We start from the raw sequence: 128,764 nt of genomic DNA, 5'->3' as shown, positions 1-128,764 counted from the left end.
GCAGCCTTGGAGGCACAGAGCACACAAAAGCGTGGTGTGTGAACAGTACCACAAGTTGATCAGATTTGCCAAAGTTTAACTCATAAGAAAGATAATAAAGATGCCCGAGGTGGGCAAAATGCCAACATCTAGATATCAAAGATATTTATATAATAAGCAAAGGCAATTAGGGGTTATTTTAAACATAAAAGATTATTGAATCTAGTTGTAACTTGATATGTCAGGTAGCATTAGCCCTAACATAAAGTACCCGAGAAAAACATCTTAAAAGAGGAAGGGTCTATTTTGCTTAAGCAAGTGGAAGACCAGAGCTGCTCACTCTGTAGTGTCCAGAAAGCAGAGAGAGAGAGAGAGAGAGAGAGAGAGAGAGAGAGAGAGAGAGAGAGAGAGAGAGAAACAGAGAGAGAGAGAAACAGAGACAGACAGAGACAGACAGAGAAACAGTGGGACAGAGAGGGAGACAGAGACAGATGAGAGACAAGGAGACAGAATCAAATGAGAGAGACAAGACAGAGAAAACAGATCTAGACATAAGATCCATCCTTCAATGGCTCATTCTCAGTAACCTCCTTCTTCCAGATGGGATGAACTTCCTAACATAAATCTACCCATTAAGAGCTTTCAAGATTCAAACAACTGGTAAAGTCATGTCAGTTGGCAACCAACACACAAGATGAGCAGGTGCTTCATATCCAAACCTCATATTGACGTACAGCCATTCTTTGTGTCTTGATGCCACACCACTTACCTAGAAAAACAGATAAAAATAAATGAAGTTAGCTAGCTGAATTGAATTTAATTTAAAAATGATTATTCCTCTTTTTGCTTGGCTACTTGTTAAATATTTATCTCCTGAACACTACTGACTCCACATTAAAGTAGAAATAGACAGTGAAACTCCTGGCCTTTGTCTCTTAGTGTTTTGAGGAACTGGATGCAACAAGGAAACGTAGCCATGGGATGGTTTCAGGACTAATGTTACATGGGAATTTTTTTAAATGTAAGAAATAAACCCAAAGGAAGTCAGTAGGGGATAAACCAAACAAAAACATGTGGCGTTCATTTTTTAAAACTTCACCATTTTTTTTTCAGTTAATGAGAGCAGATAATTGGCAAATCAGTTTGGGCTTATGACAAGAATGGTAAGGTAAGTGCCCTCTGTGGAGATGGCTATCATCTAATGGGAGAAAATGGGTATCTGTGCCTTGCAGACTTGTCCAATGGTCACCTGGAGCAGCAGCAGCTGCTTGGGCACCAGCTACAGATAATCCCTTGGAAGAAGAGCTGGCAGGGGTGCATGCTTTGTTTTCTGGAGCCAATCTGCATTTTGGTCTTTGTCTGTCTGTGCCAAAACAGCATACACTATGCCAAACCTGGTTTTCTGATTATTTTCAGGCTGATTGAAAATGGCACATGACATGGTTTTATCTAATTAACCCACATGTGGTACAAAACAAAACAAATTTGAAATGGAAAGCTCTTTTTGTCTTCATTGAAAGGCAGAGGTGAATATATAATTATTTTGTCCTTGTCTCTCAGCCAAATGTATGGTTGTAGGAGGAGATATTTTCCTAATAGATAGCAAAACAAGTTCTATGTATTCTGTGTCTATAATTAAAAGTGATTATGTTTTACGCTTTCCTAAATCAAGGATTTTCCTTTACAACATCTGGTCAAAAAAGAAATATGTAGGAGCTATGTGCTTAAATAAGCATAGGGGTTGCTCTCTCTACACAGACACTGCTGATATCACATCTGTAAGAGTCTGTCTCATACTAATTTTCCAATTCTCTGGGCAACCAGGGTGATCTACAATCCAATTCTGACATTAATTATCCCAGAATTAGCAGAATTAGTGCAAGCCCACAGGTTAAGAATTTGGTCCCACAAGACTGTCTCCACTTCAGATGTCAATCAGATTCCAGAGAACCATCTGTATGTCTGACTGACTGGCTACAAACAGGGAGGGGACAGGTTCCTGGGTCCTATGACCTCCTCCTTCTCTCCCTCTTCTTCCTCCTCTTCTTCCTCCTCCTCATCTTCCTTCTCATCCTCCCCCTCAAGTTTGAAACTTTACTGTAAAGACTCACCTAACTTAGTGAGGCTTTTTGCTTACTGTCCCTAGTTTATTATAAAGGACATAACTTAAGTCCATCCAAATGGAAGAGATTCAAAGAGCAAGGGGTATGGGTAGGGGAAGCAGAGTTTCCAAGATGACTCAGCTCCTTGATGTGTTCATGAGTCTAGATATTCCTCAGCCCCACTGTCCAGGGTGTATATAGAGAGTTCATTACATAAGCATGGTAGAGCAAATCACTAGTTCTTGGTGACTGAACTCAGGCCTTAGGACCTCTCCCCTTCTGGGTGGTTTAGTGGGTGGGGCTATAAATTCCAATTCCCACATCCTGTGGTTGGTTCCTCTGCAACTCACCCCAACCCTTTTCCCTATGCCACCTCACTATTACAAATTCAAACATGGTTGAAAGGGGCTTGTATTATTGTATTAGTTACTTATTTCTGTGATGAACTGACAACTTAAGAAAGGGTGTATTTGAGGGCACACACCATTCTGGTGGGGAGGTCATGGAGGAAAAAGCCTGGGCAGCTGGTCACATTGTATTCCCCCCATCAGGGGCAGAAAGAGGCAAATGCTACTTTCGGTTTGATTTATTCCTTTTGATTCAATCTAAGACTGAAGCTCAGGAAGTAGAACTACCCACAGTGGGCGGGTCTTCCCCACCTCAGTTAAGATCATCTCTTACCTAGATGCAGACCTAACTAGATAATCCCTCACAAACATACCTACAAACTTTGTTTCTTAGGTGATTGAAGATTCTGTCGAGTTGACAATAATAGTCACTATCACAGGGCTCATAATGAATAACGTATGTCTATCAGGGAAGTTTTAAGTTATTGTATTTGTGCTAGTGTCTGTCTGTATTTGTTTTCTGCTGCTGCTGTAACAAGCTGTGTAACACTCATTTATATTAGCTTCTACGTCCCCAGCGTCCAAAGGGGTTCAGCAGCTGGGCTCTGTGTACAGTCCACCCTAAGGCTGAAGTCAAGGTGTCCGGAACACTGCCTTCCTGTCTGGCAGCCCTGGTAAACAATCGTCCAAGCTCATTTTGGTTGTTGGCAGCATTCATGTAGTTGTTGGGGTAAGACTGAGACTTGTGTTTTCCTTCTGGTTGTGAGTTGAGGCCATTACAAGCCCTTTAAGCCCCCTTTCTGGCCAGCAACAGCCTGTTGTTCTGCCTATGTTTCTCCACTTCCTTGCTGCTCACTGATGATGAAGACTGTTTTTAAAGAACTTGAGTAGCCTGAGCCTATCTGAATAATTTCACTCAGGGTCAAATGAAGCCAGGCATGGGAGCACTAGAAATGCTTGTTCTAAAGCTGATGGGGCCACAAAGCAAGACTTTGTCTCAAAGGTACACACATAAATACATATGTTCATACAGACAGAGATTTAATTATAGGAGTTTAATTATGCTTTCAAAAATCCCCTTGTAGTAGTACTTACATTATGTTTGCTTAAATAACTTGAGACAAAAATCTTTAGAATTTTGCCTACTGTGTTATCTTTTTTCCTATTTATAGAACAACAGATATCTATTGAGTAGCAAAATATAGAAAAGGCTATATATGTATGTATAGCATATACATATATCCATATATATGCTTACTTGTATCTGTATATGCATATACATATTTCCTATGTATGTCTTCTGGGAAAGGCCCAGAGACAACGACACTCCAGGAAAGAAATGTGTTTGCTTAGCACCGAAATCATAATTCCCAAATGCTGCTCTTCAGTTTGGTAAAACAAGGCACGGTGGAGAAATGGTTATTGTAAATTCTATTGTCTTGGGCAGAGAAAACGTAAGTCTGGGACATTTTATTGTATCAGAAAGTAAGGGAGTGCTCAAAGAAGAAAGATAAAAAGGGCAGATAAAAGGGGTCTCACCGGCCAAATAGGACAGGGAAAACAAAAGCAGTGCTTGGTACCTAGTCAGATATTAGCAAGCTTAAATGTTGAGTATGGACTCCACTCTCATCAGCAGGCCTCCAATGGAACGAGCTATATTTTTGGTTTTTGGTGGAGACATGGTGTTCTACCACCCAAGAGTTCATAAGCTACTATCTAATAAAGAACAAACCCTACTACTCTCCTCTCTCTCAAGAGCTAACCCCAATGAGGGGTTGAGAATGATGCCTCAATGGTTACGGGCGCTGCAGAGGTTCGCTACATCGGTTCCCTACATCCCCAATGGGTGGCTCAAGATCACTTGTAACTCAAGTTCAAGGACATTTGATGTCTTAGCCTGGTAGTCTCAGGCATCTACATTCACATATACACACATACATGCATGCATGCACACAAAATAAATAAATAAAAATAAGCCTTAAATATAGTTACTAAAAATAGAACTGTCAATCACTTGGGCAACAAAACACACACTACAGAAACTTTAAGAAACAGTATAAAAACTACCTAAAATTCTTAGCTTGATACAACAGTCCCTTTAGCCTCTAACCATGCTCATCCTTAAGAATCCTCGCTTTAGCAAACGCTGAGTTATAAATACTGCCTGCCTTCTACTACGTTCTTCTGGTGTCTTGTATGAGTTCATTCAACAGAGATGAACAGTGATTAGAGAACTGAGGGCAGTCCAGAACGAAATCTCAGAAACAACAGTAATATTATAACCCAATGAATAAAATAAAGATTCAGGAGTCCCTATTTGTATAAACAATTGAAAAGAGTTATTCTCCCGTACAAGGAGAACACTAGCTAATTTAGAAGGAATGACAAAGTCTGAAAGTACTATTTTATATTCATAAATGATTCAGGCAAAAAAATACCCACGGATGCTAAAACCAGTGGGTAAAAGTTTGATGAGGAGCCGGATGTTTACATAGCCTCAAAGTATCTCCCCACAAATTGCTTATCAGCTGCTTATTAATTATTTAAAAGCCCCACAGTGGAGAAACCCAGCATGTGTCATCTTAAACCAAGTGATTATAGGCTATGGTGCCAATGACAGGACAAGCCATCACCATGCATTTCCCAACATGATACACTGAGAGAAACACAGCATCCTTCTGTGGGATTCCTGCCAAAAAGTGCACAGCTTTGTTTGAATCTTGATGAAACATCAGACAACGGCAAATTAAAAATCACTCTGCAAAGTTACTGGCCTGTGCTCTTCAAAAGAAAAAAAAAATCAAAATTGTTAGAAAGGGGAAATCTGTTTTTTTTTTTTTTTCCTTCCTAGCTTGAACGAGATCAGAGAAGTACAGCAATTAAATGGTCCACCATTGAACCCTAGGTCATGAAGGTGGTGGAAGGGGGAATTTTACTTTTTGTTTATGAATCTTTTATTGGAAAAACTTGAAAGAGTTGAGTAGAGCTTTGTGTATTAGATAGGAATGTGTGTCAGTGTTAAACTCTTGATTTTCATGGGTATGCTCTGGTTGCTTAAGGGGGTGCCCTGATTATTAAGAAATGTACACCAAAATATTTATGAGTCATAGGACAACTGCACTGGAATGATTCAAGCAAAGAATACTTTGGCCACACCCCCCCCCCACACACACACACACACTTGGGCTCAGGCTGGACTCCCTGGAGTGTAGGGTTCATGACTTTGGTGTCTCTAAAGGTGTTGTGTTTGGGGAAGAGGCCTTTGCATGTGCAGCGATTAAATTAGTCACACTGACCAGATTTGAGCTTTTGTAAGAAGTGAGAGGTGAAACACACAGAGAAGGTTGTGACAGCCGGGGAGAGGCTGTTGTGATTTAGCTGCAAGCAGGGATACTGAGGAATTCTGGCCAGTATCAGAAGCTGTCCCTGGAAGACACAAACCTGCCAACACCTTGATCTTTGAACTTGTAGCTTCCAGAACCGAGAGAGTGAATGTCTGATATCTTAAAGTACCCAGCTTGTGAAATTTGGGCTATGGCAGCCCTAGAAGTAAATAGATGTTTTTTGATTGCTTTCTAGGTGTATGTTCTTCTGAGTTGAAAACTCTAAACAGTCTAGTGAAACAGATTTATTTCATATTTTAAAAGGTTCACTTTTATGATTTTAAGTTGTGTGTGTGTGAGTGTGGGCACCCATGTATGACAGAGGTGTTAGGTCTCCCTGGGGCTGGGCTGGAGGTACAGGCAGTTGTAAGTTGCCTGATATGGGTGCTGAGCACTGAACTTGAGCCTCTGCAAGAACAGCAAGTGATCTGAAAACTCCTGAGCCAATGCTCCAGGCCCTTAGTGAAACATGTAAGAGATGCTATCTCCCTTCTTTATCCACACACTTTTATGAGATGTAGTTTAACACTTCACCTCCTCCCTGGATGTTGTCTTTAAAGAATCTAACCAGATACAACACAAATGTTGACTGGAGTATATTTAAAGCTATTTTTGTAATTAGCATAACACAGTAAAAATGCCTCAAAATATCTGACCCAGAGATATATCCCAGTCACTATGACTATAAATGCATGTATAAAAGTCAAGTAACAGCTCTGAGTTGTATGCACCATTGTGAAAATTGAAAAACAAACATTATTTTTAAAAGTGTGTGTGTGTGTGTGTGTGTGTGTGTGTGTGTGAATGTCTGTCTGTCTGTGTGCATGCATATAGCAGCCTGAGGTTGACACTGGCTGTCTTCCTTACTTTTAAAAGACTTATGTGTGTGTATCTGCCTGTGTGAGTATGTACAGAGGCTGGACGAGACATCCAAAGGTCTCCTCTAACACGTTGTACCGTTGTACCTATTCCTTTGAGGCAGGGTCTCTCCCTGAAGCCGGGGCTCATGTTTCATTGGCTGGGGACACTGCAGTGACTCTTCTTTCTCCGAGTTGTCATTTTAGGCATACGCAGGGTGTCCAGCTTGTTCTATGAGTGCTGAGAGTCCTCACGACTGCTCAACAAGTGCTGAATCATCTTTTCAGTCCCTTTATCTCAGTTTTTAAGACACGGTTTCTCATGAGAGCTCACCAGCTGGCTAGACTGGCAGGCTAGCAAGCCCCAGGAGTTCTTCTGTCTTTGTTTCCTAGCACTTAGGTGCTAGATATCTAGAGCTCAGGTCTCCATGCTTACACAGCATGCACTTTACCTCCTGAGCCATCTCTCCTTCCCCCAATAAGGGGGACTTACTGGAAATTTCTAAAATCCTGGTTCCAGTCATCTCTTTAGAACATAGCTCAGTACTTCAGATGGAATTAAACATCTGGTTTGAAGAAAGAATTATTGATGGAGCTCACACCCAAACCTACCCATTACTGTTTATAACAGGATACATTGAATTGATATTTGCCTTCTGCCAAGTTTAAAAGTCCACATTGACATCCCATGCCCAGAAGCACATTTGGTTAAAATGTGCCCAACAAGGGACAGTAGCATGATAATCCAAGGTTTTATGAACAAAACAACACAAAACAAACAAGCAAGCAAGCCTACTTTGGCTAAATACAACTAGGAAAGAGAAAATGCTGACTCTGTGTTTTTGTTTTGTTTTCAACTTGGTTTCGGTGGCCAGACTATGTGAGTGTTGAAGACAAGTCTGCTAGATTGTCTAAGTCTAAAATAAATACCCAGACCTCTAATGCCACCGTCTGCTAACTATCCTGCTTTCCTGGATTGGATTTCTTTCTTGTTTCTCCTACATGATCACCATGTTTAATTACTGTAACCATGGGGGATCCAGGGTGACATGGGCCCCCTTCCACTTTTCAGAATAGTGTGTGCCACAAAAAACCACCTCTCCAGCCACAAGCACAGGGTGACCTTTGCAGGACCAGCTGCAGAAGATAAGTAACCAGAGCCACCTTTGGAAGGAGATGTGAAACTGCTAAGCAGTGGTCATTTCTGACCTCGGTAACCTTTATACTTTTACTTTTGATATATTCTACTGAAAAGATGCCAGGTATTGAGTCCACTGACAGAGCCTATGTTTTAGGACAAGGTGTCAACATATTTCATTAGCACTGCCTTGTATGGTATTGATGTCACTTCAGCTATACCGTATACAACCTGGAAGCAGCTCCAACTGATGTGCGAGCAAACATCCCCCAGGTCCTTAGCCAGATGTTGTTCTGAGAAACAGGCAACAGGCTACCTTGTTGTTGTTGCTTTCTTTCTGTATCGCGATAGAAAAATTACAGAGCATCATAGCCCAACCCACTGCAGGGCTTTCCCAAGCCAGGGCCTGAACATTCTATCTGCCAGACCCCTCAGACCTCATACACATTCCATATCCTGCCAACCTTGCTGTGGGCATGCGAGTGAAACATGCCTTTTCTCTCTGTGTCTGTCTGAGGGGTGCACTGAACCCCTCTGTGGTCCCTCTGGTACATGGTTTAGACTGGTCGCCCCACATTTCATGCTGTTTCCTGGATCCCCAGCTGTCTGTCTATCTGGGTAGATTGGGGCCATCCTTTGTGGGGATTCCCACTGCTACTGAGTTTGCTATAACTCCAGCCTGGGGTTTTTGGTGAGATGAAACAAAGTGAGCTCCTAGAAGCAACATAAACTAGTTATTCAGTACTTCTTCCTATTTTTTTTTTAACCTCCTGGGCTGTCTGGCTTATTTAGAATGATAAGCAAAGAACCATTAAAGTGTTGGTATGGTGGGTAATGCTCTTCTGCCGCAGAGGTGCTATGTGCAGCAGGGGCCACCCGGGGCGCTTACCCAGGAGTGAGGTTTCCTATGGACATTATACCTAAAACTCCATGCTTACATTCGCTTCCCATTCTCTTTCTCCTCTCATGTTTTTCTTCCTTACTTGTCTTAGGTATCTGTTGCTCTTTAGCAAATTAATTACCTTCATGGTTTAGTTTAGAATATCATTGAATATTTATTTTCCCAAATAACCACTGTGTGTGTGTGTGTGTGTGTGTGTGTGTATGTGTAAAGAAAGGCTTGTTCTACAGCTAAGGCTGAACTCATGATCGTCTCACAACTTCTCCAAACCGAGCTGACAGGCACTTGAATGCCTGGATCCAGTGTCTCTGAGTTAGAAGTTTAGAGACAGCTAACCCGTATGTTTCTCAGCTACAGTCATGCTGTCATTGAGCTCCCAAACTGCAAAGCAGAGCAAAACAAGATGTGAGCTAAAGCTGTGGTCATATTTCTAGAGGTGAAGCCATGCAGTCATGTTGAATGCTGGGGCAGGGGGAAGCTTAAAGAAATGAATGTAAGAAGACAAGAAGCCCCGACGCCTAGCTACTGCAGTGTGGGCATCTAATTCAGGCTAGGTCCTATGGCTTCTTGAAACCTAGTTTGGCCATCTAAAATGTAGGCAAAAGTGAAGTGTTTAAGTTACACCCTTAGAGGGAATGGTTTAGCCCACCTCTACTTCCCTTTCCACCTTCTCATTGGCTGAATTATGTGTGTATGAGATGTGGATAAGGGGAAGACTCAGAAAAGCTGGACAGAAGAAACCCAGGCCCTTGATACTATGGAGACACTATGCACACTATACACCCTATACACACTATACACACCATATACACCATACATACTATACAGACCATACACACTATACACATCATACATACCATACATACCAAATACACCAAACACACTATATACACCATATATACTATACATACTATACACACTATACACACCATACACACCATACATACCATATACACCATACACACTATACACACCATGCATTCTGTATACACCATATACACTATACACACTATATACCCTATATGCTATACACTGTATACTATGGAGTTCCAGCTTGCATATCTGTAGACTGGTAACTAAAAGCAAGCTTCCAGGTCATGCCACTTACATTTGTTTTATGTCTTTATTACTGTAGTTGAGCCTATTGTTTAGCCACTATAAGGTATATAGGTGAAAGGAGTTAGGGCTAAAAGATAATGGCCAATTATTAGTCCTGAAAGACAAATAACACCGGTGCATGTCTGTAGTCCTAGCTCTTGGAAGGGTGAGGCAGGAGGATTGTGAATTTCAGGTGAGTCTGCACTACTGAGTAGGTTACATGGGGCTAGTCTGTTGCAAAAGTAAGTAAAAATGACAATACAAGACTTTCTTACATACAGTGTTAAGTTTAGAATCCACCACACCTGTTTACCCATCTGTTATTGATCATTTTTAAATTGTTTTATTTGTCTTCTTTTTAAATTGGATATTACATTTATTTACATTTCAGATGTTATCCCCTTTCCCCATTTCCCCTCCCTAGATCCATCTATCCCATTCCCCCTTCTCCTTTTTGCTTTTATATCATTTGAATTACATGCAAGTATTAAGGTCAGTTCTAGGCTGAGGAACTAGCAATACAATAGATGCAAATAGTCAAAGAACAAGCAAGGCAATAAACAAAATTCCATGAACACTCCCAAGATCACTGTTTCTAAGGGCTTATCAGGATGACCAAAATATCTGAGCCTACTTTCCTGTCCTAGCCCAAAGTCATTTTCATGTCTGAGGCCTACTTCCTTGTTCTAGCCTAAAATTTAGATTCCTGTCTGAAATTACTTCTTTGTTCTAGCCTAAGATTTAGATTCCTGCCTTAAATTACTTCTTTGTTCTAGCCTAATGTCAGATTCCTGCCTGAAGCCTACTTCCTTGTCCTTAGTCAATGTCATATTCCTGCCAAGCAGCCCATTTCCTTGTCCTTGGCCCAAAAATATGGAATGCTTCACACATTTGCGTGTCATCCTTGCACAGGTGCCATGATAATCTTCTCTGCATCGTTCCAATTTTAGTCTATGTGCTGCCTAAGCAAGCACAAGCCATTTTATTTTTTGAAAATTTAATGCGTGTATATAGTGTGTCTTGGTCATATTCACTCCTCCCTCCCTGGTATGCCTTAAATACACCTTCCTCTAAAGCTTATGTTCTGTTAAAAAATTAAAAAAAAAATCCACTAAGTCAAATTAGTGTTGCCTATATATTCATGGATGTAAGGTCACCCACTGGAGCATGGGTGATCTTTCAATGGTTAACCTCTTCTTCCCTCAATGACCAACAGTGACGAATAACTCCTCAGTGAAGGCAGGACAAGGATGATCTTGTGCAGGTCTTATGCAAATATCTACAGTTCTGTGAGTTCACTCATAAGTTTAGTGAGCACCTCATATCCAGTGGTCAGTGTTTCAAAGCCTTCCTCCTCATCCTTCAGTTCTTATACTCTCTTGCCCCCTTGATTGTTAAGAGGCACTATGGTCAAGGGAACTTAAACAAAAAAGCATTTAATTGGGGGTTTACTTAGGGTTCAGAGTCCACGGCCATCATGGCAGGGAGCACAGCTACAGGTAGGACAGTGCTACTACTAGGGCAGTAGCCAAAAGCTTATATTTGATCCACAAAGCAGCAGGCAGAGGGAAAGGAAGAGGGAGAGGGAGGAGGAAGGGAAGGGAGAGGGGAGAAAGAGAAAGGGGATGGGGAAGGGAAGGAGGACAAAGAGAGAGAGAAAAGGAAAGGGGAAGGGGGACAGAGACAGAGGGAAAGGGAGAGGGGGAAGGAAGGAGGAGGGAAGAAGGAGAGGGAGAGGGAGGGGATGAAAGAGGGAGCAAGAGAGGGGAGGGGGATAGAGACCGAGGGACAGAAAGACTGGTCTGGGTTTTCAAAATTCAAAGCCCACCCCCAGTGACACACCTCCTCCAACAAGGCCACACCTCCTAATCCTCCCTAAACAAGTCTACCAACTGGGGATTAAGCATTTAAATAATGTAAGCCTATGGGGGACATTCTCATTTAAACCACCACACCTCTCTTCTTCAATGTTCCCTGAGAGTTGCGAGGGAGGGGGCTTTTAAATTGATGCCCCATCTATAGCTGGGCAATCCCAGTCACTTATATAGATAGATCTTATATAGACATCCCATCTGTAACTGAGCGTCCCTGTCACTTGTTTTCAGCATTTCAGACAGTTACGAGTCTCTGCATTCACCACTGCCTTCTGCAGTTATCAACAGATAGGCCTTTAAGTAGTTTCAGGCTTATGTTCTAGTAAATAATGCCAATCTGAAGGTTTCATGCCTGATTTTAATGAATATAGGCACACAATTGTACTGTACATCTAACAGTGGAATGACTAGATATGAAAATGTTCAGTCATAAATATTCTTTCAAGTTTTCCTAAGGGGATATGATAATTTTCAAGCCCACCAGCAAAGTGCAAAATTGTAGCTGTTTTATAGGCTTTTCTATAATCTTTCCAGCCGTACTGCAGGTATTTGTTCATTTTAGCCACATTGTTGACTATGTAGGAGTACCTCATTCTAATTTTAGTTTGTATTTTCTTCATGTCAAATGGAGTCAAATATGTTTATTATTCATTTGGGTGCCTTTCTGTGTAAAGGACTTTTTAAATTATTCATTCTATTTATTATTTAACCCAGACAAGTGTTCTTCCTGTGAGCTACTTCCAAGTCTTTAACTCATGTCAAAATTTTGTGGCCGTCTCCCTTCTCTCTAAGTTGCTGAGGTTGGCCTTAAACTGGAGACCTAGCCCAGGCTGGACTTCGACTTGAGATCCTTTTACCTCAGCTTCTAGTATAGCTGGGATCACCGGCCTGTGCCACTATACCTGACTCATTTTAGTTTTTGAGGCCTTAGATTATAATAACCACAGCATTCATCGACTATAACCTTGGGTAAGTGTTAGGAAGACGTTATAAGTACACAGCACAGTTCAATGAAGCTGCAACTATGGCAGGTGCTACTCAACTCAAGACGAGGTCACATAGACCCAAATAAACTTATCATCCATTTAAAATATCCTAAATTTAAGATGCATTTACTTAATACTTCTAACATACTAAGCATCACAGCACACGGTCAAGTCTCAGTTGTCACTCCTCGTGATCATGTGGCTGACTGCAAACTGCTGCTCAGTATTGGAAAACAATATACGTTCACACCCTGTGACAGGAGCAAAGGTCATCACCATGCCAACCTCCACAACAGAAGTCCATACACTAGTGTCCACTGTTGCAAGGTCCAATACTAGGGACATCATATATTGGTTACTTATTTTTCCTGAATTGAGCCAGCACGTCCCTATACCATAGGTTATGTGAAACAGATTTATTACTTACATGTAGACAGCAAAGACAGAAGTCTCAGCTCCATCATGAGCTTTTCTCCAAAGCTCAGGGAAGCTGCCAGAGCGGAAGGAGTCTAGACTATGCCCTATATAGTATCACAGTTAAGTGACCCCAGAATGCAGCCTGCTTTGAAGAACACCCTGCTTTTAGAAGAGAGAGGAGGAAATTCTGGGTTGTCTCAGGTTGCTCTTCTGTAAATTGAATAGGAGGACAAGAAGAAAGGTTAGGTTATTTAGGAGAGTGCCTAAATACTATATCCCTGCACACTCTAAAAGCACTTTTGAAAACTACAAAGAAGAAAGATGAGAGACCTGGTTCTGGCCACCCAGAGAATTGTCTTGTACCGCTAGATAAAATTGGACTCCCACACTTTCTGAAGACTTCATGTAACCTCAACCTAACCTTGGTCTTCTCACTTACAATGGCAGGAATAGTCTCACTGGTAACTTGAGGCAAGGGGACATGTGGTGGGTTGGTTGCTATGGAGCATCAAGAAGAATCATGTGTGTGTAAGTCATGTGATGACCCTGTAACCATGTAACCATGTTGGCATTTTTAGGAAAAAAATATGTTTTACAAAGTTGTATGCAGGTGTATGTGCTCATTCATGCATGTATATTTATAAACATGGAGGTTAGAGGCTGATGTCAGGTGTCTTCCTCAATTATTTCTCTGCCTTGTTTTTTGAGGCAGGACCTCTTCATGGCCTGGAGCTCATCCACTGGGCTTCTTTCAGGCCCCAGGGATTCTACCTTCGTGGTGCTGGGATTACAGACTGCACCTGGCTTTCTATAGGGGTGCTAGGGATTGCAACTCAGGTCTATTACAAGTTATTTGCTAGACATCTTTCAAACCCCCAAAGTAGCAAAGATATCATAAGATACTTGTGTCCCTCTCTATGGCTTGCAGTATACAGATATGGGGCCCAGAGAATTGGAATTCCCCAGAAATCTCATGCTGAGTAAGCAAAAACCTAGAGTCCTTGTGTCAGCTGGAAGGCAATGACTTCCAGAAAGAGATTTCACACAGTGCTGACATCTAAGAGTGTAGACAGTGATGTGCCAGTGACGGAAAGCACACTCTACCAGCTTGATCATGCATACTTACTGCCCTTTATCTACTTAAACCTCACATCAGGCCCAAGGAGAAGGCACTGGGGAAGGGGATCTCTGGACCTTTGTATTTGTTACAATGTAGTCTCTTAAAGTGGCTACACTGAATGAATCTCCTGTCTCTGTTTTTCACTGTTGCTTGTTAATGTAATTGGGCCATTGAGGAAGAGTGGCCGAGCCTAGCTTGTTAATACTGTCAGAGCCTAGGCCTGAACCCTAAAAACTCTAGTAAAAATCTTATAGGGGAATCCCATCCCCAAACCACAAGCCTGGAAGCCTTCAAATGTGGGGATTCCTAAGATGATGACTTCTCTATGTAAATCTCTCAGAAACCTAGGGATAATCCACAGCAATGGAATTTCCATCATCTTCCAGAAGTTGCCAGGCTAGCGCCATGTCACAAAATGTCTGTGCAGTCCTTAGTGCCATCCAACAATGAACAACAACACAGTCTCAGCTTCATTGCAAAGTGTGCTCCTGTGCCAGGTGGTGATTTCTTCGTCCTAATCTTCCCCCTCCCCCTCCCCCTCCCCTCCCCTCCCCCTCCCCCCCACCCCCCTCCCCCTCCCCTCCCCCTCCCCCCCTCCCCCTCCCCCTCCCCCCCTCCCCCTCCCCCTTCCCTTCCTTCTCCTTCTCCTTCTTCTTCTTCTTCTTCATAGCCTAGGCTGACCTCAAATTCACCATTCTCTTTCACCAGCCCTATCAGGCAGTTCTATACCACTCTGTAAAAGTACACAGTCTATATAGTTTTTCCTCTGGAGGGGGTTTAAATTTAAAACACACTGTGAATATAGTTCTGTGATAGCTTAGAAACTGAAAACCAAAAGCCTTGGGAATTAAAATTAAAAATCCTTGAGAACAAATTTGGGTTTTAATAGAAAGAAAAAAAGTTTTTTTTTTTTTCATTGATAGCTTAAAGTACGTGTCCATTTATGCTGCAGCAGGATGTAACATATGAACCACTTTCCCACCATTGTCTCGTCCAACCCCCACAAGCCTTGACAAGGTTGATGGGACAGGTGAGGTGGGTCTGAGTTATATTGATGTCCTTCAGATGCAGCAACTGAACTTCAGGTCAGTGGTTGTCTGAGGTCAGGCATGTCTTAACTGATTTCACCAAGTCCCAAATCAGGTTTTCTGCATTTCTGTCTCCCACGCTTTCCCATATGGTTGCTTGTTTTCCGACATACTTGGAGTTATTCACAAAGGACTTTGAACTTTGCCATACTATTAGTTTAGAGTTAGAATATCAGACCTATGGGTAGTTCCCTTAAAAGTAGATTGGGTTTTTTTTTCTTTTTTTAAAAAAAGGCACAGGTATTTGGTGAAATATGAATAGTCTCCAGATAGTTTCTGTTTGAATCACTTATAAAAAAAAAAAAAAAAAAAAAAAAAAAAAAAAAAAAAAAAAAAAAACCACCAGGGAATCTCCCCACTGAGGTAGCTGACAAGAGTCTGCAGAAGTTTCTTAAGGGAAATTCTTTCAAGCCCCATAGCCTACAGAGATCTTGTGACAGCTAGCACACAACGTGAAAGTCCAAGATGGCAGCTCCTATCTTTCCCTCGAGTCTGAATTTCCAAACAAGGAAATCAGCCTGCTGCCAGATGAAAATCGCTAAAAGTGAATTTCTAGTCCCTCATTTGCCAAGAGACAGTATTCAATGTCACTGGAAGTTCAGAAAACAAATGCACAGTCCTCCACTGCTGATGTGAGCCTTAGTCCTCCAAAGCAGAACTCACTGTTTTAAGCCCGATTCCCTGCGTTCACTGTGAGTGAAAGTTTGACAAGTTGTTCATACGTCTATCACCATAGCAATCACTCAATCAAAATCATAGATGTGCAGGTAGGGTGAATGGTTTTAATTGTTAGTGATAGATCTAGAGGCTTTGTCCTATGTGTTTTGGCTTTGGAAAATAGTGCAAAGCTAATTATTGGGGGATTTTATACTTAGTGAATATTATTTGAAATCATGATTTTTTTTTTTTTTAGTCAAGAAATGTATTTTGTAGTACTTGTCTTACAAAGTGTAAAAAGCCAGACTTTGATGTGAAAGGCCTAAATTCAAGTTCCACTTCTGCTACAAACTTGTACACTACCTGGAAAGTCACATGACTTTGTGGCTCTCTGTTTCCTCGTTCTTAAAATGAAACAGCTGGGTGATGAACATGGAGACAGAATAATAATGTCTGTCTATTTACCACTGTGGCTCTCGTGCCCAAGAAAGCAAGAGGAGTGCACTTAACTCTCAGTAAATACTTCTTGCAGGAGCTGAAGGTGATTTGCACTTGTGGCGTTGATTGGAAAATGTCTTAAAACATGACATGGTCACAGTTCAAATGTGTACATGCATTTACATACTATAGATGATGAGATGCTCAGGGACACGTGACATTTACAGAACTCCATTGTTCAAAGTAGGGAAACAAGTCTAACATTATTGCTGTTCTGTCCTGGATTTGCTGATTTAGTTTTAAAAAAATTATTTAGTTCATATGCATGAGTGCTTTTAAAGAGTTTTTAAACCTCCAGTTTTATTGAATGTATATGGTTGTTTTGCCTGCATGGAAATCTGTGTACCATGTCTGTGCAGTGTCTACAGAGACAGAAGAGAGCATCTCCTGAGACTAAAGTAAAAAAGACCCTTATGAGAGGCCATGTGGGTGCTGGGATTCCCACCGCATCCTCTGGGAAAGCAACTACCGCTCTTAACTGATGGAGCCAAATCTCCAGCCATGTGTATGAGTATTGCGCCTACATGTACGCACACTGCCTGCATGCCTGGTGCAAAGAGGGCTGCCAGATCCCCAGAACTGGAGCTGTAGCCACCACGTGGGTGCTGGGAACTGAGCTCAGCTCCTCTACAGCATCATCAAGTGCTCTTAATAGCTGGTCCATCTCTCTGGCTTCAATTGTGTTAACCTAATTTACTAGTGAAGCAAAAAAAATTTAAGGAAGCAAGACTAGAGAGATGGCTTTTTTTAAAAATTAAATTTATTTATTTATTCACTTTACAACCCAATATCAGTCCTTCATCTCCTCCCAGTACGCCCTCATGAAAGTCCTCCCCCATTTTTCTTAGAAGGGGAAGCCCCCCTGTGGGTGCCACCCACCATGTCCCATTTCACCCCCATCTCACCCCCTACCCAGCATATCATGTTGCTGTAGGACTAGGCACAGCCTGTCCCGCTGAGGTCAGACAAGGCTGTCCATTTAGGGGTGCGGGAACCACAGGCAGGAATATAGGCAAACAGGCTCAGGGCCAGCCCCTGATCCTGTCATTTGAGGGACCTGCATGAAGACCAAGCTTCACATCTGCTACATATGTGCAGAGGGCCGAGGTCCAGCCCATGCTTGCTCTTTGCTTGGTAATTAAGTCTCTGGAAGCCTCCAAGGGTCCGGGTTAGTTAACTCTGTTGGTCTTCCTGTGGAGTCCCTGTCCTCTTCAGGTCCCTCAAACTTTCTCCCAACTCTTTTGTATGACTCCCCAAGCTCCATCTACTGTTTGGGAGTGAATCTCTGCATCTTCTTCCATTGGCTGTTAGGTGGAGCCTCTCAGAGGACAGTTAGGCTAGGTTCCTGTCTGTCAGCATAATGGAGTGTCATTAATAGTGTTGGAGATTGGTTCTTGCCCATTGGATGGGTCTCAATTTTGGGCAGTCATTGGTTGGCCATTCCCTCAGACTCTGATCTATCTTTGTCTCTACACATCTTGTACGTAGGGTCAAAGGCTTTGTGGGTGGGTTTCTGTCCTTATCCTTCCATCGGGCACCCTGCCTGGCTACAGGAAGTGGCTGCTTCAGGATCTATATCTCCCACTGCTAGGAATCTCAGCTAGAGTTGTCCCCTTAGACCGTCTGGGGTCTCTCCTCATCCCAGGTTTCTGGAATATCAAAGGTGCTTTCTGCCAAGCTGGATCATCTGAGTTCAATTCCTTCAGAACCCAGATGATGGGAAGAAAGAAGAGATTCCCACAAGTTGTCCTCAGTCCTCCACATAAGCTCTGTAGCATGGTGCACATGTACCCACACATAAAGAAACAAAATAAATGAATACATGTAAAAAATGTTAAGAAAGCTTTCTTATTTCCTTTTCTTCCCTCCCTCCTTCCCTCCCTCCTTGCCTCCCTCCCTCCCTCCCTCCCTCCTTCCCTTCCTTACTTTTTTAGAATTTTCATTAAGACATTACACATCAGGAGAAGGTTCAGAGCTTAAGCATCTTACAATCTCATACATACACACCAATGAAAGAATTGTCTAAGGTAACTTTAAAAATCAAATCCCTTGGTTTTCTTGGGAGAGAAAGGCAAGCGAGACTGAGGAAGGTTCTTTTTGGTTTGATCTTGTCTTTTAAAGCTCGGTGGGCCAGCTAAAATTGCTCACTTTACTCCTGAATTTTCCATCATTTTAGAGCATTTTTCTTTGCATAATTTTTTTGAATTCTTCTTTTTCACGTTGCTTTCCTCTTCCCAACCCCAAAAGCCCTTTGCTCCTATTAAACTCATTTACCCAAAGGAATAAGTGAATGAGTGTTTCCCAAGGAGAGCAGTATCTCAAAAGAGAGCCATTTCCTAAATGAATATCTAATAGGTAAAATTTCAAGCAATAGAACAGTTTCACTAGATTTTGGGTTGGTCTCCGGTCCCTTAAAATATATTCCTTCACAATTATGTGGTATGGTGGTTTTTTAAAACAGTAAAAGCCATAGAGTTCTTGCATGAAAAAATATTAGGCATCATCTCAGTATGTAGGAGAGGCGTTAAAGTACTTGGGATGTGGATCCCAAGTTTTCTGAAAATCCTCAAGCCCTGCTTCTTTCCATCAGCCCTTTCTGCAGAGGTATCCACCCCAACATCTTGGTAAAAAGCCAGGCTGACACACACAAACACATATGTGGACAATGAGAGAATAAGACACATACAAGTGGATAACCCATCCTGGAATATCCTAAAGAAGCATGTATGCTCCTCCTGCCATAATGACTCACATATATGAGTTTAAACAGGGAACATGGTAGAACAGTGAGCAGGAACATGGTAGAACAGTGAGCAGGCTAAGAATTTCTATCTTGCCTGTGGGCCTCTGATTGTGTCTCATGTTTAGAACTTGAGTATAGAGTATGTTTGGGTTGTATAGTTAACAGGATCAGACAGATATATCTTTGAAATCAGTACCACCATTACTAGCTGTTTGGGGTTTGGGGCTGGGTTTCCCCTAACTTGCCTTTTCCCTTCCTCAAATGTTAAATCCAGTGCAACTGCCAAAATACGGATTTTCTCTTTGAGGCAAGAATTCCTGAGCCATTCCCCAAGCAGGCATGACTAGAACCAGTACAGCCTCCAGGCAGATCATGCTGGCCCCCTTCTAAGGTCCTCATGGCTGCTGCGACATTACAAGAGCTTTCAGATAGGGCCTATTGTGAGGACGTTGCAGCTTCTGGGCCATGGGCATCTGGGGCTGGGTGACTCTTTCCAGTGGGGCTGTTTTCTGAACAGTATTTGATGTTTAGCAGTATTCTTGGTTCTTCCCATTAGATGCCGGGCATCCCTCCTTCCTCCATGTTTGACCAATGGCAACTGTCTCTAGACTTTGCCTAATGTCTGCTGGAGGCAAAATCAACTCTAACAACCATCGATATGAAGTATCTCCTCACACCACCTTACAAGGTGGAGATTGTGACTTCATGTCACCCTGTGCAGATGAGGAAAATGGGACCATGAAGAATGCAGACTTAGCTCTGTCACGGAGCCAGTATGTGTCTTTATTGATCTCAAAGTGGTGTAGGGACCTCTCTTCCCTCTGCTGCTCCTGGTGATCAGTTCTCCCTGGTTTTTGTTTGTTTGTTTTGTTTTTGTTTGTTTGTTTTTTCTTTAACCTATGCTATCTCTAGTTTGGTTTGGGTTTTAATATCTGCTTTGTATTTCCCACACAATGGCCTTACTACTAATATGCATCTCATGCCTAGATTTACTAACCAGGTCCTCAGTTTTTCTCCCTGATGTTAATCTGTTCATATTTCCATCTCACCTTCACCTTGACTTTCTCAGGCACGTTGTTAGATACCTGCTCTATGGAGATACCTCCCCCACCCAGCCCCGCCCCCATTGCCATCTACACTGCCTTCCGTGCTGGTTCACAGAATGGTCTTGGATCAGCCACACTGGGAACTGCTGGAAAGAAAATTCCTTAGGCCCACTCCAGAGCTGAACTCCAGGGTGGGCACCTACATACTCGTTCTAACACACCCATCACGTGGTTCTAATACCCTCTGATCTTTGAGACTCTCTGGCTCACTTAACCAAGCTCTGACACCTCCTTGGGCGAGCATCAGACTCCTCACTCCTATGACCACTGACTGCCTTCACCCTTCCTGTTTTACCACTTGCACTTACCGACCTTTCAATTTTATTTATTTATTTATTTATTTATTTATTTTGGTTTTTCGAGACAAGGTTTCTCTGTGTGGCTCTGGCTGTCCTGGAACTCACTTTGTAGACCAGGCTGGCCTGACCAGGCTGGCTTCGAACTCAGAAATCTGCCTGCCTCTGCCTCCCAAGTGCTGGGATTAAAGGCGTGCGCCACCACCGCCCGACTCAATTTTATTCTTTCATTATCTATCAAACACCCATTTGTCTTTCTGCCCTAAGTATCAATAATAAAGCAAGACAGTCAAGCTTCTGGGTAGCCAGTTGCCAAGCAGAAGGGCTCTACCACAGGACATAATTTTACAGAAGAAGCCCTGTCATAATGCCCTGACCCCCACCACCACCCCAGCCACACAATCACATCAGGATTTTCTGGAACCTTAAAAACAAAATTAAGCAAACAAAGGATGGCAGAACAGATTCCAAGACCTACAGAAATAGTCTTGTAAATCTGGTTTGTGTTTGTTTGTTTTTAACATTTCAACATAGGTGGATCACTGGAAGCCATGCTTAGAGCAGACATTTAATCCATCAGTGTTTGAATGTTTAGTCAGTCACTTCGGGAGGCTATCAGGCCCGCCCCCAGCTCTGCCTAACCCTCAGCTGCCTCTCCAGCTCTGCTGGGCTTTTGCTTTCTTCTGATTTCACTTTCCACTTCTTCTAACAGCCAAACCGCAGTCACAACCAACAAACAGAACTATCCTTTTTCTGATCCATCGATTTTAGTTACTGCTCTAATCTATGGGGACTCAAGGTACTATGTCCCTGGTCTCCAGCTTCTGACAGTGACCTCAAATCAGGGACACCCGTTAAGCGGCTCCTAAAGTATTTCCGGGATTCTGGTTATTTTGCACCAGCTCAGAAGCTGCCCAAGGCTCATCTTAATGATTTTTAGTGCTCTCTGCAGTGGCTACAAAGCCCTGACCCCACCCACTCACTTGCAGCTGGGTGAATCTGGCTCAGTTCTTCAGCCTTGCTAAAAGGCAGGCTCAGCCCAGGATGCCAACCTGTGAGAAAGTCAGAGGGTGCCTGGGTAGAGAAGGAATGAGGAAGTTCTCTGCTGGGCCCTGAACCCAGCAGGTGGTTAAAGAGAAATCGAAACTCAGCTGTTAAAACCGCTTTCCATATTCTTCAGAACCCTTTCCTCGAGCCTCCTAGAAGCCCTTACCAGCATCCGTCCCTCAAAGGCTGTGGCCAGGACCCCACGGGCTGTGGACCATGTACACCCGCAGTAGGGTGGTGGGCCCAGGCTTGGGCACCTCCTCCATCTCTCGGGACCACGCTGGAGCTGGGCAGCGCAGGGAGCTTGGCTTGCAGCAAAACCGGAGACAGAGTTTGGAGGTGACTGCTCCCGAGGGCCCTAAGATGGGAAGGCAGGAGCATGCTGACCAGAGGAGGTAAGTATTTGCAAGCTGCCTTGGAAGCAGGAAGTCCTGGTCCCAAACATAATTAATTAGGCACCAAGTACCTTCCTGGGCTTTGGAGTTCGAAATCACTGTGGCTTAATAACAGGGATTTTGAAAAAGTTATATATCATTTACCTCTTTAAAATCGCCTAGGAATTGATTTATTATGCCTTGCACCTGCCAGTTTGCAGACCTTTGTAGAATAGTCTCACCCCAGTCCACTGATTCTCATGACTGGCTCTATGATTAAAAAAAAAAAAACCGGATGTATGCAACCTGGGCCTTTTATTACTTATGAAAGTAAAGTTTTTACTTTTTGGAGAAAGAGGGGAACTCTAAATAGGACCACCATGCCAGAGTAAAGGCAAGAAGAAATGTGATGCAGAGGGTCCAGATAGCCTTAAAGCAATATGGAAGTTCTCTAATGGCCTAACTTAAAGTTTCCCTCAGTACAGCTGGGAGTCAGGACTTCAGCCACTCAAGATTGGGATGCATTGCTAAGCAGGGACACATAGGAGGCATTTATTCTTGATCCGTGGTTTAAGGACTGATGATGGCATCCTGAAGGCATGTTTTGTAGAGTGTCAGCGACCCTCTCCTTGCACCGGGTGGAATGGATTCTTTTTCACTCGGCACCGTGATTTGAAGTGCTGCCTCTGAGAATTAGAACTGTACAAATGGTTTTATTTTTAGTTTCCCACTTTGCAGTGACTTCTTCGTTGCAAGAAAGACAAATGCTGGTTGCTAAGGAACAGTTACATAACCTTATGACCAATACACACTAGCACTAGTGTTTCTTTTATCCCCATGCTGTTTCTGAAGGTACCAAGGTTATAATACTGTTGAGTGTAGTTGCCCTTAGATGGGGCAGATGGTCTGGGCATCAGGGACTGTAGAATTTCTCTCAGAATAATTGGCATCTTGCCACAATAGAAGTTCATTAACTCCAAGGCACATGTCTATAAGCTGGTCTCACACTTATAAGTAGTTAATGATAAAAATCCTTTTATTAGGAAGCATCTATTCAGATGTAAGCACTTCTTTGTATGCTCCTATCATCTTGTGAGCACTAAGCAGTTGTCTCTGTTTTTTTATTTGATGCTAATCTCTCCACCATCTTGCTAGACCAAATCCCTCAGAAAGGAACAGTTTGCTGTTAGACCATTAGAGAACTTCCTGAAATAATCCAGTTGCTGCATGTGAGTTGGTGGTAGTCAGCAGTGCTAGGGAATGAGTGTTTGGACCACTCTGGATTCAGCTTGTATCTTTATTTACTATGTCAACTTTCTGAGTTGCTGCCTTAATTAAACTGGGAGGTAAAGGGGCTTGTATTCGAGATAAGTGGCATCTCAGTAAAAACAACAACAAAAAATTAGGTTTAACTAATCTGCGGGAAAGAACTCGGTGTGTGTGTGTGTGTGTGTGTGTGTGTGTGTGTGTGATAGAAAGTAAGAAAAGAGGATGCTAATTGTTTTAATAGTTCATTTCTGTGGGAAAGGTAACTTTAACCTCATTTGTGGGCAACCTTCTTCTGTTAGATCATTTGGGCAACAGATCCAGTGTGGGGATGACAGTTATGGACTTTGTTGCCTAATCGATGAAGTCAAGTTCTGATTCTGTGGTTACTTGCTCTCTGACTATAACATGCTTAGCTACTGCATGCCTCCATTTTCTCATTACTTAAAGGTGACACAATCACATCCTTTAAGCCAGTATTCTGTAAATGTTGGCGTTGACAGCCGTGCCTTCATTTAACAACCATTATTGATGATGATGCTATCATCCTTAGATTGAGAAAACATATTGACTTAAAATACTTTTTACCAAATAAAATATGCAAGCGTTCTGGTAGTTTTATGCCAGTTTGACATTAGCTAGAGTCCTTTCAGAAGAAACCTCAAGTGAGAAAATGCTCCCACCTGATTGGTTCATGGCAAGCCTGTGGTGCATTTTCTTGATTGACAATTAACATGGGAGGGTAGAGCCGCCTGAGAGGTGTACCACTCCTGGTCCTCAGTGCTATGGGAAAGCAGGTCTAGTAAGCCAGGAGAGGAAGCCAGTATGCACCACTCCTTCACGGCTCCTGCATCAGCTTCTGCTTCCGGGTTCTAGCCTTGAGTCCCTGCCCTGACTTCCTTTGGTGATAGAGTAGGAGCTGAGAGTTGTAAGATGAAATATGCCCTTTCCTCTCTGAGCTGATTTTGGTCATGATGTTTTATCACAGCAGCAGAAAACTAAGACAGAAACTGATACCAGGCCGTGGGGTATTGCTGTGGGAGACCTGACCCTGTGTTTTGGGGAGGATTGTGGAAGGACTTTGGAATTCAGAGCTTAACGAGCTGTTGTGGGCACTTAGAAGGCAAGGCTGAGAGCAGTGCTGATGCGGGACACTGAGGTATCAGAGGGAAATTTAAGAGTCCTTTAAAGACTCTAGCAAGGCCATTTGAAATTTTGAATTATAAACTACCAAAAGGAAACCTTTGCTTTGCTGGAACAAGCAATACTGGGACTGAAGGATTATCCATGATTAAAGAGACCAGCATCACAGAAGTGAAATCCTCTGGGAATCATCTTGGCAGAGTCGGCATAGAAGCTGTGGTCCAGAGGTGGCCAGGGCTGTTTACTTTGTGCTCACAGCTAGACCTGGCAATGTGGTACTTTGGAGGCATGAAGGGGCCATGGAGAGAAGCTGAGGCACAATACTAGGTGGCAGGGGAAGAGTCCCTGAAGAGAGTCCAGGAGAGGTTGTTGGTGAAGGTGTAGCCCAGTTCCAATGGATCCCCAAGCACTTTGGAGAAGCCAGTACCATAGGAAGACTGCCAAGGACAGCAGCAGCTGCAGTTAAGTCAACCATAGCCTAGGAGATAATCTCTGTGTGCTGCAGAGGATGCGCCCAAGAATGGAGCTAGCTGGCCAGACCCTTTGGAGTCTGGAGGGTTGTGAGTGGGATCTCAGAAGCCAAACGCTGAACTTTTAATACTATTGGACTTCAGGTTTGTTTTGATTTGATTGTGACTAAGCCCTGATTCTTCCTTCTTAGATCTAAGAAATTGTATATATATTTTTTATTTTCTTTCTTTCTTTTTTCTTTATTTCACAGGAATCCACGTCTAACAGACTTTGGATTTTTATAGAGCATTTGAAAATTTAAAGAGACATTTGAATTTTAGAAAGACTGGAATTTTAGAGAAACTGGTGTTTCAGAGAGACTTTAGATATTTTAGAGAGACTGGGCATTTTTAGAATCTAAAGTGCTTGAGTTTGTAATGCTTGTGGGACTTTTAAAGTTTGGAATATGCTTTGTATTGTAATATTGATATTAGTGACATCTTAGGAACAAGAAGAAAGGTTTTGGCTTAACATTGATGTGTTTGCATATTAAGTTGACAGGAAGTCAATTGTGCTGGGAATTTTGTGTCTACTTGACAAAAATAAGTCATTTGGGAAGAGGGGATCTCAAATGAGAAAATGCCCCTAACAAGTCGGCCTGTGGGCAAGGCACAATTTCTTGATTGATGATTGATGTGTAAAGGACCAGGCTATGGTGGGTCCCATCACCCCTGGGCTAGTGGGTTTGGGTGCTATAAGAAAAGAGACTGAGCAAGCCATGGACAAACTTCCTCCATGGCCTCTTACTTCAGTTCCTGACTCCCAAGTTCCTTCCTGGAGTTCCACCATGTCCTTTGATGATAGACTGTGACATGGAGATATTATCAAAATAACTGCTGCTCACTCCCCACCTCCAATTCCTTTTGGTCATGGTCTTTATTAGAGCAATAGAAAAGTAACTAAGACAACAAGTTTAAAAAAAATCAATGAAATTCTTTAAAAACTGGATTCTTACTCTGTGACAGACCGCCAGGTAGGGTAACTTTTTTTTTTTTTTTTAACTGTATTTGGATTTCAGTTATTGCAAGTGCTTATTATTTCATATTGGCTTTTATAGTTATTTTTACCTGGTGCTAAACTATTCACACAGATTTAAAAAGAAACAAAAAGCATATATAAACTTGTAATCCAAAGCAATCTTTTGTTCTCTCTTTTATTATTTTGCTTGCTTCTAAGCAAATTTTACCTACAGCCATATGGATATCAGGGGTACAGGTTTCTAGCCTGATTATACCCAATCGTGGGCCATAGGCTCTTGTCCGTGTTAGTGATAAAAGCCTGATGCAGTTTAGGAAAAAAGTAAAAAGACATTCTGAAAATGGATCTATCATGTAGAACTTTACTATACAGTAGTTAACTTTAATAAAATTTATACACAAATTCGGCTTACCATAACACATTTGTGCTCTGCTGTAGATGGAGTACTACAGAGACTTAAAGATTGAACAGCAATCACAGCAAATACTTATGAAGCTCTTACTGTGTTAACAGTGCTTTACACATACTAACAACATGACAGTAACACAGGATCTCTAGCTCCGGATATTTTTAAAATATTGGAACAATTTTCTACCTAGCAAACTTCATAAGGATTTTAAAAAAATCTATTTAATGGGGTTGCAGAGATGGTTCAGTGGTTAAGAGCACTGACTGCTCTTCCAGAGGTCCTGAGTTCAGTTCCCAGCAACCACATGATGGCTCACAACCATCTGTAATGAAATCCAGTGCCCTCTTCTGGTGTGTCTGAAGACAGCAACAGTGTACTCATATACACAAAATAAGTAAATCTTTTTTAAAAATCTATTTAATGGGACAGATACTTTTGCAATAATTACACAAATAAATCTTTATGTGTGCTATAAAGGAACGCCAGTATCTGAGCTGGTTTTCGAGGCAGGAAAGCATTTCCTAAGATAGGATATTTAAACTGAGACCTCTAGGAGAATGAGCTGTATGTGTATATATGCTTGTTTTGTAGGTAGTGATGATGATTGTCAACTTGATAGGGCTTGAAATTATTTAGGAGGCAAACCTGCAGTTAGACCTGGGAAGGATTATTCAATTAGATTAGCCTCTGGGCACACCTGCGAAGAATTATTTTGATTAGGTTAATTGAGGAGGGAAGACTCACCCTAAAGGAGGGTAGCATTGTGCTCTGGCCTTGGGTAGAGAGATGCATAAAAAGGAGGAGGCTAGCTAAGTCCAACCAGTATTCACTACTTTAGTCTTCCTGACTGAATGCAGTGATATCAGCTGTCCCCACTGCTTCCATTTCCCTGCTGTGAAAGACTTTAGCCTTGAACTGGGAGTCAAAATAAACCTGTGGTGGTTTGAACGAAAATGGCCCCTATAGACTCATATTTTTGAATGCTTATTTCCAATCTGTGGAACTTTTGGGGAAGGATGAGGAGGTGTGACCTTATTGGAGGAGGGGTGTCACTATGGGTGGGCTTTGTGGTGTAAAAGTTCCATAGCATTCCAGGTTGCCTCTGTCTTTGCCTCATGGTTGTTGCCTCTCAGGTAGTCACTCTCAGCTACTGCTTCAGTGCTGTTCTTATCTGCCTGCTGCTATGCTTCCTGCCGTGATGGTCTGGGACTCTACTAACCTTGGTCTGTGAATCTCAAATTAAATGTTTGCTTTTATACATTGCCTTGATCATGATGTTTTGGCATGACAATAGAAAAGTAATTAAGACTAATGGTTTCTTTCTTGAGTTATTTTTGTCATGTTATCCTGTCACAGTGACAGGGAAAAAAACAAAATATGAGGTTTGCTTCTTCCTTCTTTCCTTCCTTCCTTTCTTTTTTTCTTTCTTCCTTCTTTGCTTGCTTGTTTTGGCTTTTAAAGACAGAATATTTCCAGGTAGCCCACAATACCCTGAACTCATTATGTAGCCCACACTGGCTTTGAACATGTGATCATTTTGCCTCAGCTAGATTACAGACATGCTCCACCAACCCCAGCTTTCAAGTAACACATTGGTAGTTATTAGAGCCTATAAAAACCAATTTACTATTTCCTCTCCACTACAGTGCTCCAGATTTCAATTTCCTGTCTCCCTATGATTAAAAGAGAGTAAGTTTTTGCCAGTAGATGTTAAATGGAATGAAAGCAGTGGGCTTATTCTTCCTGGAAATGGAGAACTGGATAGTGCAGAAGTTTCTCTTAATGTTATGAAAGGATACTACACTGGGAGAGCTCAAAGATTGTCTTAATGAGCAATCTTCCCAATGGATCAATATAGATGGCTATTCATTAGGGGATTGTTTAACTCAAACTCCTAGACACGGCCCATAAGCAGTTAGAAAGTTTGTAACGTAATAGATAGTGTTTAACTCTTAATGATAATGATGCAGTTCAATGAGCTGGGTAGGTACCTCAACTACTACCAGATTCTAATAGCAAACTAATTAGCTGAGCTCCTCTTGCACAGCTTATCCTTGGAATGATGAATGTGTTAGAACATTGTAATACTGGAGTAGCACAGTGCCGATTAGCTATATCCTCAAATAAGCTGAGTAACCCTCAAAATAATTGCAAAAAGAAAAAAGACAAGCACCAAAATAACAATCAGTTGGGTTGTTCCTGTACACTAGGAAAGTTCTCTACCACTACAAGTCAGTGGTAGAGTACTCTTCTAGTATACACGAAGCCCTAAGGCCAAGCCAATATCACCAGAAAAAAACCAAAACAAATAGTTAAAAAGAAAAAGAAGTATTTCAAATATCCCATATGCCGAACTATGCATTTAGATCTTGTACTTAGAGTGACATGAACATTATTGAATTTTATCTTCAAAATAAACACTTTACCACCTGATGGATGAGAAAAGTAAGTCTTGGAAGATTAAATGAGTTTCCCAAGTTTCCATTGCTTTTCTTAATCAGTAGCTAGAACTCAAACCTAGGTCTTTCCACCAAAGTAGAATCTGCTCAGGAGCTGAGGAAGGAAGTGACATCTACCTGTTTATTTATTGTTTTATGACCATATTAAGAAAAATTCAGTAGGTCAAAGAGAGTAGTAATATAGAAGCAGTAATGTGGTACTTACAGCTTTGCAAAGAGAGACAATTTCTTTCTATACCTATTCCTTGGTTAGTGGCAGAGGCATCTATAAGAAAGTAAGATTAACAAGAGAAAAGAAGTATTTAGTAAGTTACATGTGACACAGGAGCCTTTAGAAATGAGAACACAAAGATACCGGGAAATATTATACATTGATAACTTTTCTCCTTACCATGAAAATTGCTTGACCAAAGCAGCTTAAGGATTAACCTTGGCTCATGGTTTCAAAGGGTATAGTACTTCATGGTGGGACAATTTCATGACAGGTAGAGTTTATGATGGAAGCAAACAACAAACAACAATCAAGAAACAACAAACAAACAAACAGGAATCAGAACAGAAGTGTCCATAACTTTCACAGGTTTGCTACAAGAACCATACTGCTACCAGTCAGGTCCCATCTCTTAAAGATTTTATGCTCTAGCTGGGCGGTGGTGGTGCACACCTTTAATTCCAGCACTTGGGAGGCAGAGGCAGGCAGATTTCTGAGTTCGAGGCCAGCCTGGTCTACAGAGTGAGTTCCAGGATAGCCAGGACTACACAGAGAAGCCCTGTCTCGAAAAACCAGAAAAAAAAAAAAAAAGATTTTATGCTCTATAAAACAGTGCCACAAGTGGGTAAAGAGATGGCACAGCACTCTAGGACACTTGACTTGGAGAGGACCTGGCTTCAGTTCTCAGTATCTACATCATGGTTTAGAACCATCTGTTACCACAGCTTCAGAGGATCTCATATCCTCTTCTGACCTCCAAGGGCATCAGGCATGCATGGGGTGCACATACTTCTATAAAGGCAACAAGCACATAAAATAAAAAGTAAGCATCTAAAATTAAAAATTAAAAATAAAATACTGCCACAAGCTAGGCACCAAGTGACTAAAGCATGTCCCTGTAAGAGACATTTTGTAGATAATCATATACCTTATTTTCATCCATAGGTTTGATGAAAGGTGAAGAGTTTGCAGCTATGTGATGGATTGGAAAGGGTTAGGAACTAATAATCTATGAAACAAAGGAGGCCTGTTCATTTAGCTTCTTCATGTTAGAGAAGTCCATCATGGTCTACTTTTAGGGGCAGGGAAAGACAGATCTTTCTGCTTCTATCTTCTTAAATGCCAAGGTGCCATATTTTGGAAAAATGTGCCCTGAATCCTATCAGTATTTCTAAGTTATTTTCTAAATGACTTAGATGTGTGTGTGTTTGTGTGTGTGTGTGTGTGTGTGTGTGTGTGTGTGTGTGTATCTCCTTTTTGGTGATGCTGTCTACAGATGCTACACAGATTGGTGACCTCCTGTTCAAGTAACTTGTCATTGTTTCTAAGCAACCTCAAGTACATGGTGACTTTTGATCAAAGCCTACATTGAATGATTTGTTTGATGCGATGATCTAGAACATGTATCAGTATGTAGGCTTAGATTTTTCTCAACCTTCTTTATTTAGTGTTCTTAAATGCTTCAACCTCCCTTCTAGCCCACTGACCAGAGGTAGAGGAAAAAGAAGGTTTATAAGAAAAGAGGGTTGTAGACCTGCTTAGAAGTAGTTCTTTAGGGCAATTCCACTCTTCATTGCCAGGATACCAGCAGTTCAGTCCAATAGCAAACACCAAATATCAATCAGTAGCAGTGGCACAATCTAGCAGAAACTGCAAGGCTCCACCAAATCCATACGAGTCAGTGGAAGTGGCCAGAATCTGCTGGAATACCACAGGTTCTTTGGCCTGTTTCTCTCTATGAAGTCAAGACAAGAGAAGATCAGCAAAGACCAGTGAAGACCAGCAAAGTGTCGCATAGTGTTGCAATGCAAGAGCAAACTTTCAGTGTCTGTGGGGTTCTATTTATATTCTTTCTAAACATCACATGCCCTCTCAAGTGTCTGTTTCAGTAAAACATCTCCTGCCCTCTCACAAGACAACTTCCGGAGAAACATCACTTGACACAACTGAGTTTTTAAAGAAACCAGATACTTCTACTTCATCAGTATGTATGAAGTTATATGTATGTATAACAGAAAATTTTTCATCAGTATGTATGAAGTTTTGTATATATATATGTATATATATGTATATATATACATATATATATACACACACACATATATATATATGAAATTTTTCACAAAACATTTCTCACTGTTCTTCTTTTTTGTTTTTTTGTTTTTGTTTTTTGAGACAGGGTTTCTCTGTGTAGTCCTGGCTGTCCTGGATCTCACTCTGTAGACCAGGCTGGCCTTGAACTCAGAAATCTACCTGCCTCTGCCTCCCAAGTGCTGGGATTAAAGGCATGTGCCATCACTGCCTGGCTCACATTTTCTGTTCTTTTTTGTGTGTGGCACACACATGTGAGTTTGCACATGCATGCATATACTTGGGGTTAGCCAGAGCAGAGGACATTGGGTGCGTTTCTCTATCATTTTCCATCTTACCACTCTGAGATAGGGTCTCTCACTGAATTACAAGTTCACATTTTTGCCTAGGCAAGGTAGCCAATGAACTCTGTGGGCCTTCCCACCTCTGTCTCCTCAAAATTGGGATCACAGACATACAGAGAAGCATGCCTAGCTTTTTACATATGTGTTGGGGGGATTTGAACTAAGGTCCTCATGATAGCAGAGTAATTGCTCCTACCCACTAAGTAATCACTCCAGTCCCCATTTTCTATTCTTGTTCACTAAAAGTAAATTCATTGCATGATTGCATAAAGCATTAGTGGGTTACCATCTACAGTGTGAAAAGCACAGCTCAATGCAGAGGAATTTGTTAGAGCAGATGGAAAGAAAGGCATTTTAGTTTTTAGTTTGAGTAGATCAAACTTCCTGTGTATGGAAGAGGGTATAAGTTACAGTCCTGTTATAATGAATTTCCAACTTTTTGTGTGTGTGTGCTAGCCCCTGCTCCTTGATGGTGTATGCATTTGTGATCTGCCAAGTCTTGGGGAACAATCTTTTTTGTTCAAATACAGTATCATCAAAAAAGAATGGACATTTTTCAAAAAGCCTTTGACAGCTGCAACAGTGAAACAATAAATCAACAGGATGACTAGAGCCCCGAAATGCATAATACCTATAATAATGAGTAGAAGTGTTGCAGAAATGAGAAAAAATGAAGCTTAGCTCAATTACACAGTGAGGTGACTCACTTCAAAGTCAGTAGAGTGCCGTGAGGTTATGGATATTGTTAAGGTTAATTGCATCTATTCAGAATGTATTTGAATCTGAGACAAAAGCTTGGGAGAAGAAAATAATCAAAAGGAACAGACTGCTTAGGAGGGTTTGTTCTTTATCAGAAAATCAGTCATGACAGCCCCTTTGTTCTGCAATGTTTGCAGTTTTCCCTCCAAATGTGAAGATTAAAAAACAATCTATTAAAGTAATGTAGAAAAATTCAAGATATTTTCCATCACCTTAAAATCCAAGGGCTAGAGCAGGGTGTGGTGGCTCATATCTTAACATTTAGAACACGAAGGCAAGGGGATCATTAGTTAAAGTCCAGTCTGGACTACATCAGTAGGAAGACATCTTGGAAAGAAAAGAAAAGAACAGAACAGAAAAGAAGACAGACAGACCAATGGTGCTCTTTAGTTCCACTGTTAAGAGATGGTGATGAATCTTTTCTTTCTTCTTACATTTTTTTTTTTTTTTTGCGCTTTTTGAGATAGGGCTCTGTACAATCCAGGCTGTCCTTGAGGTCCTTGAACGCAGGAGCCTCCTGCTTCTGCCTCTCGAGCGCTGGTTGGTATTAATCCTTTCCAAAATAACCACCCCTGCCTCCAGATCATGAGACATTTTCTGAGACAATGTATGCAGACTTCTTAAGGATGCCAATCATGAAAGGGAGAAAGTCAAGGAAATTGTCCTAGATTAACAGTCTGCAGAGAACTGTGAAATTTGTGACTGATTCCAGGATAAGGTGACAATAAGAAAGAATTACGTGAAAATTTTGAAATGTGAATATAATTAGGTAAATTCCTTGGTATGATGATGTTTTTATGTATGAATAGGATAATTCTTTTTCCCCCTTTGAGGTACATGCTAGAGTGTTTAGGGATTATATACCATCATGACCCAGTGGTTTGGAGAGAGAAATAACTCTGTAAGGCATTCAGAACTAATGACTACAAGCAGAGAGTGATGGTCATTGTCTTATTAACATGGCCTTATCTATGTATGTGTGCTGTGAAGATGGAACCCATGCCCAGTATATACTGGACAGACACTCTACCCCTGAGTGGAGTACCCACCCCAGCCCAAGGCTTCTAAAGAATTTTAAAGTAAACAATTGGGGAAGAATACTTCTTGGTAACATCCTAAAGCTTGTTTTGTTTCTCTGCTTCTGTTTTCATTTCCTTATTGGAACCCAGAGGACTTAAAGGAAGATTTTTCACAGAGCTATGTGCTTAAGGTTTTGCAGTTTATTGTAGGTCTATTTTATTTCAATAAATTAAGGAGCAAAGCCTGGGCTCGGAACTATGCTGCGGCTTGCGCGGTAATAACACTTACTAATCTTTAAAGTTATCTTTCTCATACACCATTTTGTTTCATGCAATGGGTCTTAGTCCTCCTGGGCCACATGGAAAAGGATCAAGAAACTATGCCATAGCTATTAGAGTGAAGAACCAGAACCAGAGGTATGAAAAGAATTTAGAAAAACTATGTGTGTGAAAAAAGATACAGAAAGGAATTATTTCATAGCATGAGAAGGAGATGGACTAGTGATGGGTCAGGGTCTAGTACTGAAAACAGCCATCATATATATCATATATATCAACAGTATATGCAAAACAGATCTTTCACACTGGCACTCTAAAACAAAGCTTTGTTTAGGTTCTTCCTACAAGCGATGCCTGAAGGTAGCAAACTAGGGCTGGTACAAAAACTTGGCAAGGATAGTAGAACAGTGTTGCTCTGTTTTAACTTTTAAATTTTTATCTATGTGTATGTGTGCGTGTATATAAGTATGTATATTACATATGAAAGACAGAAGAGGATACCCAATCTCCTGGAGCTGGAGTTACAGGCAGTTGGGAGCCACTGTGTGTGGGTGCTGAGACCTGAACTCAGATCCTCAGCAACAGGAGAGGACAGTCTTGACAGCTAAGCCACTTCTCCAGCTCCTGTTACTTTCTGATATTATTTCCCCTTAAGTTAAATTTGCTATTATTTCATGGGTGTAGTGTGTTCAAAGGTCAGGGATACTTTTGGCTGTTTTCTTCTTCCACTACGGATTACAGGAACCAAACGCCCATCGTCAAGTTTACGTGGCAAACATGTTTAACCTGCTTAGCCATCTTTTTGGACCCTGAAGTTATCTGAAGCATTTCCTACCTCTGAAGTGGATAATTGTCCCCGTTTTTAAAATGAGGGATGGAGGGGAAGATAGAGCAACTAAGTAGTTTGCTCAAAGTTGTGAGTTAGGGAGTAGCGGGATGAGGCTTGACCAGGCAGTTTGGTTCTAGGTCAGCAGTAATGCGGTGGCTTTGTAGTTAGAGGGCAGGTAGACTGTTTAGCCATTTGAGCACCAACTCTCACCTCAACCCTTTCAGGAAGGGAAATGCAACCCAAAACCCAACCATCCCATCTCCAGTTAAAAGTCTCTTTCTCATTACTTCTACTGATATGTCCATGCCCCAAATCAATCCCTCGGTAGCACTTAGCTATAAAGGTTGGGCACTATAGTCTTTAGCCAGGAATGTTGAGGAAGAGAAGATACATCGGGAGGGGCCATCAGCTCTTGTAGGTGGAAGAATGAAGACCAATCATAAGATCTAGATCGACGTATCTGTGGCTCTTTGGAAATGAAAGTAGGGAGCCGATCTATGGAAGAGAATCTAAATGGGGTCAAATTCTTGAGCCCAGATGATTATTCTAGAGGTCTGTTAGGGTCTTCTAGACAGTGCTCTGTGCAAAGCTTAGTTTGGTGCAAACTATAGGACTTTTTATAACTGTGACTGTTTGAAGCAAATGAAATAGCTTGATTCTGTTAGGACATGTTATACAGCCATTTAGTATTAAGCATGGAATGTTTATAATTTAACAGAGAAACCATTTAAAACAGAAAATAAGATCAAAACTGTACTTTAAATATGATTACAAGCTATGTAGAGAACATACCTGGGTGTGCTGATACACACCTATAATCCTTGGGAATTTGAGGCAGGAAGATGGTGGTGGGTTTGAGACTAGCCTGAGCTGCTTGGTAAGCATGAAGCCAGGCTTGGGACATACGAGATCTTTTTGTCTCAAATGAAAGCAAAGAAAAAAAAATGTAGAGAATATAGATTGAATGGAAATTCAGCCAAATAAAACATAATTGTAATCTTTGAGAAGTGGGGTTAACTTTTAAATGCTATTTTCTCCATTGTCTTGTATTAAAAATTAAATCCCTTAAAAATTAAAAATAAGAATTTCACTCAAGTACTCTTTGAATGGACTGAAATATACATCACTAGATGTGGGGATTCTGGTTTTATGTGCTAAAGGGAACCCGTAAAAAGTCTTAGTTTAAGTTGGATGAAAATCAAAAGGAGAAAGGGCATGGCCTGTTTATCCTGGAAAAGCTGTGGGACAGCTACCAGTCTGCTCCACTGACTTATTCCTTAGAAGGCAGCCTTTGCCCAGTGCTTCCTCTCTTTAAACTTTAACCTTACATTCTTACTTTCTTTATTTTCATCATTGTTTTTGAGGGGGGAAAACTTACTATACTTCCTAGCTGGTGTTGAAGTCCTAGGCTGAAGTGTTCATCCAGCATCCTGAGGACCTCAAAATTAACTCATACCCTCTTTTGACCAGCTAACCTGGCTGCTTCTAGGGATGCCTGTCTTACTGAAACCTTGGGAGACAGGCACACTCTTTTTAAGACAATGACCAGATTGTTTGACCACCCACTGTAATAATGATAGATTAGTTGGGCATGGCGCCGTATACCTGAAATTCAAGCTCCATAAAAGCTGAAGCAGTAGAATGGGGAGAACAGGGCCAGGCTGAGCTGATCCTGAGACCCTGATTCACAAAACAAAGAAAAATCTAAGTATTCTTTTTCTCAGCTGCGAGGCAAACATGCCAGGTACTCAGCACTCAGCCCAATGCCCCCATCAGACCCAGTGTCAGAGCTGCGTGAAGTGGCTGCTGGCCGTGCTGTGGGCTGTGTTCAGAGGAGTGAAGTCTTTTGTCTCTGACCAGGAGCCTGGTGGTCTTCTGTCAGTGTCCAGGAAGTAGTCACAGGCTGGTTATTAGCTTGTAGTTCTTACATCAAAATCTCACACCTGACACATGGTCTGAAAACACACATTTCTTCCGAGGAAGCAATTTACATTTTATAAATCTACCTATCAATTGGTCCCAATCTCAAAGATGGCAGTTCTCTATAGCGTTAATTTCTTTCACAAATATTCTTTGTATCTTCAGTGTTAACTGTTCTGGATAGCTTTCTTTTTGTGTGTGTATGGTGTTTATTGAGTATGATTTTAAGTGAAGCTGCGTAACATCTCTCGTCCACACTCTGTAGCTGTGCATTTCAGCTGCCCGTCTTGTCTCAGTTAAATTAGTAATATAAGCATAAAATATGTATCAAGCCATGAATCTCTAGTAGGGTGTGTTTTTCTAATCGGTGTAAACTGGTCGTATCTTATCAAGACATGGGGTGCCTAGGCCATGAATTTATGTGCATGCGTACATGTCATTTTCCATTGTGCACAAAGGCTTTCAAGATACAAAAATCCCTTGGCTCTTACTTCTTTTTACCTAGTGTGTTCTCTTTCTCCTTTTCAACAGAAGTCAGTGGGTAAATACTACTGAAATAACCTCCATGAGTCCATCCACACCAGAGTGTGGAATGCGGATCAGGGCTAGCAGAAAGACACCACGGGGTCAAGGGTGATCTAGCCAGCACTATCTTGTTTGGACTTTTGGCTTGAGAATTTAGACTGTTTGAAAAAGAACCCTGACAACTTAAATGCCTCAAAAAGTTCGAGTTATATTGGTTAAAAATAATAAGCTTCATGGTCTGGAGAGATGTCTCAGTAGTTAAGAACACTGGCTGCCCTTCCAGAGATCCTGGGTTCAATTCCCAGTATCTAAGTGGCAGCTCCTCTAACAACCTCTTCTGGTCTTTTCGGGAATTGCACATACACAGTATACAAGCATACATGCAAGCAAAGCACATGCACAAAATACAAATGTAAACTAGTGAACATAATAAGCTTAGTATCTCCACATAAAAGACCACCTAACAAAACCAGCATGGAGTCCCATATAGCTATCAGGTGCCTTTCTTCCCCCAGTTCTTCTCCCCATTGATAAATCGTATATGAGATTAAAGTTTTCTTGAGCTATAACACTCACCAGGGAAATTGGGGTTCACTTTTGGGGTTCTTAGACTCTTAATAAAAGAAATTAGAAAGGAACTCAAAAGGAAGCTCAGGGGCAATGCTTTTAGAGTGTAAGAGAAAAACATGGTGCGGGTTTGCGGGAACCGGTGGGTGGAACGCACGATGGGCCCCAATAGACAGGAGAAAGTCCGGGATTCCAAGATCTTTATTGACATGACAGATGGTAGATGGTCTGGATATGCACCCCCCATTTAAACCAGGGGGAACCTGACTTAAATGGGGGGGGGGGAGGGACTGGGAAAAGAATACTTAATTAACTAAGCCCTCTGGCCTTTAGGTAACTCATTAATATGGAAATCTCTCTAGGGCTGAGGCCTGTAGTCACGCCCTCTACCTGTGCTGGTGACACCTCTTTGGGAGGGGCTGTGACTGAGTGGCACAGATCAAACGGAGGTCTTAGACTGAGTGTCAGGATCCTGGGATCTGGGGGCATGGCCGAACACCTGCCATTGCCCCATTGAGGCCAGGGTTCAAGGCCTATGCCACACCAAAAACCATGACACCCTACACGGCCCACCCCACATGGGTTAGGTGATAGTCATGGCAGCTGCTAGAGATGGAGGCACATGCTTCCCAAGTTAGGCACAGAACAGAAGTGAAACCTTGTTAAAACAGGACAAAACTCTGAGTGGATGTGAGTTAATGAGTGGAGGAAAGAGCCCTCCAAGCATCCCAACATGGGGTGAGTGCTTTTTATATACTCCTCACCTGCCTGCTGTACATCAGGGCTTTCTTTCACACATTCTCTGTTTCCTGGATGCTGCCACTGGGAAGCAGGGCCTCTAGTCTTGCTCTGAAGAGTAGCTCTTCTTTGCACGTTCACCCTGAGTCGGCCTTTTTAGTTCCTAGTCTCCATTAGAGTATCTAGGCGGGTTTTACTAGGAGAGTAAACTCCACACATCTATTATTCAGTTTGAAGCTGCCTACAATCCACTCATCTATCCCTCCCTGAATTTCTGCTATCTAGTACATTTCGTTTCTCCAATCAACCCAATGCTGGTCCTAATTAGAAATTTAAATTACACTGGGTACAGTCTGTACACTTGGGAGGATACATGTATGTAACACCTTGCCAGCCAATATATTTTTTCACAGCCTGCATACAGCAGTTTTCATAGAGTGCTTACGGATGAGATGCCATGAAAATGGCCCATAAGTGTACATGGGAGAAGAAGCCCCTGTGTACCTGTCCTAGAGCCCCACAATGGAATGGCTTGCACATCTTTTTCCTCAAAACATTTTTTAAAATATGTATATATATGTGTGTCTGTGTGTGAGAGAATGTGTATGTGAGTGTGTGTGTGCATGCATGTGTGTGTGTATGTATGTGTGTGTGTGTGTGTGTGTGTAGAGGCCAAAGGTAGACATATATTCTGCAATTGCTTCTCCATTATGTGTTTTGAGAAATGGGTCTGTAGCTGAACCTGGGGCTCACTAATTGGCTAGGCTGGCTGCCCAGCAAACCCTAGGGAGCTGAGTGTCTCCACTTCCTCACACACTGGGGTTACTGCTCTGGACTTTTTACACAGATTCTGGGGCTCTGAACTCACATCCTGATGCTTGCACAGCAAGCACTTTACTTGCTGAGACTCCTCACTAGCCTTCTTCCCTCTTTAAGAAATAGCATAGAAAAGATCTTTATCTTTGCTTTAGACTGTTGTCTCCTAGGGCCATCTCTCTGTCTCATGGAAGTGCGCTGTTAGAAATTGGAAACAATCTCACCAACAGATATTTCATTAAATTTTAATGAGATAATTAAGGAAACTCATTTTCAAATATATATATTTGTTTCGGCAGTTTGCATGTTGCTTCATTAGGAAATGACCAGAATGCTAAATCTAGGTAGCTTGAGCTTGTTGGAGCCGCAGCTCCCGAGTCCACTTGGTGAAGCAAATGCCACGGAGCTAACTGGCAAAGGTCTGCTGTGGGTGGAAACTAATTGGTTGAGAACATTAATAAATTATACTTGCTATTCATGTCAAAAAAAGTTCAGAGGGAAGAGATGAGTATTTTTGATCTCTCTGGGCCTTGCACTCTGCCACACAATATTAAAAATAAAAAGCATAGCCTTAGACTTAAGCGCCTCTTCCTACTGCAAAAAGGAAAGATAAAAACTAAAGCACTTGGCAGTGCTTTCTCATATTAAGATGTTTTCAGTTTGACATTTTCAGCCAATAAAATATTGCTAAGGCATTCTCTCACATAAAATGCATATTACCAGGGCCATTGTTAGTATTAGGCAAAAATGCTTTTGATTAAAACCTTTACTTTCAGGGCTTGCTAGCTATCTTTTCTCTCTTTCCCCATTTACAATGTGTATGGGTACTGTGCAGCCCTGTTCCAGGACAGTTCCTCAGACGTGGAGACTGAGAAGAAGAAAGGTGTAAATAGTCCTGTCAGGTTACACTGTTTCCTGTGCAATGGATGGTAAGTGTTTTGTCTCTGACCTAGGAGTCTCATGTCTTCTGTGATTGACAGATGCTACTGTTCTCTCACCAGGCTTAATCAGCTTAGAGACTATAATATACATATACAGTCTTTCATAAACAGAATTTCCCCTCCAACTCTCTTCTGAAATTTTTATAAGCAGAATGAAGGGCTCGGGGACATTCTCTGTAAAATAGTCCTAGCAAACTCATTTGCCATGTCTTCAGCGTGGCATTGTTCTTCTCTGAAGTTTGATGCTGTCCTGGGTTCTTTGTGGGTCTCCTCTGCTTACGTCTCTGACGACTTAGATCATCTCACTCTAGTACTTGTTAAGATCTTCCTGTAGTTGAGTTATGTTGGCTTCTTGACTTGTTCCCAAGTAATGTGTAAGGTTGGTGGAAATGGTTTGTTTCTGCTTTGACACCTCTCCCACGCCCTGTAAGTCTAGCATTGTAATTTTGTAATAGGTTTCAGCCAAGTGTTCATATTGTTTGGAAGTATTTTAAGAGGCTGAAGTTACAGGAAATGAGGCCAGCTTTTATTCATCATCACAAGAAAGAAAAATAGAACATACACACAATGGAGTCTATGAAGCCCTAATGAAAACTCAAGACATTTGCAGGACAATGATTTCAACTAGAAATCATTGCATCAAATGAAATCAGCCAGGCCCAGAATGCCGCAAGTTTTTAAGTTTTCTCTCATAGGTAGAATATGTGTGTGTGTATGTATATGTATATATATTTGTGTGTTATATATATGAATATATGTATATGTGTATGTATGTATATATATGTGTGTGTATGTATATATGTGTGTGTTACATATATATGTATATATGTGTTACATATATATGTACATATATATATGTATATATGTGTTTGTATGTATGTTATATATATGTATATATATGTGTGTGTATGTATATATGTGTGTGTTATATATATGTGTGTTATATATATATGAATATATATGTGTATATGTGTGTGTATGTGTGTTACTATATATGTATATATGTGTGTGTTATATATATGTATATATGTGTGTGTATGTGTGTGTATATATATGTGTTACATATATATGTATATATATATATGTGTGTGTGTATATGTATATATGTGTGTGTGTATCTGCATTTAGAAATTCTAAGGGAAGTAGGAAATAGGAAAATCGAATACATGTAATGAGGAAGCAAAATGAGTGAGCAACTGGGAAAAGGAGAGAAACATCTGGGAAGGGAGAGACTGGTGGAGGAGGACGATGAGTTGGAACAAAGTACAATGAATGACACGTCTGCATGAAGGTACTATGACTTAGTTACTGAGCTGACTAATTCATAAAGGGGCTGGGGTTGAAGTTAACAAAAGACACAACTTAAGCTTTCTATGTTAAGTTGAAAAATCAGCTACAGCTAATTGATATGGATTAAAAGCTGTGACTTCCGAGTCCTAGCCCTGTTGTTTAGCTAATCTAGTGGGTTTTAGCATATGGCTTAACATTGGTTTGTTTATCAAAAATTTATTAATCTCTGAATGGTTTGTGTATGTGTGTGTAGATTTGTTTTGTTTTTATTTTTTTATTTTTTTTTTGAGATAGCATTTCTCTATGTAGCCCTGCTGGTCTGAAGTTCATTCTAGACCAGGCTGGACTCAGATTCACAGAGATCAGCTGCTTCAACCTCTTAAGTGCTGGAATTAATGGTGTATACAGGACCTTGGTAATCTTTTCATCAAATTATCCCAAGATAGTTTCTTGGTGCTTGTATGTTGCTATAACAAGACACCTACGGAGAGTAATGTATTTTAAAAAGAGAGATTCATCTGGTTCACAAACTTGGTGGCCAGAAAGTCTCAAGAGGATGGTATCAGCACTTGTATACCCTTGGCTGTGGAAGGTGGCGAGGTAGAAGAGGGTAGCAGGTATGTGCAGATCAAGCAGTTGACTAGTTCTGTGTTACAGCAATACTTAATACTCTTACCTAATCCAGTCCTGTGATGCCCAACCCACTTCTGTGACAACGGCATTAATCCATTAGTTCATTGTAAGAATGGTGTCCCCACAGCCAGTAACTTCTCTTAAAGGACCTACTTGCTCTAAACACCAATACAATGGAGTCTCGGTGGGGACAAACCATATCTGAAGCACAGAAGGTGTAATTATCCTACAGGAGAGGTTCTTTAAGTGTAGTACGTTGGGCGGCACTGTATTGTTGCTTTTCCTGTTGCGGTCGAGATGAAACTAAAAGAGGAAGGGTTGGTGGGAGGCAGATGGCCACCCTGAGCCTGCAGTTGGGAAGCAGAGAGATGAGCTCTGGCTCTCTGCATGCTTTCTTCTTCTCTCTTTTTTATTCTACCCACATCCAGGGTGGGTCACTCCCTCTTTAGTCAACCCTCTGGGAAATGCCTGCAGACTGGTCCAGAGGCATTTCTCCTAGAAGATTTTAAATCCAGTAAGGATGACAATGAAGATTAACCACGGCAAACATCCATCCAGAGCCTATGTTTTTTTAAAATGCCTGTTATTGAGCCTCACCCAAGAGCCACTGAATCAGAAACTTTGCCCTTTAACAAGCCTGCCAACAAGCCCTCCAGGTGATTCTGATGTATGGTAAAGGTTAAAAGTGGCTGATGTGCAGCATAGGAAAATCCCCGGCCTAGACTCCGCGTCACAGCCTCAGCGCTGAGAGCGGCGCAGCAATTTCACAGTTGGCCTTTAAATCCAATGCCTTGCATTTCAGCTTTAGGGCTCCGTAGAATGGCTCAACATTGCATCCTGTTGAAATTCCCAGATACTACTCACAGGATTGCAGCATCCTCAGCGCCTATAAAGTAGTGACAATTGAGGATCGAAAAAGTCTTTCTCAGGGTGATCAAAGACTATGTAACAGATAAGGGATTAATTTCCAGTGGCAGTCTCCTAATTCTGTATTCATATCGCCGTATGCAAGCTAGGCTACCCACGCACCATCTGCTGATATACATTAGGTAATTGGGCACCCAGCAGCCCCATTTGCATGCAAAGGTGGTTGCACACCTCACATTACAAGTCTAAAATTAAAGTCCAGGGTGAAGCTGGCTGAAGGCTGGCAGCACAGAAAATAACGAGATAAGGAAAAATGGTTTTGGTTAATCAGCACTTTTGGCCTCTACTGTTCTGTCTTTGTTAATTTGCCCTTAGAAATGGTACATCCCAGGTGGAGGAGAGACTTCTAAGAGTATCTAGGGTTTTGTTTTAAACATATATTTACAAGCTGGTTGCATTTATCCACAGCATTTTCTCCCAAACTGTTCCCATATGTATGCTGCAGTCTACTGCTGTACTATATTTTTGCTTTATGAAGTGTTCGTGCTCTGGTGGGACCATGTGCATTGGCTCAAAAAGAGCCACTCCAGCACAGGCTCACAGCTGGGATCTATGACATTATACTTCTTCAGGCAGCCACTGTGTGCCAGGCACCATGCCATAGATCTGGAATACATACCAACGAAATCCACCTCTGCCCTTAAAGGTTCACTGTGTTTTATGTATCTCACTTATTCCTGGTATCTAAGTGTGGAAAATTTTCACTTACACAAAAGGATCCGGGGAGATAGCTCATTGGGCAAGGTGCTTGCTGTGCACACATGAAAACCTGACTTTGGATTCCCAGCAGCCAGGGAAAAGCCCAGCATGGACCAGTGTGTCTCTAACCTCAGAGATTCAAGGGAGAGATGAGGAAAGAATACAGATGGATGGGGGCCCTCTAGTCAGCCAGTCTAGTCAAAATAGGATCCCAGCTTCAGAGAGACATCCCATTTCAAAGAAATAAGATGTTGAGAAAGAGAAGGCACCCAATGTCGACCTCAGCTCCTTACACACCCACGCGCAGACAAGTGCACACAAGTATACACTCACATGTTTAGACTGCTCCCGCTAAAGAAAGAACAAAGGTAAAACTGACAAAAAGAAATTCTTCCTTGATTTCCATGTTCAAAGTGTCTGTGATTCCCTGGGCCCCTGATTATTTATGTTCAGCCTGTGTCCCCAGGAAAGCAAGGAGGCTGGGGGATCAAGGCTTATGTGACCAGTAGACTAGTCACATGGGTCACAAAGAAGATGTAGCTGGATGGCAAGTAACTTGGACTCTTGATTGTATGAACAAAGAACACACCAGATGCCCCAGTGTTTTCTTTTTCTCCTAAGGTGGGCCTACAAGAGACAATAAGTCTTATTAGGATTGATTGGCAAGTGTCACCTAGAGGAGAGTCACCCTACAAGGACAGTCTCCCCAAACCAGTGGTGATGGACATCAGCAGGAGCTAGTGACCCAGCCCATTGCTTTGTGTCTTTCAACTAGATTAGGAGGTAGCAGAGAACAGAGCAAGCTCTTTAGAAAGTCTGTCTTCTTCAATACCTGTGTAATGGTATCAGAAGGAAGATGGTCTGGTGCCTTAGATTCCTCAGGGAACTGTCATGATGATAACCACTGTTTTCCTTTCATTCCAGTGCAAGCACATACACCTTGATAGTACCGAACGAGAGCCGAAGGCAGAAGATACAGAGAAGTATGTGCATGCTTTCATCCGACACTCAGAACACTCCTCTTTATAATTGTTTTTTTTAAAGTATTTTTATTTTCTTATTTATAGAGACTCATGGTATCTTACTGAGGTCTTAAAAAAATAACCCTTAGAGTTTTAATTACACTTGTAAAATTTATTCTATTGTTAGCACTTCTAAATTTGTTTCTCTACATTGGTAACAGAACTCATAGTATGAGGGACTGTAAGTTTTGGATTTTCCTTGGGTTTAAACAACTTCACACCTGTTGTTAAAGTTTGGATCCAGTCCCTCATATGCCAAGTAAGTTGGTGGTGATATTTTAATGGTGCTATGAATACCTTTGAAATAGACAAGCTATATATCAAAAAGATTATGAGGGAATATATATATATATATATATATATATATATATATATATTCCGTTCCTCCTTAACGGACTTATTTTTACCTCTGTATTCTTATCCTTCTGGATATGTCAATCTACCCTCTACAGTCTTAGCTTATACAATCTGTATAATCACTTTTTTTTTTTCTAGACAATTACCTGAAGGGCAGGGAGCACGCCTTAATCTTTGTCTGTACTCCTTGTACTTAGGGCATGAGTAACAGGTTTAATTGAGGCACAGTAAATAACAAATGCTGCCTTCTGACACTGTAGCATTATATTTAGTTGCAAGGGGAGATGATATGACGTCGTGTGATTGTCCATGTCGGCCATGCTTCCAGCTCCAGGATTCTGTGTTCTCCCTTTTTAGGTTATTGGCAGAGAATTCAGTGGCCAATGAGGCTATAATGGCACAGCCAGAAAAGTAGTTATCCAAAGGGACCACACTGGATAAATACCAACCTGGGTGGTTCAGTGAATCAGTATAGCAAATGACAGTGATCTTCAGAGACTGTGGGAACTGCAGACATTTATCCAACAGAACCCCAAGGTTTCAACATCTTACAGGACTTAGGAGTCAGCATTATCTGGATTTTGAAGTGTTTCAGAACTTTTCTTTTACTAATTTGGAGATTTATTAATGGTCTTTTGGGGCAATCCAGTCTAACTAGGAGATTAGGTTATATGCCAGAGCAAAAGAACTAAATCTCCCAGGCGCCCCCTGCTGTCTCAAGCACTGAATATTGGGCAGTGAAGAATACCAAGACCCAAAGCAGGGTGTCAACACACAGGGCAGAGCCTCCTTCCTCAGAGTCGCAGCCAGCTTGAGAAATGTTAGAAATAAAGCAAACACAGGCATCAGAATTCTTTGGGGATGTATATTTACCTGGATCTTATTGACATATGAATATTCTAGTTTTTGCACACATTTGCTATAGAAAACCTTTTGAAATAATTCATGGGGTTTAAAAATGTCGGTGTTGGAAGGAAAACTATATTTCTTTGTGTTAGTAAGAGTTTAGCTGTTGTTCAAATTTGTACCTTCTGTGAGGACGCTTAGGAGCTGCTAGGGGTGGGCCTTGAATTACTGGGGGGCAGGGAGGGCTGGGGGTTATAAGTTTTTCATGGTCATTTTTTTCATTTCATTCTGGAAAACTCATTAACAGGTGCCTGTTGGGTGTTTTGATGTTTGGAATGACTAGGTTTCTTTTCAAACACTAATAATCGATGACTTGCTATTTCTCTCCTGGTTAGTTGCTGAGCAAGAACTGGCAGACCTGGAGAGGTGGAAGCAACAGAACAGGGCAAAACCAGTCCACATGGTGCCACAACGCCTGGGTGAGTGGTAAACAGAAAGCCAGAGCGGGTAGGCAGGGTCATTGGCAGATCCTGCTGAGACAGGCTGGATCTGCTTTCCTTCACACATGAAGGCTTGTTCTATGGTAGTTCTGCTGGAGATGGGATTCATCTGACAGGAAACATTCAAATGTGCAGGTAGATTGCTGTCTCAGGTTTTATGTAAGGAGCAAATGCATCTGCCACAGATGTGTGGGAATAGTGATGGCTTAATTGGCAAATAATTTAGAGCCTCTTAGATGATCAGCTCTGAAGAGAGCTTACCTGGGGCGCTGCATATGCCCAGCCACAGCACTAGTTAGGATGCAAGGGAAGGCCATCGCAGTGTATCCACCCTGGCAGTTAGATGCTGATGAAACGAAACTGAAGGGAGAGTCAGTTGGGACCACAGAATGAGAGTAAGCTGAGGACCCAGCTGTGGGTATAAAGATGGATGTCTCGGGTTTTCATGCTAGGGCTGGGGGATTGAGTTGGCAGAGCAGGTGCTGCCAGGGTGATGGACTGTCTAGGTCTCCTGTGTGGGGTTTCAGGCCTTTAGAGGGGATGCCCCTATCCCCCAGTGGGATCCATTTGCTTCCTGCCTTGCCTTCTCTTCACAGCCAGCCACAGCTTAGCTCATAGAGGCTTGACACAGTTCCACTTACTACAAAGATACTTTGAGTTAGAAGCCACCTCCCACCACAATAGTCTTAGAGATATAAGGTGGGGGGTGGTTAAGCTAATTTTGGAAATCTCTTAATGAATGAAAGATATAGAACTATACATGTAACTCCACACATTACACCTTTAGCTGACTAAGCCAGACTTGAAAAATATAGTCCAAACCTGTCCTCCTTGACAGGTCCTCTCAAGGGCCTTTCCCATGGTTTTGAGGTAAAGTAAGAAATTATAGGATTTTCCCCCTTCTTTGTTTTTTTGAGACAGTTTCATTCCAGTAATTAGTGCTTAGTCTTAGGTACTGGCCACCACTCCAGGTCACCTCCAGGATGACTTTAGATGTATATTCTTTCATGAGATCCTCTTAGAACTGCAGACGACAGCATTGTATCTGTTCCCTTCCAACTCAGGAAGACATGCCATCTGTGATGCAGCCACTTTCTTTTCAGAGACAAGGTCTCCCTGCCCAGGCTTAGTCTTTAACATAGCTCTGTGCCAGCATCAACCACATCGTCCTAAGAACCCATCGGCCACAGACTGGTGTGATATCCTCAGGTTCTCCTGTGCTCCTAGGAGTGCACATTGAGGGGTGATTGTCATTAAAGCTCTTCATCATCCTGGTGTGTGAAACCTTCCTTTCCCAAACACAAACACCGAGGAGTTGAAACTTAGAAAGGCATCCCGACTCAGCATTCAACCTCCCTCATAAAACCTTATTTATAGGCTGAAGAGAGTTTCCAGAGCAGACTCTGCAAACTTGTTTTTAGTTCTTTCTTCTGGATATTTTTGTTTGTTTGTTTGTTTTTCAAGACAGGGTTTCTCTGTGTAGCCCTGGCTGTCCTGGCACTCACTCTGTAAACCAGGCTGGCCTCTCAAGTGCTGGGATTAAAGGCGTGCGCCACCACCGCCCGGCTTCTTCTGGATTTTTCTTTGTGAGCCAGATGCCACTTCACTTTGGAATCAGGAGAAGCTGGTACCTATTGCTTTGTAGCCTTCTCAGAAAGACAAGCAACATCTCAGTTTTTTTTTTCCTGTCTATTATGAAGTATTTAAAAATAGCTAGGTATGTGTCTTTGTTGGGGGACAGATGGTTTGAAAAAGCAATTATAAAATGTAGTAGCCCTTAAGGTGAATTTTGAAAAATTAAAACAAAATAGACATTTGGCTTCCTCCACTTTTTAAACTGTTAATTTCTCACCTGTGTTTCTATCACTTAAAATTTTGGAATGAATGTAGGAGATACAGAGAGTAGCTGTGACTACTCCTGCTTTCTTCCCATCTTCCCTAACAGTAACAGAAGGATCTAAACCAAACTGGCCTTGTGTAGGTCAGGAGAAAACCACTGTTAGTATCTTTATTGTGTGCCCTCATGTACATTCAGTACCCACAGAGGTCAGAAGAGGGCATCAGATCTTCTGGGATTGGAGTTACAGATAGTTGTTAGCTGTGATGTGGGTGCTTGGAACAGAACGCCAAAACCTCTGCAGGAATAGCCAATTCTCTGGCCCATGAAAGGAGTCCTTTAAATGTAACTACCAAGCTTGGCTAAACACAGAGAAATCACTAAGTGATTTCTTAGGCTGGCTGTCAGGCTGTGAAAGCTTTCTGGGCCCAGATAATTTTGTCTTAAGAATAAATAATTGTAAGTCTTTGTTTTTGTCTTGAATACCATTTCTTAAAAGACAGTAAATGGCATGGATTAACAGTTACTACTATATTTTCATTATACTCTAAAAGACTGGAATAAAAAATTTTAGAGTACTTATAAAGTAAATATGACCCCCTTCCCATGGCTCAGGGGTCATAGCAGAAGAGGATACAGAAAGAGTATTAGAACTGAAGTCTGTGGACAACTACAGGGAAACATTATTATCTAGACATGGAAGGAAAGCTGCACAAATAAACTCAAACTGGTCAGGACAGCACACACAAAACCTCTGTAACGCTCAAGACAAACCAAATCTCAGTATGGAACTGGGAGTTGGGAACACAATTCTATCTCTCTAACTCTGGAGTTATTAGCAACTGTTATTTTCTGGGGTGGGGAGGGAAAGAGAAGAGGGGGAGAAAGAGGGGGAAGGGGAAGAGGAGAGGGAGGGGGAGAGAGGGAAAGGAAAAGGGAAGGGGAGAGAGAGGGAGAGGGAGGAAGAGGGAGAGGGAGGAAGAAAGAGGCACACACACAGAAGAGAGAGAGAGAGAGAGAGAGAGAGAGAGAGAGAGAGAGAGAGAGAGAGAGATTGTAGTTACTGGTCTCTAGAAGGAGACCACACAAACAAGAATTATTTGGTCAGCACAATTGGTCTTAAAGGGTTTAAAAACTAATCAGGATGAATAGTTGTGCAGGCAGGAAAGAAGGATGGATCTGAGAAGAGTGGGTGAGGGGAGATGAATATGATCAAAACACACTGTATGAAACACTCAGAGAACTAATAAAAATATTGGGGAAAATGAGTGGGTAATAAAGATTACATACATCTGTAGTGCCAAGAATCCTAAGGGTTCTTATGCAGGAGGAATGTTCCAGAATTCTTAGCAAAGGCAGAATTGCTTAATATCTAGTGTGGTCCTTCAGCCATGGTTTCAAGCTAGGTGAAAACTTTAATGATAGAAAGCCCTAGTGTTATCATCTTTAAAGAATAAAGCTGCATCTTTCCACCCACCAGCTGGCTTTTAAAGCTACCACCACTCTTAGGGTACTTTTGAAGATGACTGGCTGTATTCTGATGTCCAGGGGTATGAAAACCTTCAAATCACACCACTGGGTTCCCATGTATAAACTAGTGCTCGACAGCTGGCCTTGCAGCTTCATACTCCCGTTTTGCCTTATTCATTTTAGCTAATTCATTTGTTATTTATTTTCATTAGGTGGAAGCCAGTCTGAGGCTGAAGTCAGGCAGAAACAACAGCTCCAACAGATGCGATCTAAATACCAGCAAAAGGTCAGAGTCCATTTCTTCTAGTTTAATTTTGTCAACAAGTTTCAGTACCAACATTTCTGAGTAACCATGAAATAACACTGTGACTCAAAATATAAAACCTTCAAATCAATTGCAAAATGTAATTCTCAAAATAAAAAAAAAATATGTTAGCCAGTGAGAAGTAAAGAGGTATTTGTAGATAGATAGAAGATAGATAGATAGAAGATAGAAGGATAGATAGATAGATAGATAGATAGATAGATAGATAGAGATACCCAAGAAGAAGCACTGAGATTTCTCAGATAGGAGATGCAGCCTGGCCATTTTCTGAGATCTAAGTGGTTTAAAGTAACAACCTATAATCATGGCGAGGTATAACACCACAAACAATACTGTAATTTGCCTTTCATCATAATTTTGTGTTCCAGAAGTTCAGACTGAAAAATGGTAACTTTTTTTTTTTTGCCTCTGTAATCTCAATACAATTCAGCTAAAGAGGGATGAATCTATTCGAGTCAGGAAGGAAGCTGAGGAAGCTGAGCTCCAAAAAATGAAGGCAATCCAGAGGGAGAAGGTGAGTAGGTGGCGGGGGAGGTCCGCCTTTGCTTACTGAGGGCCAAACTGTCAGGTCCTCCTCCAGACACAGTCCGAGTACTACTCCTTTTGTCCGTCCTCGCTGTGATCTGAGAAGTTGGCTGTTATCCAATTATGCAAATGAGGAAATGACAGAGAGCAGAAAGATAAGGTGTCCAAGGACCCACACATAATTAGAATAACTGGGTATTTTATATACCAACATACTAGTCTCAGAGCTGGGCGTTCAAGTTCACCACACCCACCACCTCACCTCTAAGCAGTGTGGTTGCCCAAAAGGTAAAGCAGCAAGCAACAACGTCAGTCAGCGGGCCATGGTTGTATTTGTATCCAAACATAGAATTTTCCAGGGAGAGTGTGTTGAAGGTAAACACAGCCTTCTTGCCACTGATAGAAGGAGCATGTGCGCACCGGCCTTTTAGCATCAGTGATGTCAGACTTTCTCAACCTGACAGCCATACTTAAGTTTTTAGTAGCATCCAGAACTTGGGGCAAACCTCTTACAAATGCTCATTTGCTCGAGAACAAGAAACAATATGGCGATGGTTTAGCCCCTCCCCTTCGACAAAGGCCTAACAGGAAGTGAGGCTTAGTGTCGGAGGTTGGAGATCAGGGAATTGACTCAAGGGTTCTGAGCCGCCAGTGCAGCACCTGTTGCAGCTGCTTCTTAGAAACAGAACCCCTGTTCCCGTGGCCCGCCTCTCTCTCTCTCTCTCTCTCTCTCTCTCTCTCTCTCTCTCTCTCTCTCTCTCTCTCTCTCTCTCCTATCTCTCCCCCTTTCTCCCTCTCTGTTTTCCTCCCCATCTCTCACTTTCTCCCTTTTTTCTATTTTTTCTTCCTCCTCTTTTTCCTTCTTTTCTCCTCTTGTTTGTTTTTAAAGATTAAATATTATTCAAATTTAAACCCCATTTAAGCAATAGATCTATCTATCTATCTATCTATCTATCTATCTATCTATATATATATATATCTATCTATCTGGAGACAGAGTCTCACTATGCAGCCCTGCCTAGCCTAGAACACACAGAAACTAGCTGCCTCTGCCTCTTGAGTGCTAGAATTAAAGGCATGGGCCACCACTCCTAGTCATAATAGATGTTTTTAGCAGTTTGAGTTAAGGAAGCTGGAAGCTTATGGGACACTGTGAGGGAATTCAGGTTTGCTCCTCCCTGAAGGAATTCTCTAGTCTTTCTTGGAAAGTATCTGCCATTGTTGTCTGACCTTGAACAGGCTCCCAACTTTCTCAGAACTTTTCCTGTAAAATGGTTCTGCAAGTACCACCTCCCAATTCCAAGAGCAACTTGTTGCCATAGTGATGCAGATGACACCAAACTTGGATTTGCTCATACATACAAACTGTAATAAAATGCTGGAGATACACACACACACACACACACACACACACACACACACACACACACACACACACACACACATACAGGTAAGTTATTTACAAATTTTCATCCAGCAATCCACTACCAATTGGCTCTTACACAAAAGAGTTTTACTGAAAGTACCTTTTCTCCACCTCTTTCTCTTCTAAGTGTCTCTTCACCATGGTTCATGTCTTCATAGCTTTCTCTTCCTGTCTCCCACCTGTAAAGCTGGAACTTTGGTCTGTGATCATAGCAGGAAGAACACATCTTATGTAGTCTACCTGCCTATCAAGTGGATCCAAGGCGAACACCTCCAGAAACTGGATTAAAGGCTAAGACAACCTGAAGAATTTAGCTTGTTGTTATAGACTCTCATCTAAGTCTTGTTTGGGGTCATTTAGTACTTATATATTAGATGGCTTGTAGGTTATTTACAGTTCATTTCTTCATGCTCAACAATACACATTCTTAATGGGTGGGCAAAATCCTGTTCTTTAGCACTCACATGAAACCAATGATTCCTCTTTCCAGATCATACCACAGCTATAGAGCCACTGCAATCTTTAGACGCTGAAACATTAATTGGATTAGCTTTCCTAAATTGATAATAATGATATAAATTTGAATGTGATGGAGAAGGATCAGCTCTCTAGCCTTTCGGACCAAAAGGGCAATGAGCAGAATTTGCATTACCTGGGACTTGCTGATGCACAGGCTGTCTTGAGCCTACCTTGGACCTATTGCAAACTATATCCTACCAAGCTCTCTAAGCTTATTCCTAGGTACACGAATAATTGTGGAGCATTAATTTAAGTGGGACTTGGTTTATCTGGTTCTCTGGCTTTCACTCTTACCAGGCCCAGCCTTTTCTGTTGAATATGAATCCGAGGCTGTTCATGGCTACATATGCCCATTTAGTAGCTTAAGTCAGACAGAAAAGTGGATATTAGCTATCTAGTAGTGACATATTCTACATTGCCAGTGTGATAATGGCTGGGAGAAGTGATAATGGCTATGCTTATGGAGCACTTATTCTTTAAAATGCACAGCAAACACATGCAGAGACACCAGCCCGCAGAACTCTGCCCTCCTCCCTCAGCAGATGGATACTGCCCAGGAAGTCTGAGCTAACACAGAGCCAAGCAACTACTGCCAACCACGAGTCTGGCAAATCCCTGAGATACGCTCAAGGTGTCTTTCTCATGGTCTGTTAATACATCAGTGGATTGATGTATTCATTAAATCAGAGCCCTCCCAGGCCAGTAACTTCCTCAAAGCCACAACAGCGACCACTGCTTGTCATGGAGACCAAGCTTTCCATGTATCAGTCTTTGAAGAGCTACTTCATATATAAACCACAGTAATAAGTTTTCATAGATCGCCACAATAATCTTGCTTGCTAAATTGACTGTTCTGAGAATAAATATCTGTTATATTCTATGCATAATCAGATTGGTGAAGTAATCATTTGATTTTTCATACTACCACAATATTCACTCACACACTTGAGAGATGGAAACCTTCCACCTCCATGTTGAAACCCTTCCCCACCCCTTGAATTCATCTTACCCTGTTATCTGTTTATTTCTGAAATAGTTTCCAATGTGATGCCCTCGCCACATACTTCTGTTTAGTTTTCCCAAGCTCCCTGTATCATTATAACTTTGGAAAGTGTTAAAAACAGCCAGAGATTCGGGTGGCATCTAAAGCCTTTTCTTGTTCCTCAAGTTATGGCTACCAAAGTTGCTTGCAGCAAGTGAAGCCATTGTGGTTTTTTTTATAGACCCCAAGAAACATAGTTCATTTGAATTCTACTCAGTGCTGTAGGAAGAAACTGGTAGAATATATATTATGCATATTAGATGTAAATGCAGTCATATACATATTTTTAGGGCATTGTACCTGTTGCCTCCTAGTTCTGTAAGGCAAGTAGCAAGGACTAATGGCTTTAAGGACAAAAATCAACATTCATGAAATTATTTAAGCACTGTATGAACTGAGAAATATTTCAAATTCTGTAAACTCTCAAGGCACACCAGGTTTCCAAGAAATATGTTTCTTATGCCCAGCACTTTTGAGGTGGCATTGATGCAGGCATTAAGTCTTGGGATGTTGAAATGCAGTGGGATTTTATTAATTAATACCATGGTGTTGGAATGAGAATAGTATCTCTGGGGCACAGGCATTTAGAGTCTAGACTGCTAGTTACACTGGGCTCCATTTGCCTTAATAATAAAATGATAAGGGTAAAAATTATAAAATGATAATTATACAATAATAAGGGTAGTAGAACTAACATAGTCCTGAGCACAATGACTTGCTCTTAGCTTTTTATCTTGAGAGAGGGTTTGACTCTACTGCCCTAACTGCTCTGGAATTCACTATATAGACCATGCTGCCTCTGCCTTCCCAGTGCTAGGATTGAAGGCATGCACTCCCGTGCCCAGCCCTGGCTAAAGGTAAAGGTAAGGGTAAAGGTGCCCTAACCTAATTGTTTGAATGAAGAAACTCTCTAGGTAGTCTTCCATTTGATTTTAGTCTATTAGCTTCTTGCAAGGCAAGCGAGGCAAGGCTTACTGTTATTTATCACAAATCCATTAGGTTTGATGATTTCACTTGAGTTAAACTCTCACCAGTGTGATTGCTGGAGAGAAGACACATGTGGCACTTTTGGCCACATGAAACTTCCAGGCTTCTACTTCAGCTGAAGTGTTAACATTGACCAGTGTCCAGGAGTTTTCCTTTGTAGTCTAGGCCCCAATTACCATGATCTTAACTCACTTTTTTCTTTCCTTTTCTTCTCTTTTCTTCTCTTTTCTCCTCTTTTCTTCCCTTTTCCTCTCCTCTCCTCTCCTCTCCTCTCCTCTCCTCTCCTCTCCTCTCCTCTCCTCTCCTCTCCTCTCCTCTCCTCTCCTCTCCTCTCCTCTCCTTCTCTTTTCTTAGAATAGGACTTCCCATTAGCCTGTAAAAATCTTTATTTTTTGTTACCTTACTCTCTGTTACTTTTCTGTCTTCTTTCCCTCCCTCCCTCCCTCCCTCCCTCCCTCCCTCCCTCCCTCCCTCCCTCCCTCTCATCCTCTCATCCTCTCTCCTCTGTCTCTTCCTTCTTCTCTCTCTTTCCTTCCTCCCTTTTGTTCTTGGACAGAGCACAAGCTAGTTCTGAACTGTTGATTTTGCTGACCCAGTATCTTGGTTGTTCAGCATACATTACTATGTCGAGCTCCTTACCACATCCATCTCCAAGCCTGTCTGAAGAGGAATGAGAAAGAGTTTCTCCTTGCTGCTATGCTGGAATCTTCCATCTGCATTCGCTCTCTCCTGCTCTCTCTAAGCCCTTCAGGGACCCTGTTGTTTCTCCATTGCGTTTTTGTTTCCTTTGCTCACCACAGACTTTTACTTCGTTTTCTTATCCTAACACATTGCTGTACTCTCCTATACTTTTGACTCCTCCATCCCAAGAATCACAGTCTTTCTCCTTAGTCTTTGATTTGAAATATGAGTTCAAGGACTGGTTTTAATAATCATGTTAACAAGATAGAGTTTTGCATTAAAAAGCACTGATGCTGTGCCCCTCAGACCAAGAAAATGAATGGCTCTAGATTCTTTCTTTACTTGTTTCTTTGTGCACTAAGCTTGGTTTCTGTCTCTAGTACTATTCTGGTATAGATGTAGCCAAGATGAACAGTGTTGCTCTCAATAGAAAAAGCATAATATAACTCCTAGCTTATTAATCATTGAGAATCCATGTATGTTGATGACTTCATGAGTCCTGGAATGTTGACATCTCCCTTGTAACTGAATTTGAACAACAACAACAACAAAAAGTCATTTTTTCCCCAAGCTTTAAGAGATGTTCAAAGGAGGTGTTTTGTTTTTTGTTTTTTTTTTTCCCCAATGTGAAAGATTATGGCCAACTATTCAAATTACAAAACTGTTAAATCATACAGTATTTTTAAATTGCATTAAGTGTGTACACTTAAAGGAGGTCCTTATAACTCAGTGAACAAAGTGTCTTAGAGGCTGTGGTAAGAAATTACATATTAGCTGGAGAGATGGCTCAGCGGTTAGGAGTACTGACTACTCTTCCACAGGTCCTGAGTTCAAGTCCCAGCAACTACATGGTGGCTCACAACCATCTGTAATGAGATCTGATGCCCTCTTCTGGTGTGTCTGAAGAGAGACAGCATACATACATATATACATAAAATAAATAAATCTTAAAAAAAAACCTCAAGGAAAAAAAGAAATTACATATTAGAGAAGCATGCTGTCGACCTTGTTCCTTAAATGTCTTAAAAAATTCAAATGGTTTAATACGTTCTCCTGAGGAGGGCATGGTGGGATGTGCCTATAATCTCAGTGCTTGAGAAGTAAAGTGAGAAGACCAGGAAATTTGAAGCCAACTTGGGCAACATGGGACAAAAGAAAAATAACAGTGTTTTCTTATGGATGTGTTTAAAATTAGCCAGCATCTACTTGTTAACCATAAAGTTTTGTGCTACTGTAGATCACAGCTTGCCTGAGTTACGGATTTTAAAAAATCCCTGATAAATACTCAGGAGCACAGCTCTAACTCTCACACACTTCTGAAAAAGCCAACCCGATCTGTTCAGAAAAGGTGACACCAGGTATCTCTTGGAGGCCAAGGCAGGAGGAGGACAAGTCTGAACCCCAGCCTCTCCAAAGCAAAGATGCCAGGAGCAAGTAAGCTGGAAGCAGAGGGGCCAGCTGTGGGTCTAAATGGCTATGAGAAAGACCGAGTTAAAAGATGCTGAGGAATGAGGATGGGCGGGAACACATGACTTCTGGGAGTTTTAAGTCTACCAGTTTATGCTTTTGCAGAACTCCTGTGATGAGCTCTCCTGAGCCAACTTTTACTCACCCACATTATAATTTAGTTTCCATCCATTTGCTTTCATGCATTTGCTGATATCCACAGTGGTCACAATGGAGTGTTTTGTGGGGCTCAGGATTCTACAGTGAGTGAAATGAAAAGCTGGAACCTCAAAGCAGAGACAAACTGAATCAAATCAACAAATGCACACGTCTTAACTCCAGCACTTGGGAGGCAGAGGCACAAGGATGTCTGAGTTTGAGGCCAGCCTGGTCTATAAAGTAAGTTCCAGGACAGCCAGGGCTACACAGAGAAACTGTGTCTCGAAAAACAAACAAACAAACAAACAAAAAACAAACAAAAAACCAAACAGAAACCCCAAAAACCAAATGATAAACATGTCCAAACCTCCATATTTCAAATTTCACCTTTCTAGATTTCCATGGGGTCTCCTTCTGAAATTGTTATTTTTTTCACTTGTGAACGTCTCTCCTTTGGTATATTTAACACCTCCAATGCTCTCTTATCTATATCTTCTACAGGACTGATTTATTCACATCATAAATATTTAAGCTATACTATATAATTTAGTATAATACATTCATATAATAGGGCATTGGATAAACGTTGAACGCATGTGATTTAGAAATGTTGTACCTCAGCCAGTGGTAGAATCCTGGCTTAGTTTCCTTCCACGTTTGTATTTGTGCAAATATGTTTGGGTGAACTGACAAAATTTAAGAATTTGGGCTGATATAAAAATCCATTTTATCAGTTGGTTGAATCAGTACATTCTGTTTACACTTGCTTGCTTGCAGTCCTCCGCCATTTTGCTGCCTCCACCCCAGGGATAAGGAGAGACTCGCACAGTGCAGCTCGTTTGGGCTCACTATTGAGGACGTTATCTAGATTATAATAGTTAACTAACTGATGCTAAGTGCCCCTTCCATTTCCTTTCTAGAAACCTGTTTCAATAACAGCTGAATTGCTAGTTGCATAATTGATTCTCTGGACTCTACAATACTTACTACAGGTTTTTTTTTTTGTTTTGTTTTTGTTTGTTTGTTTGTTTTCTCATAAAAACATCTATTTTGCCTATCAAAATGAGGTTTCTCATCCTCAAATGATAAAGCCAGACTCATTATCAGAGTTTAAAAGTGATGCTTCCTGTTTTTCTCTTTCACAGATCTTCTTTGATTATTTTTATCTGATTATTTATTTATTTATTTATTTTATTAAGCTTACCTGCCTTCTGGCTCCTTTTGAACTTTTTAAGGCTTCACCTTCCTCCTGTATTACAGAGCTTGTTTCTATTCCTTACTGCATTTTGTTTTTGTCTAAGAATGTGATCTATTTTTTTCTTAGGCACATTTAAAAAAAGTGACAGTAGTGTCACAGCAAGCAAAAAGCAAGTGGTTTTGGTTGTTTAAATTAGGTTAAAATGTGCCAAAGCCGTGGCGACAATGATATCACATACAAAGTCACATCTCAGAAGGCTCTCTAGACAGCTAATTAAGAAAAGAACTCTTTTCTACTTAAGTGGATGGCTTTTTTCAGACATAACACTACTCAGTTTCTCAACAGCTTTAAGCATCTAAGTCAGAAGGGAGTTGGCCTGGGTTATTGGAAACCTTTTCCTTAATATTTTGGCAGAATGTGTGATACACACACACACACACACACACACACATTTTATATGAACTATTTAATCATGCATTTTTTTAATTTAACATGCTTGATATGGAAATCTATTATTTCCATTAGAACATTTCATAAACTTAACTTCCTTCAAAATAGATCTTGCTATCATTTGAGCTGAAATAAATGTAAAATTTTGATTCTGTAATTTAGTGTGTCAAGTTGTGAGAGGGGAGCTTCGGGAGGATATTGGGGTCTTCTGTGTAGTGCTTATGGGTTATGAGAGAGGAGACTACCTTGGGATCTCTGGGGCCACTAGAACATGGGATTTGGGGGTTTTGAACAACTTAAACGTTACGATTCTACCTAAAGCTTCCAGAACAGATCACATTTTGGTACTTTCAATTTCAGAGTAATAAACTAGAGAAGAAAAAGCAACTTCAAGAAGATGTCAGAAGAGCCACATTCCAAGAGCATCATCAGTCGTAAGTTTATGACATCATAACTTTGTTTTTTTATATGCTTATTGTTCAGATTTTGGGCTCTAGGGAATGACAACTTTTTAAACATTGGGTGTTGGATGGTTGGTGCACTGTTAATCATGTAATTAAGCTCTACCGTCTCTGGGAATCTGAGATGAGGTTGCTTACATTCATCGAAGTATATTCCAGTGGTCAACAGATGAACAACCATCCAACTAAATTTGAGGAATTTGTCCCTATAAATAAGTTGGATTCCAGGGTGCTGCTGATTGCGCTGGTCTCCAGGAGTTTGCTGTAAGGTGAACAGTATTTGAGGTGAAATATTCAAGCAGCGTTTGTTTAAGTAGTATTTATCTAGTGGGCCAAGGTCTGTTTACGGTTGTATTTTTCTGGGTGAGAATTGAAATAGCATTTATTTATTTTTTGATACTGCAAACCAATGATTATAAACCAGGGTCTCTTTTTTTCAAGCATGATTCCTGAGTAATAATACTTAATATACTAATAATATACTTTGATAATACAGAAAATCTACTCTGTTGTGTCATACTTTAAAGCAGTGGTTCTCAACCTGTGAGTCACAACCCCTTGTGGAGGGTCGCATGCCAGCTATATACATTACAATTCACAATAGTAGCAAAATCGCAGTTACGAAGTAGCAATGAAAATAATTTTATGGTTGAGGGTCACCACAACGTGAGGAACTGTATTAAAGGTCGAAGTGTTGAGAACCACTGGTTCAAGGAGAAACCCCTCTCCGAACCTAACCTTTGGTAGGTTATCTGAGCCGTGATTATTAGAAGACAAAAGCAAAGTATATTTTACGTCGAAGTGTCGAGTTAGAAACAAGCTGCCGGGGTTCAAATCTCAGCCCCATTGCTCAGCTCTGGAACCCTTTTGAACTTCAGTGTTTGGTGGGTTTGATTATTTCTAGAGTAAGGATGATTGCATTTATCCAGTGAACCAAGGATAAGGATTAAAGAAAAGTCCTAAAATGCTTAAACATCTCTGGATCTTCTGGGGATGTGAGGGGGGTATTTCTTACAGGAGCCCTCGTTTGATGGAATCTTGCAATTTTGTTTGGTAGGGACAGAAAGGTGGATTTCTGTTCCACTAGAACCAGTAACTAGACTCGCGCCTTCATATGTAGCATTCACAGGATTCACTGAGTGCTTGTTCCCTTGGCCCAACTCTGGTCCCTCATTCACCCATGTAGCTCAGATGCTGAGCTGCTCATGGGGGTGACATTCTAGAGGCCATTTCCTCCCCAAGTCTAGCACCCTCTAGTGTTCTTAGAGCATGGGGGGGGGGGCGTGGGGGGGGGGCTCAGCCTGCCTCTATCAAGCAGTGTTGAAACTCAACAGCAAGAATAGAAAAGAGGTTCCCAACCCTGTGTATGGCTCCTTACCAAGTTAATATTGGGGCTGGGAAGTTGAAGGAATCTTCTTCAGAGGGTGTGTGTGTGGGGGGGGGGGGGGTTGAGACAGGGCAGGGTGAGGGAGGAGACATTTTTGGAGTTTTCAAAGGTTGGAGGCTGGTCTACCCAGCCTCCTGTCTTTTGAAAGTAACCCAGATTCTTGAGTTTGTGTTTCACTAAATGCTAAAGATCAATCACCCTTATTCTGTAGAGAAGAAAAGAAGGCTTTGCTGTCAGCCACCTCACACGATCAGCGGCGCTGAATTCAATTACATGCACATTTTGTTCCTGCTCCTTCTGCTTATCATGAAAGTCCCGGTTAGCCAGGAAAAAAGGGACGTCGGCTAAAAAATGAGAAGTATCTCAAATTGATTTTTAAAGCCTATTGAGGAACACAAGAAGTATAGATATGTAAGGTGTGCAGTTTTTTTCTTTTTCTTTTAAGAATATTGTGTTTTGAATTACTTTTGAAATTAAGAAACCAATAGCTGATGACCATTATACAGCTGAAAATATTAGAGAAATTTCTTAGAAAAGGTGGATCCTCTATAGAAAAGTCTTTATCGTACTTTCTTGGAACCAGTTTATAGTAGGGTTTTGTTTTGTTTTGTTTTTTAAGTCTAGCAAAGCTGTTAGAATCCTAAGTGCAAACCAAACAGATTTGGATTTCACCAAACCAACTGGGCCGTCTACCTGGCACACCAGAGTGAGAGTCTCTTGAAGCTGCCAGGCAAAGGAACACGAAATAGAAACTAAAGAAGCAGCTCTTTCAAAGGAGTCGATGCCTTGCTAGTTTGAGCATGCTGTGATGGTGTGGTGCAAACAGCAGACCAGGGACAATGTATTTTGCTGTTGAGAAGGGCAGCCGTGGACTTGAGTGGACTGTAAAATCCAGCTGCCGGAGAAACGGAGAAAAGGCGTGTGATGGCCACCCTCGGTACCCTGGTGCATCTTAACGTATTCTTTCTTCACACCTTGTTCCTGACTCTGTTCATTTGCCTCTGATTATTTTTAGTGTTGTCAATTATTTAGCTAACAGGCAGAAAACTAGGCTTTTATTGACAACCAAAGGCACTCTCCTGAGTGTAATAATGAAGGCAGTTTATTGAATGCCTGTGAGGTTGCTTTCTAATTGTACGCATTAATCTGCCCATGCAAGCTGGCTGAAAATACACAAGCAGATTGCACATGCAGATGGAGCACACAGGATGGTTTTTATGAAAAGACCTCTACGATGCACTTCTGCAGCACGGTCTTTCCCTTAAAAATCGAACGGCTGTGACTATTTCCATTGGCGGCTGAGAGCAGACCCGATTAATGATGCATTAAGTTTGCCACTCTGGCTGGGCACAGACTCCAATTTCACAACTCTGAATTAGTTCTAGGATTCTCGAACCTGAAAGCAGAGGGTAGAAATGGGCCTTTAACCTTGACATAGTACTTTTCGCCATTAGTTTTAGTCTCCATTTACTGCCTATAAAAATTCAAATGTGATTTTGTGTGTGTGTGTGAGAGTCTACCATATTAGCTGATGGCACAAAAAATGCCTGACTCTGAAGAACCAGTGAATGAGCCTTTATTTTTCATAGCAAAGAGATATTTGTGTTTTAACCTATTTAGAAGATTGCATACCATGAACCTCAATATTTTAAATTTTTTCTTTCTTTTATTAAAAAACATTTTATTCAATTTTTTTGAGAATTTCACATAATGTATTTTGCTTAATTTTTCCCAGGTCTGACTCCATCTTGTTACCCATTTTATTTCCCAACTTTGTGTCCTCATTTTTTCTTTTAATCTAATAATATACCAACTCCAGTATATTTTAAGTTTTAATAATAATTCATTCTGGGAGGGTTGTAATTTTTATGATTATGTGGTTTTTGATTTTTCTAGTTGTATGTTTTTTGGTTTTGGTGTTTGTCTTTTGTGACAGGGTCTCACTCTGTAGCCCTGGCTGTCCTGAAAATTGCTACATAGATTAGTCTGGCCTTGAACTTACCAAAAACTGCCTGCCCTCTGCCTTCCTGAGTACTGGGATTAAGTGTGTGCAATCATACCCAGCTGTGCTTGGGTTTTGAGTCTATTTAACAAGGATAGCAAGGGTAGGATAGGGTGAGGCAATTTGTGTGTTGGTATTAGGAAAAAGTAGCATTCTTTGATTTTTCTGGAAGCATATGAACAGGCTAAATATTTAAAACTTGTAATACTTTTCTAGTGATTATTTACTGTAAATGATCATGTATTTATGCCATTTAAAAAGTACTGAATGCTCAGCTCTTTCAAATCAAAGCAATAAGAAGCTGCCAGGTAGTTGAGCAATGGAATGTCAGGTGCTCCAGTGAACACTGAGCCTTTAAAAAATGTTTAATCTTCAGGTTAAATTTACTAGAGATGCATTTTTTCCCTCCTTTACAAATATAGCCTTGGGTAGTTGAAATTTTCCAAAGTCATAGAGGCAGTAAGTAATTCAGCCAAATTGAGGTCCCCAAATCTGGGGACATTTTGAAACATAGATAATCTGAGGACACAGGGTGCTGCAAGGGTTGGGAATACCAGGGTAGGTGGTTGGATGGGACCATGTATCGATTTGAGATAAGACTGTTAGAGAGGGCGGGGGCAGCCCTTGCTGCACTTGACCAAATTTGCCTTCTAGTTCTTTCTATTAAGTTCTAATTTTGGTCTAAGGTGTGTGGGGAGCAACAGAAGGCAGCTATCATCCTTGTAGTCATCTTGAGCCATATACCCTGAAAAGAGACGTGATTACAATAGCCTACAACAGCTGAGCACACTCTGATAACATCTTGTTTTAGATACCCAGGATTTTCCCTTGGGTGTGTGAGACTTAAAGGTGTGTGACTTAGGGCGTGACTTAGAGATCAAACTTAGAGACAAGACCTAAGGGCATGATTAAAGGTGTGACTTAGAGGCGTGGCTTAGAAGTGAAACGTATAAAAAGCGAGAGACAGACAGAAGGGAGTGTCAGAGAATCAGACACTTCAGAGAGACACTAGGAGTAGGAATTAGGCACTTGAGTCTTGGCACTTGGAGGAAGAACTTGGAATTAGACATAAGGCACTTAGCACTTGGAAGAAGTAACTTGGAACTTGGTGGCACTAGGGACTAGGAACTCAAGACTTGGGACTTGGAGAGAAGAGAGACTGAAGAATAAACAGGATTGAATAACACTCTGTCTGGTCTCCATTCTTCGAGTCCGTCCTCACTTTCTCTCTTGCTGAACCCTGACCCGCAGACTGGAGCAGCTTGGGGCAGTGCGGGCTCTAACAGTTTAGCCCCCAAGGCTTTTGGCAGTGCGGGTTCCAACATTGATAGAGCGGTCTGAGACATTTTGGCCCCCAACCATGGGGCAGCTCGGGCCACAACAAAGGTGGGCAAAACAAAGACTAGAAAAAATAAGTCTAGTGTTTTCTCCAGTCATCAAATAGGAACAACACCCCCACTCTCCAGGTCCAATCCTGGTTAACCCTATAGTTGATCTCAGGATAGAGATGATACATGTTTGTGATCTAGCTGAGGTGTATACTCTTCTCTCAGGTAACACTTTCCTAAATGGTTTCATAGAAACAAGAGTACAAGTGTATGTAATATGGTGTGTATGTGCATGCGTGCGTGCGTGCATACGTGCATTCGTGAATGTGTGTGTGTGTGCTCACGTGCACACGTGTATAGTATACATCTTGAGATCACAGAACAACTTTCAACATCAGCTTTTTTTTACTCTGGGATCCTGAAATCCAGCTCAGATTGTCAAGTCTAGCCACTAAGCTATCTTGCTAGCCAAAGAATCTCAATTCTTAAAATTTTGGTTGGGGTGGGGGAGGGCCTGGAGGGGAGAGACTGTGATCAGGAGGTAAAGAGGATAAATAAATAAATAAATAAATAATAGTAATAATCCCTTTGGTTGGAAAACCTTTTGAAACCAAACCAATTCCCAAGAAGGACTGCCCTGTCCTTCCTGCAGCCCTGCCCCATGACTGTAATATTTGAAAAATTTCCCCATTTCCATCATCGTAGGAGCCTTGTGTCTCTTTTCCTTGCACTTGAATAGTTCTGTGTGCTAAGTTCCTCAGAGGCACATCTGCATCTATTTTAGTTTTCCTAGAGCTGAGAATCCAGACAGGTCTGCTGAATATGCACACTTCATCCCCACGCTTGCCTTCTAATCTGCTCGCAAAACTTCTGATGCCCTTCCTGGGAACTTCTGAAAGACACTTAAGGGCTTCAGCTCTCCCTTATCCATGTGGTGGGCTTTAATCCAACCTTGAGTTTTATAATTTAGGTAAGGTGACTGGAAAGTCATCCTATTCATAACTTCCGAGCTTGAGCTTATGCTAATGAAGCAAACTTAGAGATATAAAATCCCTGTGTCTGTTTTGTTCAGAATGAAAGTGAATAGCTTATGACAGATTCTCTCTGAGGGAATTCCTTACTGGTGAGTATTAAATCATGCTGTTGTTGTGGGTGCATCATCTTTTACCATGTAGTTAGCATAGCATACATCACCTCCTTTGGTTCCTATGAACACTGCTCTCTTGTTGGTACTTACTGTGGGACCAGGACCAAGGATGAGGGTAGGGGTGAGAGGTGATGGAGCCATGTGATGAATCCCAGCAAATCCAACCAGCATCAGGGTGTAGATCTGAGTTTATTGCCCAGCACATAAACTTATATATAGTGTTCGAGCCAATCCAAAGCCCTTAAATCATTCATTGGCCAATCTTATCTTGCCACACTGTCACCATGCTCCAGTGAAAGCCCTGCCTAATGAGATAACTCAGAAGGAGTGTGTGTGGGGGGTACCCTCATCTGTGAGCACTTCCATTGAGGATATGAGAAGCAGCCACCACTCGGGCCTCGGTTCCTTTTTGCTGTCTTACAGGTGTGCCGGGAGCCATCTTAGACCTAATGCATGTACAGCAGATCAGGACTCTGTGAGGGATCCCAGGAGCCTGTGGTTCTAAAAGCCTTTCTGAAGTAAAACAAAAAGCAAAACAACAACAGCAGCAACAACAATACACCACCAGAAAAGGAACTCTACAAATGACTAAACAAAGGAAGAAAGCTGACATGGCAGGAACATGTCAAAGAAAATGAGGAGATTTATGGTTCAAACACCTAACCGATTTCCTTCTTTCTCCTTTCCTCTGCTTCTTTCCCCTCCCTCATGCTCTTCACTAAGCAAGAGCAGGATAAAGTTCAGAGCGTGGAGGATTCTTACTCTAGAAGAGACACAAACGGGAGAGACAGGGCTGGGCTGCACTAAGCACGGTTCCCTTTGGTGTGTGCACTGAGGCCTGTGAGCTCCAGATGCTGACAGAAAGCTTGCTGTGCATGTGTTTAGTTGTGCACATTAGCCCTTTGTACAAACTGGGTTAGAAAACCATGAGAAAGTGGGGCAAGCGACCATGTGATCACTACAACAAAATGCAGAAAATGTTGAATTTTTACAATAAAACACTAGATAGGAAAATATTAAATCTAACAAGCTAATGCTTACAAAAGGTATATAAATCATGTTTATATATTTCTAAAAGTCCTCTTGGGCAGCATAAAAATAAATACGTAGCTGTCCTATTATGAGGGACATCAATAAAAGAGTTAAAAACCAAAAGCATGGAAAATGTATCCATAAATGCCAACAAAAGAGAGCAGATGTAACAATATTAATCTGAGACAAATTGAATTCTAGGTGGAAAGCATTCAGTATTTTATAAGATAAAATACATAATCTCAAAGAAAATGAAACATAAATCTTTAGTAACCATGATTTGAAATGTATGTAGGACACAGAAAAATATGCAAAAGACTATTATGATCTCTAATATTGAGTATGGCTTTGCTGAATTCTTCAGTTATTTAGCTAATTCTCCATGGAAATGAATCAATCAGAAGACTGATAACAGGAATAAAGAAATGGAATAATAATTTACATCATATGACAATGAAGCCCTGCACCTGGTATATGAGAACAGATTCCCTGTGAACACTGTTAACTTCTATAGCACTAACTATAGCTGAAACCTCAGGTGCTGTCCGTGCATTCCAAATGTCTCTTTAAATCCTGGAGATCCTCAACTCTTGAAAACATAGTAAAACTAGAAATTGTGTAGTAAGACACTTTTAAGTCATAAGAATTTAAATATCCTTTTTACCTTTTATTCTAGTTTTGAGACAAAGTCTTGCTAGGTAGCCTAGGCTGGTCTAGAACTCACAATCCTTTCTTCTTTAGCCTCTCGAGTGTTGGGGTTATGAGTATCAGTCACTATGAAGAGCTCAAATATCCTTTTAAATGGTTAATGTGGACAACTAGAAGTCAAAACTGAAATTAGTTTGTGATAAAAAATACAAATTTTGAAATGCTGATGGATATAGCCAAATGTTAGTAGCATTGTAACCAGTAGATAAATAGTTACATTAAGTACTATAGAAAATTCACAGGGAGATCCATAGTCATATGAGAATTCAGTATTTAAGACTTTAGTTTTCTATGGAAGAAAGTGTTTCTTAAAATTAGGATCAAACAGATGGATGATTTGACAAATTATATTGAACCAACACAGATAGAATGTAATGATATGTTATAATTTTAGGGCTTATTCCTTTCTAAACATTATATAAATCCCAGAAGCAGTGAAGAAAGAAGACTTATGAGCATAATACTTTTATATTTATAGTGGAAGGCATAGTGAACAAAACTACATGTACATTAAAGAGGAAATATTGCCTAAGATATAGTGGGCAATATTTCCTCTTTAATGTAATTCACAAGAAATTCCTCCATAATATAAAAAAAGCCAACTCTACGAAAACCGATGAAGTTCTTAAATAAGCAATTAAGAGGAAAATATTTAGAAAAGCATAAATATACACTTTATAATTACAGTAAAAAGTATCAATATCTTGATAAAAGCATCAGGAAACACGCTTTCATTGATTGATAATGAGTACCTAGGATGTGCCCAGCACTGCCCTAGGTTCTGTGTATGTTCTGTGAGCAAGGGAATGTTATTCCATGATGAAATGTGGAAATTCAGAAGATGAGCAACCTCCCAACAATATACATAGGTGGTGGTCATTCCTTAAAGGAACACAGGAGTGGAGAGATATACAATGAAGAAGAGAAAAGGAACCCAGAGGGGTGAATCTCCTTAGTATAATAGCGGTGTCCTGATTCCCTGAGAAGATGACATTTGAACTGAGGGCAAATGTGCAGAACATGCAGATTTAGAAATTGAGATGCTGCTATAAGCCATAGAAATGGATGAACATAAGAAAGACCGTAGATTTGAGAGAAGACTCCCCATAGAAGGGCTCTCTCTATCATTTAGGATTTTGATTGATGTGGAAGAACATCTGAGAAGAGAGTGATAGGGTCGTGGAAATCAAGAAAGACACATTCCCAAAAGGAGAGAACTGTCAGTTCTCCATTACTGCTGAGAGGAGAAGTCAAGTCTGGCCAGGCCAGCAACCAAGACAGGGATTCTTGGCTCAGGGATCGTCATATAGTGATTCAATCAACCAAAAAAGAAGTTGTATATTAGAGTTAAAGTGAAATTAGAGAAGAGGTTGTAAATTTGCTGTGTTAGGCAGTAGCTAGACAAATTAGGTGGGCCATAAAGAAACCAGATTTATTCTTATGGGAAAACCACCAGAATCATCATCATCATCATCATCATCATCATCATCATCCCCTCCCCCTACTTCCACTCCTCTCTTTTTCATTTTAAAGAAGTAACTGCCAGCTGTTTTGAGACTGTATCTGTGTAGATGAGACTAAAGTAGAGAAACTATTACTGACATGTAGGGTTTGAGTTGGGGTTTGTGGTGGCTTCGCTTAGGGCAATTTCTAAGCAGAGAATAGAACAAACACCTATTGTATGGAGAATCTGTATGGAATGTCAGTGGGATAGGCTGGTATATTGGAGCAGGGAGAAGAGAGAACCAGAGATGTGCTGTATTTGGATGTATGGCTGTGTCAGACACAGAGACGGGGTGATTAGGAATGGACCATGTCTTCGGAGAAAATATCAACATTTAATATGTAAACATGCTAAGCTTGAGATGTCTAGGAGATGTACAATGAGCAGTTGCCTATATACATTTGTGAGTAAATACATGGGATGGATAAGTCTAAAAATTACTAGCATGTCAGATAAATCTAAGCCACAACATGCATAAAATTACTTATGATAGACTGGATTTGAGCAGAGTCCCAGGGCCAACTATATAGGAGCTGAACTCATTTAGAGTTCAGGTGGGTGCAGAAGATCTGAGAGGCAGAGTATGGAGTGTGGGGTCTTGGGAATCAGGAGGGAAACAGTGCTGAGAGGAGGGGTCTGTCAGTCCTCCACGGCTGCTGAGATGCTGAATGACAGGGGAACAGTGTCTGGGACTGTGAGGAAATTACCTGTGATAGGAAGTAAAGATCCAGGTGAGAGGGGGACTAGAGCAAAGAGAGACAGAAGTAGAGATGCCAAGCTCCTGAGTAGTTTGAGAAAGAGAACAATGAAATGCAGTAACAGGAGGAGAGTTCCTAAATTGTCACCTGTATAAAGATACAACAAAGTTTACCAGAAGAGAGACAGAGACAGAGACAGAGACAGAGGAAGGGAAGGGAGTTATTAAGGATGGTAGGATATGTTAATGACAATATAAAATTAAGGGATTAACCAATGGTTAAAAAGAGACAGCATACACACACATACATATATATGTATGTATACATATATGTATATATGTATACATATATATGTATATGTACACATACATATATATATGTATATCTATACATCTATATATGTATATGTGTGTCTACTAATGTTGATGCACAACTGGAGATTTAACCCAGAGCTTCTGCATTACAGACTAATCCTCTACCACTGAGCTATGCAACTTTATTCTTAGTCCTAAAATATTGTTTTTAAAGGAGAAGGGACACAGAGAAAATGAGACTTGGAGTTTCAGTTTTGGGAAAGATATAATACTTGTTTTTCTCTACTCTCAAAGTATAAAGAAATTACAGCTGAGAGGTGTAAGATTGAACACGTATATTTTAGAGGAGAGGGACTCATCAATGAAATGGAATAGAATTATGATTGACACAAACTAGGACCTAAGGTGAGAGGAATGGACCAGGGGGTGTACCCTTGGGTATACTATATCATCTCTTGTTTTTCTTTTCTCTCCCTCAGATAAGTAGCTTTGTTCTGCCTTGCCCTTCCTATAAGATGTTCTATCTTGATTGCGATGGGACAAAGTGGCCATGGATAGAATCTTCTAACACCTTAACCAGCATAAATTCTCCTTAACATGGATTTTCTCTGGTATTTGTCACAGCAACAGAAAGCTGTCCAGTATACTCTAGGACTCTGTGGCTTATACAAAGTAGAGAAATGTTATTAGCAATGAGAAAGCTGAGAAGAAATAGAGATGTGGTTGGCAGAATATTAGTTTCACTCAGTCTGGGCCTGAGGTTTGTTCAGGTAAGTGTAATGGAAGGAAAAGGTCTTTGCAGAGGAAAAGTAGGATATCTCTGTTGATGACAACAGTTGACATAAGGAGTGTCTTGGTTACTTTTTTCTGTTTAAAATAACCCAATGAGAGGAACTTAAGGCAAAAGGGCTTATTTTGGTTAAAAGATGATATTTTTGTCTGCCATGGTGACAGAGTCACAGCAACAGAAGTATATGGCAGCTGGTCATCTTACATCCACACTCAGGGAACAGAGGAGAAAAAAATGCTCAACTCATTTTCTCCTCCTTATATAGTCCAGTATCCCAGCCCAGGGGATGGTACCATTTATAGTGGGTAGATCTTTCCTCTTGGTCAATGCAATCAAGATAATGTTTCACAGACATGCCCAGTAGCTTGTCTCCTAGGTAATTCTAGATCTCATTAAGTTGACTATTGAGATTAGCCACTGCAGGGAGGAAGGATGAAGTCTTCTGCAAATGAGAAATGATAGATAAGAAAGCTGACTGGAAAAGAGGATGCTATATTCTAGTTGTTACAAGTATTATGGAAGAGATTTTTTTCTAAATAGTCAGGCAGATGCAGTGGTCTACCAACAGGATGGGGGCAAAGAGGATGCTGGCCCACTTTCAGGCACTGAGGGACATGCACATAAGAAATGGTACATAAGGGGTACAATGGTTAATATTGTCAACCTGTTAGAATCTAGACTTAATAAGAAGAAACCTCTAGGCATATGGGTAAGAGATCATCTAGATTAGGTTAGTTGACACGGGCAGCACCATTGCATCGGCTGGAAGTCCCACTGCTTCATAACGATGGGAAAACGTTATCTCTTCTTCTCTGCCTACTGAACACGGACGCAGTGTTAGCCACCAGCTGTGTCAAGGTCCTGCCACCATGACTTCCCAGCCATGGTGGATGATATCTTCGAACTGTGAGTCAAAATAGAGACTTCCTTGCTTCAGTTGCTTTTGCTCTTTATTTTGTTACAACAATGGCAATGGACTAAACTCTGAAACTGTAACTCCACCCCAGTTGCACACTTCTTTTATAAGAGTTGCCTTGGTCATGGTGTCTGTTTACAGCAATCCAAGAGTGATTAAGAAAGAAGTTGGTAATAGGAAACAGTGTCCTGCTGTGACCGGCCTGACCATGCTGCTTGTTGGCAGACTGTGTACTTGGTACTTCAGATTAGGAAAACAGGTGGGTGCTTTAAACCATTCCTGTGATATTTTGGCAAAGAATTTGGCTGCATTTTGCTGTTATTCTAAAATTTTGTCTTAGACTAAATTGAGGCATTTGGAATTAAAGGTGTACCAGAGATTTCAAGACAGCCTGAGATTGACTGTGTCCCATGGTTATTAGTGATCGCTCTCATGCAGATCTATAACAGAAAGGACCAAGCTGGACAAGGATCACTACAAAAATGTACAGTTAGAGGAGAAAAGGAGGACTGGGAAGTGTGATGGAGCTAAGTTCAGTCTTTCAAGGGGATACAAAGTTTAAAGAAAATCTGGGTGCTAAACGAAATAAAGGGAGTGGTAACCTCAGGAAAAGACCCTACCCAGCTCAGCTTCTAACTTCTGAAAGGGAATTTTAAAGAATCTTACATATTAGAAGGAAAACACCAGCCACAGAAAGTTCATGCAAGTGTAATTGAAACATGGCCCAAGTACCAGCACCATCAAGCAGCAGACCTTGGCAGCTCTGGCCACATGGTTCTGGCTTTAGAGTCAAAGATACGAGAAAGGGGCTGTGTAATTTCCCTCTGGAGCTAAGGAAAGCCTCTGAGGCCAAATGTGTGTCAGAGGTGCCTCTGCAAGGAGACCTAGAGAGGCCATTTCATGAAACTAAGAAGATGAAGTCTGGAGATCCCAAAATGTTGGAAATGCCAGAATCACGGAATACATTCCATGGAGAGATGCAGTCCGTTGTGGTTAGCAAAGCTGAAAGGAGTTGGAGATCTGAAGAACACTGACATCAGACATGGAGAAGCAGAGTTTAGAGTTTGCTTAGCTGGTTTTTGGTCTTGCTTTGCTCCAGTATTTCCTCACTATGCTCCTATTCTCCCTTTTGGAATGGTAATGCATAGTCTGTGCTTTTGTTTGCTGGAAGTGTGAAGTTTGATATTTTTGGTTTTTGATTTTTTTAATAGGGTTTACAGTTAAAAGAGATTGCCTTCAGTCTCAGAAGAGACTTTGAACTTTGGACACTTAGACAATATTGAAACTGCAGATTGTGGGGACTTTTGAAGTTGGGTTGAGTGCATTTTTTGCATTAATATATGGTTACAGGTCTATGGGGGGCCAGGAATGGAATGTGGTGGTTCGAATAAGAATAGCCGCCATGGACTCATAGATTTGACTTGTTAGATAGCAGGTTGTGGAACTTTCTGACAGGATTACAGGATTAGGAGTTGTTGCCTTGTTGGAGGAAGTGTTTCACTGAGGGGTGGGCTTTGAGGCTTCCAAAGCCAGTTCCAAGTCCCCTCTCTCCCCCACCCCCAATTGATCAGGATATATCTACGAACTACTATTCTGGCATGTATGCCGCTATGCTCCCTGGTTTATGATAATGGACTGAATTTCTGAAACCATACACAAGTGCCCCCTCCAATTAAATGTTTTCTTTTTAAAGAGCTGTCTTGGTCATGGTGTCTCTTCCCAGAAACTGAACAATGACAAAGACAGTAACTAATTCACAGGTGCAGGGGAAGCACTTTTTCAAGTACAGTTAAATTTCAAGTAATACATTAAAAGAAGACCTTCCTCCCTTTTTATTTTGAAATCATTTTACCTTAAAGACAAGATATAAAAATAGTATAATTGCCATTGACACCTTTACCTAAGAGAATTTAATAGCCTATGTAACTGTAGTATAATTATCAACATCAGGCAATTAGCATTGGTATAGTACTATGTATGTAAAACACATTGTTGGAAATTTGCAGTCTTTCTTCCAAGTCTCTTTTCTATTTCAGGGTCTGATTTAAGATTATAAAAACATCTATTCGCCATGACTCCTTAGTTTTCTCCTATCTATGATGTTTTATTATTTGAACAGTCTTCCAGTTGGATCTGTCTGACACTTCTCACTATTAGACTAAAGATATACATTTTAATAAGCAATACTATAGACTGATACCACACACTGTTGGTGCATCCTATTAGAAGGTACATGTCCTTATGTCCTTTACACGTGTGATGTTACTTTGGCTGTTTAGTTAAAGTAGTCTGTACTGTGAAGGTGCTGTTGCCATTTGTAACTGTTTTATGTCTTCATTGCAATATTATAATATTCTATGAATATCCTGTTAATCCCCAACTTTTTCTCACTGAGTGTATTAACATCCACATGTGTGGCATGTAAGGAAAACTTTATTTTTTACTTTGGAATTTACCTAGTACTGATTTTATATTTGTGAAAGATTTTAAAAATGTTTCTATATGGTATGTGTGTGGTGTCTGTCCGTGAGCGTGTGTGGAGGCCTAATGAAGGTGTATTGCTCTTGAGGAAGAGATTCTGATACAATGTTACAGCTATAAAGTTGTTAGATTTTAGTTTTTGGGGATCTTAGTTTTCATGGCAGAAAGTTCTAAAAGGCTGCCCAGAGAAGGAACAGATATCCAGAGCAGAGCAGTATAGGATTGAAAGATGGAGTGGTAATCGGTGAGGGGGTCTATTATTTTTTCATTGTCATAATAAAATAATTTAGATACTAAAATTATATATATATATATATATATATATATATATATATATATTCTTTTGCCTTACAGTTTTTGAGGGTACAGTCTATGGTCAATTGGTTCTGTTGTTTTGGGCTTGTGCCAATGTATCACATCCTGATAGAAGTACATGGTAGAGGAAAACTATTTACCTTCTGGCCAAGCAAGAGAAGGTAGAAGAAAAGACTGTGGTCCCATGATCCCCTTCAAGGGCACAACAAAGACCTAAAGACCTCCCTTTAGATATCTCTTCTAAAAGATTCCACTACCTGCCAGTAATATCATCTAATAACTTCTAACTCACAGGCCTTTGGGGAAAGTTTATGGTCTTAATTTTATCAATGGGTAAGTCTAGGTTATTTGAAGGTGCCTGAGATCAATAGAATATACAAGACAGTAGGATTGATACTCAATTGAAGGAGGTTGTGGTTCCAAATTGCTAGTTTCAATACATATATTTTGTATCTAGCACCTTGATATCATTAAGCATGGTTTAAATATGGATATCTATATGAGCATATACTAGATAGTGATTTCTAGTTACACACCTTAGTATAGTATTATATGTACATAGATATATAAAGTCTGATGCTCACTAGAACAACCTTCAACAGTAGAATAGAATTCATCAGTAAGAATGTGGTAAAACTGTATTTAACTGGTAAAGGATTAAGTTAGACATGCAAGAATTAATATGAATGGAATTTGAAGGATGATCTTAATTAAGAAAAGTCAGAGTAAAACAGAAGATCATAGTATTCCACTTAGGGGGAAATAATCTCTGTTTAGAGAAAAAAAAAAGCTCAAGTGAAAAAGAAGCTCAAATCAATAATCAAGAAGAATATGTCTTCTGGATAAAGTGATAAGGTCTAGTACGTGACTCCCAAGGTTAACTTTTGCCCTCTGGCAGTGAGAAACTCAGGCAAATGGAGCCTCTACCCTGCTTGACAAGCATCTTCCAAGCCTACCTTGAGTGCCACAGTCAAACAAGAGGAAAGGATACTAGAATCCGTGTGAGTATCCATAAAGGAGCCACTTCAGGCTTGCCAAGCCATCTGGTCTTGGCTATTTTATTTTATTTTATTTTTTCAGCCCAGAGCTCAGATACAGCTGCATGGGACCAAGGAAATGTTATCTCTTTTATCTCCAAGGCCCAAGGAAACTCATTTAAGAAGCTCTGGCCTTTCTGCTCCCTCCTAATTACTATCCCCTGAAGTAAACCACACCTTACTTCTGTATCTTCCTAAACAAATATTTACCAATAATTGGAAATTGCCTATAAAGATACGTATGAAACAATTCATATTGAAAGGAGTATTACCTAGGACATCATTATATTATTATATAAACTTTCTATTTCCTATTCCTTTTTAATGATTCATATTATACCCATGTATTACTTTTGTGATGAAAAATTAAAGCATTAGAAACTGTTAAATATGTGGAAATCATTATTTTAAACACATGATTGATTTAGCAAAATTTATTTCTCCCAACATTACTAGATCAGTTCCTTCTGATCTTGTAAATGGTATTATATGTCTATTACAGGCCAGTTTCTCCTGGATTCTTATTACACAGGCTCTGTTAGTGCCAATAGATGTGTGACTGTCTTTTGTTTACACCAGTTGTAGGAAATTGGACGGTGCAAAATAATGCCCCCAAAGTTCATAGCAGAGACTCAGGACGTTCATAGCAGAGACTAAGGATGTATATGTTGCTCATGTGAATGAAAAAGTGACTACTCACTCACCCACACTTCCCAGAACCAAAGTTAGGTGTTCGAAGTGATTGGAAGGAAGAGGCAGAATGTCCTGTTAGCATTTACACAGAGTTTCTGAGATACACTGAAGTTTTATTTCCAACTGTGCTCTATAACATGAATTATTCATAAGTCAGAATCATATGGATCTAAGATAATTATGTATATTAAATACCCATCTGTAGTAATGTGGTAGCTCTCAAGATCACCGTGGGTGCTTTTAAGAAACAGATTTCTGGATTCCATTCCAGACATGCTGGAAAGTCAAAGGCCTGGGCCCAGTGATTTCTAAGACACTCCACTGGTGAGTCTCAGTTTTACAGCCCCTCACATGTAGGATTTACTACAGGCATTTGGAAAGCTTTTGTCCTAAGGAAGCTTAGGACAATGGAGCTTGCTTGGGCTTTCCCAGCTCAGTGTAACCAAGGTGCTTACGCCTGTTCTCTATGATACACTGCTTATGCCATGTTAATTTTAAAAGGAAATGAAGTACTATAGAGACTGCTGTGATGCTATCATTCTCTAATTCTTCCCTGTAGAAATCTTATCTTTTCTCTCTAACCACTAGAGAGACACCTATAGGGGAACAAATTGTGTTTATTGTTGAAGCAAAATGAACTCTATAGAGAATAGTGGAGTATCTCTCTCTCTCTTTCTCTCTCTCTCTCTCTCTCTCTCTCTCTCTCTCTCTCTCTCTCTCTCTCTCTCTCTCTCTCTCTCTCTCTCTCTCTCTCTCTCTCTCTCTCTCTGTGTGTGTGTGTGTGTGTGTGTGTGTGTGTGTGTGTGGTGAGGTGGCATTTGACAGAGCCTCGTGTAGGATTTGAACTCTGGTTAAGTAATTTTGGAAAGTATCTAAATAGACAGAAGACAGAAGGTGGCAGAAGGTGACAGGGGCCTTTTATGACTGGATGTCTTGGTAAATCGTCAGGGCAGGAGTGACATCTCAACATGAGGAAGAATTTGTGACTGCTAAAAGAATAGGAGTCATTTGCCGAGTTAGGGGGTAGTGTGGGTAATTTGTAGGTTACTTTGCAAGAATCAGATGCAGCTGTTTGGCAGCAGAACAAGTCTTCATAGGACTGGGTCACTCCACAATAACCCTTAGGTCTGGGTGAGAGCATCAGATCATTCACAGATGTGAGACCTACTCGTATGGTTTCATGATGGCAATGAACCATTTCCTTCCCCTCCTGTTCTCCCTCCCTCTGTTTGTCTCCTTTTCTGTCTCTTCCTTCCTTATCTGGGACACTTACAATGGTGCTAGATTCTGTGTCCTTTCCCAGTTTTCCTTAGGTATCAAGAGTCCCATTATTACAAACATCTAGACAATGTACATGTATTCAGCTCCACCAGCTGTCAAAATTCTTTCTCCCAGGTGACCAATTTGCTCTCCCATCAGCAACTCATAAGAGAAATTCTATGAAATATTCTCCTTAGCAAGGGGCAATTTTCTGTACTTAAAAAGTACTTTTTGGCTCATGTGTGGTTGTGACTTGTTTGAATTTTCCTATTTTCAATTGTTACTGAGATAGAGCATCTCTGCACATGGGTGTTCCTCCTGAGGAGCAGCTGAGGGTCCTGGCTGAAAGTATGGCCTCTGAAGTTGGAGTGTCTGGGTCTGAGTCCTAGTTCTGATATTTGCTAATTGTATGGCCTTGAGCTAGTTACTCCTGTGAATTGAAGATGTTGACGCCTTTGCAAGGTTGTCATGGAGTTTATAAATGTAAGGATCTCCATGCAGGCCTTGACACTGTGATGTTATAAAGACTGAAGCCATCGTAACCATTTGTGTTATTGTGTTTCTTCTTCAATGAAGCATGTATTTCTATCTCTTGCCCACTTGTAGGCTGGGTTCTTTGTCTTTTTGAAATTTGATTTATCAGTGTTCTTCACGAATTTTGCACAGTAGCCCTTTTATTATGTTTCTTTGGTTATAAATATTTTCTGTGGTTTTCCTTTTCATTTTATATGTAGTATTTGCTTTCCGTGTATTAACACAAATACACAGAGCCGTAAGTGTAAATAAAAATGATGTGTCTTAGTATTTGGCATAAAAATGAAATACGGTGTGATGTCTTCTAGCTGGCAGATATGAAGCAGTAGAGAAGCCATGCCTTGGTTGTTCTTGTTCCCATTTTTAACCTAAAGAAAAAGAATCTATAGTTGTAAAATGAGTGTTTTGTCAGTAACACAAGCATGGTCTGGCAGGAACAATGGTTTAATCATGACAAAGAACCCTTGGGACCACATCTGGCTTACAGAGGATTTTGCTTTGTTTATTTCATAGTTTGCTCGGGGCCAGTGGTATAAGCCTGCAAAGTTTTAAAAGTTTTAAAATTAATTGCCAAATTATTTCCCATTAAACATTGCAGCACTTTGGTTTTCATAGTAAAACCTGGGCCATCTGGAATTGCTGGCTTGTTACCCATTGGCAACGCTGCTCTGTAGCTGACTAACAGCTGCCTACCTTGCATGGGAAATAACTTTCAAGTTTGTCAAAAAGCCCCAACATGGTTGGTGTTCCTCTAGTCTTTGCTCTGATTGGAAGATATTACTTATTGCTAAGCCTAATCTGTTTTCTTTATTCATATACATATTCTGTCTGGACCCTTCGGCTACCTGAGTCTGTGTGTTAGCTTAAAGAAAGTAAGATAAGATAAAACTGCCCCCTCCCAACAGCACAAACACCACTGGGAAGGTTATTCATCATTTACAGTTTTCAATGAGGATAGCTTCATAATTACAACTACTTAAAACTACAATTTAACATTTGTATGTCATACTCTGATAGTCACTAGAGTGACATAAATCATCACCAGGAAGAATGTTAAGTGCAGTATACCTATGTGGTAGGACTGTCTCCTATTTTACGTTATGATTTCAAAATCATCAGATTGTGTGACATCATTAGTTTCTGTCTATTCTGGGCAAGGTAAGTAATCCTAGGAGACTGGTGGACACCTTGTGTGATTGCTGAGGTCCCATGCTTCTCGGGGTTGTGAACATTGTTTCACTTTTAGTGAATTTCTTTCTTAGCTCAAGTGCTGTCTTCTACCCAAGAAACTTCATCACAATGTTAGGTTGCCATATTTGTTCCATTTCAGATTCCTTGAATTGTTTTCCCCTGCACACGCAACTGGATGCCACTGGCTCTTATCAGACCCCCGTGTTTCCTTTGATGCCCATGTCCTATGTTCTGGATGATCTAATTTTAGCATTAGACCTACAGCTATGGTAGATGGAAGAGTAGAAGGAAAAATGGGAGCAGGCCACAGGAGACTGGAGCAGTGTGAGTCTGGCTTCTAGAAATGTGAACCAAGAAGTAAAAATTTCAGATACCAAAAAGGGAGAGGAAAAACGAAGTTAACCAAAGTTGGCAGAATGAAGCAGAACTTGAAGTGAGGAGGAGGACGTAACTCCAGTGCTCTGTGCTTGACGTAAGTGAGAGGAAAACTGATTGGTGATTTGGATTAAGGAAAAAAAAAAAAACAAAAACAAAAAACAAAGGCCCTGTTACCTGTCTAGTACATGTCAAGGCCAACTTTTCAAAGCTAAAAGGAAACACCAGAAATGTGAGTCAATAGTACTGTGTATAATTGGGTGTGTGCTATACACACTTGTATGTTAATGTGTGTGTGTGTGTGTGTGTGTGTGTGTGTGTGTGTGTGTGTGTGTAGGCCTGTATACATGCACGTAGAGGTCAGAGGTCACTTTTGAGCATTTTATTCTATAGCTTCTTTACCTTAATTAGTCAATTAATTAATTTAATAATACAGAGTCTCACTATGCAGCCCTATGTGGCCTGGAACTTGCTGTGTAGACCAGGCTGAATCACCAACTCACAGAGATCCTCCTAACTTTGTCTTCAGGGTACTGGGATTAGCAGTGTGGGCCGTTGAGCCCAGCTGGCACCATATGTTTTGAGCTAGAATGTCTTAGTGGATCTGGAACTCCCTGATCTTCTAAACTGGCTGGTCAACAAGCGCCAGGGAGTCTCCTGTTTCTGTGTTGCCAGCACTGGGACTACAGGTGTGTATTGCCATGCCCAACATTTTATGTGGGTCTTGGGGTTTGGACCCCAAGTCCTCATGCTTATAAAGTAAGCATTCTGTTGACTGAGCCATTTTCTATGGCCAAGCAGAAAGATGTGTGTGTGTGTGTGTATGTGTGTGTGTGTGTGTGTGTGTGTGTGTGTGTGTGTGTGTGTGTGTTGTGGGCTGTATTTTTGTGTCTGGATAAAGGGCCTATTTCTGTTTCAGAGTTATGAAGGGTTCCCGGTCCATAAGTGGGAGAGAACTGCTGGCTGATGGGCTGTGTGCCCTATGAGTAGTCAGAGCTGTGTGGGAGATGAGATGACGAAAGGAAGACCCATGGAGGGCTCGGGGCTTAATGTAAATCTGAGACGAAGTGAGATGTTGTCACGGATTAGTGTTCCTCAGGTCTATATGGAACTTGATGTCAAACTTGAGATATATACAGAGGGAATCAAGCCGCATCCCGTAGAGTCGCAGGGAGGATTTGTCTCTGTCCATAAGACAAAGTGCAAAATATGAACCAACAGGCTCATGTTTCACAAAGCCAATTTTATATTTTTAAAAAACATGATCTTCAAGATGCATTCCTGCAAAACCATTTAATTTTGATTTTCTACTACATCTTGACCTTTAACCTTTTGCTCTCCCTAAGATATTTTTAGTCATCATGCCATGGAAGTCCAGGCTGGTATCCAAAGGCACAGTAAACAGTGCTATTTCTTTTCTTTTCTTTTCTTTTTTTTTTTTTTTTTTTTTTTTTTTGAGCACTAACACCTATTTGTTTTCCTGGTAGCAAAACCGCTGAGTTCTTGGGCAGACTGGACACAGAGCGAAGAAACAGAAGTGCCTATCAAATTGCTCCTCCTGCTGCCCAGTCCTCAAGATGGGTGAGTGGAAACTTCTGTAGGGTGCTGTCTGGCACCTTTGGAAGAGATGTTTAAGGACTGAAGATTAAGTATGAAAAGTGACAGATACAGCACAGAATCATAGGAAACTCTGCCCCGCCCTCAGCAACTGCTCCTCAATGTGTGAAGTAATGCTTGCATTTGTTCACAACATGGGCATCTGAAAAAGTCTGTAATCTTACCCAGCCATCCACCGATACCTCCCCCAAATCTCTTGTACAGAATAATGTGTTTCCTTCTAATATTCTTACATGAGGATATAAGACACTTTTATTATTTAACCCCTTCTGCCCTTAGCCCCAAGCCCTCTCTGTCAGGTCTTCTTGGTCCTTTTCCTTTCCCCAAATAGTCCTGTCATTTTCATGTTTTAATTTTTCTCATCTTGATTCTTTGTGTGAGAATAAACATTTGACATTTGTTTAGCTGAGTCTGGCTTATTTTGCTTGGCACTATAATTTTTTCATTCAGTTCATTGTCCTGAAAACAACACAGTTTTGTTCTTTACAGTGAAAGATACTCTGACATAGTATTCTCACCGTATCTTCTTTATCCTTCATCCACTCACAGGTGATTGTTGATTCCATGGTTTGGCAATAGCAAATCAGACTGGGTAAACTTAGGCAATCAGGTATATTGTTATGCAGATATTGATTCCTTTACTTCACCAAAATGCTAAAGGTCTAGTTCACTTTCTCCTCTGAGTGACCCCAAATAAGAGAGCGAAACCATCACTTAGAAAGCACCACTAGCAAGGGCTGATGCTCTTTTAGAGAGAAGTGTGTAAACCAGGCTGTGGGCAGCTCTTCCTGGTAGAGAACATCGGGCTGCAGGTGACAAAATGTGTTAGTAAAATGGTGAGAGCCATTCTAGGTGTTAGAATTCATCACCACAAGGTATAAAGGCAAGGAAAAAATATGGCTGGTGTAGAAGAAAATTCCTTCCACAGATTGAAGGGAGAAATAAGCCAGAAGGCTCAAGAACTAAGCTGGAACCATGAGGAGCTTTCGTTGATTGGCAAACTGGGTGGGGCCGATTATTGTCCAGTTTGTGTAGCATTTCTGGCCCCAAAATTCCAGTAGCATCCCCTAGATCAGTGGTTCTCAACTTTCCTAATTCTGCAACCCTTTAATGCAGTTCCTCATGTTGTGATGACCCCCAATCATAAAATTATTTTTATTGCTATTTCATAACTGTAATTTTGCTACTATTATGAATGATAATGTAAATATCTGTGTTTTCTGAAGGTCTTGGTTGACCCTGTTAAAAGGCCATGACCCATAGGTTCAGAAGTGCTGACCTAGACAATGGGACACACAGAAATGTCCCCAATAGGAAGCTGGTGGCACTTCTGGTAGAAGAGCAACTAAGAACATCTGTGTGTCGAATTGGCAAACTTTGGGGGTTCCTGGGCCTAAAATGCTGTGAAAGGAGGAGTCAGTATCTCTTGTATTTTCCTGGGACCACACAGACAGTGGAATAAAGGATAAAGCCAAAAAATTGAGAGCAGAGACTCCTTAAGACCCTGTCTAGGCACTGAGTGTTGAATTTAACAAGAGAGACTAGATGTGATGGTGGGGGGTTGAAAGATGTTTAGAAGGTAAAGATGGCCAGATTTGGTTATTGCTTGTTAACTGGGAGAAACATGATTGCCCCTCTTAGAAGAGAAGGACTAATCTTGCTTCCATCCTTGTAAGCATTCTGTTTTATTTTTTCCCTGTTTCTGATGTGGCATTGCATACTCTAAACTTGTCAGTGTGAGCTCTATAATTTGTGCCACCCAAGATCTGTCATCTCACCCCCATGGCTGCAGGACCCTGAGAGGGAGAACTGAGAAACTGCATGTCACGGACTTAAATTATGTGTGGAGGGCAAGTCCTAAGAAAGTCTGGATATCCCCCCGTGGCTGTGTGGGAACAAGAGGACAGATGGGAGCTGGAGCGTTTAGGGTTCTGATTCCCACCGAGTCTCCCTTTCTAGTTGGGAGCTTCTGAATCCTGTAATTTGAAACATGCACCAGGACTGTGTCTGCTGGCTCCGTTGATTTCAACTCATTTCCTTGATTTCACAAGACCATCCTGAATCCTTAATATTGTCATCTAGAAGGCATCAGCCATGTCTCCCAGAGCTGCATCTTCAGTGGATTGATTAGTGCAGACATCATAGCATCCTCCAGCTATCAATAGGAAATATGGAGCAGGATGAGCCTCCGCATGGTTCCTCAGGAGCTGCATGCATGAGATACTCCATTTTGACACAAAGCTATTAATAAGCTGTCAATGTTCGATATACTTAACTGAGTTCTTACCGCAGTGTACTTCTCTCTGTCTATCTAATCATATGCATAGGATTCTGGGAAGGCTTTGTAAAGCCATTTCCAGTGCTTTAGGGAAGTCAAGTGTGTGCATTGCATTTCTGTGAGAAACATTTGTTCCTTGTAGAGAGGATAACCAGTCAATGTCCAGAATGTGAATGATCTGTCCCTTCCATCTTCATATGTATTGGGAGCTGTAAGGACTTAAATTGTGTTTTTTCCACTTCATAATTTTAATATGCTCTTCAAAGCAATTTTTGTAAAAAAAAAAAAAAAAAACCCTCAGGTCTTTTTCCTTTTTTATTGATTTTTAACTAAAATTTACATATATTTTTACATTCTTTTATATTCTTTTATATTCTTTCCCCTTCCCTAATCCCTCCCACATTCTCCCTACTACCTCCCCCACACTTAATTTCATGTTCTTTCTCTCTCCAAAAACAAAGAAAAAGTCAAAACAAACTAAAAAAAAAAAAAAAAAAAAAAAAAAAGAAAAACCAAATTCAGTAAGACAAAAATAATAAAATTAAACAAGACAAAAGACAAACCAGAAATGATAGAATTGTTTTAACATTGTCTCACTGCTTCTGGGAAGGATCTGGAGTGTGGCTCTACTCTCCTAGAAGATTAATTAACTGCAAATAGCTTCTTAGAGCTGGGACTTGGTGTCCACTTCCCTTTCTCTGTCTGGGAGAAAGTTTTACAGGTCCTGTGTATTCTTGTCCCAGTCTCTGAGTTTGTGAGTGCGTCAGTCCTGCTGTGTCTGTTGGGTACTGTTTCCTTCGAGTCATCCACCACCTCTGGCTCTTGAAATATTCCATTTCCTCTTTCACATAGATCCACAGAGAGGGGAGGGCTTTGATGAGGACATCCCATGTAGGATGGAGTGCCCCAAAGTCTCTCACTCTCTGCACATTGCCCAGTTGAGTTTAGTAACTGTTGCTCATACTTTTGGGCATGGGCCACCTACCAGAGATCCCACTCCCTAGGAGACATGACTCTTCCTCCCTAGCCAGGTATCAACTGCCAATAGCTCCTTCGCTAGGGATGGTATCTTATAACCCTCCAATAAGCATGTATGTATGTATGTATGTATGTATGTATGTATATTTATACAAATATGTATTATATAAGCATCTATATCTATATCTATATATCTATATCTATATCTAACAGAGGTACTCTACATAAATGGGAAAAGCTGCTTTGTCCACCAAATTCCTGGCATGGGTTATCTCCCCATGAGTTCTTAGACATTTTTCTAATTTGAACATCTATCCACCGTTGGAAGATAGGGATTTTATAAATACTACAGATATAAAAGGCTGCAAGAAAATTTCTTTGTGTGTTAGAATAAACCCTTTTGAGCTTTAGGACTCTAGACCAAAAGGAATGTACAGAATTCACTTACACATAGATGGTGTCACTCTCTCTCTAGTAAATATGTGTTGGGGTTAAGGTGGGGATAGAAATCTTTCTGAGCTATTAGCAATGGATATTTCCAAATACATTTTAAATTTTATAGCCATATGCATGTTTATGTTGGAGGGACGCTGCTCTGTGGTTATCTACTCCCTCAGCATACTCTACACACTCCACGTGATTTGTTTGTATTTCTTATCCATGGGATATGTGTTCCTTCCTTTAAGTCATCACACGATGCTCATATGTCTTCACTCTCTCCACTCTGTTTCATCCTGTTTGAATCCAAACACCACAAAGGCCTTGTGTTTTCTGTTGTAGCTGTAACAAACCGCTGTAGATTAACAGTGGGTAGCTAGGAAGTACAGCCAAGGCTGGGAAGGACTGCACTGAAGATGTCTCCATGGAAGCAAATTCAATTTTTCTTTTACATATCTGAGGGCCAGAAACCCAAAATGAGTCTAAAGGTGCTAAAAGTCTATAGGACTGGTTCATTTTGTGGAGACTGCGAGCATCTGTGCCCTGCCTTTCATGACCTCTTGTGAGTCTAGGCATTCATTGGCTGCCTCTCCCATGCTTCATCAACCTGATCTCTATTCTTCTTTCTCCCTGCCCTGCCCTTCTTGTCCCATTCTGCAGACCCTTGGGTTTACTGAGTTAATACAAACTAGTCTCCCATCTCAAGATCCCCCATTTTTGCTGTGCCTTTTGTCATAGGTAGTGATATTAACGTAGTTTAGAAATGGGGGTGGAACTATCTCTGGGAGGCCATTTTGTACCTTTTGGATTTTTGGTAATATCTGTTAACATGTACATATTGCTATCTCTTGATGACTTTCAATCCTTGCTGCTTATTCATGTTACTTTCTCAATACCACCCGTTTCTCAGGTTTCCCAGCATTACGACCTATCTGAGTGTTTTTCCCCCACCCCCACCACGGCTAGATAGTATATTCTAGTTACATTTTCTGTCTCTTGCAACTTGTAGACATTTGAATAGAGCCTATTTTATTTTTGCATTCTTAATCAACTGTTCAAATGAAACTATCATTCACCATTCTGCCCAGTGCTTCTTGATTAAGGTTTCCACGCATTTTCCAGTTTGTGACTGTCAGCTAGCTTATCAGTTCAGATCTCATTTCACTGCAGCTCTGAATGCAGCTTGTTCTTCTGGTCCTCAGCACAGGGGTATTTCTGGAACTTTCCTTTACCCCAATGGGTCAGAGCCTCCTCTGCCCAGGGAACCAATCTAGAGACCTTTAAAACTTGTTCATGCCTAGATCACACCCCCAGAGATGCAGCTACAATGTAACCAGGACCTGAGGGTTTTTTAAAGCACCCGAGGTAGCTGTGAATTGCAGCAGAGGTTGAGAAGGATGCTCTGAGGATGTCTTGGGAATTGCCTTCCTTTATTGCTTTCTTATCCTCTGGTCTCTGTTTCTCCTTGGCTGTGGTTTTATGCTTTGCTTCTTTGTTTTAATGTAACATCTTATCTAATAGAGTCCCGAAAAAGATTCAGAGAAGGCAAATGTGTTCAGGTTCTCTTGTGACCAAGCTAGTCTTTATTAGTCCCTCCTCCTGCGCCTGCGGCTTGACTGGAGGCTGTTGCAAACTGTAAGAAGGTCTGCTGCTAACTTTTGATGGTCCTGTTCTTTCACTTTTAGTATCTTCTCCCTAGGAGTCCCAGGGCGTCTGAATTTCAGTTCTTATGGGGAGCTTTCAAAAGCTCCTTTCCCTGGGGAATAATTTAACACCCTCCTTTCCTCTCCCGATATTCTATAATGGTGTGACTGAGTATGAGGGCTTTTATTATTCATTTTCAATTTGGAAACTCATTTCTAGCTCTAGATGACTTTGTAGTGTTATCTTTTTTCATTCATTTCCCTTCATTTTCTCCTTATAGAATTCCTATTCCCCTAATCCCAGGCTACCTGGATTTTTTTTTTTTTTTTTTTTTTTTATTTTTATTTTGACCGCTTTTTTTTCCTTTCCTCCTCGAATATATTGTCAGGTACTTTTAACTCCTGTCTGCTGACACGTCTTCTTGACTCTAACCACTAAGTGTTTTACTGACTTAACAGTTTTCGTGGGAAAGAGAAATCTTCATTTTCTGTCTGTGATGCTTTCAAAAGAATACAGCCTCTCTTTCCTCTGGGTAGCAACAGTGCAAGAGGCAGGTGTGAACTCCACTGAAGGCACCAGGGTGCAGGATTTTATGTAGCAGTTTCAGCCAGGCTGTTCTCCATTGCTGCCTTCTGCATGCGGTAAACCTGCTTCCATCCCCCTACCAAGAGAATACACTTTGGGTTTCCCATTAGCATTGAGAGAATTAGAACTTGGATTTTCAGGGCGAGAGTAGGCACATGAGGTAAACAGCATCTATTTAGACTTTTTAATAATTCCTTTCTTTCATCTTCCTATGACCCATCTGGCTTCCCAAGTAGCTGGTACATTCATTTCTTATGCCCTTGTGCAGCTCTGAAGAAGGAAAATAAAATGCTCAGGGTTTTGGTTTGTGTGTGTGTGTGTGTGTATGTGTGTGTGTGTGTATGTGTGTGTGTGTGTGTGTATGTGTGTGTGTATGTGTGTGTGTGTTTGTGTGTTTGTGTGTTTGTGTGTGTGTTTTGAATGCAAAGTGTCTCCCATAGGCTCATGTATTTGAACACTTGATCCCCAGCTGCTGATGGTGTTTAAAAAGTTCATGGGAACTTTAGAACAGCAGTTCTCAACCTGTGGGTCAGGACCCCTTTGGGGGTGGACCAACCCCGTCACAGGGGTCACATATCAGATATATCCTGCATATCAGATATTTCATTTCAAATCCATAACAGTAGTAAAATTACAGTTATAAAGCAGCAACCAAATAATTTTATGGCTGGGGATCACCACAACATAATGAACTATATTGAAAGGTCACAGCATTAGGTAGGGTGAAAACCACTGCTTTGGAAGGTAGAGCTTTGCTGACAGAAGTGGATAGCTGGGGGTGGGCCTTGTAGTTTTGTAGCCTGGCCCCATTCTCTGTGCACTCTGTTCTTCCTGACAGTGGCTGCATTGTGACTGTGGGCTCCTGCTCAGGCCACTGTGCTCTTCTCACTATGGAGGAGTGGGTCCTGTAAACTGTGAGCCAGAATAAACCCTTCTTCCTTTAGCCTGCATTTTGTCAGATACTTTGCATAGCAAAGAGGAAAGTAAGTGGTCTACCCTGCCCTGTCTTCTGGCCCTTGCCAGCTACTGGTTTTGGTTCATTCTTTTCTTGTATCACTTTTTTCTTAAAAAGTTTGCCAAAAAGAAACAAAAATGTCAAAAACAAAACAAATACTTTAAAAAAAAATCCCACACAGCAGGTGTCCATTGCAAATGGCTTTTTGGGCAGGGGTGGGACCCAGGTCCTATTTCCCCTTCGCTGTGCTAGGATTTTGTCTGGGTTGAACCTGTGCAAGTCTTTCATGTGCTGCCGCGGTCTCTGTGAGTTTAGCTCTGCTGTGTCTGGCAGACACTGTTTCCTCGCAGTCATCTACCACTTCTGGCTCTTACGATCTCTCTGTCTCCATTTCCCCATAGATCTCTGAACCTTGAAGGGCAGGGCTTTAATGAAGACATTCCATTTAGATTTGGATCCTGGCTAAAACAATGTGGTTTGTCATTTGTTCATGCGATGCTATTTTCTTCTCTTTATCTGTTTCCTATTCACTCTGCAGTACAGCTTAGCGCCACCTACTTGGAGAAGGTGTCTTTGACCCTGTTTATTAAAGGCTGTCCTTACCAGCCTTCATTTGTCATGACAGTTATCACGCACTGGTGCTGTAATGATTGTCTCATGTGTCAACTTCGGCATAATGTTGTTTATAGTGGGACTTTCTTGGACGCGTCATCAGTATAAATAAGATACAGAATCTTCTGCAAAGTTGAAAGCTTAGGCCTTTTGCATGGGCAGTCTTCCAGGTAGCTCATATAGTCTAGGATCCACCAACCACACGGCAAACTCTATACCTTTCTATTCCTTTGCTCTCCATGTCTGTTGCCTCCGTGTCCATTCCCCATGTCTGCTTTGCTCTAGGCATCTCTCCTATGACCAGAAGTTCTGCCCCCTACTTCCTGTCCAGCTATTGGCTGTCAGTTCTTTTTTCCCAACCAATCAGCTGTGAGGTCACCTCTGATCTATTTCTAGATTGTCTTTAGGCAGCTAAGGAAGGACAAATGTTTTTACAAAATAGAAAACTCGGTGAAGGGTCATAGAAATGACAATATCAAAATCCTGCTGGCACTTAGTTCTTTGCCAGTACAGTATTAGCAATTGAAAAATACAGAGACATATCTTCACATAGTATGAAGAAAGGTTATCACAATAGTTACTAAAATCTGGGATCTCATTTGACATAATACTCACACACAGGAGGCTCAGGCATTGTTTACAAACAAATGTAAGTATAGCTTATCAGGGATAAAGTTGTGTTTTGCTTTGATGACAAAACTTTAGTCTATTATTATATCAAGTGATTATTTAATTCTACAAAATTATGTGAATGCAGTGATTTAGACTTGGCTAATATTAAGAACTAAGCAAAAAGTAAAAAATAAAATATATTTTCTTCTGTATTTTTTTTTTAAACAGAAACTTCCAGTCTTGCTTAGAGATCCCAGCTGGGTAAGCATAAGTTAGGATTGCAGGTAACTTTGAGCTTTCCATAGCTTAGGTACCTACCATGTGACTGCCGGGTTCTTGTAGGCTTTTATATGGTACTTCCTATGTTGTATCTCATGTTGCAACTGAAAAATAAGATTCATATCCCGATACAGAGTAATGTGATACATTTATAGAGAAAGTACTCAAGTAGAATTCATGTTCTTTGTTCAAACCACAATATTTACCTACATTTTTCTTTGCTCCCTGGATCTGATGTAGAATATTTGTGACTAAGATTGGCTTTCTCTAATGTAAATGGAAGGGGCATGAGAGAGCTGCTACCCACCTGCTGTGGCTTCTCACAACTCTGTTGTTTGGGAATATAGATAAGAGAAAGCCCGTGGTGTGCAGATTGCTTATGTGATACAGTAGGCTTTGGGCATATGAGGGATTTCTGAACACACAAAGCTTCACTAGTCTCACTGGTACTTCTGCCTGATGTGATTCTGAAAGCTTCTTCTCCTTCCCTGAAGAGAGGTTCTTGCTGTTCAGTGGTAGATAGATTTTTATAGTTAAAAGAATTGGGGAATGATCTAAGAAGTACTTGAGAAAATTTATAGTAAAGGACCAGGGGGAGGCAGCCTACATGGGCTCTCTGGATTATTAGTCCAGAGAATGAGGCCGAGAATGTGTGGCTTTCCCACACGCTGCTCCCAGGAGTAGAGTTTCTGGAGCATTAGATTATCAGACTGTGTTTCTTGCCCTTAGGAGGCTGAAGCCACAAGGTCAGTGTGAAGTAGAAAAACTATGTGACACATGAATAAAATACAGAGAATCTGGTCTCACGATGGGGCTACACCCAGATAAACCCATTGTAATTTGAAAATATTACAAATCAGAATGTATTTCATATATGTAGCCCAGCGAACAGCCTAGCTTAGCAACATGACAGTGTCAGTTGTTCATCTTCTTGATTGCATGGCTGATGGGATCTGTGGCTTGCTTCCACTGCCAAGCATCCAGAGGTAATGTGTTACTACATATCACTAGCCTGGGAGGGGATCGGGACTCAGTTCCACTGCATGCACATCACTTCTGTACAACCATAAAGCTGGGGGTGAAAACTATCACAAGTTATCTATAAGTCAGGGACCATTACTACTTGAAATCTCATACATTTCACAATAGTTGGCTACTAGGCCAGGGCTCTGATGGTGAGTCAGAAAGACTGCAAGGCATCCAGTTGAAGGATCTGCCTCTTCCAAGGCTCCTGTGCTCCAGAACGGGCTTTTCATTTCCTCTTCTTGGGAATAGAATTGTGTTTTGGGGACAGATAAAGGCTTGGAAAGAAGTACATCTTTGGAATTGCAATTGTTATCAATCACCAGTTGACAGAGTTTAATAGGATACCACTAATGAGCAGTGGCCGTGACAGTGATTCTAAAGCCAGTGCCATTCCCACTTGTCTGTGAGAGGGACCAATCAATCGCTTGGAACAATCTTAAAAACATCGTCAGCTTTCCACTAGAAGGGATGAATTATGTTGGTTATCTCCGAGGAAAAAATTTTTTTACAGCTTAATTAAACAAACATTTAAATCATCCTTTAAAATGTGCTGGATGATTGTGCTTACACTAGCCTTCTTTTTATAGATCCCAGGGGATGTCTTCAGATGTGTGCATAAATCACTCAGTAAGCAAGTGTATATGGAAAACTTAGTGTATGTGCCACATGGAGGCTGAGTTATTAACAGAAGTCCCTTGGTAGGGAGATTAATACACTGAGGGTGATGCTTTCCCACGTGTACATTTACAGGCTGGTAGCCAAGCACACAAGGATTCTCCACAGAAGGAACACAACCAAAAACTGCAAAAGACAAGGGACGGACATCAGAAGGTATTTACGGGGCCTTCCTTGCTATTGCAAATTGCTTTAAGTACCATGTGCTTTTAAAGGCTTGGTGAACAGAAATGTTTTGATTCTTAAAAATTTAAAAGTGGAAAACCTGACAGCGCTTTACAAACGAAGGATGAATTCTGGGTGTCTTCTATGGAGGTGGCTCCTTCCAGCCATAACTTTTATGTATGTAGCCCAATCATGACCCACAGTTGGTGATGGCAGTTCACAAAGAAGACGATAACACACACAGGAACACAAAACACAACCAACCTCGCATAGTAACCAAGGATCTATGAAGTTACAGATGGCATCCCGAGAAGATTCCAATGCTTTGAATGAAGCAGGCATTATGAAAGTGGTCTAAAAGTCTGTCTGTATGTGTGAAGCATTCTGCACACTTTGAGTAATAGAAAGCAGTGGAGGTGGGGGTGAAGGTGCAAAACCTCCTAACTTCCTAACGGTGGAATGTCACAATTTAAAATCTGTAGTCTGACAACTAAAACAATCTGATGGTCCAACCTGCTTTTGATAAGCAGGCTCAGACAGTGGAGCATATAGACAATTAAAAGGAGACAGAGAAGCCAGGTGTTGTGCTTTTAATTGTGTAGACGTCGAGGACAGTGTAGCACTCAGTGCTGTAGAAAAACAGATGCAAAGCTGTGAGACCTGCCGTGTGGTCCCTGTGTTGAGTGCTTATTTTTCTTCTACATCCTCAGCTCATCTCCAGGATTTCAGTTCATTATGTATGGGCCATGTGCCAGAAAATGGAGAGACCATGCCAGGCCAAGGGTTTAATCCTAACTCGTCACAGTGTGCAGGGAGTTCCACTTTCCCTTGACTGTGACTGGCGTTTGCCGTGAGCATAGGCTGTAGATTTGCTCAGTGATGCTAAGGCAGAGTTTGCCGTTCAGTGTAGATTGTTTATCGCTTTGAAATAGTCTGTTTTTCTAATTAATTATCTTCCAGGTAAATTTTCTTTTTGTCTCTCTGTATTTTATCTAATATTCCCTGCGCCCCATTGTTCTTGGAGGTCCTGTGGCACTTTCTCTGTCTATTGACTTAGTTTTTAACCACTCTGTGTCGCTGGTTTAAAATATATTTGTAGTGATAAAAGTGGCTGGCTTTCCTCTTACCCCGTTCCGTGGTCTCTTTTCATTAGTGGATTGGTACGTTCTCATTTCCTGTGGTTGGCAGTTCATTTGCACATATTTGTACTCTCACCACGTAACTGACATTCCATTCACGGTATTCTCTTTATTTTTATGATCTCTGGCTGCATTTCCTCTGTTGTGGTTATTAATCATTTCCTTCCCCTCCCTTCCTGAATTATGAGAAGATTTACAGCGCTTCTATTTCTGTTTTTAATCTTCTGTGCCGCCTTTGCCTGTCTCTTCAGATCTGAGGATGCATGCATCTCTCTGGCTTTCTATCCGCGTTTATTTCCCTGTTCCACTGCAGTTCACCATTCCCGGGACATCTATCAAACGGATTCCAGACGGATTGCAGGGTCACATCTCCATACGTATACATCTTCATTGTGTCCTTTGCATCCTCCCTTTGCATCTCGTTCTGAAGAAGGTTCTGGATTGTCCCACTGACTACATTCTCTCAGAGCTCTCCACTGTGCTTATCTGACACCTGGATTGACTTTCTTCGCTTACCAAAGCTGCCCATTTGCCTTATCATAGCAATGGTTTGTTTTATGAGTCCAGTATTCTCATCGCTCTAATGATGGGGGCTACACAATTATTAAAGATTCCTACTTATTATAACAACTCCATTTTCCCCAATTTGATCTCCTATGCATTTGTTTCTTAATACGGAGATTCTTGCTTATGTTTGTCCAGACATGCCAACACCCAAGATAAGCGGCCACTGTCCTTATGTGGGGCTTCTTGTTCCATGGTCACAGGTACCTGGCATACTGCCCTGTGTTCTCTGAGCTCATTCTCTCCTCCTTTGTTCACTGCTCCTGCCTGAGGAAAGAACCCACACCACAATGCCCTGGCTCTTGTCCTCCAGCTGGTGCCCTCAGCGGAGACTGCAGTATTCCCATATGAAGGTCCTTCTCCTTCGGAGGCATGGTTAACCCAGCTCTAGTGTATTCTGTTCAGAGGGGCTTCCATGTAACTGACCCTGTTCTCTCCACGGTTTTGGTTTTTCCTAATGTCCTTTATAGGATGATTGCACTTCCTGAGTTTTTTATGGTTATTGGTTTAATTTAAAATGTGGAAAGGTAACAAAGAAAACCAGAAAATGTTTCAACAGTTAGGAGGCAAAATGGTTGACGGAGGCCATAAAAAAAGTAGTACTGCACGGGCATTGTATAGGAAATGCATGCAGAGCTGTCACGGAGAAAGGAAATTAAAACTTCTAAATCCACTTAATATGAAAGAAAAAAGACATGAATTCTGCACCAAGGAATTTACGGCAGCAACCATAAGTGAAACTAAAGGAAGTAATTAAGATAAAAACAGAAATTAATAACTTAATAATTAGAAACTTTGTGAAGCTGCTGTTTTGATACTCCAGCCGCATATTCTGAGATAAAGTCAAAGCTGAAGGAACCTGCAGTAACCGGGAACCTGGATCAGGGAGATTAAGCACACCAATACAAACACAGCATCAGAACTGAGAGGCCAGGGGTGGAGCTGTGGGAGGACTAAGCTCTAGCTGCCAGGTAGACCATGCTGATAAAATCTACATGAAGGGATTGACTCCCTAGGAAAATGTAAAGAGGCAGAGTTAAAAACTCACAAAGACCATTGAAAACGTCTTGATTTGGGAAGTTTTCTGGGAGTTCCTTGCCCTCCAACAGACTAAGCTTAATTTTAGAAGTAAGTTCTTTGGAAATTTTACAGGGCAGATTAAATTTTTTTTCCTTGTGCTTAGAAACTGTTTCAGATCAAGGAGAAGGATTAAACATTTTTGGCTTTCTTTTAGCAATTGTTTAAATCTGTGTGCCTGTAAGTATGTGTGTATACACACACCCACACAAACACACACATACACACACATAAACACACACACACACCCACACACACAGAAAGAGAGGTACAGATCTTTTAGATATGTTTCAAAAGATTAAGATTTAATATTGAAAAGATCAAAGTAGAATTTTTTCTCTTAAATAATAATTTATCAAGACAAAAGAGTTTATTCTAAGAATGCAAAGATAACTAGCTAAATTGGAATTTTTAAATTTTATTTTTGCAATTGGAAAAAATACCAAGAGAAAATATATTCAGCCATCTTTTAAGTTGTAGGAAAAAAAAATGATAGATTTTAAAATTCTGTCAATTATACAAAGTTTTGGTAAACTAAAATAAAAAGATATTCTTAGTATACATATAACTTTCCAAAACAAAACCTCAATGTATCCATTATTAGTACCAAAATAACATAAATGAACAATATAAAGATGCTTACAGTCTCTACCATATAAACCAAGATCACTCTGAAAATTCTGACATAGGGTTTCTCAAAGTTATTTGATAGAAAATTGTTAATATGCATGGAACAAGCTTTGAGAATTATTTTAGCCACTTTGATAAGGCAAGAAATGAAAATTTAATTATTGGAAATAAACTAATATTTGTGGATGGCAGCAATTCACCTACACAACTCAAGAGAGTTTGTTGAAGCATAAGTTAGATTGAAATCCACATGAGTGTTGGCTACAAGAGATTTATCAAGATTTGTCAGTTTTTCAAATGCCAGTGAAACTTGATTAGAAAATGTAGTAAGGTTAAAAAGGAGCCCATGAACTTAACTGTGTTAAAAAAAAATCATTAAGTATCTTAAAACAAACAAACAAACCAAAGCATAACTTCCTTTTATCCATAAAAGCATATTTGAATGAACAGAGGTGGTGGTGTCTCTGGGTAGAAAAACCCAACGTTGTAGTAACTACTGTTGTGTCCAAAATAATTTGTGAGTTTAATTCCAATGAAATTTAAGATACTTTGGAAAATCTTCTTTATTTCTCAACTCTGAGAATAATGAAGAAATTAAGTGAGACGCTTCACAAAACTATTACTACTGATTTATATGTTTTCTGGGGCAGAAACTTACAGCAGTGTTTATAATATGGTGTGTACAAACTGGATGCGGTTGCCGCTGCCAGGAGGAAGTGAGAGGCCCTTGGGCACTATGAATTTTTTAAAAAGCAAAAGTTGTAAATGGTATTTGTTTATATCTATCTATCTATCTATCTATCTATCTATCTATCTATCTATCTATCATCTATCTTTTTATCTGTGTGTCTGTCTAATCTACCTACCTACCTACCTACCTACCTACCTACCTACCTACCTACCTATTTATTTTTGATAGAGTGTCATACTATGAAATAAATAGCATAGAATAGCCTACTGAGCACTGGGATGAAGAACCTGTAACAGCATCATGCCTGGTATTTGTTATGAGAAAATTTGTTATGAGAAAATAGTCAGAGATGCTGTCTTAGTTAGGGTTTTACTGCTGTGAATAGATGCCATGACTAAGGCAAGTCTTATAAAAGACAACATAAACTTGGGACTGGCTTCAAAGACAGCTAAGGTTCTAAGGTTCAGTCCATTATCAACAAGGCAGGAGCATGGGAGCATCCAGGCAGACAGGGTGCAGGGGGAGCTGAGAGCTCTACATCTTCATCTGAAGGCTGCTAGCAGAATACTGGCTCTCAGGAAGCTAGGATGAGAGACTCAAAGCTCACTCCCACAGTGACACACCTACTCCAACAGGGCCACATGTGCTCCAACAGGGTCACACCTACTAATAGTGCCCCTCCCTGGACCAAACATATATAAACCATCACAGATGCCCACAAGAAGTATGCACACATTTATTTTTCTAATGATTAATGAAAATTTGAAATGATTTGTACCCTGGTAGAAGGCTGGAAGATCCTGGAAGTCCATATGGTAGTTGCCAGCATATTTTAATGGCAGTACTATGTTCACATTTGTGAAAATGAAAATACAGATTAAAAATAGAATGCAGACAGATTTTTTTAAACCCACCTCCTGTTACTGCACATTGTGTAGATTGCTTCCTTGCCCCAGCCTTGTGTGTTGTGTTTGATGGTGCTGGTATTTGCCTTCTGACTTTCTGTTAGGATCAAATGAGAGGAAACATGTCAAGAGTTGATCCTAATGCCTGGCACACACTAAGTCTGGTAATGTGACCCAGGGTGATAAGCAGTAATCTGTTGTGCCTTTAATCAGGAAGAAAACACAGGGACTTGTTAAAGGGACGTATCTCTGGGTGGGGAGTTTTCTAATTGTTTTCCTTTATACTTTTGTAGTTTCTTAAGTTCTCTACTGTAATCACACTTTCAGCAAAAGAAAAGCTTTTCTTCTTTGTTTTTTTGTTTGTTTTGTTTTTGTTTGTTTGTATTTTATTTTTTAAAGAGAGTTGAGAGTTGATGTGAAATGTTTCTAGGTGAAAGACAAAATGGTGAAATCAAAGACGGTGGATCTGGACTCCATTTGTTAATGTTGACACCAAACAATAGCACTAGTTAAGGGGAACTCGGTCATACTGTGTATCATTTTCCATAAGAGTTCCGGATCACTGTATCATTTTCTTGACTCTCCCATTTCAACCCCCAGCGTTTATTTCCTTATATTTGGTTGGGTGCCTCTATCTTTCCCAGAGTCCTTTAACCTTTTCTGTCATTCTTGCTGTCCAAGGTCATCTCTGTCCTTCAGCTGGGGTACCCCTTCTGGTAGGGAGCCTCGGAACCAGGTCCCCATAGACTCTTCCATTCCTTCAAAGTCTTTCGCAGCAAATATTCAAAGGCAGCACTTCTTTCCTGTCCTGGTCTCGGCCCTTCTGCTTCCACTGTGCTTTGCCTCCAGTTGAGCTGAGAGAACATTCTCTCCTGGGAGAAATTTATCCCACCAGGCGACGGCACTTAAATGTTTACATGAAGCAGTCAGGCTGAACCGTGTCTGTACACGCCACAGTCAGAATCGGACATGATTTCAAAACCGCCCTATCTTCATTTTCAATTAGTGCACTCCGGAGTTGCTTGGGAACGGGTCTTTTGCTCTAGCCTCATCCCTTCTCAAAGCTTCCAAAGCTTTGTACACACTTGAATGTGGTACCAGGGCTCCTTTGATAGTGCAGGACGCTGAAAAATATTAGCGGCCCAGAGCTGATCTTATCTCTATCAGGAAATGCCCTCCCTAAGTCCTGCAGAAGACTGGGTTCCCAGTACGAATCCCTGGAGGTGTGTTGCAGCTGTCCAGTATACCATGCTTAGCCAGATGGTCCTTTGTTTGCAAGGGATTCCTCACAGGTAATAGGCTACCAGACCAGGGCTTACACTTTCCACTCTGGACACCTCATGGTGGTGTCTTCCCATTTCCTAGAAGTACTCTCTTTGCCTGGAGCATTCCATGCCTGGAGAAGATCCAGCCGCTCTTCTTGGAGAGCCTTTATGGATATAATTAAAAGCACTGAATATTCACTTCTCATGTTTGCCTGTCTTGCTTCGTCTTTCCGTGCTATTGTTGGGACTTATGTTCAACAGTGCAATTCTTTTTGCTTCTTTTCCTGGTCCTTTCTGGGTTGGCTTCCATTTTAAAAGACTGTTTCCTTTAGGGAAGAGCTACACTGAACTTGCATTTGCACAAATCCAGGTATCTGGGGAGAGGCTGGTACCTAACATATATACACTGAGTGAGCCAAGAGTTGAGAGTCTGGTGTGTTGGGCATCATAACATCTTTGCTTTTCTTTGTGTTACAGTCTCAGTCACTGGGACCAGAATAATTTATTTTGTATGTATCCAACTAGATGTTGCCCTTTCATGAGAGAACCCAAAAAGATGAGCTACAGATATGCTTATGAGGCATGCAGACATATCTTCGGTGGCTGTCAGTTCAGCAGAACAAATTAATTAGTTAAAATTATCTTTCTTGGTACCAAAGAAAAATTGGCCTCTCTTTGGAATACACTGTGCTGATGATCAGAAAATAATCCTGACAGCAGTGGTACCAGCCACTCCCTCCCCTTCTGCCATCTGGAGCTATATTCTTGCATGGTGATGGTGCATCAGCTCCCTGTCCCCACTTCCCACCAGGTCCTTCCTCACCCCCATCTTTGCCTCTGCAAGAAGATAGACATGTTACCGACTTTCCTGCTTCCTTCTCCCTTTCAGTTCTAAGTTTCCTAATATACTCATTTCCTGTTTTATTACCTCTAAAGGTTAAAAACTATATTAGAATCCTTTTTTTAATTATTTGCTTATTTTAATATATTTTAATTAAAGTGGAATTACATCTTTAAACAAAGAAAAAGTTAAGAAAGCAGAAGTGGCCTTTTGCAGGAGTTAAAAATCCCCACAGTTGGTATAAGGAAGTAATATGTGCATAGATAGATCATAAAACCCAAAGTGTATCAGATATTAAAGTTTTCTTTATCTATCTACCATCCAAATCCTCTACCAATAGCAATGAACATTTTCTTGCATTTTTACAAGATATTTTAAGTATGATATATGCAAGCATTCCCACCACTCACATGGTAGCTCACAGCTGTCTGCTGCAACTCCAGTTCCAAGGACTCCAGCACATTTTTCTGACCACCACAGGTGCCAGATACACACACGGCAATATACATACATACATATATATGTATATATATATGCATACAAAATGCTCATGCAAATAAAATTTAAAAAATCTAAACATTAAAATGGTTAGTGTTTAATATAATTTCTATTTTATGTATGGATATTAAGAAAGCTGCTCTTGGCTTTTATTTTTATGTTTTTGTGTTTTATATATGTGTGTTATATGTATATGTATATGAATGCATGAATATGTATTATGTATGCCTATGTGCACAGACATTTACATGTATTATAGATACACATGCAGTGTGTGTATATGTGCATATTCATAGAGGTTGATGATGAACATCTTCCCTGATCACTTTAGTACTTTAATTACTTGAGGTAGGGTCTCTCACTGAACTTAGGAGCCACCACTGCCCTGGGCCTTTAGATGCTGGGATTACAGGTGGGCTACTATGTCCATCCAGTTTTTATGTGAATTTTTATCCTTCCATGGTAAGGGCTTTATGCACCCCAGTCTCTGGTCTGGCTTTTTATCAATCAATGTATCTTATAGCTCTCCCCCTCCCAAGCTGTATCTTAATTCTCTGAAACAGTTTCATAGAATTCCATTATGTGGACGATCTACCTTATTTATTGCTCCTCATTGATAGACATTAAGAGTTGCTCCTTAACAGTAAATTTTGGACACAGCTAGAAACATCTGTATCCACATATCCATATCCTCAAACCCTTTTTACAAAGGACAGGTATATTTTATTTCTTAGTGATTACTGCTATATTGTGCTCCAGAAACGAAATTTTGGTCTACCAAATCGAATGTCCCTGATTCTCTGTCAGAGTTTTCTGAATTTTGTCAATATGGTGGAAACATTTTATCTCATTGTTTTGATTCCTATTTCTCTGAGTAAAGATGAGAACAGCCTTCAGCTGACAGGAAGCTCTGACTTTTTCTGTGCACCGTCTGCCTTCTCCAAGGTGCTCCCTTTTCCTTGCTGGTTGATGTAAGTCTTCAGGTGTTTTCTCGGGCCTCAGCCTAAAACACTCATCAAAGCCACAGTGCCTCAGATCACTTTTAATATCCTCTGCATACAATTGGACTGCATACTACTCTCACTTGGCCACAAGCTTTCTCTAGAATAGGAACTGTGATAGAGCCAGGAGCTCATCTGCCGTGTGTTCCACTGCAGAACCATCAAATCCATCTGAGCCCAGCTCACCTCCAGGCCCTCAAATAGTTGGTTCAGTGAATGAACAGAACACATCAAATTAGCTCTCAAGTATTTATTTGTTCTTATTTTACTTATTTTAAACCTAGCTTATGGTATTTTATCCAAATAGGAGTTACTGATCTCCAGCCAGCTGAATTTATCAATGTTCTCCTTGTATGACTTTCTTTGCTATGTTTATAAATTTACCCATACCTCCTTTGAAAATGTTTGTGATTTCATGTTTTTAGGCTCAAATCTTTTAGACTTCTGTACAGTTTATTTGTATTTATTAAGTGACTGACGGACCTAGTTTTGATTGTTCTCTTAGTAGCTGTTCAGTCCATCATTCAACTGTCCCAGGGAGAGGCACAGCACAAGTCTACCATGACCACATTTCCACACACATTGGGTTTCTTGCCAGACATCACCAAGTTTCAGGGTACATTTTAATGTCTAATAGATTTAGATCTTTCTCATTTATTTTTTTTTTCACTTTTTTTGGTGGCTGTGATTACAGTCTTGGAGTTTTTTTTCCCCTAATAAGCTCCTCAACAATTTTGCTTATATCTGGTCTCTTTCTTCTCATTTCCTGCATAAATAGACAAAACATGATCTTTTTTTGATAGTGTAAGTTTACAAGAACAACAGCAGCAGCAGCAACAACAAAAATAGATAAGGGGATTACAGCCAAAAGGGAAGGAAAAATGTCATATTTATTTATTTATTTATTTACTTACTTTTTTTTTTTTTAGGTGTGACTCAACCTAGAATCTCAGACATGTGAGGGTCACACTTCAAAATTCTTAGCAAAAATTTTGTAGCTGGAGAGTAGACGGCAAATGATAACTGACCGAGCAAAACAGAAGAAAGCAGAACTCATACGAAAGGAGAGGCAAGACAGGAACTGATTAAAGTGCAGGGCATGGAGGCACATGGCAGCTCCAGAGGCTGGAGTTAAAAGACACCTAGTTATACAGTGCAAAGTGGTCACCACTGAGATCAGAGGCACAAGTGGCACTAGACAGACTCAGCAGGTGGTATTCACACATTCATAGATATGTAGACAACAATGGCAGTCTGGGGATCTGAGAAGGGGAGCAAGGAGCTGTCAGAGAAAGGGACATGGCAGGTGTGGAGTGAAGAATGGAGGGAGAAGTGATGCGGTTAGATTGTAATTAAAATTTAAAATTGTAAACAAAACTAACAGAAGGGGATGAACTGGAAACCTTAATGAGGAGCCCCAGGAGCCCTGATTCTCCCTGTTGCCACACCAAATGTCGAGAGAAGGGTTTAAGAACGCTAGTGGGCTGTATGTGGAGGAAGGCGAGTGGGTTGTACATGGAGGAACACAAGTTGGCTGTACGTGGAGGGGTGTGGGGATCGGTGTGAGGATAGTTATACATACATAAATTTAATTTCATAATAGGAAATAAAGTGGATATAAGAAAAATTCATGAGTAGAATATGAAGACTTTTCATGGAGATAATTTAAACAGTAACACAGACACAAGAAGAGTTGAATTGGGTACAGAGACAAAGGAAGGGGCCACAGCTGGTGGGCTTCAGAATAAGCCTGGGAAGTGCTAGTAAACAGGTCTTAATAGGTAGCCTAGGCTAGCCTCAAACTTAAGTCTCAGGCCACAACCTTCCAAGGGCTAAAGGCACAGCCTGTACCTTTACTTTACTATACTTGGCTAATTGACAGAGTGTTAAACTGTGTGTGTTTGTATGTGTGTATGTGTATGTGTGTGTGTGTGTGTGTGTGTGTGTGTGTGTGTGTGTGTGTGTATTAAAGTCATAAAGCAGAAGGGAAAGGATAATGTTCAGGGGTCAAACACCCACATATCTATGACCTTGGCTTTGGTCTCCAGGAGAAAAATGTGTGATTAAAAGATTAAAAGAAATAGAGACTTTATGTCATTGTGGGAAAGTGAGGACTCCAGCACTAGACCTGGCAGCCAGGTTCTTGGGAAGTGTTGAATGGGTAAATAGTATGCATATTTTTGTAAAAAAAAATCTTAATTTTCACTTACTAGCACTGTGTTGAGAGTGAGGATGAGCCAGTGTTCTGTAGAGTCTGGGAAGCAATAGATTTAGAGTACTGTATAAGAAACAAGTGAGCTTTTTATTTTTTTATTTATTTTTTATTTTGAGATGACCTTCGAATGAAGTTTAAAAGAAAAAGTCAATATGAACTTTCAGTTTATTTTAGGCTTTCCCCCAGGAAATGTGGTGGTTCTAAAGCACGAGCCAGGAGCATGACCATTCCTTGGCATGCAAGTATCATGACATGACAGTACAGTACCTATCAGAAAAATATTTTTAGCTCTAGGGCTGGCTTGTACTTGGGCCGAGAAGTTTTCTTTCTTCTGCTTTTGTCTGTCTTTGAGAATAAGATTAAAACTTGGTCTGCCTAAAGGTAGATGACGGGTATTCAGGAAATCCTGGCACTTAGTTTTCCCTGTGGTATAAGCCTATAATGGAGTGTCTGTGTCTGCAATAAGTTAGTCCTTCCAAGAAGACAATCAAATGTTAGAAACTAGAGACTCACAGTTATGTGATGTAGCTGAAACTGAGAACCCCTAGGGAGCCTAAAGTTCTGGTAGCAGGAGAAACAACTGTAAAAAAAAAAATAGATGTAACTGGTCAATATTATGGGAGAACTTATTCTCTGGTAAAGGCCAAGAACTCTTTACCAACAGAATTACACTGCAAAATTGAGTTCAATATTTACTTTTAAGTTGCAATGGCTTTTTACTAGTAAAGAAAGGTTACAAAAAATACTAAGAAATGTTATTGTGTGATATTCTTAAAGGAACTAATTTGATTTGTTTTTCTTTGTAAGACACAGATGAGTTTGAGTCACATTGTGTTTTCTTCTCTGCATTTTGTACACCTTGGTCTAATTTCTTGACCATACACATTGGCTTTTTAATCTGACAATTTTACACTTACAGAGCTATTCTGTTAGACTAAGCTGCAATTATTTTTGCTACCTACTTATTGAAGGAAAATAATTTCATGTCCAAATAGATTTAAGTGGAAGTTTCAAAAGTGAAATGTTGCACCAGCTAAGGTTAAATGTGTAATTGATTTGGGTGCCTTCTGTACAACCGTGTTAATTGAAAACCATATCTTAAAACTTTTATTGTTCCTAGAATAAATTACTGGAAACTAAAGGACAGCACCAAGAGGAAGAAAGAGCCCAAATCCATCAAGCTGAGCACTGGAGGTATAACTAGCTAATAAAATGAGCATCCTTGGTAAAATCAATTACTTATAAAGTTGTGCAGCATTTTGGGAAAACATTAGAGCAACATTAAATAATGTTCTGGACTCCAAATCACCCCTAAATCTTTGTTACTGCATTTCAGTGCATGTTATATGCCAACTGCGGCATATCTATACGTATATTCACCTGTATACATACATATGTACATGCACACAGAATATCCAGACATCCTGGATTAAGGACATTCAGGCTTATATGAGAAGGCTGAGTCATAGGGTTGGATAGATGAGTCACTGGTTAAGAGCACTTCCTACTTTTGCAGAGGACTCAAGTTGAATTATCATTGCCCACATCCAGCAATGCTATTTCCTGTAATACCTGTTCCAAGGACCCTGACCCCTCACTGGCTTCCATGGGCATCTGTACTCATGTGAGCATGCATGCGCTAGTTTAAAGAAAGAATATATATAGATAGATAGATAGATAGATAGATAGATAGATAGATAGAGATATATAGATATACAGATATATATATTCCTAAATATAGTCTGCCTAATTGTATAATGTTACTTGTATGTATGTTTTTAGGGCTCAGCATTAGGTATTAGATAACCATTTGGCATGATCTTCCCTGGAAAGACTGTTTCTCCCAATCTCAGTATTCCTTGGTTGCTTGTAGTTCTTTGTGTAGGGGAGAGGCCTCTTGGACTTTTCTCCATGCACTTTGGCATCCTATTGGGATCGTCCTTAGTCAGCTCATGTTTGGACGGTCATGTTGATGACTGTGATGTGGGTGTAACTTCTGACACTGGTAACCTACACAGTCTCACAGCAAACACGCTGATGTCAGTTGTATTTCGAGACTCAACATAAATGTTGGAACATTGCTAATGACACAATATAGACTGTCTCTATTATGAGAGGTTCTTCCTGGGAGGCACCTGGGGGGAGCATCTTCTAAGATACAAATGTAAAGGCTTTCATGACTTAAGGAAGCATATTCTCTTTGCAAGTGGATGACTTACATATTCAACTTATCCCATCACTGAAGTATGGGTTTTATTTAATTTTATTTGCTTATTTGTATGTTTAAGGATATTTTTCTTGCATGTACATGCTCAGTACCTGAAAAGACCAGAAGAGGGCATTGAATCTCCTGGGACTGGAGTTACAGATAGTTATGATGTACCATATGGGTGCTAGAACTCAAACCTGGGTCCTCTGAAAAAACAGCCAGGGCTCTTGACTGTTGGGTCATCTTCCCACTGAAGTCTATTTGTGAAATGTAATGATTCCATTTTGTAAATGGGGGACTTTGAAGGATGTGCAGTGGATGTTTCAGTTATGAGGATCTACTAACTGCTGGTGGGTGCTGATGTCCTCTGTGTAGCCTATGCTGCTTCTGTGGTTATCACAACATGCTTTTAAAATGGTAAATGTGAGTTTACATGTTTTACTCTGATTCAGGAAAACATCAAAACCTTACAACATTGGTTAGATCATTTTGTTTGATAAGCTGAGCAGAGGAAGAGACCTACTCATAAACCAGCCTGGGAATTATCTACTGATTTTTATTGGTTTTGTTTACTTTCTCTTTAAAAGACTTTTGGTTAGAAAAGTACTGATATTGTTTTTATAGATAGAGTAGTTACTACTATTATTTCTCTATATTAATTATATCAAAAAAGCCTTAAGCATCTTAGAGATAGCAATATGTCACATTAATAGTCCCATTGCTAATAAATTAATCTTTGATGGGTGCCAACTAAAAGTAAAAGTATTTGGTTAGAGGTGGTGGAAAGGGCTGCTTTATTTGTTACAGGAATCTTGGCCATCATTCTTTAAATTTGTTGTTTATACCGCAAAATACATAAATATTGGTGGGACTTGTTTATTGTTTGTACTTAGTTTTCTCTCCTATTGATTTTGGTGGCACATAGATCCAAATTAAACCCACCAGGAAATCTCTCTAAATAATAAACTCCGGTAATCAACATTGAAACAACTAATCAAGCCTCTAGACACAAATTTTATGTTCTTGATCAATTTTTCAAAAGAGCTTGCATTTGTATTGCCTTAAAGTTTATAGAGTGCATTCCCATGGTATCCTGAGATAACATCCAATAGCCTCTCAATGAGCAGAAATAATGTTGTCTCTTCTAGGAGCAGTGTTACAAGCTCAGTAGGGTGTGCATAAGGTATGTCAGCTAGGCGTACCCTGTGGGCATGTGTTCACTGGAGTTCAAAAGGCAGTAAGCTTTCTCCTAGTTAGAAGTTGACATAGAAGAGCACTCAACCCTGAATTTATGATAGAAAACTTGTGGGATTCTGTGCAAATTTTTCAAGGAGTCCTGCAATGAGCATACGACTGTCCCTGCCCCTGAACCTGCCCCTGCCCTTGAATCTGCCCCTGTGTAACTATTTGAACAAAAGAAGCACTTACAAACCCCACAGAAAGATGACAGAGCAGTGGTTCAAAGGCTTGAATGAATCCAGGCTGTAAGGTGAATGATAGCATGAACCCTACTGATTTATTAAAAACTCAAACCATCTCTAAGTAATAGTTCTTAATCCAAATTAACCCTCAGGAAAAAACCCAGAGCACAAGTTTGGTAGCAAGAAAATTCATATAGCCTCAAATCAGTCCAAAAAAATGTAATAGAAACCATTTCCCGCCTACTTGGATTCATGTTGGAGTTGGAGAGAAACCAGCCGTGACTGCCTTTGTCTTTGCTTGACCCATTTTACATTAGACAAGCCAGCGGAGGATCTTGCTAAAGCACCCTGGAGGGCTCAGTTTCATTTCCTCTTAGCTGAGTTTGTGAGTGAACCTGTTACCTTGCCTTAGGAAAAGCCAGTCCGAGCAGTTGACACTGGGCTATGTGCATTTTGTGCACCGTATCAGTGGGCTTTTCATGACCCAGCTTCTGTCCACAGCAGTGGTTACAGGAGCATGTGCCTAAAAGCCTCATTCACTCAGTGAGTACATTATCAGGTCACACTCTGCCAAGGCACACTTCCTCCAACAAGGTCACTGTCCTAAGCAATGAAGTGAATCAGCCCCAGCCACATGCAAATTATAGCCTGCAAGACAGAAACCAAAGTCAACAGTGAAACTGTGAGACTTCAAAATTTTGGTGACTACCATGAGGATGATATCATAGAGTGGACACCTGGAGGCATAGGTGACCAAAGGCCTCACACACACACAGCTCAGTGACAAGTTCTCTGTGTGAAGAACCAGTCTCACAGGACTCAGAGGTAGAAGACACTACTAGAATGGCCCCAGGTCAGCAAGACAGCAGGTGCAAAGGCTCTGTTGTGGAAATGAGCTTTATCCCAAAGTTTAAACTTATTTTGGATGAAGATTAGAGTATGGAAGCCAGCAGGAGAGGTGGGAAGGATGAAATATGAGATTGCATAAAATAGTGCCTCTTCCCAGGCCAGTGAGAAGCAAACTATGGGAGAGCTTTCAGCAGAAGAAAGGTGTATCGGTTACTGTTCTAGTGCTATGAAGAAACTCTATGACCATGGCAACTTTTATAAAGGAAAACGTTTAATTGGGACTGCCTTATACTTTCAGAGGTTCAGTCCATTATTATACCAGGAAAAAGGATGGCATGCAAGCAGACATGGGTCTGGAGAAGGATTTGAGAGCTACATCTTGGTCTGAAGGCAGAGAGAGGGACACTGGGCTTGGCATGGGCTTTTAAACCCTCAAAGCCCACCCTGAAAAACACACTGCCTCCAAGGTCATCTCTCTCTTTTATTTTATTTTTAATTTTTTAAAATTTATTTTTATTGGATATTATATTTACATTTTAGATTTTATCCCTTAACCCTGTTTCCCCCCACCACCCAGGAACCTCCTATCCCATCCCCCCCCCTGCTCATGCTTCTATAAGGATGTGCCCCCACCTACCCCACCACTCCCACCTCCCCACCCTCAGATTCCCCACCCACACACACTAGGTGTTCATCCTTCATGGGACCAAGAATCTCCTCTCCCACCTATGCCCAACAAGGCCATCCTCCCCTTCATGTACAGATGGAGTCATGGGTCCCTCCCTATGTGCTCCCAGGCTGGTGGTTTAGACCTAGGGGAGCTCTGGTTGATTGGTATTGTTGCTCTCCTCATGGGGCCACAAACCCTTTCTGCTCCTTTAGTCTTCTCTCTAATGTCTCCATTAGGAAACTCTTGATCAGATCAGTGGTTAGCGGTGAGCATCAGCCTCTGAATGTGTCAGCCTTTGGCAGACCTCTAAGGAGACAGCTATATCCGGCTCTTGTCAGCATGTACTTCCTGCCATCCATATCAGTGTCTACCTGTGGTGACTGTACCTGGGATGGATACCCAGGTGGAATGGTCTCAAGATGGCCCCTCCTTCAGTTTCTGTCCTACACTTTGTTTCTGTTGAGGCCTAAGCTGGCCCACTTTGGGCGGCCAAAAAATGTTGAGAGCCGCACTAGCCCCACGTTCGGGCGGCCAAAAATGTCACGGCCCAAGCAAAATGTTGAGGCCCGGGCTGCCCTGCGTTTGGCGGCCACTGTATCCCGGTCCAAGCTGCCGCTCCAGTCCAAGGGTCGGGGTTCAGCAAGAGAGAGGGTGAGGGCAGACTCGAAGAATGGAGACCAGACAGAGTGTGTTTCAATCCCTTTTATTCTTCAGTCTCTCTCCCTCTAAGTGTCTCCTAAAAGTGTCTGATTCTCTACCGTCTGCCTCTGCCTTTTATATGTCTCACTTCTAAGCCATGCCTTTTGGTCACACCTTTAATCATGCCCTTAGGTCTTGTCTCTAAATCTGATCTCTACACTTCTAAGTCATACTCTTAAATAACACACCTTTAATCTCACACACCCAAGGTATCTAAACCAAGATTATCGGAGTGTGCTCAGCTGTTGTAGGCTATTGTAATCCAAGTCTCATGTCAGGGTATATGGCTCAAGATGGCTGCAAAGCTGATAGCCGCTTTCTGCTAAAAGTCGGCCCCCAACATGTTTCCATATTTGTTCACTTGAGTATTTTTGTTACTCATTCTAAGTAGAACTGAGGCTTCCACACTTGGTCTTCCTTCTTCATGAGCTTCATGTGGTCTGTGAGTTGAGTCTTGGCTATTTCAAGCTTTTGGGTTAACATCTGCTTATCAGTGAGTAAATACCATGTGTGCTCTCTTGTGATTGAGTTACCTCACTCAGGATGATAGTTTCTAGTTCCATCCATTTACCTAAGAATTTCTCGAATTCATTATTTTTAATGGCTGAGTAATACTCCATTGTGTAAATGTATCACATTTTTTTTGTATCCATTCCTCTGTTGAAGGACATCTGGGTTCTTTCCAGCTTCTGGCTATTATAAATAAGGCTGCTATGAACATAGTGGAGCATATGTCCTTGTTATATGTTGGAGCATCTTCTGGGTATATGCCCAGGAGTGGTATAGCTGGATCCACAGGTAATGGTATGTCCAGTTTTCTGAGGAACTGCCAGACTGATTTCCAGAGTGGTTGTACCAGCTTGCAATCCCACCAACAATGGAGGAGTGCTCCTCTTTCTCCACATCCTCACCAGCATCTACTATCACCTGAGTTTTTGATCTTAGCCATTCTAACTGCTGTGAGGTGGTATCTCAGGGTTGTTTTGATTTGCATTTCCCTGATGACTAAGGATGTTGAGCATTTCTTAAGGTGCTTCTTGGCTATTTGAACTTCCTCAGTTGACAATTCTTTGTTTAGCTCTGTACCCCATTTTTTAATAGGGTTACTGGTTGTCTGGAATATAATTTCTTGAGTTGTTTGTATATATTGGATATTAGCCCTCTATCGGATGTAGGAATGGTAAAGATCTTTCCCCAATCTGTTGGTTGCCATTTTGTTTTGTTGACAATGTCCTTTGCCTTAAGAAGCTTTGCAATTTTATGAGGTCCCATTTGTCAATTCTTGATCTTAGAGCATAAGCCATTGGTGTTCTGTTCAGGAACTTTTCCCCTGTGCCTAAGTATTCGAAGGTCTTTCCCACATTCTCTTCTATTAGTTTCAGTGTATATTGTTTTATATGAAGGTCCTTTATCCACTTGGAGTTGAGCTTTGTACAAGGAGATAAGAATGGATTGATTTGCATTCTTCTACATGCTGACCTTCAGTTGAACCAGCACCATTTGCTGAAAATGCTGTCCTTTTTCCACTGGATGGTTTTAGCTCCTTTGTCAAAGATCAAGTGATCATAGGTGTGTGGGTTCATTTCTGGATCTTCAATTCTATTCCACTGATCTTCCTGCCTGTCTCTGTACCAATACCATGCAGTTTTTATCACTATTGCTCTGTAGTAGTTTGAGGTGAGGGATGGTGATTCCCCCAGAAGTTCTTTTATTGTTGAGAATAGTTCTCGCTATCCTGGGTTTTTTGTTATTCCAAATGAATTTGCAAATTGCTCTTTCTATCTCTATGAAGAATTGATTTGGAATTTTGATGGGGATTGCATTGAATCTTTAAATTGCTTTTGGCAAGATGGCCATTTTTACTAAATTAATCCTGCCAATCCAGGAGCATGGGAGATCTTTCCATCTTCTGAGATCTTCTATTTCTTTCTTCAGAGACTTGAAGTTCTTATACAGATCTTTTACTTGCTTGGTTAGATTCACTCCAAGGTATTTTATATTATTTGTGACTATCGTAAAGGGTGTCATTTCCCTAATTTCTTTCTCAGCCTGTTTATCCTTTGAATAGAGGAAGGCTACTGATTTGTTTGAGTTGATTTTATATCCAGCCACTTTGCTGAAGTTGTTTATCAGGTTTAGGAGTTCTCTGGTGGAAGTTTTAGGGTCACTTAAGTATACCATCATATAATCTGCAAATAGTGAAATTTTGACTTCTTCCTTTCCTATTTGTATTCCTTTGACTTCCTTTTGTTGTCTAATTGTTCTGTCTAGGACTTCCAGTACTATATTGAATAAGTAGGGTGAGAGTGGGCAGCCTTGTCTAGTCCCTGATGTTAGTGGGATTGCTTCAAGTTTCTCTCCATTTAGTTTGATGTTGGCTAATGGTTTGCTGTATATTGCTTTTACTATGTTTAGGTATGAGCCTTGAATTCCTGATCTTTCCAAGACTTTTAACATGAAGGGATGCTGAATTTTGTCAAATGCTTTCTCAGCATCTAGTGAGATGATCATGTGGTTTTTTTCTTTGAGTTTATTTATGTAGTAGATTACATTGATGGATTTCCGAATATTGAACCATCCCTGCATTCCTGGGATAAAGCCTACTTGATCATGATAGATGATTGTTTTGATGTGTTCTTGGATTCGGTTTTCAAGAATCTTATTGGGTATTTTTGCATCAATATTCATAAGAAAAATTGGTCTGTAGTTCTCTTTCTTTGTTGGGTCTTTGTGAGGTTTAGGTATGAGCGTATGAGCGTAATTGTAGCTTCATAGAACGAATTGGGTAATGTTCCTTCTGCTTCTATTCTGTGGAATAGTTTGAAGAGAATGGGTATTAGGTCTTCCTGGAAGGTCTGATAGAATTCTGCACTAAAACCATCTGGTCCCGGAATTTTTTTGATGGGGAGACTTTTAATGACTGCTTCTATTTCTTTAGGGGTTATGGGACTGTTTAGATGGTATATCTACTCCTGATTTAATTTCGATACTTGGTATCTGTCTAGGAAATTGTCCATTTCATCCAGATTTTCCAATTTTGTTGAGTATAGGCCTTTGTAGTAGGATCTGACAATTTTTTTAATTTCCTCAGTTTCTGTTGTTATGTTTCCCTTTTCAGTTCTGATTTTATTAATTTGAATACTGTCTCTGTTCCCTTTGGTTAGTCTGGGTAAGGGTTTATCTATCTTGTTGATTTTCTCAAAGAACCAGCTCCTGGTTTTGTTGATATTTTGTATAGTTTCTACTTGGTTGATTTCAGCCCTGAGTTTGATTATTTCATGTCATCTACTCCTCTTGGGTATATTAGCATCTTTTTCTTCTAATGCTTTCAGGTGTGCTGTCAAGTTGTTAGTGTATGCTCTTTCCAGTTTCTTTTTGTAGGCACTTAGAGCTATGAATTTTCCTCTTAGTACTGCTTTCATGGATTCCCACAAGTTTTGGTATGATGTGTCCTCATTTTCATTAAATTCTAAAAAGTCTTTAATTTCTTTCTTTATTTCTTCCTTGAAGGTCATATCTCTTAATCCTTTCAAATAGTGCCACTCTCTGGCTCTTTGGTGACAAAGCAGCAGTCAAATATATGAGCCTATGGGGCCATTCTTATATAAAACACCACTGAAGACAAGATGACTTTTCTAAGAATGAGGGTTGTGATGTGAAGAATGAATGACTGGGTGGGGTGGGAGTGGGTGATGGAGACAGTAACCCAGAGAAGTGGTACTGATGGAGTGGGAATGGTGGCCATAGGCATGAGTGAACTTGGGATGTGTTGATCAGTAAGACCATTAAGACTTCTAGTGGCTTGTAGTGGTGGGAGGGCTCTGGGGAAACAGAGAGAACGCTCTTTCTTATGACTGACCAAAAGCCTAGATAAAGGGGATGGGGAGGCAGTTCAGCCCTGAGGTGCTTGCCATGCAGTCATGAAAACATAGGTTTGGATTCTCAGTACCTGTGTGAAATGCTAGATCCATCTTTGGCCGCAGTGATTTGGCGTGACTTGGACAGAGACAAATGGACCACCCGGGGCTAGCCAGTTTAACTGAATTGAGCAGCCCAAAGTTCCATGAGGGACACTGTCCTAAAAAATAATATAGAGAGAAATCGAGGTAAGCACCCAGTGCTGACCTCTGGCCTCCACACATATGTACACTTATAAGCACACACACATACATACTCACACACACACACATAAACACACACACACATAAACACACACACACACTCACACATAAACATACACACTCACATATAAACACACACACTCACACATAAACACACACACTCACACATAAACACACACACTCATACACTCACACATAAACACACACACTCACACACAAACACACACTCATACATAAACACACACACACTCATGCATAAACACACACACTCACACATAAACACACACACACTCACACACAAACACACACTCATACATAAACACACACACTTACACACTCACATATAAACACACACACTCACACATAAACACACACACTCATACATAAACACACACACTCACACATAAACACACACACTCACACATAAACACAGACACTCACACACTCATACATAAACACACACTCACACACTCACACATAAACACACACACACTCACACATAAACACAGACACTCACACACACATAAACACACACTCACACACTCACACATAAACACACACACACACTCACATGTGATACAAGCAGCACCAGTGTATTCTGAGTCCAGTGTGCCCCTCTATGTGTTGGTCCCAGGGCAGTTCCCACTGATTAGCATTCAAGGCTGAAATTTACTAAGATTCTTCTCAGCAGGCAGGCTGGGAGAGATTGAGAGCAGTGGGTGACTCAGACATGGAGTCCTATAGTGAGCCAGGCTCTGGCATTTGCATAGGTTTCTAGAGTGAGAGCCTGAAGCTGAGATGCAGCCACTGCCTAAGGGGGGATTGACTTGTAGAGAAGCAGCTAGTCAGTACTCAAGATACAGTTGACATCTTGGCTAACACTGAGTGAGCACAGACAACCCATAGGTCTAGGCCACCCAGCCATTGCTTTCTTGATAATCCCCTGTCTCACAGAGTTGTGATTTGTGACCATCCACCAGGACCCAATTCTGCTTTCCCCAACTGAAAAGAAGGCTAATGCCCTCCGTCCCCACATTTCCCTTCCTTCCACAGTGTGGGCTGAATAGCTCTTTATGCTGGGCATTGTTTCTGCCCCAAGAACATTCTAGTCTATGTCACTCATTGCTATTTATCCAGCTTCCGAGTCCCCATCTCAAATCAGCCATGCATAGGTAGCTTAGAGGATGGCTTTGAAGTGGCCGTAATACAACTATTTAGAATAATGATTAATTATCCAGGTAGCCACCTGTAGAAATAGTCAGCCCATCTGTGAGTCTATTTATGGCTTTAACAAACTGAACTGAAAATACTCAGAAAAATATATAGATGCTGTGCCTACAGCTAATGTGCTGTGGCAATTTTCCTGCATTATTCCTTAAAGACTACAGTGCATTAAGTGCTTTTACGAAGCACTGACACCGTATCAAATGTTATAAGTAATCCACAGACCATTTGGGGCATACAGGAAGATCTTTGAAGTGTGGTAGTGCTTTGTCATTTTACAGAAGAGATGTGAGCATCAGTGTCCTTTGGTACCCACAGGCAGCCCTGAAGTCAACCACCCATGGATACCGAACGAGAACTTGTTAGAGCATCACTGGGCTGGTGGCCCTTATCCTGACCTCTGTGAAAATAATTGTCTTATTAATTCAGATTTAATATTTGAACTTGGTGGCTGCAAGCATGACAGAAATCAGAGAAAGGTGTACTTATTCTGTCTTTTGAGACTTCAACTTCTCTTCTCTCCCTGCAGCTTGCTCTTTTTCCTTCTGCCTTCCTCCCATGTGATGCTCTTCCGGGTGACTGACAGTTCAGTAGAGCTTAAGCGGGCCAGTTTCTGCCTTGCAACAGCACTGCCACAGAGCTTAGTTCTTTCTGGTTCTTCCATCACTCCTTAGCCTGTCTCATTCCTCTGGTGACCAGAGCACTTGCTAAGAGGATGGAGACTTCAGCGAGTGAAACTCTTGTGTTGAGAATTGATGCCCTTTTAGCTCCAGCCACACCTGTACCAGCCTCAGTAAGGGACTGTTACCAGAGCCCATATGTCACCAGTCAGATATCTATGGATCTCCTCTAAGCTGAAGGGAAGAAGTGATCCCCACACCGGTTTGTACAGCATATTCAGTTCTCAAAAAATCTTTTAGCCCTGCAGCAGGCTTGCTACTTATGCACATTTTTTTCTTTGTTCTAAAGGGTAAATAATGCTTTTCTGGACCGACTCCAAGGCAAAAGTCAACCAGGTGGCCTCGAGCAGTCTGGAGGCTGTTGGAATATGAATAGTGCCGACAGCTGGGTGAGTCTTTTCTTTTCTCTTAAAAAAAAAAAAAACAAAAACAAAAAACAAAACTCCAAGTCAAAAATAAAAATAAGCCTTATTTAAAAGTATATTGTGAATTTTCCCCATCATCATCATCACCATCATCATCACCATCATCCTCATCATCCTCATCACCATTATTGTGTGCTGTGATGGGCAGCCAAAGTAATTAATATAAATTCAACAGGGAAGAGAGAGTGGAGGTAAGGGGGAGGGAAGGAGAAGGGAAGAAACAGAGAGAGGAGGAAAGTGAAGAAGGGGGAGGGGCATTTAACTTTGGACCAATTTAAACAACAACAAAAGACATCTGCCTTTTGTTCTTAGCCTGTGTCTGACCCGGAAAGCTTTTGATCACCTTTGTCTAGACCCAAAACAAAGCCAAATGAACATTTTTCCCCCCAGGGAAATTTGAAGTGAAATTCGGTTAGGAAAACACTGAACATTCTTCTCTAGGAATGGGTCCTCCCTGTGAACCCAGCACATCAAAGAAATGAGGACTTAACTTTTCACTACAATATGATTTTTTAAAAAATTACTATAGCCCAAGGTACTTTTGAAAGATGAAATGCCCTTACTTATTTTGTAGGGAAGAAAAACCCTTGCAATTTTATGTGTTTAATGTGTTTTTGTGTGCAATAGATCCTTGAACCAACAACCAAACCTCAAACTGTATGTGACTACAATATGTGCAGAGTCAGAACTAATCACAGTGTATTTTGCAGTTTGATTGAATCCCAAGTGAATGAGAGCTTAAAAGTAATTGTGTGTGTGTGTGTGTGTGTGTGTGTGTGTGTGTGTGTGTAGACATATAAACATGTATATTTTGAGGGGAGCGATCCAATAGGTATTTTTAAATCATCAAAATCTAACAAAATAATCAAGTACTAGGCTGGTGAGGTGGCTCAGTGGATAAAGGTATTTGTCATCCACCCTGACAACCTGAGTTTGACCCCTGGGGCCCACATGGTGGAGGTGGGAGAAGAAAGAATGTTCTCCTACAAGGCATCAGCTGACCTCTACATGTATCTACATGCGTGCTGTGGTGTGCCCTACCTCTAAATAAATAAATAAAATATAATATAACATACACAGAGAAAATCAAGTGCCTTTTAATCTGAAAACTACAGAATAAATAACATAATAAATAATTGAAGAGCAGAAGCTCCTTGTAGATAAATCAACATGTTAGCAATCCTCTAGGCATGACTCCCCAGAAGGCAGCTAGAAGTTAAACTTAATAGATATTATTAAAATATACATGTTGAAGATATTTGACCATAAGCACATTTGTAAAAAACGTATCTTGGATGTGTCTCTTTTATCCGAAATGTATATTGATTCACTCTGCTATGACATACAGAATCTGGACAACATGAAAGGGAGTGGACACTTTGATACTTAGCATCTGGGTTGTGTGAGGTATTACATATGGTGCCGATTCATTCACAAGATTGTGTGAGTAAGAGTCATAAGGAAACATCTTGGAAATCAAAATTTGTTCAGGACTAAACTTACTGTTGACTTTCTATTTCTCCACTACTTAACAGCTTCTAACATCTAGGAAGCTCCTGGGAAAGCGTCCAGGATCCAGGGGAAGATGGGAATGTGTGAGTGCCTAGCAAATGGGATTGAGCTAAGGGACTGACTCTTGGCAAGCCACCTTCCCAGTGACTATTGGTAAACCTTGAAGAGGGGACCACAGATTATTTCTGAGACTCAAAAGATCAAAGAAAAGACCACCATGTTCTTATGACACCTGGTGACAATGATTGGGTCAACATTTTTATAGGAGGACAGGCACATCAAAATCTAAGGTGGTTCTTGACTCTTCTCTCATTTGAAAGAACCAATGATGAGGATTTCCTCAGACTCCTGTCTTGATCCCTACTCACCTATAAGCATCTGCCTCGCTGAATTATGGGCCATTCCCTCTTTCACCCGATGGAACACTTTGTTCCACTAATACCCTTCTCTCCTGAATTACCAAACAGTCCATCAAAGTAGAAAATTCCACCAGTGTAATATGAACAAACATGAAGTCTACTGATAATTTTTTGTCTCTGACTTAATTTCTTCTTTTTTGAAAGGCCATCTCTTCTTACCTCAGACTGGGGTGGAATTCTCAATCATCCTGTGTTGTCTTAGTGTTTAGGGATACAGGTGTACACCATCATGTCTGTCTATTTTTTATGTAAGTCCACCCTACCAGTGAGGTTTTGTTTGTTTGTCTTTTAAGATCTTTTCATTGGCAATGTCCACAGTGTGAACAATCCATGACTACTTTCCAATTCTTATCTCTGGCCTCTCAGAACTTGTCAAGGTAAATCTTTTTCCCATTTGAAACAGTTTCTTTGCAGGCTGCTAGAACACTCTACTATCCTGGAATTCTGGATATTTCAGTAGCCATTTCTTTCCATTATCCTTTCCTAGATCTCTCTGTTCCACAGGGAAGAGACATCTCTGACTTTATTTCATTCCCACCTTGGTGGCCTTGTTCTGTCTAAACAAATTAAGTACCTTCTATGTACTTACTACATTTCTATTCTCAACCAAATCCTTTTCCTCAGATTTGCACAACTAGTTGTCTCCTAGGATGTGTCAACCTCCATGTCTACAATTTACTTTTAACTATCAGGAGCCAAATCATTCCCAGTACCTCCCCTGTAATCGTCCTCTGACCAGCTTCTCCCATTGTGTTTCCAAATCCTGACAATCATTTACCTGCATTGTTTTCTTCTGTTCACAATTACATGTCTGGAATCTGTTCTCAGTATGAGAGCAACAGAGGTCATCTCTTGTCAATTTTCTCTTTAAAACCCTTCAAGGGCTCATAGAATTCTCTCTGTCGCTTGGAGTAAGAACTAGGATCCTCTGCATGGTCTTACAGAGTGCTTCATGAGGTGGGCTGTTTCACCTCCTGGCTTTTTCCTGCCATGGTTCTCTCTATCAGCATCAGCCTCCTTGTGGCTGCTTCAGCTTAGGGCCTTTATACATCTTCTCTCCTTATGCTCTTCTTTCAAGCAGCATTGTCATTTGCTTTCCTGAATCTCAGCATCTTAATAGGATTACCTTGGCTCTTCTTGTTTAGCTCCTCCCCCAGCCCACTTTGTTTTCCCACAACATTCTTCCTGTTCTACTATGCCTTTCTCACATGTCTGTGAATACATTCGGCTGACTGCTTTCAACCCTTCTGAGCACAGGATGGGTCTCTTGGATTGCTTTGTTTGCTGCTAAACCCCAAACAAAAAACCATGTCTAGAACCTCCTGCACACACAAGAGAGCAAGTCGTTGAGATTTTACATTATGAGCACAACAAAAGATTTAGGCGAACACTTTGATATAGAAAAATGAATAGGTATTGAATTTAAAATAGCTGTGTAGGAAGCATTTGCCAAAATAAGAATGAGACTTGGAATAATGAGCAAAACTAAGACACAATTTAAGGTAGCCAGGAGGCTACAGAGAGGGCTCCGTTAAGACTGCTTGCAGCATGGTCATGAGAACCAGTTCCCAGTACCCATAAAAAAACCAACCAACCAAACAAACATGCAAACGAAAATAACAATAACAACAAAACTGGGCTTTCCCAAAGTATGCAAAGCATAAATGAGTATGGAGTGCTCATCCCCACATGGGGCATCTACATCTAAAGGTCAGGGATAGAAAGACTATAATAGCCAGAGGACCAGGAAGACTGCTATGAAACAGTCTCTTCTGGGTATGATAGGGATGTTACACCCATGAATTCCCAACATTGTGATTACCTAGACGAGTCCTGCATGAGACCATGTCAGCCAACATTCAGACAGGTGGCTGAAGGGCACATGTGGTGCTAACCCTAGTTGAAGAACAACAGAGAGATGGTGGCTTCTGAGGAACAGAAAGTCACATTTCCTCTAAGACAAGCCCCTTAATAGAGCAACCCAAGTACCCACAAGCAATACTAATTGAACTCCGTAGGGTGTGTGTGTGTGTGCATGCATGTGTGTGTGTGCGTATAGCCACAATTATAGAGCAGGAAGACATTAATTTGAAAATGGCTATGTTGAGGGACATGGGGAAGATTTGGAGAGGGAGTAGTAGACATGATGAAAATACATTATAGTCATGCATGCAACTCTCAAAAAGATACAAAAGGACTTTTATTCATAAACATACATTTTTTAAAAAAAATCATAAAAAATTTTATAGACCTTTCAAAATATAACCTCATTAAGTTGTATCTATCCCAGAATTACAAACCTGAGGTTCTAGTTTGTTCTTCTGTTGCTGCGATAGGTGCCATGACCAAAAAAACTTGGGAAGGAAATGGCTTATTTCATCTTATAGGTTACAGTCTATCACAAAGGAATCTAAGGCAGGAATCCAAGGCAGGAATCCAAGGCAGGAACCGAAGCAGAGATCATTCTTGCTTCCTTGACTTTCTTTTCTTAGACAGTCTAGTTCCACCTGCCTAGGGATGGTATTACCCACAATAGACTGGCCCCCTGACACCAATTAGCACTCAAGACTTAATTTAGGATGGCTCACAGTTAGTACCAGCAGGCCAAGCATTTGTGGGATTTGATGTAATACAGAGAAGTGGTGAATACATTTTGGGAAGAAATGGACTCTGTAGCAGATGCTTCTGGGACCACTAATATCTATCTGAAACTAGACACCTTCTTGACACCCTGTTTGAAAATCAGCTTCAGGAGATTCAAGCTTGTAAAGAGAGAAAAAAAAAACTTTTTAAATTTCAGAAGAAAATTAAAGATGTTATTTATAAAATTTAGCTAGAGAAGAACTTTATATGACCCAAAATATAAATCAAAAGGGGAAAACAACTATAGTTACAGTAAAATTTAAACTACCTGTTTCTCAAAGAAACCCAATCCAGAGTCAGAAGAGAATGCCAGAAACTAGACTTTTATTCTGGATATATTTTATAAATACTAAACAGACTAAAGTTAGCATATAGGGTATATTACAAATAAATCATTTATCTGGACATGAATGGATGGCAACTGAGCTTCTCTAAGGAATATGAGAGGAAGGCTATATCCCCAATAATGGGGCTGGGAGGAAACCTAGGGATCAATAGCAAGCCAAAAAAAGAGAGAAAAATGAAAAAGGCTGAAAATAGTAAATTTGATAAAATCCACAGAAAGAATAGTTCCTTGAAATGTCATGTAGATTCTTGGTCAGGAGAGCTCAAGTAAGTGTATGTTGGAGTGACAGACAGGATTAATCTTTATTTCTTAAACACTTTTTTATTTTAAATAGTTTGATTTTGATTCATATATTTTTAAAACACATTTTTATTTTGTAAAATTCCATACTAGTTTTCACGAGGTACTGAGTGTTGAACATGTTGAAAGTCACTGTAAATTATATTTCCAGTTACAATAACAGTCAAGACTTTATGGATGCTAACAAATCTCTAAATGCTTTGTCTTCAAGGACAGTTAAGGACTTGCCATGACCTCTTAAGTTTCCTAGAGGGCTAACAAACCAACAATTGTTTGTATCTCGAGTGCTGTGTGGCCCAGTATTATGCAAGGCTGATCCTTTGAACACAGAGGAGATAGAAGCACATCCGTCTGTCTGTCAACCCCAAGAGTCTCTTAGAAGTCACCTTCCTGGTGAATAATCCAGCATGACTCCACTTAATACGTTTCCAGTTTCCATTCCAGTTCCTCTGCCTCACATTCTGTCCCTGCTGTGCTTATAGAGGTGCCAGCATTTATGAACTCTAACATTGGTGACCCATGTTGGCCTGAGTCTAAGAGCACGGCCACTAAGGTGTCGTTGGATAAGACATTACATTCTCAGCAAAGACCATGCAGCAAATTAAATGTACTATGACTTAAAAATGAAGCTCATCTCACTGGGACCTCAGTCATTCAAAAACACAGAAGGTTACTTCACCCTGCTGCACTTAGACAGTCTACAGGGATTTCATTTTGGATTGTACACGTTCTGGGTTTAGTTTTGCTGTTTGTGTAATTTATGTTTTCTTTTTATTTCAGGGTATATGAGAAGGAGTCACTTCCATCTGGCCTTCATCAGCCGACCTTTGAAAACCCTCATGAGATTCATGTCCTTAATGCAGTTCTATTTGGCATCTGTCTTAATTCCTTAATTTCAACTGACCACCCACTCAACTGAGCTGTTGTGGCTGGCCAGTTTCTCTCTGTCATTAGTGATGTGTAGACCCTCAGAGACTGATTACTGACTCCTGTTTAACCACAAAAATGTTACCTTATTTTTTCCTAATTTTCCCTGCCTTTTATTGAATGGTTAAGTAGAACAATGTTAGTAAAATGGTAAAAAAGGGAATCACGTGACATTCAGGGTAGTAAGAGCCTGGATGCCATAGGGTTGTGTCTCTGTCATTGACTAATTTTTTTCTGTACTAATTCTTACAGCAACTTTAAGGATACTTTGGGGGTCTTTTTAAATTCCTAATTTTTAAAATCTCAGGTATGAATGTGACCAAATGAAGATCTCTTATACTTTAATAGAAAAATTTACAAATAAATTCTGAGCTACTTCTGTATGAATGGGTCATTTTTAACATAATATTTCTATTGATAAATTGGGAATTTCACATAATACATCCCAATCATCCTTACTTCCCAGTCCTTGCAGGTCTGTCCCACTATCCTTGTGGCCTCCCTTCAATAAATAAATAAATAAATAAATAAATAAATAAATAAATAAATAAATAAAACCAAGTTCAGTTTGTGTTGTCTAGATAGTCACTGGAGCATGGTCAAACTCCCAGTGTCCAGCCCCTTAAAGAAAAATGAGCCTTACCTCGCCTTGCCAGTAGTCATCTCTTGTGGAGAGCTATATTTCAACATCCTTATCACAATTCCTAAGAGTTCTCTTCGATGCCTTCCTGTTTAGGTTGTTAATATACATGGTGGGAGAGGTTATCACAAAAGCCTTCTGTGTCTCTCTTTCTCAACCATGAGTCTATAACCATCGATACCACTGCAGAAGAAGCTTTTCTGCCCTTTATAGTCAACAGGAGCATGGATTGTGGACCTCCACATGGTCTCTGGCATCAGCACATCATCACGGTAGAAATACTGGCCACAGACATCAGCCTGGTTCCTGGTGGCAGCCTGGCCTATGGACTTTAACATGGCTACAGGCAACAGCACAGGCCTCTGATATTTGCATGGCTTTTACTGGTAACAGCAGTACCATGGACCCTGATGGCCTTAAGTGGCAGTATAGGTTATGAGCATCATGACGGGTCATGGCGGCAGCTCAGGCCTCAGACATCAGCATGGTTCAGCCTCTCTCCATAGAATAAGCATCATTCTGTTCCTCCATCCTTCCAACCCCTCCATCACAAATTCATTCATCCCAGTGGCACTGGAAAGTATAGTGGGCGATGTAATATATATATATATATATATATATATATATATATATATATATATATATGCATGTGTATATACACAGAGAGAATACACACACACACATACGCATATGTGTGAAGTATGTATGTATGCATGTATGTATTGCTTACACAGCTCTACATGCAATACTCATTGCCATGAGTCATTGGTCTGGCTCAAGGCTTCCGGTGTCTGAAGCACCATAAATACCAGACCATTGCCGAGACTTTTTTGATTACAGCCATGTTTCAGGTTTTCTATGGCTCCTGGATCTGGCTCTGCAGCACCGGCTCCTCTTTGTAGTCCAGTTGCTCGTGGATGGAGTGTGTATTGGGACAACCGACTAAAGGTGCTGAGACTGAGTGAACCTAAATGGCAGCCCAGTTGGTCATGCTGCCCCAGCCAGTGTGCTCTTTCCAGGCATTTTTATTTTTAATGAACAGCTCTCAAAGAGTCTGACTCTAACACTCATTTTTACAGTCTATATAAATCAGATATAATGAGAGGTCACGACTGGGTCTTCCTTTGGTCTTTATACATTTGTTAGTATTGTTCCCTGCTTTTCAAAGTGGAAAAAGTTGTTTATTAGAAAGCCGATGCTTTTTATAAGAATTAACTAGACACAACTATAGCCCCCTGTCTGACTTGTACGTATGAGGGAACTTGTCTTTTCTGTGTTCTGTGTAACCTAATTTAATAGGCTTTCCTGTTCAGTCTCTGTGACCTTGAACAAGCTCATCATTCCCAGAGTAAAAGAATATTGATCTCTATACTGTGTAGTTTAGTCCCACAACCGTCTCTCCATCCTCCTTGGTACACTGCATCCAGTCTTTCATAGGATGAAGCTTGGAGGAGTGAAGCTGTTTACAGACAGACAGATGACAGACATGTGACAGATAGATTATAGGTAGGTAGGTGGATAGATAGATGACAGATAGGCAGATAGATAGGCAGATAAATAGGTGATAGTTTCTGGGTTGCTAAGCAACCAATAATACTTTGCAGCATCAAGAGATCATCTGTTTTACCAAATGCTTTATTAAGATTAATTTTTTAAATCTCTATATTCAGGGAACATTGAAATCTTGGGCCATGACATGGACTAGGGCAATGGTGTCATGCTGAAAGCTCCATATTGGGTGGGGTGAAGGTGACAAAGAACAGATGGTATTCTGGCAATTTCTCTAGAATAAAAAACAAATGCAGACATTTTCCTCCCTGTTCATGCTAACAGAAGCCGTGAGTGCCGTGGATACTGAGAGGAAATGTTTGGTCCATTTAAAACCTTTGCTGTTGCCTTATATGAAGAAAACTGAATTTTTCAGCCCGGGTTGGAAATGCTGCCAAACCAATTGATAATGTGCTGTGGTAGCAGACATTTTACTGCTGTGGCAAGAAGCCACTTCAGCTACACCTGCCAGCTAGGCTCCTTGGCAGACATGTTTTGGTGTGTGTGTTCAGGAATGGTATTCTCCACCATGGCAGTAGTCACTGTGAACCCAGGGGTAGGGGAAAAGATGCTTTCCTCTTTTGAAGGTTCTTGGGGAAGTTGGCCTGAATCTTCTTCTTTGTTCACATGTCTGGTTCCACTTTTTTGTTTACGTGCAGGTATGGAAAATTACAACCTCAAAGCCGAAATTCTGAACATGTGTGGGTTGCAAGCATTTTCTTAAAAGAACTTTTTGAGATATGTAGATGGCAGATACCCGGAAAGGAACACAAATCACTGCCTAAGGGGGTCTACCATTATGCCATATGTATTTAAGCAGCCTTGTTGAGCCGATTGGAATTCATTTTGATATGAAGGTAACCCTGAATAGGAAATCTTCATGTCTTGCCTGTATTTCTATGCTCTTTGAAGGCACCTTTTTTTTTTCCCCTGGGAAAGAAGCAAATTATTGTAAAATAATTTATGTGTTATAGAAATAAATATTGACTAGTACGGATGCACAATTAACAAATGGATCATATTTCGGGTTTCATTCCTAGATAGTTGTAATTACACTTTGTTATGTATCCTTCTAGATCCTTTCCAGAATGTACATCCACGGCTACTGTGTAGATGGTTGGTTGGCTGGGAGTGGGCACCTAGAGTCTCAGCTGGTGGTATAAGGAGTGCACAGTAGTGAGGTGACTTAGTCCATTCAGGCTGCTTTTTAAGGAGCTTCCTTAACCTGTTTTGCCTATGAACAGCCTATCTATTCCTTATAATACTGGAGGCTAAAAGTCTGAGAGTGCAGAATTCACAGGCTCAGCATCTGGGGAGACAGCACTTTCAAGCTGATGACCTTACCGTCATGTTTCCATGTAGTAGAAGAGGAAGAGATCTATTGTGAACCTCTTTGGTAAGACAAGGGTTCCATTCACATGGAGTCTACTCTGGGACCTGATCATCTCCTGGATTCTCCATTTCTTGATGCTTTTACTGTAGAGATGGGGATTTGAACATATATGTTTGGGGGGACAGTATGCTAGTTCCTTGTCTCAGTGCTGTGATAAATGCCTGGCAAAAGTAGTTCACGGAAGGGAGGGAGGGAGGGAGGGAGGGAGGGAGGGAGGGAGGGAGGGAGGGAAGGAGGGAAGGAGGGAGGGAGGATTGATTTTGGTTCTTGGTTGGAGGATGCATTCCATATGGTGAGAAGGACATGGTGGTAGGAGTTGGAGGCATCTGGCCACATTGTATTTAAAGTCAGGAAGCAGATGGAGGTGAACACTATTGCTCAGTTCATGTATTTGCGCTTAGATGCAGGCTGGGACTGTAGACCAGGAAGCGGTGTCATCCAAGTTTAGTGTATGACTTCCTACTAGCTAAACCTCTCTGGAGACACCATCATGGACACACACAGAGTTTTGTCTCCAAGGTGATTCTAACTTCTGTCACACTGACAGTTAAGATTAGCCATCATGTGGGGGTATAAGCATGAAGACTATAGCATGGGGGTCTTGATGTATGTGATAAAACAGTCTTCCAAAATGCTCTGCCAGTATTTGTCAGCACCAGAAGTGCACAGCAGCACTCAGATATATATATACCTTTAGCGACTTCTAAGTCTTTGCCTATGAATTGAGTTAAAAATGTCATCAGAGACATTAACCTTGTCTTCCCGAGTGCTTACTGCTCAGTAGCTTCAGCTTTGTGAAGAGGAGAATTAGGTGTCTACACACTAGATTTGCAAAAAGATCTTTCATGGTAAAGCAGATTTTCACAAATACTCTTCTAATTTTTATGGGGATTTTAGCACTAAATCTCTTATTGGTGTCAGCAATCTATATGCATTTCAATTTACTTATCTTTTGTCTTTTATTCCTTCTTGGTATCCATTTGATCAGTCTTAAAATGTACACGTCAATGCTTGTCCTGGTGGCCATCCAAACAAAGCAAAAGATGCCACCACCTTCCTTGTAGATTTAGTTATGAGTGACACAGGGTAAATCATCTCATTCTTGATCTGACACAGCATTCTGTGTCTATTATTTATTTATTTACTTTTGCATTTCTATAGTAGAGACATATTTCTTATAGTTTCTACATGCTCTGTTTAGGTGGAAAGAAAGCATCAGATTGTCTTACCAGTGCTGCTTCCTGAATGAAGGTCTTGAGTGTTCTTGGCAAATGCTCTAAGCACTGCACTATGCTTCCATCTGGTGGTTTCTTGAGGTGTGGTTGTGCTGGGTAGTTGAGGCTAGCCTTGCTAGGTAGTTGAGGTTGGCCTTGAGCCCATGATCCAGCTGAGGCTTCCTCCATTGAGCACTGGGATTGCAGTCATAGAACTTTTTCCGTTGGAATGATTTTGTTTTACAAAACCATGTGAAGCCTACAAGTTGGTTGTCTTCCAAAAAAAGTATCAGTGGAAAATTATATTGTCATTATAGTAAGTATAGCTATACATCCCTCCAGTAAAACACTTGACATGTACAAATCTGAGAAATTCAGGTTGAAACTCAAAATTTTATGATAATCCATGATAAAATAAATAATGGAGGCATATAACCACAGATACCACGTCTACACTTGACTGTAAATTGCAGGCATTAAACAGATGGGTCATGATTAGATATACCTATTTATTCCCATGAAAAGCTGCCTGAGGGAGCCTGGCTGTCAGAATCAGCATTGTGCTAGAACAGTTAGAAGATGGAAGAAAATAGAAAGAAGGCTGCATGCTCTTGTCTCTAACTGGGACTAAGCAGGCAGGAACCAGCTTTGTTCTGATGTGCATAGAATAGTATTGGGTCCTATGTAGTACATTTACATGAGGCTAAAAAGTAACCTTTCAAGTAACTATAAGGACTGCAGAGAATAACTGTACTTCATGCCGTTTTATTTTTAAGGAATGTACTCTGTTTAGGAATGCTTGTCTTTTTCAAATATACTGTTGTTCTACAGTGGGTTTTAAAAGCATCATGCAGGCTTTTGGGGGGGGGGCTTGTTTTATTTTTCTGTTCTCAGACTTACAGGCTCAGACATAAGATTTTTTTTCTATAAGGCAAATGGAGAGACACTCTCATTGCATTTATCGTCATGATATTGTGCCATCTGCTGGGACAGCAGATGCAGGGAGACTGGCACTGCAGCACACACAGTGGCCAGTCAGCCGATTTGTCACAGCCCCCTGGCTTTGCTGGCTGCTCAGATGCTTGCCATGTGCTAGAGTCACTTTTCTATCTGTCGCCAAAGATTATAGGCTGCAGCAGAGCTGTTGACAAAGTGACTTCTCCACAAAATGCTAAGCGAGTGACCACCACCAGAGTATACACTAGTTAGAAATTTGTTAGCGCTTATGTTCTAGAAACCAGAGAGTGATTTCTACGCTAGAATGAAGTGCAGCTTCGTACGAAGAGAAGAAACAGGAGAGAAACATTTGTCACTGAACATTTTGAATTGAAATCCCTCAGAAATCAACATTAACATATTTACGTTCTACTTTGTGTTAAATATAAAATAAGAAGACATAGAAGAAAGTGGTCTGAGTCAAATTGAGACTATGGACCAGCTGGAATAAGATAGCCATATATGGCCACAATAAGTCTTAATACTTTTTTTTTTTTCCATGTGACACTTCAAGCAAAGCCATTTTCACTCAGACTCTCAGGGACCTGGCCTGAGGAAGGCTTCTTCTCCTCTTGCCCTTGCCCTACAGCAGAACACAGTAACAGTGTCTCCCACTAGGCAACGAAACACTTTATACAGGACATAATACATGTTGTTGTTGTGGTTGAGACAGCATCTTATTTTGTTAGTCACACTAGTTCCTAGCTCAGGAGCTCCACTGAAGTGCCTGCCTCAGCCTAGAGTAGCTGGAGGTGTGTGTGTGTGTGTGTGTGTGTGTGTGTGTGTGCCATCATGTTTAGCTAATAAGTGCAATCTCTGTTAATACATTTTTGTAAGCGTATGAGTGGATGAAAGTGGACACATGCCACAATGTGTGTTTGGCTGGGGATGGGGGTGGAAGTCAGGGAGCAATTCCTGGGAGTCTGTTCTCATCAGTCACCTTGCTGAGGTGGGGTCTCTTGTTTCTGCTCTTGTGCTAAATACTCCAGGCTAGCTGCCCTGGGAGCCTTGGAAATCCTCCTGCCTATGCTGCCATCTCCTTACAGGAGTGCTGAGAGTATATACCTGTCCCATCACATATGGCTTGTTTATATGCAATCAGGGGTTTCAGTTCAGATAATTGGGATTACATAGCTAGCACTTTTTACCTATTTTTGTGAGCCACAAAAAAGAATATCCCTGTTCCTTACATTCCGTTAGTCTGAACAAATTATATGGTCATCTCTACTTTTTAAAATTATCATCATGTATTATTTATACACAGTAATGAATTTCATCATGTATGTGATCATTTACTCCAGTTAAACTCTCTTGTTCCCAGGCCCCATTTACTTTAAAGACATGTGGAAAGAGAATTCTGCAATGTTCTCAGAAGAAATTAAGAACATTTGTAACTAGGATGAACTTAGAGGGAGGGGAGCTCCCACATGGACCCTGTAAGGTAGAAAAGCACAGGGCACTGTGGATGACTAGATGTGGAGAGAGAGACAGGTCAAAGGTGGATTTTATATGTGAATTCGCTGATGGTGACATGATCATGAGGTGAAAATCTGAGAAATTTCAAGGCGAAGAGGATGAAGTCAAGAACTTCTAAGACCAAAAAAAAAAAAAAAAAAAAAAAAATCTAAAAATGCTGCTCCATCTTGCTCAGTGCTTTACTCCCAGGCTTTTGTATGGTGTCCAGTTCATAGGCCACACAGGGAGGATTTGCTGAGTGAATGGATTGATTGGTTCCAGGAATAAAACTGCCTTTGGTGGAAAGAAATAAGTACAGTGTTGGTTGGTAAGGGGTATGGTACAAGGAACTGGAGGAAAGCATAGTGTACAGATGTGGGTGCAGGAATGTGTGTGTGTGTGTGTGTGTGTGTGTGTGTGAGAGAGAGAGAGAGAGAGAGAGAGAGAGAGAGAGAGAGAGAGAGAGAGAGAGAGAGAGAAACAGCATACCACCCCAGGGCCTACATGGTTGTTGTTGAGTATGAAGTTGGGGATAAGTTGCAGGACAGGAGACATCCTAGAGAAGAGCTTTCATGCTCTTGGAGTTTCTTACAGTTGGCATGCCAACTCTATGTGACAGTCAAGGATGTAGGGACTCTCGGTCTAAGAATACCAGACTACACTGGACATTTGGAATAACCTCAGGCCCTTCTACGGGCAACCACTGACATAGCTTTGCACACTGGTATATGTAAAGGATGCTGGCAAGGCCAGTCCTTCCATGGATATGGATGGTGAGCAGTAACCCTTTGGAGGAGGAGGTAAAGTCTCTTGAGCTTCTGGGTGATGACAGGGATCCTGCCCTGTTGTTCACTAGTGTTGAATCCTCGGATACATCTCTTACTTGTCTACCACACAGGACAGCCTTCCCATGAGCTGGTACAGAAAATGCTCTTACGTCAGCATGAAGGCAAGGTGGAAGACTAGCCAGGGAAGCTCTGAGTTAGTGCGAAGTGAAGGGATCCTGGCCTTACTAAGACTGCTGCACTCACTTTGCTCATAGTTCTAGAGACCACCTGCCAGGTACACAAGTTGCCCTCGGGAGTCTCCCTCCATCCTTGCACAGTCCTTTGGCAAGAATTGCACTTCTGTGATCTATAGCTCACCACACAGACTCCCTGCCCCAGCTTCACAACCATCCACCACAGTCAGAAAGGACTATGGTGTTGTCTCTGGCACCCTGCTTCTACGGTGTGATGGGAAGAGCTGGAATTTGATGGAGGTAATAATTACTTTGAGATTTGTACCAGCAGAAAAGAGTGAGCTGGGGATGCTGAGATCAGTATCCGTAGTTGGAGAATGTAGATTTTAAAGAAGTCAGGAAAGGATCTTGACAATATGGTTTCCCTCAGCAGCTACAATTCCTTTTAAGGCTATGTTTCATGTCTCATCCCCATTTCTCTCGTCACTCACCTATCCCTACATGTTTCTTTTTTAAACTTTCATTACACACACACACACACACACACACAAACACACACAAACATTCACACACAAACACACACACTTTTTAAAAAAAGTGTCTGTATAAAAATCTAATAACCATAAATGAGGGAATGCAATATTTGTATTTCTGAGATTGGGTTAATTCATTTATATATTTTCATTTATTTTTTCCAGTTATATCTATTATCTTTCAGTGACATAGCTTTGGTTTTCATTAGGGCTGACAAAAATTCCATTATATTTTTATGGTACATTTTCCTTTGAAGTTATACTTCTGCCTTGGCCATCCATACGCTGGGGAGACATTTAGAACCAGGTTCCTTCACATCTCACCAAAAACACTCCATGAGATTGCCAATGATGATGTGAAAGAGAAATAGGGGTGTCAGGGTGGTGAGGATGGCAGTCTGGGGAGACAAGGGAATTGCAGGGGCTTGCTGACCAGCCCACCCAGCCAGAAAATGGTGATCCCCAGATTCAGTAGGAGACCCTATCACAAAGGCCTCTGTGGGCACATATATAGGTGTGTGTACCCTCCCCAAAACACGCACACGTTAAAGAGACACAGAGA

The 128,764-nt window shown here is 40.8% G+C and overlaps 1 protein-coding gene and 1 non-coding gene across 5 annotated transcripts; one reads left to right on the top strand and one right to left on the bottom strand.

Annotated features, from left to right (window-relative positions):
* Positions 1 to 10,672: 10,672 nt before the first annotated feature.
* LOC117706487 (U6 spliceosomal RNA) lies at positions 10,673 to 10,779 on the bottom strand. Its single transcript, XR_004606571.1, has one exon. It is a non-coding gene; the product is annotated as a U6 spliceosomal RNA (small nuclear RNA).
* Positions 10,780 to 21,580: 10,801 nt separating this feature from the next.
* Epsti1 (epithelial stromal interaction 1) lies at positions 21,581 to 119,845 on the top strand. Of its 4 annotated transcripts, XM_034498220.2 has the most exons (12): positions 21,581 to 22,032; positions 44,289 to 44,347; positions 45,985 to 46,068; positions 49,609 to 49,682; positions 50,152 to 50,235; positions 58,515 to 58,588; positions 79,815 to 79,908; positions 88,275 to 88,307; positions 90,102 to 90,182; positions 102,138 to 102,211; positions 113,180 to 113,279; positions 119,316 to 119,845. In XM_034498220.2, exons 1-12 carry the CDS (start codon positions 21,854 to 21,856, stop codon positions 119,322 to 119,324), a joined length of 945 nt encoding a protein of 314 aa, XP_034354111.1. In that variant the 5' UTR covers positions 21,581 to 21,853; the 3' UTR covers positions 119,325 to 119,845. The 4 variants fall into 4 exon arrangements, 3 of the variants coding, with proteins under 3 accessions (XP_034354111.1, XP_076786806.1, XP_034354108.1); XM_076930691.1 differs by lacking the exon at positions 88,275 to 88,307 and having other exon boundaries at positions 21,582 to 22,032; XM_034498217.2 differs by lacking the exons at positions 88,275 to 88,307; positions 90,102 to 90,182 and having other exon boundaries at positions 21,598 to 22,032.
* The last annotated feature ends 8,919 nt before the right edge of the window (positions 119,846 to 128,764 follow it).

This window comes from Arvicanthis niloticus, chromosome 3, assembly GCF_011762505.2.
Source record: "Arvicanthis niloticus isolate mArvNil1 chromosome 3, mArvNil1.pat.X, whole genome shotgun sequence".
NCBI classification, from domain to species: domain Eukaryota; kingdom Metazoa; phylum Chordata; class Mammalia; order Rodentia; family Muridae; genus Arvicanthis; species Arvicanthis niloticus.
Note: the sequence above shows the minus strand (reverse complement) of the source record. Positions and strands in the feature narration are given on the sequence as shown.

Bases quoted from the DNA above. Each gene is read 5' to 3' on its own strand.
- Epsti1 (XM_034498220.2), top strand. From the start codon at position 21,854: ATGTACACCCGCAGTAGGGTGGTGGGCCCAGGCTTGGGCACCTCCTCC. The intron at 22,033-44,288 runs GTAAGTATTTGC...CTTTCATTCCAG, and splicing joins GAGCATGCTGACCAGAGGAG to TGCAAGCACATACACCTTGA. The intron at 50,236-58,514 runs GTGAGTAGGTGG...TTTCAATTTCAG, and splicing joins AGGCAATCCAGAGGGAGAAG to AGTAATAAACTAGAGAAGAA.